This window comes from Cupressus sempervirens, chromosome 10, assembly GCF_028749045.1.
Source record: "Cupressus sempervirens isolate cs-2001-9-10 chromosome 10, ASM2874904v1, whole genome shotgun sequence".
Taxonomy (NCBI): Eukaryota; Viridiplantae; Streptophyta; class Pinopsida; order Cupressales; family Cupressaceae; genus Cupressus; species Cupressus sempervirens.
This window is the reverse complement of record NC_143127.1, coordinates 303,004,053-303,148,231: the sequence shown is the minus strand read 5'-3', so window position 1 is coordinate 303,148,231 and position 144,179 is coordinate 303,004,053.

Sequence of the window (144,179 nt, the reverse complement as noted above, 5' to 3'; positions counted from 1 at the left end):
GTTGATCAATTTCACCAACCAAATTAGCATCTTCAATCCATTCACTTATTAAAACAAATTCTACATCTTTACTTTCATAATTCCTATAAAAACTATAATCAATCCCTAGAACTTACTCATTATGAAAGTATGGATCAACATCCTCTTGGATTTCAATATTAGACTAAAATTCATTTGCACTAAATGACTTATGCATTCTTTCCAATAGAAACACAAAGAACTCATACTCTTCTTGATTCAAGAAATCAAATATGTCATGAATATAATTTGCAACTCACTTTGTGTAACTAGATATGAAGTCCACATAAAATTTGATTCCTCCTCATTTGCAATCTTATTTGACATTTGATTAGATTTAACATGTTCTAAAACTCCTTCACATTATTCAAAGAATGGATTAGTTACCAAGTTACAAAATTTATCATTAAAGTGTTCACACATAGCATGTTGATTACTGTTATTGTCTCTTTCCAAAAAATAATTAGAATCAAGTTTGAAACTATCAAACTCATTATCACTAGACTCATCAGCACAAAAGGAAAAATCAAAATCAAAATCCGAACTTCCAACCTTTTCATTTTCATCATATGAACAATCAAAACTCATTACATCATAATCAACATGAGAAGGATTTAGATCATCACTAAATCTCCCCTTAGTAGTATTCTTCACATCAAATAAGTCATCATGTGTGTTGACATTTGAACTACTATCATATACACCTCCAAAAATTGAGACATGGTATTCTGATTTTGTAAGACTTTCAACATCAAACTTTGGGGAAAGGACTTCACCTTGAGAAGAAAAATAATAAAGGAAAACCATATCATCCTTAAAAAAAAATCTTACCATTGACAATCATGAGCCAATAGTTCTCAAATTTCATCAGCATTCAACAAGACTTCAGCACAAGTTTTTTCTGCTTCACTTTGATCATGATCTGGCTGATCTAAAATACTTATAATAGAAGTAACATTGGTATAACAATCTAAAAAATTAGAATAATTATCATACCACATTTACTCTTCTTTAAAAACTACCTCATCATTGGGTACATCACCCTAATCTTTTTCAGCACAAGAAGAATTATCATTACTGCTGCCAAGGTTTTCTTCACTCTCACACATACTTTTGCACAATTCATTTTTTGTTATGTATTCATCTTTCTTAAGCTGAATAAAATAATCTAATTAACTAAAACATGAAGCCTTTTCTTCATAATGAGAAGACAAATAGTTATTATTTATGAATTACTCAACTTGACTTTTATCACATTCATCATTAGAATATTCAACATGGAATTCACTATTATACAAATCACTATCCATCTTCTTAATGTATTCTTCAATTTTCAAAAGCTTTTGTAATCTTAAATGTGTTGGCCAATCAACTGAATTAGGCAAAAATAATTCTAGGAAAAAATGGGTAATGGAGATTCCTTAGGTCTTAAAGAAAAACATAGCTCAATGAGTGTTGATTTAAACTTTATATAAACATGATCATCTCTTAGGCCTTAAATACTTCCTACCATATTTCTTATGAAGTTGATAATATGATTATGGAGTTCCTTTCTTATCCTTACAATATCTTCAACCGCACTTTCATGACATAGTAAACTAACTTTAGATGTGACATTTGACTCAATTTTAAAACTATGCAAGATGAAAATGAGCTCTACTAGGGTTTGTATGGTTTGCATCTGAGCCCTTTCTACCTCTCTATATGTCATTCCACATTTAGTGTAGGAATTTACTTTAGGTTATAAAAGCCTCGAGCCTCTCTAACCCAACAATTGCTACTGGTGCTAGAGTTGTTGTTGCATGTGAAAATGGCCACATCGAGCAAATGCCCATCGAAATTTGTGCCCAAGGTATTTCACAAGGTAATTTCTCTCTCAACCTAGTTTTGAATATTTCTACTTTTGAATCTACTTGTCAATGGCTAGAAACCCAAACCCTTATTAGGTATTTTTTGGCTCACACTCCATTTGAAAGCAGGCTATGTGAATGGGTAACCAAGGCTTAGATCCCATAGGGGATTTTCCTTAAAGGGATTTAGAGCCTCACTAAGGGCTTTGTTCTATTTCATTTTGGTAACCCCTCCTAGGCTAAGAGTATTTTCAGCCATGGGTGGCGAACAATTTTTCGTCTCTACTTATTTTTCAAAGATGGTCTCAAAACTTTTGTGTCTCAGATGACAAAAAACATAGGGTTCTAGTTTGGGTAGAGTTCCCTAGGCTACCCATCCCTTGCTAGTATCTCCTCCCAAAAATTTCCTAGACTATGGACAAAGTGATTTGTGTGGAACCAAAATTTTTTTTTAATGCTGACTCTCAGTAGAGGGTTTGTGTTGAGCTTGACCTCTCTAGGAGCCTTAAGGAATCCATGGAAATTTAGATTGGTACTACCACCTTTACCCAAAAGGTGCTTTATCTAAATCTTCCAAATACTTTCTTTTGCTATCAATAAGCTAGCCATAGGATAAAGGATTGTCCTCTTCTTGAGTGCAATCACTCTTTAGTGTAGGAACCCAAGCCATCTTTGGCTATTAAAAAAGATGAATGGACAATGGTTGTCAAGAAAGGCAAGGACACTGTTAAGCAAAGCCCTGTTTCTCAAGAATCCATCCATCTTAGCTCTATTTTGGCTCCTCTTGTGCCCATGGCTCCTGAGTTTCCCATGGTTGTACCACCACCTATTTCAAACCATCCATTGTAGGGGATAAAATAGCTAGAGGTCCAAATCCACTTCGGTTCGAGCACCTCATGCAGTTTCTACGATTTCCTCTCTATCTCTTCATCACTCTTGTAGCCTTGAAGGATAGAGTGTAATTTCTATCATTGGGGATAAACAAAGTGCCCTAACTTTGGGTGACCTCTCATTTGAATCCTTCACTTTCTTGCATAACAACTTTTCCTCGCTTGGGGACGAGGAGAATATGCAAGCTAGTTTATAATGATTTTTCTCTCATAGAATGCACAGGGGCTAACAGACCTTCCTAGAAAATATTATGTTTGTGATATCAAGTGCAGGCTTGGCAATATTGATGTTCTATATCTATAAGAAGTCAAAGTCTCTGGCTTTCTTCTCAACTTAGCTTGCCACGTGATATGGACAAATGGTGTTAGCATTGCTTCTCAACATGAAGCTAGTCAAGGTGGTGTAGTCACTCTCCTGCCCCCTTGACTTTTCCCTTTTGTTATTTCCCATGGTTCTGACCCCATGTAGAGAGTTGTTTGGATTTTTTTGTCTTTTCAAAATCATTCTTTTGGCATTGTCAATATCTATGCCCCTAATGATGTAGTTGAGCACTCACACTTGTGGAGGTGGCTAGTTGATTTTTTTTCACTTGCCACCTGGATATTTTGCAGAGATTTTAACATGGTTGAGCTAGCTATAGATAAAGTGGGCCTTTTTCCTTTTTATATGGTCAACTGGAGAGTGAGAAGCCTAGTTTTACATGTAGAACAAGTTGGGTCTTTTTTATCCCAATGTTCATTACCACTAGACTAATGAAATTTGGTACACATGATCCAACTTATGATAGGGAGCTGAGAAGGTCCTTAAAAGGTTGCACTATGCTATGATTTCTACTCAGTTCTTTTCTTTTTTCTCTCACATGAGCCTACTACATGTCACTCCACTTCTTGACATGACCTTTTCTGACCATTTTCCCATCCATTTCTTCATTACCTAGCATTCCACCCCTCCTCATAATTGTGAAACACTTTTTTACCTTAATATTTCAACACTATAACATCCACCCACCACCACTCATATTTTACAAACTTGGAATCTTAAACCTAAGCCCTACTATTCCTCTAGGTGGATTTAGAGGTGGAATGATTCCATCACTTGTATTGAAGCTAGCCACTTACTACAAGAGATCATATGAGACCACTAACAAAGATATTTGTATGGCCACTAAAGCTCTAGCCATGAATCTATTTGATATGGATCTCCAGGTTTGGCTTGCCAACCTTCATCACTAGAAGTAGGTTGTAGGCAATTATGCTACTCGAGGAGCTTAACTCAAAGCATGCCTTCACTAACTAGAGGTTGGTGATCAAGCTTCCAAGGAATTTTTTAATGTGTTGAGGGCTCACCATTCTATGGTGGGGATCAAACACATTTGGGAGGGTCAACACACCTTCTGTGATCATCCTAACATTCTCCAAGCTTTTGTTTGCCACTATGAAAAAGTTTTCATAGTGTAGGGTCCCTCAAAAGCCTAGAATCAAGTATTGTAGGCTTGTTTGGATGTCATTTCTAAAAGACTCCCTCTAGAATAATATGTGTTATGTGAGTAGAAGCTAACTTTAACAAACCTCAAGGAAGCTATCTTCTACATGGTAGATGATAAGGCCCCTAGCTATGATGGTTTCCCTTGTGAATTTTACAAAACCTTTTGGGATGAGATTGGACTAGACCTACATAAGGTTTACATTGAGGTGTATAATTCCCATTCTCTAGGAAATATGATGCATAAGGGGAATATCAAGTTCATACCTAAGGTGGGTGATCCTAAAGATATATGCAATTAGATGCCCATCACTTTGTTGAATGTCTCATACAAAATCATTGCCAAGGCTCTCTCTTAAAATCGATCATCTTCTTCCTCTGATCATTCACCCAAATCAAATGGGTTTTATCAAATCTCATTATATCCTAGAAAATATAATTTTTATGTGGGAAGGGCTGAAATGGGCTCGACATTCTAAGCAACATGCCATCTTTCTCAAGATTGATTTTTCCAAAGCTTATGACTAGATTAAGTAGCCTTTCATCCTTGCAATGCTTTAGGCACTTGGGTTTGGCCCTAATTTTTTGTATTTAGTCCAAATTATTTTTGGGTATGCCTCTACTTGCATCTCTATCAGTGGCTACTAGTCTCAATCCTTTTGGCTTTATCATTGAATTTGACAAGGCTGCCCACTAACACCCTCTTTATATGTGTTGGCAATCAATGGTTTTGGGTATTTTCTCACAAATTCTATCTCACTAGGTAAGGTCCATGGTATTTCCCTCTCAGATTCCCCTGATTGGCTTTTGAATGGTCTTTTCATAGATGTCTCCTTCTTTACTCTCATTGAAGATAAGGAGAATTTTGCCTCCACTTTGCAATGTCTTGAGACATTTTGTCTTGGTTTAGTGTCTATTATTCAGTGGCAGAAAAACCTTTGTTACAGGCAGTCTTTCCTTCCCTATCCTACTTGGCTTGGGAAATATCAATAGACATGGGATTAGCATGGGGAAGTATTTTATTTTTTGGGCATCCCTTTGGCATTCCAAGCATCAACTATCGAGCTTAGGAATGTGGTTATTGCCAAAATAGAGAAGAAGCCGGAGTATTGGATCACCAACCCTCTCTCTCTTATTGGAAAATTCCAAATTTACTCCAACGTGTTGGGTGCCACCCATGTGTATTGTTCCCCCTATTGGGCTCCTTCAAAGGCCTCTTATCTCAAGCTTGAGCACCTATTATGTGATTTCCTATAGGCATTTGATCCTTCTCACTAGGGCTTTCATAGAGTCACCTAGGATTTCTACCATCTTCCCAAAGATTCTAGTGGCTGAGGCTTGCTATCCACCAAAAAGAAAGGTATTTCTTTATGTTCCAAATAGGTGATTTAAGCTCTTTCTAGAAATGAAGCCTGGAATATTTTGTTTAGAAATTACATTTCTTTAGGCTTTTTGGTTCACCAACTAGCCTAGAAGGGGATAGGGTTTTACCCCTTCTTGTCACAACTAAACCTATCCAAATTTAGGGTACTTTTGTTGCCAATAGTATTTGGAAATCCTAGGAAGTAGTTAAGCCTTGGCTTTATTAGGTTGTCAATGGGTTTAGAGATGGGCTCTCCATGAACCAACACAATTTTTGGTGGTCACCATTATTTTCTATCCAAGGTGTTCCCCTAGCTAAGGTACATGGGGCTAGTTCTCTGCTTTTTTTTAAACATGGCATATATAACCCTAAAGATCTTTTCTCTGAAGTTACTATGATCCTATGGTTGTGGGAGGATATGAAAGTACAATTCTAGATCACTCGTCCAGATTGACAAACTTTTGTTCTTCTAGTTTCTATGGTGCCTCAACATTTGTTACTTAAAGTGGGCATTTAGTCCTCTTGCCCTTGGTGGAAAGAATGGAAGTGTTATCTAGACATCCCAATAATCAACTATAAGCCTAAGCTAGGGTACCGATGGTTGGTTCCTCACCTACCCATGGTTGAAGTTCTCAACCAAAAATGACATTTGCAATCTTCTCACTATACATGGATTCATAGGTTCTCCACTATGTGGCAAGCCATTATTGAACCTAAAATTGCACATTTTTGCCTAGTGTATTATTTTCCAAGGCTTGCCTTTGAGCCCCTAGTTGTGGCACCTAGGTGTTCCTAACCCTTACTACCCTTTATGTGGTCAACTAGAGACTTTTTTGCACTTTTTTTGGTTGTGTAGATGGGCTCAATATTACTGGTGATGGATCCATGATATCTTTCACCCCTTCCACCCATAACCTTTTTCTTGGCATATGGTTGTTTTGGGTAGTAATACTCAGATACCCTTCAAGTACACCCAGATATTGCATGCTTTTTATTAGATATTTTATTTACCATTTAGAAAGATCACAATGTAGTTATTTATGTTAATAAAACACTTGACATTAATTTTTCTATGTATGCTAAAGCATGTATTTATAACAATGTCATGTTACAAATTCAAGTACAAACAAATAAAGTGGGTTTGGAAGTAGCTCACTTATAGAAGCATTTGGCTCATTGGGGAAATACCACCTATATGGTAGCTTGTGTTCTATTTGATTTTACTTTTGATGGCCATAATCCTCCTCATACTCACTGTTAAGAATGTAGTATTTCTACTTAATGCTTGCACATGCCTCGCTCTCAACTGCACCACTCTCATAGTAGTGGTGCTTTTGGTTGATACTGCTCTTCTGGATTAGCTGGTGGTCAACACCACTCTGCCTCACCTCCTTGAAGGTCTAGCTTAGGGTGGTCCCTAATGGCTCCTCCTACTACTCTCACTACTAGTTGGCCCTCTATGCACTTCGACCCCAACTGGGTTTTTCCTTGACTAGACTTAGCTATTTCTCCTCCTAGGCCTAAGGGAGAGAAAGATAAAGATAATGTTGTTGCTACTGATGATGAATGGGATCCCCTTTAGCCATCTACTCACCCCACCCTTGGGTGGGGCTCTGATAATAAGGATCCTCCTCCTTTGACTAGTGTTGCACTGGCAACTTGAGGATTTTTATGTTTTCTAAAAAGCTTTTTTATTTATGAATAGTTGATTTCCAACCTTTGGCCATATGGTCTTGCATGGTGATCCTATTTTGTCCGACCCCCTTTTTTGTGAATATCTTTTTTTTTAATATAAGGAAGGGACTATTCATCAAAAAAAACTTCTACCTCTTTCCTTACTGCTGAAAATCACTAATTAGACAAAACCATTCTTTTCACTTATGTTTTATGAAAGGACAACTCATGGAAATTAAAATTGCTTCAAGTGTTGATGCTAAAACTTGATCTATTGATTTGGCATGGGTTTAAACATGAACTTCTTTGTACCATTCATAAAAACCATGTTGAGCTGTCACCTCCTTAAAGATGACAAAGAAATCACTGATGCGATGGTTTTCTAACATTTCAATTCCATAAAACAATAGATGCATACACCACTTAAATTTGTAAATCAAGAACTACTAGAAAAAGCTTCAGATCTATCCACACAATGCTAAAAGTCTTTAAACATTCACTATGGAATCATTTAGGAACTAGTACAAAGATTTTAGACTTGTCACCTATAGTTCTAAGAAAGATATTAAAACATAATTTGTAACTTGACATATTTGAACCAAACTTTTAGTTTGTAGAAAATTGCAAACTATCAAACCACCTTTAAAGAAATCCACACTAAACAAAGAGAAAAAATACATGATCATTCTTGACTCTAAATTTTACAACAATAATTTAAAATATTACCTAGTTGAACTAATTGATTATAAACTTATAGTAATTGGAGCACACAATTTTGATTCAAATTTTGAAGTACTGCTATCCTAAATAAGGAAATCACTGGGAGACATGAATATTCAACAAAGAAATAGAAAAAATTTCACAAAATTTCTATTGTACAAAAATTTATCATGTCTTTCTTCTTACTATAGTGAATCTCTTTCCAGATTCTCCAGGTTTCTCTACTAGAGAAATTCAACATGTCCCCAGTAGAGTTGTCATTTTGTTAGCTCTTGATTTAAAATTAATTTTAACTACCAAGTAGATAAGAAATAATTTCATATAAGAGAAGCTATCTCCTATGAAAGACACAATTTTTCAAGAACCTAGGCCAACTATAAGGCTGAACTCCTTCTTCTACTTCGTGCTCTACAAAACCTAGGCAAGCATACCATTAGATTCACTCATACCTTACCTATTCAAAGCATATATCTAAATCTATAAAATATAGATTAAACTCTTATTTCTCCTATACTCATGTAATAATAGATGTATGAGTAAAAAATTTCAAAACTTATGAAATCTACAAGCTAAGTGAGGGTATCCTTTTAGCTCCAAAATAGAAAGGGAAATGGATGATTGATTACTTGATTTTAAATTAGAAAAACCTCACATATTCGACAATAAGAAGAATTGATCATGTATCTAATCAATGCCCAATACATTTGGTATTTTTTAAACTATAACAATCATCATGTATTGGTAATCTATCCTATTACTTTTTGAATCAAACAACAATGTTCATATTGAACCTCATACTTATCAGACATCCTTCTCATGAAAACTCACAACCCTATCGAAATGTGTCAAGTATTTTCATGATTCTTTGAATCAAAGGAATACCACATCAAAACATACAACCCAAAATGAGATGCAACTAGATCTATGTTATTTGTCCATAAACCACAAAAGATTGTAAACTTTAGAGAAAGGAGAAGAGACTCAAAATGATACTAAGTAATTTTCCACTCTTTGTATTCATTCCTTTCAAACAATTGCATTCAAGATGCATGAAAGATTTATAAAACACATAAAAAGATCAAAACTATACTCTATATTTATTTATTTTGCTCATACAAGACAAAAGATGTTGATGAATGGTGGAATCATAGCTAGAGCTCTTCTCAATAGACTAGATTTAACCATGTACAATGAGAGAGGAAAGAAAGATATAGATGAGGAAGAAATCCTAGATCTTATTTGAAATTGATACTTATCTACTTGAATCTCGATCCAATGTTGTTACAAAATATCTTTCATCTCTCTAGAACTCAAAACTAGATCAGATCTCATCATTCTGCATAATAAACTCTAAAAATATCTTCATGAATGATGAGAAAAGACCCTTTTTGATAAACTATTAAGCTTGATGCCAACATTTTCCAAAATCCACATTGCAAAACTTTGGAGGGGAAAATAATCTATACTAAGGCCCTCTCTAAATTTGATACATACTCATTTAATTGTTTTATCAAAAACTAAAAAAGAATTGTTTATACCATAATGGAGTTGCATAAGGAGTACTTTAGACAAAATAGAACATAAATTTTACCCACTAACACCTGTGTAGAAAAAAAATTCCATAAATTAGACTCTGAGATATTTTATTCAATATATAATAGTTGTGTGTTTTCTTAAGAAAAATGCCCTAAACAATCATTTAAACTCCAGGTTGTAGACTAATTCTCTAGATTGATTTCTAGCAAAAATTTAACTTTTACCTAAAGTTAAACCTCTTTATTAAAATCCAACTTTATTTAAATGACTTGCATATGTTTGGAGAGGAAAGACAAAAAATTATTAAAATTTATGACTTTCAAAATTTTCCCTCCATTCTCAATCCATGTAAAACCTATTTTGACCATCTTGTTGACACATGGAAGTGCCTAATTTCTCATTTCTACATTTTCATCCTAACACATCAGTGTATCTTATAGTATCTTTATACATGATTGCCACTTGTCCCTTTCTCATTGGTTTGTATTGCCATGTTATCATGTTTGTCACCATGTCATCACAGCCTAGACCCCTATGCCATGTAGGCACCACATGGCACCTCCTAATTGGCCTGCGAATTGCTTTCATGCCTCTGACATGCTACCATGTTTCATCATCTAATTGATCATAACATCTATATATTCCTTGATGAGTAAGCATTTTCATTTTGCAAATTTGCAAGAACCATTGATCTTTGCCATGTAACATGATATAGTGCATCTATCTGTGAACTGCCACATCACCACCTCTACCATGTGTCACATTGTCACATGGTTGAATACATAGTAAACATTTCATCACATTATCATGAAAATGCAATAATGTGACATGTCTCCTCTTCTACTAGCTCACCTACCTCAAACTGCATGCCACATCACTAGTGCCACCTTAGCCCCTTAGCACATGTCCCTTTGTCACATTTTTGTATATTTATTCAACATCTGCCACATATTTTGTGATAATGTGACATTGTGCTAGATTTTTTTTTATGTCATTTCAACACCTCATAATTCACACCAAGTCTAGAAATATGCACCATGTGTGACTTTGCCATTTTTTCACTTAGTGCCATGTGTCAATCTTTGGTTGGTCACTCTACCACTTCATCTTCTAGTTTTATATATTAGTTCAAAATTTCTTTAGCTATGACACAACTTCACCTCTCATCAAAAGACCTCAAGTCTTTGACACTTACAATTTTTCCCACTTAGTATTAAAACATATAAAGATGTCCTCATATGGTGAATGTGGGACAAATACCTTTTGATTATCCACCATATGACTACATTAAGCTTCTCCATCTTAACATATTTTCATAATCACAACACATCTCCTCTCTTAAATGATCCATTCTTATTTTCTCTCAACTTGCATCATTATGGGCTTGGCTTTCATAGTGGGCTAGAGGATTTGCTAATGGAAATGGAACTAGTCAATATGTCCCTTCACATATTTCTCACAGTCCATTTGTAGAAGACATTTTTTTAGATCTACACATTATGATACTAGAGAAGTGTATTTTAGATCAAAGAACAAGAATTATATAAATTGATTTCAAAACTGAGGGAAATCTTTATTAGATGGCAATGCTATTTATCTTGCTTCAACTTTATCTCCTACTTAAACTATCACCTTTCCTTCAAATTGGTAGTGCCCCCATTACCACTCTTGGTAGAATTATATGTTGAAATCTAATTGAAAAGATCATTATTGAAAAAGGGAGATTGCTGATAAAGAATGTTTTCAATCATTGTTTTGTCACTGTTGTCAAACCTTTTATTTGCTAGAATGACAATTGCTTATAAGATCCAAGTATTATCACTTAGTTCATTGACAAAGAGGATTTAATCAATAAGATGTAACAAAAGAACCTAAGGGAAAGGTTGAATTATGGTTTTTTCATGAAGTACAAGAATTAGTTAAGACTGGAAAAGTGATGTATTGATAACACACTTGAAGATATAGAGGTTGGCTACACTTAGAAACTCTAGAAGAATAAGTTGTATTAAAGTTGTCTACCAAGTTTGACTAAGTTTGTTAGTGGCTGCTGAGCAAGCTAGTTCATGCCAAGAAGATTATCAGTAAGTGTTGAGAAAATGTAAAATCTAGTGTGCTAAGTGAAATAGAAGGTGTTGAGCAAGTTCAAGTGTTGGCCAAGTAATAAGTGTCGAGTATCAGTAAAACATAGTTGATGCTAAGTGAATCCATAGTAGGCGTTGAGAATTAGTAAAACATAGTGTGTGTTGAGTAACATAGTATGTGCTGAGCATTAGAAATCCAATAGTGTTGAGCTACTACATTATTTGAAAAGTCAAAGATTTGCTAGATCTAAGCCAACAAGTTTGTTACCTTGAATTTTTTGAACTAGAGGGAAGATAAGAATGATGAGTTGGTGGCACAGAATTTTAGGTTAACCATTTTTGGGTGAATATAGGTGGATTCTTCATGATGCTTCTAGAAGAAACATGATCAAGCATAGATTCATTGAATCTTACCTAATCCATTTGAACAAAAATTAAGAATGGAAATATTAGAGTGGGAAAAATATTCCAGACTTCTATGTAAGGAGTTACAAGTCAAGAAGCAAGAATGGTTGGTTAGAGATAGTATGTGGTGTTAAGGAGAAGGCATCAAAAGGGAGGAATAGAGTACAGAGACTCTTCTTTGATAAGTGACCACAAAGGTGATTGCATTAGCACAATGAGCATGGAGACTTAAGGAGATAAAGATTGAAAGGAGGACAAGCTATAAGAGCTGTAGAGATCGAAGGCCAAGGAAATTTGAGAGCTGAATTAAGATTTGAATTTTGTAAGTTATGTTGTGAGTTGTAGCAAATCAAAATCCCTTATTGTTACTCTCTAGAAATTGGATCAATTAGGGTAAAATCCTATGGACTTAGGTTTTTTTAACAACCATTTGTAAATCCCTTAATAGGGTGACATTCCAAGTGAATGTTCTAAAGTCCTTTGACTAGGCCCACTTCTAATAGGGTGGTTGAAATCCTTTAACCATGTCACATTTAACAGTGTGTTGTAGCCTTTAACAGGGTAGGCCTTTCACATGGCATCACTTCAAAAGAGTGAGAATTAAGTAGCATGTTACTAGTAGTTTTTCTCAAATTGGGTTTCCACATAAATCATTTTGTTATGTGTTGATCTTTCATTTTTTATTCCTGCATGTTAATTTATGAGAAACTTGCAAAGAAGATTGTTTAGCTTAGATGCATGATTAATTTAATGGACTCACTATACTTAGTGGAAAAAGTTTTATTAGGACATTTGGAGCTTGAATAACTAATTCACCCCCCTCTAATTTATTATAAAGAATTTCTAACAATTGGTATTAGAGCCATCTACTGACTTAGTTTAAAGGTACTAGAAGAAGAAAAGATCAAGATGTCCAAGAGAGAAGTTCTTAAGCTTAGTAGAGATAACTTTGCTGCATGGGAAAGTTTAATGAAGTTGCACCTTGGATCAATAAGTGATCATGCACAAACCTCAATTGAAGTGGAACATGTTGTTCTAGCTAGTGTTCCTACTATAGAAGATATGAAGAAAAAGAAGGAGCATAATCAGGCAATGGTGGAGATTTCCTTTGCCCTCAACTATGCTAAATTTGATAACATCAAGGGATGTGACTCTACATTTAAGATGTGGAAAGCCTTGACACATATTTATGGAGGAGATCAAAATATCCATAGAGAAAAAGGAGAAAGCCTCAAACAAAAATTTGATGACATGAGAATAGAGGAAGGTGAGAACATTGCTCAATATGCCTCTAGAATAAAGAAAGTAGTAAGTGCAATAAGAAGTTTGGGTGGTCATTTAGATGATGAAACTATTAATATAAAATTCTTAAGAACTTTTCTCCCTATATATGCTATTAGAGTGCCAACCATCCAAGAGTTATGATGTGCACCAAGAAACAAGCTAACTCTTGAAGGTATAGTGGGAAGACTCACTACATTTGAGTTACCCAACTTTGATAACTATAGACCTGAGAATCTTGAATTTGTTTATAAAGCCAAGCTATTGTTGAAAGAAACTAAAGATGTGAAACCAAAGAAGATGAAGAGAAAAGTAATATATGCATCTAGTGACAGTAGCACAGATGAAGAAGATGAGGAACAATTGGAAGCATTGTTGGCCAGAAGATTTCAAAGAGGGCAAAATAAATTCAAAGGTGAGTTTTCTATCATTTTTTTTAATTGCAATGAAGTAGGAAATATTGCTACAAGGTGCACACAGAAAATGAACTACACAGAAAGAAACAAGCACAAGAACATAAGAGAAGATGATAGCAGAGATTACAAAGACAAAGGAAAAAAGTGCTACATTGTTGAAGAAGAGGGTTCTGATGAAAATGATGGTGAGGTAGTCTATGTAGCCATGAAGGATAAGTCAGATGAAGATGAGGCAACAACATCAGTAAAATGTGTAAATAAGAATGATAGATGGATCATAGACAATGGGTGTTCACTTCATATGATAGGAGACAAAAGTAAGTTTATTACCTTTACTCAATATGATGGAAATAGTGTTAGATTTGGAAATGATGCTCAATGTCTAATCAAAGAAAAAGATTCCATTAAGCTTACAGAGAAAATTTCATGTGATAATGCATATTATGTTGAAGGATTGAACTACAATCTATTGAGTGTGTCACAGTTAGGAAATGTAGAATGCAAAGTAGAATTTGGAACCAAAATTGCCAAAATCTATGACATTGATGGAAATCTGATAGGAAAAGGAGACCAAACTAGGAGTGATTTGTTTTACCTAGATATGGAGGATGTTGGCTATCTTATTGTAAGAGTTGATAATGTGTGGCTATGGCATAAAAGGCTATTTCATGTCAACTTTAATAATCTAATAAGCATCAACAAAATGAAAAAAGTTAGAGGATTGCTTAAACTAAAGAAGCCTGACAATACAATGTGCAAACAATGTCAGGTAGGAAAGATGTCCAAGTCAAATTTGAAAAGAAAAACCTATATTTCTAAAGAAACATTAGAGTTAGTCCATATAGATTTATGTGGCCCAATAGAAGTGCAAAGCAACAAAGGAAACAAATATATAATGCTATTTGTTGATGACTACTCTAGGATGATAATTGTCATGTTCTTAAAGCAAAAACCTAATGTGTTTCAAATGTTTAGGTTGTATTTAGCCAAGTTTAAGAAGGAAATAGAGAAGAGTCTAAAGTGTCTAAGATCAAACAAAGGAGGAGAGTCCATATCAAAATAATTTGAGACATTTTGCAATGATAAAGGAATTAAAAGACAAACATCAACACCTAGAACTCCCCCACAAAATGGAATTGCAAAAAGAAGGATATAGGTTAGTAATAGACTATGCCAGAACATTAATGATGGAGAAGAATTTTACTCTAAAGTACTAGAGAGAAGCTATAAGTACAAATGTCTACACCCTAAAATGAGTACAAGTCAAGAAAGGTACAAATGCAACACCTTTTGAATTATGGTATGGTCACTCACCTAATGTAAAAAATTTCAACGTGTTTGGTTTTAAGTGTTATATTATTAAAGATTCTAGAAATGAAAAGTTTGTTGCAAAGAGTGATGAAGGCATATTCCTTGGATACTCCACTAGAAATAAATCATTTAAGTGTTTGAATACTAACACTAGAAAAATTGTGGAGAGTGAAAATAAAAATTTTGATGAGTATGTAGAAGTTCAAGATGATGAATCCATCAAGAAACTAGAAGAGTATAGATCCTTTGTATACTTCTATAAAGGAATGACTGCTAAAGAAGAAGCTACCAATCAAGTTTGGAATTAGCAAAAAGTTTTAGTATCAGCCAAGTCATAGCTAGTGAATGCTAAGCTGCATTAAAAAGCTGAGTTGCAGAATAAAGAAAATGAAAATTTTGATTCTCAGATCAGTACACCTAAAAGAGATGTGCATAGTGACTCTAAAGTTGAAAGACTTGACATGGAAACAAGGATAGAACCAAGGCTATCCAATTATGTGAGCAGACATCACCCTATAGAAAAAATTATTGGATACAAGGAAGCCAGACCAATGACAAGGAACAAACTAAGAAATGAATAATGTCTTCTAAGCAAGATTGAACCCAAAAGAGTGAAAGATGCACTACAGGATGATAATTGGTGCAAATCTATGGAAGAAGAGATTGATCAAATAGAAAAGAACAAAACTTGGACCTTAGTTCCAAGACTAGCTAATAAGAATGTGATTGGTACCAAGTGGGTATTTAGGAACAAGCTAGATGAGAATGGTGAGATCATAGGAAATAAGGCTAGACTAGACTAGAAAGGTTATGAACAAGAGGAAGGACTAGACTATGGGAAAACATTTTCCCCTATTGCAAGGATGGAAGAAGTAAGAACACTACTTGCATATGCTGCCTAAAAAAGTTTTAAAGTCTACCAAATGGATATAAAGTCTTCTTTTCTGAATGGTATACTAGAAGAGGAAGTTTATATAGAACAACTAGAAGGATTTGTTGATGAAAAAAATAAGGATATGGTTTGCAAACTACATAAAGCACTCTATGGTTTGAAACAAGCACCTAGAGCATGGTATGAGAGACTTTAAAAATATCTTGTAAAGATAGGATTTGAGATAAAAAGTGACAACATCAACTTGTATGTCAAGGTAGAAAAAGGTAAAGACATTTTAATATCTGAAATCTTTTTTGATGATATGATATTTGGAGGAAAACATGCCCTATGTAAATATTTTTCTATTCAAATGAAACATGAGTTTGAGATGTCAATGTTTGGAGAAATCAAATTCTTCATTGGATTGCAAGTATATCAACTAAAACATGGCATATTTGTGACCCAATCAAAATACATCAAGGAGATACTCAAGATATTTGGGTTAGAGGATTCAAAACTAGTCAGTACACCAATGGTAATAGGACATAAGTTATCCAAGAATGATGAATCGACAGAAGTAAATCAGACAATGTACAAATCAATAATTAGAAAGTTGTAGTATGTTGTTCATAGTAGACCAGACATTGCATTATCTATTGGAATAGTAATGAGATTTTTTTCAAACCCAAGAGAAAATAATCTTATGGCAGTAAAAAGAATAATGAGGTACCTAAAAGGAACAAATGAATTTATCTTAAACTATAAGAGGAGTTAAAAGTTTGAGTTGAATGCCTAAATTGATGCAGATTGGGGAGATAATATAGATGACAAAAAAAGCACTAGTGGAGGAGCACTTTTATTAGGTAAAAGACTAGTCACATGGACTAGAAAAAATCAAAGTTATACCTCACAGTCCACAACTGAAGTTGAGTATGTTTCTATAGCCATCAACTGCACTAATATTGTATGGATCAAGCACTTGTTGGAAGGTATGAAGGAAGAGGTAACTAAACCTGTGATGATCTATTGTGATAACATATGTGCCATCAACATATTAAAGAATCCTATGATGCATGCTAAAATGAAGCACATTGCAATTAAGTATCATTATGTAAGAGAACTAGTGGAAGACAAACAAGTAGAGATGGAATATGTCGACTCAAAGGAACAAATTGCTGACATCTTCACAAAACCATTACCTAAAGATGCATTTGAATATCTTAGAGGTAAGTTAGAGGTGATACTCCTATCCATGGTTTCTTATGTAATAGAGAGATTTTCTTGCATCAAATGAGTTGATTGCTCAAATGTTATAAATTGATTTAGAGGCTAGTTACTTTAGGTTTTGCTTGAAGTAATTAATATACTAAAATTCCAAATTAGTCACAAGCAAGGTGATAGAGGGGGAAATTGGAGTGCCTACAAATGCTCCACTTGCATGATAAGATGTTGACATAATATATCTTTGGTATTGTTGTCAAAGAGGGAGAAATAGCAAATCTCTAGGATCAAATGTGTAAAGGGAGAAATATTAGAGAAATACTAGAAAGAAAGAGAAAAGAAAATAGTGGCTAAGAGGGAGAAAACAACACAAATAGAAATTAATTAGGATGAAAAGATCAAAGGGAGTTATACAAAGTTTTCTTTTCAACATTTGACTTATTGTTATTAACCTAGTTAGCATTTTGATAACTTGGTTGATCAGTTTGGTTTTCCATCAATGACAAAGAGGGAGATTGTTGAAATCTAACTGAAAAGATCATTATTGAAGAAGGGAGATTTTTGCAAAGAAGGGAAATTGTTGATAAAGAATGTTTTCAGTCATTATTTTTCACTGATTTCAAACCTAATATTTTCTAAAATGACAATTTCTTATAAGATCCAACTATTATCACTTAGTTGATTGATGAAGAGGATTTAATAAACAAGATGTCACAAAACCACCCAAGGGAAAGGTTGAGTTATGGCTTTGTAATTAAGTATAAGGATAAGTTAAGACAATGATAAAATGACATGATAATACACTTGAAGAAATAGAGGTTGGCTACACTTAGAAACTCTAAAAGAATAAGTCATATTAAATCTATCTGCAAAGCTTGACTAAGTTCATCAGTGGGTGCCAAGCAAGATAGTTCATGCTGAGTAAATTATTAGTAAGTGTTGAGAAAATGTAAAATCTACTGTGTGTTGAGTGAAATAGAAGGTGTCAATAAAGTTTAGGAGTCAAGCAAGTAATAGGTATCAAGGATCATTAAAACATAGTTGATGCTAAGTTAATCCACAGTAGGTGCCAAGTATCAGTAAAACATAGTGTGTATTGAGTAACATAGTATGTGATGAGCATCATAAATCCAATAGTGTTGAGCTATTTCATTATTTGAAAATTCAAAGATTTGCCAGATCTGAGCTGACAAGTTTGTTACCTTGAATTTTTGAACCAAAGGGAAGATAAGGATGATGAGCTGGTGGCAAAAAATTTTAGGTTAACCATTTCTACAAAAATAAAGGTGGATTATTCATGATGTTTCTAGAAGAAAAAAGATTAAGGGTAGATTCATTGAATCTTACCTAATCTATTTGAACAAAAATCAAGAGTGCAAAGATTAGAGTAGGAAAAGCATTCCAGATTTCTATTTAAGGAGTTATAGGTCAAGAAGCAAGAGTGGTTGGTTAGAGAGAGTATGTGGTTTTAAGGAGAAGGCATCAAAAGGGAGGAATGAAGTATAGAGACTTTTCTTTGATAAGTGACCATAGAGGTGACCGCATTGGCATAATGAGCATGGAGACTCAAGGAGACAAAGCTTGAAAGGAGGACAAGTTGACAAAGCTACAAAGACTAAAGGCTAGAAAAATTTGAGAGCGGAATTGAGATCTAAAATCTGCAAGTTATGTTGTGAGTTGTATGAGATCAAAATCCCTTATTATTACTCTCTAGCAATTGTATTAGTTAGGGTAAAATCCTATGGACCTTGGTTGGTTTAACAGTCATTTGTAAATCCTCTAATAGGCTGACATTCCAAGTGAATGTTCTAAATTCCTTTAACCATACCCACTTCTAATAGGGTGGTTGATATCCTTTAGTTAGGTCACATTTAACAGGGTGTTTTAGCCTTTAATAGGGTAGGTCTGTCACAGGGCATCACTTCAGAAGAGTGGGAATTGAGTAGCATGTTACTGGTGGTTTTTCCTAAATTGGGTTTCCATGTAAATCACTATGTTATGTGTTGATCTTTCATGTTTTATTCCTGCATGTTGATTTATCAGTAACTTGCAAAGAAGAATGTTTAGCTTGGATGCATGATTAGTTTAATGGACTCACTATACTTAGTGGGAAAAGTTTTATTAGGACATTTGGACCTTGAATAATTGATTCACTCCCCCTCTCTGTTATTCTAAAGCATTTCTAACATTATATCTAAGAAAGTCATCAAGCTTTGTTTTACCTTATTAAGCAAGTTGCAGACAATCATCTCAATATTGCATCTTTCCATGCTACATTTGTCACCTTTTTACATGTAGACACACTAGTTAAGAGGATATATCATGGTTTTTCCCTTGTTGGTGTGAATGTGAATCTTGCAAATAGAGGAGAAGAACAAAAAATAGGTAAGACTCTTGATCTAGAATGGTTTGACACAAGATATGTGCAATTATCCAATCAAATCTAGATAAAGATAACACCTCCTGAAAGCCTCTTTCCTGCTTTCCAACATCTCAAACATGGGAGTGTTTTCAACAAGAGACAAGAAATCCATAATGAAAATCAAAGTTTTAATTTGTGCCAATGTCTTTTGCGACAGTATCTGAGAGAGATTTCCAAGATAGCAACCTTTTTTTTGTTATGATCTGATTGTTCCATGTCTAATTCCATCTATTAAGTAGATTTTATTTCACCATAGGTAATGAAAATTCCAAATAAATTATGTCATTTCGTTCCTTTGCTACATTCTTTTGAATGATAAAATTTGAATGGATTCCATTATGTGTCACAATAGTCTTGCCAAAGGCTCTCCAAATAATTAAATGGTTTCTTGTACTATTGAGTAGGTGAAAAAAAATCCACATACCAAGGGCTCTCCAATTTTTGCATGAATAGGAAGGGCTATCAGGATTTTTAGGTTGTAATCAACAATGGGGGTAAGCTACTCTCTCTAGTGCCACAGAACTGCACTGATGCCTCATTGTTGGCTACCAATCAATCTAGCTCAAATGTGATAAGACATTCCTACATTACCCTATAATGGATTCAAATCATAGGAAGTAGATGGGTAGCTAGAGCGAGCAGTCAAACTTGGTGAAGTGATTGTGCATGCATCCTGCTCTTGCTTCAAGCATTTAGGAGAATGGAGAATAAAATCCATGCCCTTCTCATTATGAAATACCTAGTGACACCATGTTTTAAGAGTGACACTAAAAGTTTAGAAATACAATGCTCATCATGCTTTGATTGGCTTATATCTTTTATGAGTTCAATTCACAATAACTCCTCTCATGAAGTACAAACCACCAATCTTACCAAATAATCATCCTCTAAATAAATTTGATCAAAAATGATTAACCACATTATTCCCCATAGCACACAATCAATACCAGTATTGAAGTACCCAAAATTGGCCATCTTGGTCAAAAACCATGTAATATGGCTTTTTAATAAGCACAAATAGACCATAACACTTTTTCCCAAAGATGAAAACTCATATCCCAATATCAGTTACATCATGGACTAATAATATAACCCATGAGATTAGAAACCTTTATGATTCTATTAACAATGTATACACATCATTGTATCCTTGCATCAACATTTCACTATCTTCATTTATATTTTATCACATCAGTATGGTAGAATTAGTCAGGCCCCAAAGTGAGTTTAGCTAAAAAGAATAAAAGCATGACCTTTCATTTAGATCCATTAATCACTTAGTCATGATTAGATTCCAATTAAATCATTTTTGCACAATTAAAAAAAATTACTTTACCCCTTTGGGAAACCTATGATTTTCTGCAAGGAAGCCTCTGAAAGTGGCTTTAAAAACTAATTGAATCAAACAACTAGGTACTAAGATCTAACATATTTATTCTTCAGTTCACATTATTTCACCCTATCAAATTTCATGTCATGACAACATCTACCTCAAAATATATTAACTATCAAAATTGCTCAGTTGAAACTCCCTGTAAACAAACATTCTATAAAATAATAAACTACATTTGATTTTGACTTTGAAAATAGGTCAAACAATCACTTGAGGGGGCAAAAACTAGTGCATTAGTTTATTGTCATGTGGAGATTAGAAATCTATGATTTGGGCTCATGAAAAATAACTGGGTTAATTTGATAAGCTGTCAAAGTTGTGTACTTGGATTTGTAAAATTGGGAACATTAGCATAACAATGATTTTCAGAAATGGAATGGACCTAGGAAAGTGTGCAGACCTATTCGTTAAGACTGAAAAACTTGCACACTTAAAATCATTTTCAGATTAGAACACACTAATGAATCTATTCGGTCTCATCTATTATGGACTTAGAGTTATGACTTTCCAAATAGGGCTACCGATCAATCTGCATTTTTAGACATCAGTGAAACTTCATTAATTGCATTTGGAATTATATTTGAAAACATCTGACCCATAAAATACAATTCAAAGGGATTTTTATCAATAGAGTCACTTGGGTCAAAGTTATAATTGGCCAAACAGGGCTTCTTGAAATTCTAAACAATATGTATTAGCATGACAACAATAAACAACCAACTTTGAGGAATTCAAAACCTATTCAAAACATATTGAAATGACTTGAGATCTGAAACATAAGTTCTTTGATATGCATCATAAGAACTCCCAAAGTGATGGGTCATGAATCTTTACTAGGTGCAAGATATTCAATTGTGAACTAGGCTTCCTATTGTTGTTTGACACTTTAGTAAAATGCAAAATTAAGCAATGCTCAAATTGAAACTTCACACAATGAATTGAAATGAAAAATTATCATTATGGGATGCATGCACATACTAAATGAAAGTTTTTAAATACATGAAACACTTAATAGGTTCCAAAATGATAGTTAGGTACACATGCATGAAAAATGCTTATAGGGGCTCAATTTGACTTTGTTTTTAGAATAGTACTCAAAATTAGGGCATCAATTTTGAGTGCCAACATAATTCTTGATGTGTGTTGGTTATTATTTACTTTTGAAACTCAAAAATTCTTGTGGGAGCTTGGTGATTATTGTGGTTTTTGATGATGCTCAATAGTGTGGCTTGCAGGATGGAGTTCTTTTGGATCGGATTGGCCAACTTGGTGTATTGATTGCATGTGGCATAATATTGTGATGTGGAGTGATTTTGGACTCTATGTGGACCTATTTGGTTCTTTTATATGTGTATTTAATGAGTGTTGTAATGCTTCTAACAAATTTGGTACTTAATATGTATTACAGGGTCAAGTTGTTCCTTAAATATGTATTTAATGGAGTGGCTTATTTGATTTATAACTTTATAGGCTGACTTGTTTCTTACTATGGTATATGTAGAAGGTCTTCTAGAGTCTTTAGTCATTTTCATTCACCATGAGAAAAAGAAATTTTCTAGTAGAGCTAGTAGTTGTGGCTTGGGATACAAGACGGTTGCTTTGTGGCTTGTGAGCACAAGTTTAGATTCTTCTTAGAGTTTCGTCTAGAGTGTGGCTATCATTGTGGACTCAAATTTCATAGGTATCCTTGTCAATTCCTTGAAACTTGACAAATTTTTCGTAATTAGACCTAGAGGAATTAGGCCTCCAAAGTTAGTTTTTGGGCTATAACTCCAAATTTCTCTTAACAAGGTGGAAACCCAATCCTAGATATGGATACCCTTTTGGAAATACTATAATATTTGGTGGGTCTTTTTTCCTCAGCCTATCTATAATCTCCTTTTCTATTTTTATGCCTAAAAATAAGGGTATCAAACATTTCCAAACAACCTTCTACAGGGCATGATGAAATACATAAGAAAACTAATCTTGGAAACTTCTCCTTTGGCAAATGGTTTCCTCACACATCTCTCCTTTTTCAACTCTTAGATTAAAGTATCTAACACATTCAATCCACCAAGGTCCACTTGCTAGCACTGTGATCGCATAGCCATGCATAGTAAGCTTGCCTAGGGCATTACTTGAAATATAGAAAACTAGTTTGTCCAAGCCACTCCTTTTTTATGTACACTATAACAAGACTCTACTACCCTTTCCCTCAAAGCCATGATGATTCCATGGTGAGGATTCACGGGGGTGTCATTTTTCAGAAAGTTGTCAAGATGAAACCAATAGATTGACTAGAAATAAAAGATTTTTAAACTATAACCTAATGCTCTCCTATCAACTTGAGTTATAAAGAAAAAAGTATTGTACAAGCATGAAATATAAGGATAAATTAAAAATAGTATTAGTTCAATCCATTAAAGGATTCTTGCAAAAATAAACCATAACACTATCTAATCTAGATCAACAACATGTGCCTTTCAATTTTTCAAAACTCACTTCTTATATTCTCCAAACCTTGAAATGGGTCTCCTTCATGGTATGATATATTACTCAAGAGGTTTTAGATAGTTATTATAACTTTCAAGATCTCTCTCTCGAAAATTCAAACTTTTGTCAAAAACTTGTCAAGCAACTTTCAAAAGTTGTTGACAATTTTTGCATTTCTTAGCAATTTTGACATTTGTCAATTGGTAACTACCAAATTTGTCCACTATGATCCATTTATGATGCATAGGCATGATTTAGGCCTTAGTTCTATTGGAAACAATTATTCAATTATATGTTGTTTTTTATGTTACACAAAATGTCAAGCCTTATCAAGTTTATAGTTAGTTCTTGCTAAGCTCACTCGGGCATCAAAGATAGATCCTATGTTAACTGAGTTTACTTAGTTATCAAAGGGGAGTTAGCATGGATCCTATGTTAAAGAGTTCACTTGGTTACCAAAGGAAATTCAGTTCACAATCAATATTTACTGAGTTGGGTCGATTAATGAAGTGTTTCTCTAAGTTGACCGAGTACTCAATTCTATATTAGTCAACTACCAAAATATTGAGTCTTATAGGTTTATGGGTTAATTCAAGCTGACTTAAGGGATGTAAATTTTTTGATTAAAATTATATTCAATTCAAATTGTTAGTATTATTCATATAAGTATAAGGTCAAGTTGACAATCCAAATGAGTAAGCAATGAGATTGAACAAGATGAATTAAGAGAATTGGAAGGATATCTACAAGAGGAAAAAGTATCTAAGTTGAGTGAGCTACAAAGAAAATTCTAGTCAACTAGGATCACATTATTTGAATTTAGTGAAGATAGTTGCATCAATAGTTAGGTCAAGTCATTGTTTCTATCTATTAATGATGCAGGAGCATCTTGCATGGGAAAATTATTGGAAAAAAAAATTTTTTTTAAAAACAATTTAAAAAAAAAAAAAAAAAAATTTGGAGGAGAGAGAAAGTGACGAAAATTAGAGGATAAATAATAAAAAAATAAAAAAAGGGAAAAAGGAGAAAAATAAAAAAAGAGGAATTTCTATTTTCGAGGTGCATAGGTGGCATAAATAGAAAAATCAGAAAAATAGTTGTCATTCCATTAATCGAGGTGTGTAGGTGGAAATTCTAGAAGGTTTTGGATAAATCATGTATTTAATATTTGTTGGGTGCTTAATTGTATTTGGGTGGGAATTTAATATTGATTTAAAGATAGTTGTATTTACCTTTTATCCCACATTGGTTGTGTTTGTAATGTCTTGGGTTAGAAGTGCCTATTTAAGCAAGGCTTATTATCATTTGTAATCAAGTTCAAGAAATAGAAGCTCGAGGAGTAGAAACTTGAGAAGTAGAAGTTGTGGAAGGAGAAGCTCAAGGAGAAGCTTGATATCATCTTGTGGGTGTTGTAAGGATATTCAAGTATAATAAAATTTCTTGTGAAGCATTTTTTTTGGTCTCCATATTGTTTCTTTCTTGATTGTGAGTGGGTAAGGTGGTGTGGCCCTCTATCAAGTGGTATCAGAGCAGGACCTCTATCAGTGGTATCAGAGCAGGACCTCTATCAGTGGTATCAGAGCAGGAGATCCTGAGTGTACAAGCAGATTGCCGAAGTGTGAGGCAGTTTGTACCAGGACCTTGGTTGGGCAAAGTTAATCAGAGCTGGTGGATTGCAAATCTATTGTCCTAGACTTGTGATGTGGTTCCTGATTGTTCGTGTGAGGTGGCAAGTTGCAATCTGACTTGCAAACAATTTGGTTGTCACAAGGAGTGTGGGAAGGATTTGTTGCAGAGGGTTTACGAAGGTCTTGGAAGATGGCTTCAAGAGGATTGGACCCTAAGATGATTGCCAAAATCCATGATATAGTGGAGAGGAATTTTTCTAAGATGATTTCTCAGTTGGATGATAGATTGGCTAATCAAGTTAAGGAGGTTTATGAGAGAAGATGGCATCACAAGGTTGAGGTGGAAGAGGTTGGTTTTTCTGATCAGTTTGTGGAGTCTGATGCAGAACCTGTAGAGAAAATAGAGGTTGTTGCTGAGGATATTCCTAACCTTGCTAATGTTGGGATCAAGGTTGGTTTTCATGATCAATTGGTTGAATTTGACATGGAGATTATGGAGCACTTGGAGGTGGATGATCCAGTTGTTGGAGGTGAGTTATGTATTGCAGAGCATCTTGTTGTGAGCAATGAGGTTGTTGGTTTTGAGAGTTTGGCATGTATTGATGGAGATCTACATGTTGGTGCTGATATGAAGCTTGTTGTTGCTGATGCGGGGTTTGTTGCTGCTGGTGTGGATTCACTAGTTGTTGATGTGAATGGGAGTTTGCTAATGAAGCATTATGTTCAGTTTGTTCTTGTGCATGAGCTTGTTGATTGGATGGTTGAGATGTTGGTGTCGAAGGTTTGCATGGTGGTTTTGTTGTCCCTATTGAGGTGGAAGCCTTTGGTGAAGATGAAGATGGTGGTAGATCTTTCTTTTGGCGTCAAAGTGTGGGACACACTTTTCTATCTACCGGGGGAGTCTGATGCAGGAGCATCTTGCATGGGAAAATTATTGGAAAAAAAAAATTTGAAAAAAAAAAATTTAAAAAAAAAAAAAAAAAATTTGGAGGAGAGAGAAAGTGACGAAAATTAGAGGAGAAATAATAAAAAAATAAAAAAAGGGAAAAAGGAGAAAAAGAAAAAAAGAGGAATTTCTATTTTCGAGGTGCATAGGTGGCGTAAATAGAAAAATAAGAAAAATAGTTGTCATTCCATTAATCGAAGTGTGTAGGTGGAAATTCTAGAAGGTTTTGGATAAATCATGTATTTAATATTTGTTGGGTGCTTAATTGTATTTGGGTGGGAATTTAATATTGATTTAAAGATAGTTGTATTTACCTTTTATCCCACATTGGTTGTGTTTGTAATGTCTTGGGTTAGAAGTGCCTATTTAAGCAAGGCTTATTATCATTTGTAATCAAGTTCAAGAAATAGAAGCTCGAGGAGTAGAAACTTGAGAAGTAGAAGTTGTGGAAGGAGAAGCTCAAGGAGAAGCTTGATATCATCTTGTGGGTGTTGTAAGGATCTTCAAGTATAATAAAATTTCTTGTGAAGCATTTTTTTTGGTCTCCATATTGTTGCTTTCTTGATTGTGAGTGGGTAAGGTGGTGTGGCCCTCTATCAAGTGGTATCAGAGCAGGACCTCTATCAGTGGTATTAGAGAAGGACCTCTATCAATTAATTGTAGCAATGAAATAAATATCCTAATAGTGTCACCATAAGAGATATTTTTTAAATCCTCTAGTAGGGTCACACCTAACAATGTGTTTTGTAACCATTAATAGGGTTGGTTCCTAATAGGGTTCAAAAATAAATCGTAAAACTATCTAACCTAGATCAACAACTTGTGCCTTTCAATTTTTTAGAACTCACTTCTTACATTTTCCAACCCTTGAAATGGGTCTCCATGGTATGATAGATTCCTCAAGAGGTTTTAGATAGTTATTTTAAATTTCAAGCTCTTTCTCTCAAAAATTCAAAATTTTGTCAACAACTTGTCAAGCAACTTTCAAAAAGTTGTTGACAACTTTTGCATTTCTTAGCAATTTTGACATTCTTCAATTGGTAACTACCAACTTTGTCCACTATGATCCATTTATGATGCATAGGCATAATTTAGGCCTCAGATCTATTGGAAACAATTATTAAATTATATGTTGTTTTTCATGTTACACAAAATGTCAAGCCTTATCAAGTTTAGAGTTAGTTCTTGCTGAACTCACTCAGGCATGAAAGGTAGATCCTGTGTTAACTGAGTTTACTTAGTTATCAAAGGAAAGTTAGCATGGATCATATGTTAAAGAGTTCACTTGGTTACGAAAGGAAAGTCAGTTCACAATCAGTATTGACCGAGTTGGGTCGATTAATGAAGTGTTTCTCTAAGTTGACTAAGTACTCAATTCTATATTAGTCGACTGCCAACATATTGAGTCTTATAGATTTATGGGTTAATTCAAGCTCACTTAAGGAATGTAAACTATTTGATTAAAATTATATTGAATCCAAATTGTCAATATTATTCATATAAGTATAAGGTCAAGTTGAGGATCCGAATGAGTAAGCAATGAGATTGAAGAAGATGAATTAAGAGAATTGGAAGGATATCTACAAGAGGAAAAAGTATCTAAGTAGAGTGAGTTGCAAAGAACATTCTGATCAAGTAGGATCACATAATCAAGCCAAAACAAAGATTTTTAATTAACGAAGATAGTTGCATCAATAGTTAGGTCAAGTCATTGTTTCTCTCTAATAATTGTAGCAGTGAAATAAATCTCCTAATAGTGTCATCATAACATATATTTTGTAAATCCTCTAGTAGGGTCACACCTAACAATGTGTTTTGTAACCATTAATAGGGTCGGTTCCTAATAGGGTTCAAAAATAAACCGTAAAACTATCTAATCTAGATCAACAACTTGTGCCTTTCAATTTTTCAAAACTCACTTCTTACATTTTACAACTCTTGAAATGGGTCTCCTTCATGGTATGATAGATTACTTAAGATTTTTTAGATAGTTATTTTAACTTTCAAGATCTTTCTCCCAAAAATTTAAAATTTTGTCAAAAACTTGTCAAGCAACTTTCAAAAGTTGTTGAAAACTTTTTCATTTCTTAGCAATTTTGACATTCTTCAATTGATATCTACCAAATTTTCCCACTATGATCCATTTATGATGCATAGGCATGATTTAGGCCTCAAATCTATTGGAAACAATTATTCAATTATATGTTGTTTTTTATGTTACACAAAATGTCAACCCTTATAAAGTTTAGAGTTAGTTCTTGTTGAGCTCACTCGGGCATCAAAGGTAGATCCTATGTTAACTGAGTTTACTTAGTTATTAAAGGAAAGTTAGAATGGATCCTATGTTAAAGAGTTCACTTGGTTACCAAAGGAAAGTCAGTTCACAATCAGTATTGATTGAGTTGGGTCAATTAATAAAGTGTTTCTCTAAGTTGACCAAGTACTCAATTCTATATTAGTTGACTGCCAACATATTGAGTCATATATATTTATGGGTTAATTCAAGCTCACTTAAGGAATGTAAATTGTTTGATTAAAATTTTATTCAATCTAAATTGTCAATATTATTCATATAAGTATAAGGTCAAGTTGAGGATCCAAATGAGTAAGCAATGAGATTGAAGAAGATGAATTAAGAGAATTGGAAGGATATCTACAAGAGGACAAAGTATCTAAGTTGAGTGAGCTGCAAAGAACATTCTAATCAAGTAGGATCACATAATCAAGACAAAGCAAAGATTAGAAATTAGTGAAGATAGTTGCATCAATAGTTAGGTCAAGTCATTATTTCTCTCTAATAATTGTAGCAGTGAAATAAATCTCCTAATAGTGTCATCATAACAGATATTTTGTAAATCCTCTAGTAGAGTCACACCTAACAATGTGTTTTGTAACCATTACTAGGGTTGGATCCTAATAGAGTTCACTTCAAAAGAGTGAAAAATAGTAACTAGTTGCAATTGGTGGTTTTCCCAAATTGTGTTTCCATATTAAATCTTGGTGTCTCTTGTGTTCATGGTATTTTCTTTATATTTCTACAACTAAGTTAATTAAGTTAAATCACAATTAAATAACCTAAGATATACATGTTAAATGCTAACCAAGTGATAGTAATATATTCAGTGTTAACTAATTTATAGTAGAATATACAATGTTAACTGAGTTAAAACAAGTTATTGGTTCTATATTGTGTTGACATATTAAAGGAACTTTTGGAATTTTTTTGGTGGTAACTAATTCAACCCTCCCCTCTCAGTTACAAATTTCTATTTCAAAAAATTTGTATTAGAGCTATTGGTGCTTGCAAATAAGGTTTCAAGGACCTAGGATAAAGATAAAGATGTCTCACTGAAGGGGGATTCCTAAATTGAATAGAGACAACTTCCAAGCATGGAAGGAACTCATGAAGATATATTTGGAAATAATTGGAGACATAGGCATGAAATATATGGATAAAAAAAAAGTGGCACCTGTTGGACCTCCTTTGTTTGTGCATCAAATTGTTGAAAAGAAGAATCAAAATATAATGATGATTGGCATTTCTTCCACTCTCAATTATTTATGAATTTGATGAAGTCAAAGATTTTGCCACTGATCATGAAATGTGGAACAATTTGAAAGATATATATGGAGGAGATGAAAATGTGAGGAGAGCTAAGGTAGAAATTCTAAGAGGTCTATTTGATTAGATGAAGATGAGGGAAGATAAAAATGTTGTATAATACAGTGAAAGAAGAAAAACAAGTGTAAGTACAATAAGAGCCTTAGGAGGGAAAATAGATGATGTTAGAGTAGTTAGCAAGGTACTCAAAACTCTTCTTCACATTTATATAATTACAATGTTAGGTATTCAAGAGATGATATGTGATCCTAAAAATGATATAACTTTAGACATGCTAGTAGGAAGGTTGGCAACCTTTGAGTTAGACAACTTTGATAACTATGTTCCTAACTCTAGTAGCATTGAGTCTATATTTCAAGCTAAAGTTGTTGGCATTATATTGTATTTGTCATTAGTGACAAAAATTACTCAATTCTTAATTATTATCGAGTTCATCACTCAGTCTACAGTGTATACCAAGCATTTAGTGGTTACCTTGTAGATTCATCACTTAAGTAGTTTATACCAAGCATTCTTGAAGCTACCGAGTGAGTGTGCAGTCAAGCAGTTCATACCGAGCATTCATGAAGCTACCAAGTGGATGTGTAGCCCTATAGTATCTACCAAGCATACAGTGTTCACTGAGCTTCATAGTGTTTATCGAGTGATGGAAGTCTAGTGTTTATCGAGTAATGAAAGTGTAGTACTTATCAAGTGAAAGCAATGTAAACGAAGGATTTAGTTTTCACTGAGTGCTGCTATATTTGCCAAGTCTACAATGGTTACTGACTCTCAAGCTATGTTGTGTGATTAGTATGGACCAAGCTTCTACTTCTACTGAGTGCATGAAGATGCCAAGTAATGCAGTGGATGCCAAGTATCAGAAGGTTACCAAGTCAACTTGAAGAACCTGAGTTTTCTACTGTTTGGCTAACTTAGTAATATTTTGTTCACTTGTGTTTTGGCTGACCTTGCAATTGTAATTATTGTAATGGCATATATGTAATGTATTATATCATTTCAATGTATGCATGAGAGTGTCAAGATAGACATGTAATGTTTTGAGAAGAATGAAAGTGAATAATAAATAGAGAAGAGTATTCAACAAGGTCTACAAGGAGCAATAAAGATTCATCAATCATAAGAGGTGATCTATACTTCAAGGATCTAATTAGAAATCAAGTTTTAAGTAGATCAACTATTTCATCCTAACAAGTGAATATTTTTTGTAAATCCTTTAACAGGGTAGACTTAATAGTCTTTGTATAAATCTCCTAATAGAGTGCATACTTCATTATATGTTTGTAAATCCTCTAAGAAGGTGGACCTAGCAGTCCTTTATGCTCCTAATAGGGTAGATCACTAGAAGTGGTCAATGTAAGCCTTAATAGGCTAACTTCATACTGTAGTAATGAAGTTTTGTGGGTATCATCCACACCCCAATTTTACTTTCTATTTGGAAGGTTTCTAGGTTACCAAATCACTGTGTACATGTGTTATAAATGTCTAATCTCTCATATATGTAGTAGATTAGATGAATGAATGGTGAATAGTATATATGGTTAAAGTGATGAATTATTTAAAATTTTTGATGTTATTGATTCACCCCTCCCCTCTCAGTAACCTGCCATATCTTGAATATTTCCAACAAAAGGATCACTCAAGAAGAAAGGTGTAAAATCTAAAACTAAAAGTCTGATAGTGAAGATGAAGAAAATTCTAATGATGACCTTGAAGTCATTAAAGCCTTTCTTGCAAGAATATTTCCTAAAGACAAAGGAAAGTACAGAGGTAAAATACTTCTAATCTATTTTTCTTGTGAAGAAGTTGGTCACATTGCTTCAAGGTGTCCAAACAGAGAAGGCAAAGAAGAAAATAATCATCACAAATACAAAGGAAATAAATATTTCAAAATGTACAAAGATTACAAGAATAAAGGTAAGAAATCTTCTTATATGGTTAAAGACCTTGATAGTACTGATGAAGATGAAATGGTTTACATTTTTCTAAAAGATGAATTAGATGCTGAACATGAAAACATGACCCTCATTTCTCATATTATAAAAACTAGCACATGGATTATTGATAGTGGTTCTTCTAACAACATGACTAGTGATAAATCTAAATTTGAGCACTTGGAACAATATGATGGTGGGAATGTCAGATTTGGAAATGATGAACCTTGTTATGTAAAAGGAAAAGGTTGTATCACATTGACTAATGAACTCAAGTGTGAAAATACTTACTAGGTCAAAGGAATGAAACACAATCTACTTAGTGTGGCATAGTTGAACAAAATTGGATTCAAGGTAGAATTCATGAATGCCAAGGCCAAGCTACTAGATGGGAATGGAAATCTAGTTGGGGACTACAAATAAAACCAGAGGTAATCTATTCTATCTAGATCTAATTAAAATTTCATGTTTCCTAGATCAAGCAGAGGAAAGTTGGTTATGGAATAAAAGGTTGTGTCTGTGAATTTTGATAACCTAGTCAACATAAGCAAGAAAAAAAATAGTGAGATGCATTCCTAGTCTAAAGAAATGTAATGATCCCATATTTTAGCCTTCACGTTCTCCAAAATCTAAGTGGAGGATAAGAAAAATTAAATTCATTCAATTAAAAATTAAAAGGTGACTTTGTATTAAAAGCTTCTAGGGTATGTATTAATTATTGGAAGGATGAAAGCCTCTCGTAATTTAATTAATTATTGCTAGGGAGGGATTTCTAGAGAATGCATTAATTATTGGAAGGAGGAAGCTTCTAGCTCTTGCAATTAATTAATGTTTTAGTTCCTTCCAGAAGGATGAAGAAAAGGATAAATAGGGCTGAAAGTCTAATTGTTGAGCATGGGATTATTGTATCGAATGATGATGACTTGCATTTGATAAGAGCTTGGATGTGTGAATCACACTCGCTTCTTTTGGCAATAGAGGACGTGCATTCTCTGTTGTAACATTCTAGATGTCATTCCCTTAGGGTTTGGCCTTTGGAATACATCTCTTTGTAATTGATTGCAACATTCTCAACATTAATATAATTTCAACAGTTGATTTAGCTTTTGGGCATTCCTGGGTGTCCATTACAGTGGTATCAGAGCTATAAGTCCTGCCATCCTGTGGAGATCATATTGATAGCTAGATAAAGATGTATATTAGTCCAGATCAAGATGTGATGTTCAAACAGTTATTGGGTACATTAGAGAAGGGGCAACATATGCAACAGGAGCAGAATAGGTGAATGAATATGATGTTGCAGCTTATGGTGAGATAGATGGGCATCAACATTGATGATTTGTATGTTTCTCTAGAGCATAAGGTAGCTGATTTTGCAGGTGGGATCGAGACACGGATAGAGCCAGCTAGCTATGATGTTGGTGATGTGGGCATTTCGGCAGAGTTAGTAGAGACATGCGTGCGAACTCAGGAGACCACATATGAAGCCTTGTCAGGGGATGATGATGTAACAATAGTGGAATTAGGAGAATGCGAGGATACTATCATATCAAAAACCACTTCTATGTCAGTTGAAGCATCTAATGAGGAGTTTAATGGTATAAATGTAGTGGTTGATGTATTTTCTAATGAAGCCACACATGTTAATGATTATGAGGTTTCATTAACTACAAATTCAGTTTAGTTTTCTATTGCAGTAGTTAATGTTGTTCCTATGTCCATATATTTTGATGCGGCAACACCTATTGTTGATACAGTTAGAATGAGTACATATGGTTCACCTATAGCTACATCTTTATCAATGCATGATGGTGATAATATGCATTCTAGTCTAATATATATTATGTGGATGGATATAGGGAAGAAGACATTTCATAAATCTTTTATGGAGTTGCCTTATGGTGACATTCTAACTTCATTAGCACAAGTTTTGAATGTTAGGCTACAGGGGCTGGTCTTGATGATGCAGGTTCGCAATTGGTTTTTTCATATGGATATCACATATTGGGATCCAGGTGGAGGTTGGAGTCCATTATGTTAGTTAATTGCTTGAGGAAAAGCAATTTCAAGGAGGGCGGATTTGTAATGATCCCATCTTTTAGCCTTCACGTTCTCCAAAATCTAAGTGGAGGATAAGAAAAATTAAAGTCATTCAATTAAAAATTAAAAGATGACTTTGTATTAAAAGCTTCTAGGGTATGTATTAATTATTGGAAGCATGAAAGCCTCTTATAATTTAATTAATTATTGCTAGGGAGGCATTTCTAGAGAATGCATTAATTATTGGAAGGAGGAAGCTTCTAGCTCTTGCAATTAATTAATGTTTTAGTTCCTTCTAGAAGGATGAAGAAAAGGATAAATAGGCTGAAAGTCTCATTTTTGAGCATGGTATTATTGTATCAGATGATGAGGACTTGCATTTGATAAGAGCTTGGATGTGTGAATCACACTCCCTTCTTTTGGAAATAGAGGACATGCATTCTCTGTTGTAACATTCTAGACGTCATTCCCTTAGGGTTTGGCCTTTGGAATACATCTCTTTGTAATTGATTGCAACATTCTTAGCATTAATATAATTTTAGCAGTTGATTTAGCTTTTGGGCATTCCTGGGTGTCCATTACAAGAAACCTAATATAGGCATGTGAAAAAATTATCTAATTGGGAAGATGAGAAAGATAAGTGATGAAAGAATACTCTTGGGATACTCCAACAAGAGAAAATCATATAAATATCTAAATCTTTCTACTCACAAAGTCATAGAAAGTGCACATGTGGAAATTGATGAATTTGCAGAAAAGAGTGAAGAATAAAGAAGAAAAAAACTTTAAAAGTACATAAATTGTGTCTACTTTGAGCTTGATACTACACTTAAGATTCAAGAAAATGCAATTGGAATCTAGTAGTCTTCACCACCTAAGTTCCCTAAATCTTTAGTTCAACCCAAATTGCAACCAATTCAAACTAAGTCTCAGTTTAAAGGACTTGAATTACAGTTTGAAGAACCCAATTTTGGCAACCACAAACTAAGTCATAGTTTGAAGGACCCAAGTCACAAATAGTGGGACCCAAGCATGATTCACGAGATCATTTTGAGCATGGTGAACAAAGTGAATTCATAAATAAGGAACCTATACTAGCTAAATATTTTAGAAGGCATCAAGCACCCAAGAAAATCATTGGAGATCAATCAAAAGCAACATTGACAAGAAACAAATTAAAAGGTACATGTTTTCCTATTCATTTTGAACCTATAAATATTAAAGATGCATTAGAAAATGAAAGTTGGATTTAGAAAATGAATGAAGAGATTGATTAGATTGAAAGGAACAAAACTTGGACTCTCATTCCTAGACCCAAGGACAAAAATGTAATTGGTAGAAAATTGGTTTTCAGAAACAAGTTGATTGAAAATGGATAATTTTCAAGAAATAAAGCAAGGTTATTTTGTAAAGGTTATGCTCAAGAAGAAAGTATTGATTATGGAGAGACTTTTTCTCCTATTGGAAGATGGGAAGGAGTTAGAACACTACTTGATTATGATGCTCATAAAGGATTCAAAGTATATTAGATAGATGTAAATTCAAATTTCTTGAATGGACTTGTAAAAGAAGAAGTCTACATTGAACAACCTAGACATTCTATAGATCCCAAAAAAAAATATGGTTTGTAGACTACACAAAGCTTTATATGGTCTCAAAGAAGCCCTTAGAGCTTGGTATTAAAGGAAAAATGACAACAACCTATATGTCAAGGAAGGACCAAATAAGAAGATAATGCTGGTAGAAATCTTTGTAGATAATACATTATTCACTATACATGGTGATTTATGCAAATCTTTTTTTGAGGAAATGAGTACAAAATTTAAAATTTCAATGTATGGAGAGATCAAATTCTTTGTTGGCTTGAAAATTCAATCGAATAAAAATGGTATCTACATTAATCAATCAAAGTATATGAAGGAGATATTGAAATTTTTTGAAATGGAATATTCCAAACTAGTTGGATCACCTATATCTAATAGATATAAGCTTTCAAAAAATGATGACTCCAAAGATGTAGATTAGACTACATATAGATCAATGATTGGAAAACATCACTATGTGGTATAAACAAGACTTGATATTGCATTAGCAATTGGTATGGTGCCAAGATTCTTTGCTAATACTAAGGAAAAACATATGATGGTAATAAAAAGAATTAGGTATCTAAAAGGTACTGAAGATTATGGTTTGTGGTATAATAAAGGAGGTAAATTTGAATTGAAAACCTTCACTGATGTTGATTGGGTAAGAAGTATTGAAAACAAGAAAAGAACTAGTGGTGGAGCATTCTTTCTTGGAAAAAGGCTAGTGTCTTGGACAAGAACAAACTAGAATTGCATCTCTTAGTCTATAATAGAAGCAATATATATTGTAGAAGTATTTAATTGTTTCAAAATAATTTGGCTCAAACAACTATTTCTAGGTATGAAGGAAGAAATCTAAGATCCAATAGTTATCTCCTGTGATAACACTAGTGCAACTAACATTCCCAAGAATCCAATGATGTATACCAAGACTAAACACATTGAAATAAAGTATCATTTTCTAAGAGAATTAGTGTAAGGAAAAGAGGTCAGATTGGAATATGTGAATACAAAGGAATAAATTGAGGACATATTCACCAATCCACTACCTATGGATACATTTTTGTATCTAAGAGGTAAGGTAGGGGTCATTCCCCTATCTAAAGATCACTAATAATATTTTAGTGATACATCAACCAATCATTTTGTAGATCAGACAAGTTGATGTAGCATTGTTAGAATAGATTGCATATGAGTTAGAACATTAGGTACATGAAAAATACATCGATTGTTGTCTTTGGCCTGAGATGTCAAAGAGGGAGAGTTTTATGTCATATCAAATAAATTTATTTTTTCATAAAGATCATAGGGATAGTTTGATGTTAGAGGGAGAAATTGTAGTCAGAGAAATCAGAGAATCATTCCAAAAGAAGAGATTGATGTCAAAGGGAGTTCTCACTAATAGAGGGAGTTCTCATGGATGAGAATTAGAATGAAACTAATGATATTACCCTTACTTCTATTTTTCTCTATAATTTTTGTTTCCATCAATGCCAAAGAGGGAGATTATTGAAAAAAATTATTCAATTGTATATTTTCTTTGATGTTACACAAGATGTCAACCTTTACCAAGTTCAAAGTTAGTTCTTACCAAGCTCACTTGGGCATCAAAGGTAGATTGATGTAGGAGCATCCTGGGTGTAAGGGCAATCTTGCATCACCCAAAAATATTTTATTTTAAGCCTTTTCTATTTTAATAATGACTAATAGATAGGGTGGTTACTATCTATGGGAACTTACTATTTTTAGTAAGTTTTTCATATGATCTCATAATGTTCTCATTTTATATAAGAAGGTTCATTTTAGAGTTGTAAACCTATCATAAAAATCTCATTGGTCAAGCATTAGTATCAGAAAAGTTATTGTAGTTTTTTGGTGGAAAAAATTGTAGAAAAATCTTTAGGCTCAGCATTAAAGGCCTTAGAGTCCTTGGATGAGGCCCAAAAGCTCAAGGAAAGGGTGCTAGAACTATTCCAAGCCTATAGATTAGGACTTGGAATTTTGGAAAAGTCATTATAATAGCCAATCGGAGCAATGGTTTGTGAGTTATGGCCTTCAAAATTTGGGCTACCAAAGTTTCTAAAATAACTTGTCAAAGATGTATTTGGCCAACTCTATGTGTATTGTTAGGGTCTATTATCCCTAGCTATTAAGTTTAAGCATCTAAAATCTTCCCAGGTGGCATAGTAATGCCTATTTAAGAAAGGCCTAAGTATTGTCTAGGACAGGTCTGGGTGATAATTCACAGCACTGTCTTGCAAATTACTGTAATGAAGGTGCCCATTTAGGTTAGCACATTGTAATTGAGAATTCTGTAATTTTGCATTTGTGGCAATAATAAGAAGTTCATAATGTGTTCTTTCATTGCTATCATTTCTTTGTTTTTGTTATGAGTTTTTCATATTAATGGGATTCCTCTGCATTAAGTGGTATCAGAGCTAGAGTTCTTGAGTGTGTGGATGGATTGCAGACTATGAGACAGTTTGCACTAGGACTATGGTTTGGGCTGAGCATGTAGACAGATTTCCAATTGTGAGGTAGTTTGCACTAGGGTATCAGCAAAAGTACAAAAATTCCTCCATAAAGAGACTATGGCAAAAGAGCTACAGGAGTTACACATGAGGGTTTTTTAGCCCTCCAAATACAAATACAAGCATTCGAAGAACAAATGCATAGAGCAATGAATCTTCTCATAAGAGATGAAAATGAGGATGAGGATGAAGTAGAAGAAAATGCCAAAGCAGAGGTAGCTCTAAACCTAGAGGAAAAGAGGCTTTTTAGGGCCACCTCCAAGATTGGAAAAAGACCCGAGTTTGAGGTTCCCACATTTTTAGAAAACCTTAACCTAGAAGAGCTAATTGATTGGATCAATGAACTAGAGGAGTACTTTGAGTATAAAGATATTGAAGATCTAGATAGGGTCAAGTTTATGAAGGTAAAACTGAAGGAACATGCAAAGATCTAGTGGCAAGAGGTTCAATTGGAACAAAATAGAAAGGGAAAGGAAAAAATCAATAGATGGGATTGGATGGTAGCTAAAATGAAGCAAAAATTCATTCCTATGGATTATGAGCTAGATCTATTAAAAAAGATCCAACAAATGATGCAAGTGGGAAAATTTGTTCAAGAGTATATGTGAGGCCCAAACTAATACCTTATTATAGATCTAATGAAATGAACATGATTAGGAGTAAATTATGTTATGCATGACTTTCTATTACTAATAATGATTATGAGATCCTATTAGAGACTAATGTAGATTTGGGTTATTATAAGTATAATACCCATTCAATAATATTAGATCCCATGAAAATGAGACTTAACATATTCAAGCTGAGAACCTAGTCATGAGATTCAAGGTATGATTTACTAGACAATTAGGGGAGATGAATTAACATTCACTCTCATAAGAAATAACAATTAATATAGATCATATGATAACAAACATAATAACTTCACTTCAAGATTGGTTTTAAAATATGATGAAATAATTTGGAAACATTCAATGACATGAGAAATTAACCCTAGGGGCACAAACACCTCATAAAAAGATAAAAAGGACATTATTAGAAGTATTAATTTGGTTCATAGATTTGAAAGGATACTAGTTAACAAGTCTGCACAATAGTGATTTTCACTTATGACATATATACTAAGATCCATTTTACATGTTTTAATAATTTAATAGATATGACTTTAATGTTTCATTGTTATGATAGGCAAGGATTGTGATGGTATTTAGAATGGTAATTTTGTTATAAAGATTAATGTTATACATATCCTGATATTTCAATGTTTTGAATATTTTATGGAAATGATTAGATGAAAGATAACTAAATATTTTAATGCAAATTAAGTGATATTGGAATATTCTGCACTTATCTACATGTATTTCTATATTATTTCATTGGGCTACTAACATTAAATTCAGTGTGTAGGAAAGTTGAACCATGGAGATTATTCAGGGAAACAAGATTCAAACCTATGTCAACATGGTAAAGCTAAGGTGAATCTTTGGAATATTCAAAACCTCATTGTATTGTGTTTATTTTGTAACGTGATTATGCATGGGTGTTATAAGTTTAAAGATCATGATTAATTAGTGGCATGCCATCATGATGTGTAAAGTATTTTGTGTGTGTGTGTGTTTCATTTGACACTGTCATATAGGATTTTTGGGCATGAAGTCACTTAACCTAAACTTAATCCCATTATGAAATTATGTTAACCCACCTTGGAGAGTGTTAGGAAAAGCTACCTTCATGATGGAATTCAAATTTAATTTGATAGAAACTTTAGAGAGCCTAAAAGTGGTTCCCAAGGGTTATTTTGGTGAAAATTAGTCACCCACATGGTAGTAGTATAGGTTGGGGATCTAAATATAACCATAAGTTGGCCTAGGGGACTTAGGAGACCCTCTAAACTAGTCATTTTCAAGCCAATTCGAAAATCATAGTGTCACATGACTTCTTCCCTCATTCCACCACTTGATTAAGTTCCTATTGGTAGAGAGGTACAAGGGTGTAAGAGGGGTAGGTGGGATGGAAGTGGAGGTCATTTTAGGGAGCTTGTGCCAAACTTAGTGGTTGTTCACCCACCTCTAATTGTAGAGACACTTAGGGTTTGAAGGAAGAAACTTGGAAGAATAGAAGGGAAGCTCTCCATCACCATTTTTCATAACCCTAGATTTGAAATAGGTTAGTGTTTCATGCCATGTTCCCTCTCATCTCATGAAAGTTGAAAGAAGGAAATTGGAAGAATGTTCTTGTAAGATGTATGCGTTTGCATTTGGTATGTAGTAGTTGTTGTATATGTAAATGAGCATGTTGGATTCACTTGCATTTGATTTTGTTTTTTGATTTTTTTGTGGTGTATTGTATGTTGTGTTGGGTGTGAAGTCTTCACTCACCCTTGGGAGGGAAGAGAAGCCTTGGGGTGAAGGGGTTAGTTGGGTTTTTCATTAGAGTTGAGAAATCCTTCTCTTGGACAGGGGATGGTTTTCATGGAGTATGGGCTTCATTGAAGCCATGTTCCTTTCTATTTTTCTATGGGAGGTGTAAGTGAGGATATGTGAAGAGGAGTAAGTGTTGATAGCCTTGTGGAGGCATGTGATTTTGATAGCCTTGTTGAGGCATGTGTTATTGATAACCTTGTTGTGGCATCTTTCTTGGAAGCATTATTGAAATATTGCAATTGTAAGATTTGTTGTTTCATAAGGATATGGAAATATCCTCCTTGAAGGGTGCACCTTCACCCAATATTTGTGATTCCATTTGTGAATCATTGTGCAAACCTTGGTTGGGGTTGTAAATGAGTTGTGAAAATATTGCATTCATGTTGGTTCTTGTTGTGATGCTTGAATGAATGTACCCAGTTTGAGCCTTGTTTCCCCTACTCGATGGGTGGCTTCATAGAAGCCTAGGTTGGGAGGTGAGCCTCCATGGTTCTTGGTTTTATGTTCTTGTTGAAGGTTTTGTACTCTTATTTCATATTTTGTGCTCTTGGGTTTCAAGGAAGAAGTGTGATATTTTTTCATGTTTAATGGGCAATAACGGACCATGTTAGTTGAAAGAATGAAATTCTTCTTTATTTTATTGAATATTTCCTTGTAAGGGTAGAACCCTTCCTCTATGCCTTAGTGCATTTCATTGTAAAAGTAGACTCTTGATTGTGTGAAATATTGGGGAGGATGAAACTAGGATACCTTCCTATGTAAGTGCCTTGTAAGATTTTATAGTATGCTTAGTTGCATGGGAATGTAACATTGATCTATCACAAATAAAGGGATGCAAAGAATATTAATTCATTTAAACACATATTTAATCTTAAGGTTCATAGAAGAATTAGATATTAATTTGCATCATGCTCATTTTAAAGTTATGAATTGGTACATCTAGATGCAGTATAATACAATAGATCATATGAAGAAAAGGGTCATTATGCATTAGATCAGAAAGAAAGTGCATGTAAAACTCCAGCATAGGTATGAGAGAGAGATCTAATGGTTTCATATTTGATTTGGATACAAGTGCATTCCATGTATTAAACTCGTATTCAAGTGCCTTGAATATATTGAAAATCCTATTCATGTGTAGAGAAGTCAAATAACATTAAGCTTATTACCAAATGAATCGATTCGATATCATAGTTGTAATAGAAGGAAATATACCAAATATATGATGTAGTATAAACTTCATAAGAAAATATATGTTGTAGATGCACAATCACTCTCTAGAATTTGTATGAAGGAAGTGGAAATAATGTACAGACAATATAGACAAATAAAATATTTAAGAGAATATACCATGGGATCTTAGAGGGGTAAATAATAGAATACCTAGCTAAGAAAGTATGATGTAAATATCCAATCCCAAGGTAATCCTCTAAGTACAAACCAACATCTTTTAAATAGGAAGTCAAAAAAAATAATTAAGGGTCGACCACGGTGTTGAAAGAGACATAAGTCGATAAAATAATACACTAGCATATATTCTACACTATCCTTTACCATATTAGGCATACCTTAATTTTCCTGGAAAGCAAAATAATCAATCAATGTTTATATTTACATGTTCCCATGTAGTTATAAGGAAAGAAAAAATATATATAAAAAGAATAGGAGTTTCCCACTAACAAGATGCCAACTCCTCAAAGGCTCCAAGGAAATCATGGGACTTAATGTCCCTCTGACATATATGTTAGTGATTTAATAAGGGTTCCCCATTTGGTTTGAAACCATAACACTCAACCTAGGGTGGACAGGTCAAATCGCATGAGTAGAAGGATGGATTATATGTTAGCCTTGGTCTTAGTAAATATTACATAAGTAATGATGTTATTTGCAACAAAAAAGAAATGTGCCTACCTTTTATGTTATGAAAGGGGCTTTTGGGCTTTCAAAATGAGTTCCTGTACCACCCATGTCTTCCCATCTTCATTAGTGCCTCCAAAATTTGTCCTCCTCTTACATGAACATGGAGAAGCTTCCTTTGAAACATGCAAGGAGTTGAGGAATTAAAGTTTTAAGGGCTGGTTTAGAATATAGTAAGTGGAATGAGTGGAATGTGTTATAGCTAGTTAGTAATTCAGATTAGTAGATTAATGCTTGGGATTAAAGCATAGCTCACATGGGCTACCTTGGAGTTAGGTGTGATTATTTAGGTTAGTATATGATAGGTGTTAAGTTACAAATTTATTTGGAGTAAAGTAAGCTAGAAGGGGGGAAAAGCCTTATTGCTAGTATAGGATGATATTAAAAATAGAAATAAATTATATTATTATCAATAACAATGTTAGAATATATATAAATACTTTAAATCAATTAATAGTGTAGATATTTTGCTAGTAAACTTTTGGAGATCAAATTAAATGCCTAACATACTAAGTTGGCCAAAATTATTTCATGATGGAACTATAAGAATATGAATTATTTTAAAAGGATAAACAAATTAGATGGTGTGTGAGTATTAGCAAGTAAAAGTAATAATAATAATAATAATGCATGCAATAGTTGTACTTAATGAATCAATTAATATAATTATCCATGATATAATATAACATTTTAGTTGATTATGACTTGATTACTATTATGATTTTATGATTAAAAATGAACAGTTTATGGTGAATATATAAATATAAAATGACCATTATATTATACCTTCACAATTATTTTATGCTAATTGCATTGGCATTCAGAAATGGAGTTGATCTAGACACATGCCTATACCTATATACCATCATTAGAAAAGAAAGATATTGGATTATTATTATATTTAAATCATGTGTTAAGGGCGATGGGGAGATAGCCTTAAAGTAAGTCTATTTCATTTTATTGGTTCTTTTATTTGTTTAGTAATTGATGTCAAGTGTTAGCAATTGGAAATTATGGTTAAGCTTAGCGAAAATGAAATGAAGATTAAGGCTATTGTTAATTCAAATGGTAGTTAGGAAGTGTAATAGTATAGATAAAAGTAACTAATAAATGTAGATGTTAGTAGAGCATTAAGATTAATATTATTGAGGTTATAGAACTAAATGAACAAATGATAGATCTTAATTTGGAAATTAATTATAAATAGTTAGTAAATAAAATAAGTATAGGAAAATAAAATTAGTAATAATGAATAAATAAATAATTAAAAGTATAGTATATATAATAATCAGTTGGGTAACAAATACTCAAATAATTAATCTAAATATTGTCCATTGTGCATACATGAATAGAATGAAAGGGTGCTAGCCATAAGGAATGCACTAAGTGGTATGTCAAACTTTAGTAATGGCTATTTGGATTAAGTATAGGATTGTTATTATGACTAATTGTAAACTTGTTATGATTAAATATTCTCGACTTGATTCAAAATTAAATAATTAACAAGGATAGTGTTGGGGTTTGTAAGTATTGTATAAAACTAAAAGTTGATCAATTGTTCTAATCTGGGAACAAGAATTAAGTCTTTTAAATGTACCTTAACCATATCCATTTACCTTAGTCTAATCAATTTTTCTGAGCATAAACTAAAAACCCTAGAACTATAATAAGCCATTCATGTATCTTCAAGACTCAAACTCAACACTTCCTAACCCTCCACAACATTTCCAATAATAGTATGTATTAAATATATATCTATTATTTCCCTTTAAAGAAAAAAAAAGTTAGTTGTGTTTCCTATTAAATCTAGGGCATGACAGTATATTGAGGAGTTCTACCAAGTTCTCATTAGAACTGGCCATGAAAAAGTAGATAAGGAGAAATTCACCCATTATCTTAATGGGTTGAGGCCCAACATTCAGGATGAGTTGAGTCTAGTTTCGATGAATAGTATTGAGGAGGCATACTAGTTTTCCCTAAGAGTTAAGCACAAACTGAGCAAGAAGTTTGATAATAAGAATAGTGGAAGAGGTCATGGTGGAAGATCTAGCAGATGATCTTATGGAGACCATAATGATGATTAGAAGAATAAGGATGAGGCTAGAAGTGGTAACCAAACCAAAGGGGAAACAATTCCAATCATTTCCATGATCAGAATAATAGAGATTAGAGAGAAAGAGGCAGAGGACAAGGATTTGGAAGCAAAGGCTTCTATGGAAAATATTTTCAATATGGGGAAGAAGGACATAGAGCATTTAAATGTACCCAGCACCAAGAAAGGATAGATCAAAGAATAGAAGGTTAGGTGAGAGTTGCACATACTAATGAGGATGCCAAATCCTCAGATTCTAAACATGCTAAAAGAGGATAAGTCCTGATTAATAGAAGAGTCCTGTTGACTGGTGAAAATGAACCTGATCAGAGAAGGAGTTTTCTTCAAACAAGGTATAGATGTGAAGATAAGTTTTGTGATGTGATCATTGATGGTGGAAGTACTGAAAATATAGTGTTAGAAATGATGGTCACCAAGTTGAAGCTAAAGAGATAGAAAAAACCACATCCATACAATATTGCTTGGGTGCAAGATGACCACAAGGTTATGGTCAATGAGTAGTGCTTAGTGAAGTTCAGGATTGGGAGCGACTAGGATGTGATACTATGAGATATCATACCTGCAGACATATGTCATATGTTGTTGGGCAGGTCATGGCAGTTTGATAGACATGTTGTACATGATGGGTGAGTAAATAAGTACACTCTAACTAATGATGGAGTGAAACATAAGTTGAAGCCATTGATGGATAAATAAAGGTATGTAGTGTTGCCAAAATATGTTTTGTTGATGGAAAGGAGTTTGTTAAAGTTATGAAACATGAGCATATGTGTTTTTCTATAATTTCTAAAGATAGTAAAGAATAAGTAGAGGAGGTACCTATAGAAGTTGCAGATATGTTAGAAGAGTTTTTTTCTATTGTATCAAATATTGTACCTAATGGATTGCCCCCAACAAGGAAGATCAATCACCAGATGGATTTGGTTCTAGGAGCTAGTTTTCCAAAAAAGGTAGTGCATAGAATGAAACCAGTAGAAAGTGAAGAGTTGAATAGGCAAGTTCATGAGTTTTTGTAGAAGGGGTTGATTCGAGAGAGTCTAAGTCCATGTGTTGTACTAGTAGTGTTAGCACCAAAGAAGAATGGAGAATAGAGGATGTACATAGATTCTCATGCTATCAACAAGATCACCATCAATTATATATTTCCTTTGCTAAGGATGGATGATATTATGGAATGTTTGAGTGGAGCTCATTATTTCACAAAAATAGATTTGAAGAGTGGGTACCATCAGATTTGTATCAGAGATGGTGATGAGTGGAAGACTACTTTCAAGATAAGGGAAGGACTATATGAGTGGTTAGTCATACCTTTTGGGCTAACCAATGCACTGAGCACTTTCATGAGGCTCATAAATGAGGTACTAAAGGAGTTCCTATGTAAGTTTGTCCTTCTTTACCTAGATGATATATTGATCTTTAATAAGACATTAGGGGAGCATTTGATTTATATTTGCAAGGTGTTTGAAAAGTTTAGGAAAGAAAAGTTGTTGATAAACTTGAACAAGTGTAGTTTTGTAAAGGAATTGGTGTACCTAGGATTTTCAATCTTAGGAGAAGGTCTAAAAATGGCCCCAAAGAAAGTGAAGGCTATCCTTGAATGGCCTACTCTAAGGAGTGCAACAGAGGTAAGATCTTTTCATGGACTAGCTACATTCTATAGAAATTTTATAAGAAGTTTTAGTAGTATTTGTGGACTCTTGACTAAAATAATGAGAGGAGTTAGGAAAGAGTTTAAGTAGACTATAGGAGAAAATAAGAGTTTCAATCTATTGAAACAAAAAGTTACTGATAAAACTATTTTAGCACTTTTTAATTTTAATAAGGTGTTTCAAGTAGACTATGATGCTAGTGGTAGTACAATAGGAGTTTTTTTGAGCTAAAAAGGTAGACCTATTGCTTATTTTAGTGAGAAGTTGAATGATGCAAAAATAGAATATTATGTTTATGATCAGGTATTTTATGCCATAGTTCAAGCATTGAAGAAGTGGAGACATTATCTTCTTCCCAAGGAGTTTGTTTTGTATACTGATCATCAAGCTTTACAATATTTGAATAGTTAAGGAAAATTGAACCAAAGACATTTAAAGTGGCTTAAGTTTTTGCAGAGTTATACATTTGTTTTGAAACACAGAAGTGCAAATTCTAACAAAGTTGCAGATGCTCTTAGTAGAAGACAAATTTTGTTGGAAGAAATACAGATAGAGGTGGTTGGGTTTAAGGAACTTAGTACATTGTATCCAGATGATCTTGATTTTGGTGAAGTGTGGAAGGCTTGTATAGAACCTATTACACTTGATAGGAAAAAATCGTTGGATTTTATCATTGAAAATAATATGTTGTTCAAAGGAAGCAAGTTGTGCATTTCAAGAAGTTCAATGAGAGAGAACCTCATCAAGGAGAAGCATAGTGGAGGACTTGTCTAGACATTTTGGTAGAGATAAAACTATAGTTTTGGTTTCTGAAAATGATTATTGGCCATAGTTACAACAAGATGTGATGAAGTTTGTACAAAGTTGTTGAGTGTGTCAAATGGAAAAAGGAGTGAAGTAGTATACAGGGTTGTATTAGCCATTATATGTACAAGAGAAGCCATGGGAGGATTTTAGCATGGATTTTGTTCTTTGATTATCAAGGACACAGTGTGGGCATGATTCTATTTTTGTGGTGGTTGATAAATTTTCAAAGATGGAACATTCTATGGCTTGCAAGAAGACTAGTGATGTTGTTCATGTAGTAGAGTTATTTTTCAGAGAAGTGGTGAGATTGAGTGGTTTTCCAAAGAGTATAGTTTCACATAGAGATACCAAATTTGTAGGCTATTTTTGGCATAAATTGTGGAAGAAGTTGAAGACAAATTTGAAGTCTAGTTCATCACATCATCCATAGACTAATGGACAAATAGAATCTATGAATTGTAGTTTAGGAAACTTATTGAGATGCTTAGTTGGAGATAAACCAAAAGGATGGGATATGATTATACCACAAGCAAAATTTGCATATAATAATTTTTTCAATAAGAGTTTGGTAAATCACCATTCTAGATTGTATATGGGAGTAGTCCTAGAAATATTTTTGAATTGAGGAAGTTGGATAAGGGAGAGATAAGTAGCGCTAAAGTAGAAGATTTTGTTGAACATTTGAAGAACATCCATGAGGAGGTGAGGAAGCACACCATAAAGATGAATACATAGTATAAGGCTAAGGTATATGTGAAAATGAGAGATAGGGAATTTTAGATTGGAGATGAAGTCATGGTTCATTTGAGAAAGGAGCATTTTCTAGTAGATACATATAATAAGCTAAAGATGAACAAGTTTGGACCATGCAAGATAATGAAGAGGCATGATTTTGGAAATGTGTATGAAGTGGACTTGTCTTCTTAATTGAATATTTCACTAGTATTTAATATTTTAGATTTGATAGAGTATTATGAAGGAGGTGATGGATATGAAGTTGCAGAAGCATAGTGGAGCATTCCAATAGCTATTTTGACTACTAAGGAGATTGAGGAGATACTAGACAGTCGTATTGGAAAAACTACTAGAAACAAAACTTATGTGAAATATCTAGTCAAATGGAAAGGGAGACTAGTTGAGGATTCATCATGGCTACCAAAGGAGGAGGTGAACTATCTTGGTTTTCCTTTGAACTCCTAAGATATGACAAGGTCACTACTCAAATTACCCTAGGTGTCTAGTGCAAGAGCATCCTGGGTGTAAGGGGAATCTTGCATCACCAAAAAATATTTGATTTTCAACCTTTTCTATTTTAATAAGGACTAGTGGGACTGTTACTATTTATGAGAACTTACAATTTGTAGTAAGTTTTTCATACCTGCCCAGAATGTTCTCATTTTCTACAGGAAGGTTCATTTTAGTGTTGTAAGTCTACCATAAATATCTCATTGCTCAAGCAATAGTATCAGAGAAGTTATTGCAGATTTTTGGTGGAAAAATTTGCAGAAAATTTTTTAGCCTCACCATTGGAAGCCTTAGAGTGCCTAGATGAGGTCCAAAAACTTGTCACAAGGGTAGTGTAGTTCCAAGCCTCTAGATCAAGAGCTAGCATTTCTAAAAAGTGGTTATAGTAACCAATCAGAGCAACGGTTTGTGACTTATGGCCTTTGGAAGTTAGGCTACTAAAATTTTTAAAATAACTTGTCAAGGATATATTTGGTCGACTCTATATGTACGTTAGGGTCTGTCCACCCTAGGTATTAAGTTTAAGCATCTAGAACCTCCCTAAGCAACATAAAACTACCTATTTAAGAAAGGCTCAAAGATTGTCTAGGATAGCTCTGGGTAATAGTTTGTAGCACTATCTTGCAGATTATTGTAATGAAGACACCTATTTGGGTTAGCATATTATAATTGAGAATTCTATAATTTTACATTTGTGACAATAATAATATATTCATAATTTGTTCTTACATTTTTTTTCATTTCTTTATTTTAGCTATGAGTTTATGGTATTAAGGGGAGTCCCTTGCATCACAAATGCTGTGTTAACCAAGTTTATTCAATTACCAAAGGAATGTTAGTTTAGAATCAATATTAACCAAGTTTGATTAGTTAATCAAGAGTTTCTCTGAGTTGACTGACCACTCAATTTTATATTAGCCCCCTGACAACATATTGAGTCTGATTGATTTATGGGTTAATTTAAGATGATGTAAGGGATGAAAATTGTTTTATTGAAAGTATATTCAAGTCGACTTGACAAGATTATTCATATAAGTATAAGGTCAAGTTGAGGATTGAAATAAGTAAGAAATGATATTGAAGAAGATGAATTAAGGAAGTGAATTGGAGGGATATCTTCAAGAGGATAGAGTATCTAAGTTGACCAATTTGCAAAGAACATTCTAATCAAGGAGGATCTAATAATTAAGCCAAACTAGAGATCTAAAATTAGCAAAGATAGTTGCATTAGCAATCAGGTCAAGTGTATGGGTTAATTTAAGATGACTTAAGGGATGAAAATTGTTTTATTAAAAGTATATTCAAGTTGACTTGACAAGATTATTCATATAATCATACCGTCAAGTTGAGGATTGAAATAAGTAAGAAATGATATTGAAGAAGATGAATTAAGGAAGTGAATTGGAGGGATATCTTCAAGAGGATAGAGTATCTGAGTTGACCAATTCGCAAAGAACATTATAATCAAGGAGGATCCAGTAATTAAGCCAAAATAGAGATCTAAAATTAGCATAGATAGTTGCATTAGCAATCAGGTCAAGTCATTATTACTTTGTAATAATTGTAGTAGTTAATCAAATCTCCTAACAAAGTTAGCCAAATAGATATTTGGCGAATCCTATAAGAAGGCCATAATTAACAATATGTTTATTAACCATTAATAGGGTTGGCTCCTAATAGGACTCAATTTAGAAGAGTAAAAAATAGATACTAGCTGTAATTGGTGGTTTTCCAAAATTTTATTTCCACGTTAAATTTTGGTGTCTCTTGTGTTCATGTTATTTCTTGTTGACATATCAATCAAGTTTGTTATTAGTGACATACACTTATTTAATTTGTATGTATCTACTAGGCTTATTGTATAGTTGTTTTCCAAGAATTTTAGTTGTTACCAAGTTCTATAGTTGCTACTGATTCCTTTGGACAAATTCTAGTGTATATTGAGTAGTTATAGTTAGTGTGAAGATCAATAGTATAAAATGACCATGTCAGTTTATGCTAAGTTTATGGGTGTAAACCAAGTTGTGTAGTACTTATCAAGTTTGCAATTAATGTGATATGAGTCCAGTGTTAACTCAGCTACTATGTGTCAACCAAGTGACTCAATTTATATCAAACTCAAGAAGATAGTGTTTACCAAGCTATGGAGAGGTTAAAAGTTGACTCAGTTTATATGATGAGTTTCATAGTATTTACTGAGTCACCAATGTAGACTGAATTCAAGACTAATTAGATGTGATGAGTATGGACTGAGCTTCTACATCTACCAAGTGCATGATGATGCCAACTAGTGATAGTGGATGTTGAGTATCAAAACCTCACCAAGTTAGTCTTTAGAACTCAAGTGTCTACATTTGAGTTGACTTTGTAATATTTGTGTAAACTTGTATTGTGGCCGACCTTGTAATTTGTATAATTGGATTGGTATATATGTAATGTATTATATCAGATCTAAGGTGTGTATGCAAGCATAAAATGTGAATGCATGAGCAGAATATGAATAGAATGTGAATGTGTGTGAATATATGAATGGAATCAATGTGATCATCAGAGAAGCATAGAAAGTTTGAATTAAAAAGGCTATGATAGTATAAGGAGTAGCAAAGATTCATCTATCATAGTAATGTGATTTATATACTTTAAATAATCTCATTCATTAAACCAAGTTGTAAATCAAAGATCAACTACTATTTCATCTTAATAGGTGGATCAATCAAATCCTTTAACAAGGTAGAACTAACAGTCTTATTTAAATCTCTTTATCAAGTGCATACTTCATTGTATGTTTGTAAATCCTCTAACAAGGTGGACCTAGCAGTCCTTATTGCTCCTAACTAGGTAGATCAATAAAAGTGATCAATGTAAGCCCTAATAGACCAACTTTATACTACACTACTAAAGCTTGTAGATATAATCCCCGCACTAGTTTTACTTTCTATTTGGAAGGTCTTTGGGTCACCAAATCTTTGTATCAAAGTGTGATGAATGCTTTCATGTTTTCAATTTCTCATGCATATAGTTCGAACAAAATATTCATATTGGATTAACTATTAATTGGATTAAAGTTTTAGAAGTTACTAATTCACCCCTCCCCTCTCAATAACTTAGCCTTGTCAAGAATATTTCCAACAATTGGTATTAGAGCATTGTGGTTCAAAAGAAAAAGTTTAATAGCTTGCATAAATATCAAATCCATGGAGATAGTCAGACTTGACAAAGCTATTGACAATGAGAAACTAGATTTGCAAATAGCTATTACCCAACTCAAGAAAGCAAAGTAGCAACTCTCTCAATCCCTAAAAATAAGAAAAGAACTTGTAATTCAAATGAATGATCATCTCTACATTGAAGAAAGAATTAAAGGCCTTCATTTAAGAAATCTAGATGAAGCCGATGAACCATTCAAAGAAATCCTAGAAAAGAATGGTTCCTTGCAAGAAGAAGTAAGAAAACTAAGGAGAGAGCAAGAAATTCAGTCAATAAGACTATGTGAAGTCATGGAAGAGAAAAACAAGATAAAAGAAGAGATAGAGGGAAAGAACAATGAAATACAACACCAACCCCTTCAACAAGTAAACTTTATTGATCATCTGTCCAATACAAATGAAGAAATCATGAGACTAAGATCTAAATATGAAAGATTGCAAAATGACCTAAACTATGAAAGAAAAATCAATGAAAGGATGATGAAAGTGTTGGAATTATGATATATTTGTCACTAGTGCAAACACTTATTCAATTCTGAATGCTTATCTATCTCATGACTTAGTCTACAGTGTATACTGAGCATTTAGTGGTTACCTTATAAGTTCAGCAGGTAAATAGTTCTCACCGAGAAAAAAAAGGTAAATGAAGAAAAGTAAATGAAGAACTCAGTGTTCACCGAGCAAAGCAAGGTAAATGAAGAACTCAGTGTTCATCGAGCAAAGCAAGGTAAATGAAGAACTCACTATTCACCGGGAAAAGCAAGGTAAATGAAAAACTCAATTTTCACCAAACAAAGCAAGGTAAACAAAGAAGTTAGTTTCTACTGAGTGGCACTATATCTATCGAGTCACCAATGGTTACCGAGTTCCAAGCAGTGTTGTGTGGCTAGTATGAACCGAGCCTCTACTTCTACCGAGTGTATTACAATGCCGAGTAATGTAGTGGATGCTGAGTATTAGAAGGTCACCGAGTTAGCTTGAGGAACTCGAGTTTTCTACTATGTGGCTGACTCAATAATGTTTTGTTCACTTATGTTTTGGCTGACCTTGCAGTTGTAAATAATGAAATGGTATATATGTAATATATGATATCATTTGTAGTATGATATATATGAGGGGTGTGAAAAAGATATAAAAAGAGAGAGATTGATGTTCACATGAAAAGAAGGAATTGCAAATCAGCAACAAAATAAAAGGGATTCAGCAAGGTCAACATAGGAGCAGAAAAGTTATATCTATCACATCAGGCGATCAATGGAAAAAGGATCTTATTAGAAAATAGTTGTAAGCAGATCCATTGCTTCATCTTAATAGGTGAATTGGTTTATAAATCCTTTAACAGGGTAGACTTAATAGTCTTTCTGTAAATCTCCTAATAGAGTGTATACTTTGTTGTATATTTGTAAATCTTCTAACAAGGTGGATCTAGCAGTCATACTTGCTCCTAATAGGGCAGATCACTAGAAGTGATCATTGTAAGCCTTAACAAGCCAACTTTATACTATAGTATTGAAGTTTTATGGGCATCATCCCCACCCTAGTTTTACTTTCTATTTGGAAGGTTTCTGGGTCACCAAATCTCTGTGTACATGTACAATGAATGTTTATTCTTTTAGTTATGCAGTAGATTAGATGAATGAATGGTGAATGGTTAAAATTCTGAATTGTTTGAAAGTTTTATAAGTTATTGATTCATCCCTCCCCTCTCAGTAACCTATCTTATCTTGAATATTTCCAAAAATTGGTATAAGAGCTTTGTGGTTCTCGGGATAAAGTTTGATAGCTTGAGCAAAGATCAAGGACAATGGAGATATTTAAACTTGAGAAATCTATTGAAAATGAAAAGCTAGATCTAGAAATGGCCATGGCTCAACTTAAAGAAGCAAAGGAGCATCTTTCTCAATCTCTAAAAAGAAGGAAGGAACTTGCAAGACAAATGAATGATCATCAGTATATTGAAGAAAAGATTGAAGACCTTTTATAATCAAGCAGTTCAAATGAGGCTAATGAAGCAATCAAGGAACTCCTAGCAAAGAATGGTTCTTTGTAGGAAGAAGTAAGGAATCTTAAAAGAGAACAAGAAATCCAATCAATCAGGCTATGTGAAGCTTTGGAACAGAGAAACAAAGAGAATGAAGACTTAGAGGTAAGAAATAATCAATTCCTTCAACATGAAAATCTTGTAGGTCAACTATCTAATGCAAATGAAGAAATTTTGAATCTAAGATCTGAGAATGAAAGTTTGAGAAATGATTTAATCACTAAAAGACAAATCAATGCAAGCTTACAAAGTGATCTAAGATCTGAGAGACAAATCAATGAAAGTTTGGAAAATGACTTGATCACTGAAAGGCAAGTCAATGAAAGAATGATGAAATCTCAAACAAACATAAACCAATTGAATCAACCAAATGAGAAGAATCTTCATAGACAAAAAGGTAAAATTGGTCTTGGATACAAGGAAGAAGGAGAATCCTCCAAACAAGGTGCCCAAGGGAATAAAAAACCCACTTGCAATCACTATGGTAAGATAGGTCATACATCAAACAAATGTTGGAGTAATGGAAAAGGAAAATTCAATGGAAAATGATTCAACTACAATCAACATGGTCACAAAGCTAATAACTGCAAAGAGAAATCAAAATTTGAAGGCAAATGTCACAAATGCAAGAAACAAGGTCACAAGGCATCTGAGTGTAAATAAAAAACATTCAATCCAGTAGAACAAATTATCAAAGCAATATTTGGTTGGGGCTACAATACTTGGTGTAGGTGTCACTATTGTGGAGAATATGGACACATTGGGATAAACTATGCAAGACATCACCGAAGAAAGAAGGATACAACTATAAGATGTTACACATGTACTGAACTTGATCATATAGCCAAGAATTGCATGAATACTAGAGGAACTAAAGATGAAAAGAAAGCTAAAGCTGATAACATTCGAAAGCAGATGAGACAACAATGGATTCCTAAATCTACTGAGCAAGATAGTTCAAATGATGGTCATATCACTCAAGAAATGGGTGACTCCACCATTTCCAATTAGATTTAAGAAGAATCAAGAACTGCATCCTCTAGCCATATCTTAAGCAGTTTTAGTGTAAAAGAGTACAAATGATTGAAATCAATATTTCAGATACAAGGAGCAAAGAAAAGTTATCATTCACCGTGTTGCATCTACCGAGAAAGCTTGGTTAAAGACCTTATCAAGCTAGGTTAGGAGTATCAAAGATTTTGTTTGAACAACGAGTTGCAAGGTTTTACCAAGTAAATCAATGACAGACTGGCAACCACTATGTCATCTCATCTACCTTTGTACTGAGCATTAGTGATAGTATTTCCATAAAAAGGGAAGAATTTGATTTCATTTTTCACTATGACTTAAGAATACTCAGAGCTAAAAGATCTCTAGTGAATCCAGAGCAAATTCCAAGTGATTTCAAGCAATTTTCAAGCAAAGAATTTGTTCAAGATTTTCTTATACTTACCGAGCAGCTATGGCATCCATAAGCACTAGTAGCACTAAGGCAAAAATAGGTTCAGAAATATTGATAAAGGGTACATAATGGAAATCACCCAACTTCAAGATTGTTCTACATTCAAAAATTCTTCCCATCTAAAGGAACTTTCATATGGAGAAAAGGCATTCCAATTTTGTATCAGATAAATGAGTTCGTAGTAGAGATGGGTGAAAATTTTGATAGCATTATGGACAATTATTTTGAAGACTTCAAGGAGAGGATGAATAACAGGTTCAAGATTCCTCCTAAGCTTGTCGAGGATTACAAAGATGATGTATGCTTCATGGTTGACTATGACAAGGTGTACATCCAGGCAGTCAAACCCTGAGTTTCATGCGTAAAATCTCTTCCCTATGAGGTAAATATTGATGAAGCTAGAGACATCATAGAAGAACTAGTAAATGAGCTAGTAGACCCAAGGATACTTATTTTTGGAACCTATGATGAAGCAAAGGCCAGAATTGAGCTTGAAATCAAGCTACCACAGGCCATAAGCAAAGGCAAGAGGAAGATACCAAAATTGAAAACTGCATCTAGCCCTCTTATGCTAACAGAAGGTAAAGGTGAGGACAAAGGAGATAATGAAGAAGAAGGAGAAGAAGAAGAAAAAGAAGAACAAGAAACTGAAGAAGAACCTCTGAAGAAGAATGGTAAGGTAATAATTACCAAACCTAAGAAGAAGCCTACTGCAGTATTCACAAGAAGAACTAGAAAAGGTAAGCAGGAACCTATACTAGTCAGGGTTGCACCCACATTCGAGCAAAGGCTTAAACAATTGGAAGAAGTGATGCATGATCATACCTAATGCATGATCATACCTACATCAGTGGTATTAGAGCAGGAGTTCCTAAGTGTGTGGATAGATTGCCTAACATGAGGTAGTTTGCACCAGGACCTTGAGTTGGGTGAAGTTTGTCAATAAGTTCTTGATTGTGTAGATAGATCACCAACTGTGAGGCAGTTTGCACGAGGTTCTTATGTTGCACTAGATTTGTCTTCTAAAGACTTGATTATGGAGAAGAGAAAGAAGAAGATGACTTTTGTGATTGGATGGATTCTAAGGATTCCTAGACTTGAGAGATTTAGAAAGAGAATGCAAGAAGAAATATTTTTGGATTTGCAGAAGCAAGTGAATGAATTAGAAGCTGAGTTGCAAAAGAGAAGAGCACATTACCAGAAAAGAGACATTGATAATTATTTGGATGCAGAAAAGGAAGATGATCTAGTGGAAGAGCAAGCAGACAAAGAGGAAATTATTTGTGAACCTAAAGTTGAAGAAGATGAAAGAGAAGAGGAAAAGCATGAAGATGACAATATTTACGAACCTAAAATAGATCAAGAAGATTCAAAGATTTCAAAAATGGAGGAAAAGTATAGTGCCTTCGTTGGAGATCAAGCAAGTGGAGTAGTTACATGCATTGTTGATGACACGAAAGAGGTAAGAAAAGATGAAGCTGTCAATGAGGTAAATTCTTATGAATCATGGGATGTTGACTTTGACATGAGTTTAAAAGATATTGATGATGGTTTGCATGAGGATCTTGTTAGTCATGTATGGTATGCAAAGGAAGATTAGTATGGTGTTGCTGGGTTTATTACAGGTGTGATTAATTCAACAAGATTGGATGAGGATGAGAGTTATACTTGGATAGAGTTCATTGCGAAGGAGCATTTTCAGCAACAAATAGTTGTTCCAGCTAGGTGTTGGAAAAGAAGAAAGAAGGAAATATATCGGCACCAGATACTTGTTCCAGCTATGTGTTGGAAGAAGAGGAAATTTTTTTTTTTAGCAATGGCTACTTCATTTTGCGAATCTATATTCACAAAATTTTTCCTACCATGGGAGTCGGATGCAGGAGCATCATGCATCAGCAAAAAGAATAAAAAGTGGAAGATTTGCATATTGGTTTTCTTGTCCCTATTGACGTGGAAGCTTGTGGTGAAGATGAAGATGGTTGTATATCTTTCTTTTGGTGTCAAAGTGTGGGACACACTTTTCTATCTACCAAGGGAGTCTGATGCAGAAGCATCTTGCATGGGAAAATTAAATTTCAAAAAAAAAAAAGAGAAACAAAAATTTGTGGAGGAGAGAGAAAGTGACAAAAATTAGAGGAGAAATTATTAAAAATAAAAAGGAGAAAAGAAAGGAAAAAGAGATTTCTATTTTCGAGGTGCATAGGTGGCATAAAAAGAAAAATAATAGAAATAGTTGTCATTCCATTAATTGAGGTGTATAGGTGGAAATTTAGAAGTTTGTGGAAAGTTCCTTGAATCATGTATTTAATATTTGTTGGGTGCTTAGTTGTATTTGGGGTGGGAATTTAATATTTATTTAAAGGTAGTTGTATTTACCTTTTATCCCATATTGGTTGTGTTTGTAATGTCTTGGGTTAGAAGTGCCTATTTAAGCAAGGCTTATTATCATTTGTAATCAAGTTCAAAAAATAGAAGTTCTTGAGTTGCAAGCTCTTCAAATGTAATCTCTTCTAATGAATTTCAAGTATTAATGGATGATGCTTTATGAAGCATTTTTTTCATCTCTTTGTCTCCATCTTGTTTCTTTTTTTTTTTGGTTGTGAGTTGGTATGGGTGGTGTGGCCTGTCATCAAGAAGGAGAAGGCATCACAAATTTCAAGGCATTGAAATTTGAAACTAGAACAGATGCTGAGAAAATGTAGATAGAGGAACTGGTACTCAGCAAGATGGGAAAATGGAAATACTCTCTGGACCAACTTGCCTCCCAAATCTCAAAAGAACTATTGGAGAGATTGCAACCAAGATGGGAATTAGCCACCCAAATGGTAAAAGACATCTATGAGAAATCTCTGAAGAATCTTCAACCAAGTCTCACTGGAGTAGAAGTAAAAACTACAATGAAAAATCATGAAGGTAAGATGATGATAAGATTTCACACATGTTTAATTTTGATCAAAGACATTGAGCATGTTGTAAATGATGCTACAAACATGTGGAAAAACATCTATCATCTGCATAAGCCCAGTGAAGACCCAGTGGAAATAAAGGATGATGACAGTAGTGATAGTGATAATATTGATGGCACTCCATCCATCACAGTCTCACCAGGAGAGCTGTATGCATTAATGGAAGAAGAAAAGGAGGAAGAAGAAATGAAGGAAGAAGCTAAAGAGGAAGATAAGGAGGAAGATGATCCAGTAAAAATTGTAGCAGCGGTGATTGCATCCTTTCCTTACTCTCCACCAAAAATTGTTTCATCCACTAAGGAGATAGCTTCTACAAGTGAGATTGTGAGCACAATTGCCACATCAATTGCTCAATCTTCACCAACCTCCTCCCAGCTCTAGGTATCTGAGATAGATGTTCCAAGCACTTCATCTACCGAGCTGACTATTACTTCTTCAGCCACCGAGCCAGTCTCCTTATTTCCATCATCACCAATCAGTGTTATAGTAAGTTCTACAATTTTGATTCTAGATTGTTCTACAATTTTGTCAGCATTATCTGCATCTACTTCAAATCCAGTTAGTTCAAATACTACATTACCGAGTGTATCATCATTTTTGGGAAGTATTCAAGTTTTTAATTCGATAAATACTCCTATTAGCACTCAATCCTCAAGTCCTATCCTAGTTTTCACTGTTAGTCCTTCCACCTCCACTATTGTGTCTATTCCTAAGGTCAAACCAGTCATCGCAGAAGTCAAACAAAAGAAACCATTAAGACTTCTAATCACTGGAAAGGAAATTCCTAAAGATATTGACTTACATACAAAGATAGTGATTCCAAACATTGACCTTTGAAAATGCTACCATTGAAGAGATGAAGGCTACATAGAAGTAGTTAAGGTCTTAAAGGGATAAGGAATACAAAATAATTGAGAATGCCAGGAATATAATTACAGAAGCTATAGGTGTTGAAGTAGATTCTACTCAACACATTTTGATTCAGTTAGAAGAGGCTATAAATGAATTCAATGAGGACACCTCTGGTCAACAAAAATTGATTGAAAAGGCTAAAAGAAAATTTGATAATAAGGTGCTTGAGCACATTGCAATAAAATAGGTAGAATTGTCCACAATTTTGGTCAATCTTGAAAATTCTTTTAATAATGTAACTTTACTTTTTGCCAAACTTTGTGATGTTACTGAGTATACCAAGGAGATCAAAGAAAGATTAAGTAAAATTGATGAGGATATGAAGGTCAGTGCCCAAATGCTGCAACTTGACCCCAATTCAAGTTCATCCCATCATCTCTGAATTAGATTTTTGTCAGAAAAGTAGGTAGAATTGTTGAGAGAGGAAGCAAGGATTAGATCTACCTTGATTGACATTCAGAATATGATCCTTGCTATCATTAACACAATGTAGAAACACATTGTATACTCTAAAACATTGATCCATGACAACAATTTTTTAGTTGCAGATCATGTGATTGAACTTTTAGCTAAATTTCAGATAGCACTCTCCACTTGCAAAATTTTGCAAGAAAATTGGGATAAGACTTTGGCTCTTATTCTCAAGGTACATTTTGATTTTATCTCTCATTTTGGTGTTTCTGTGTAAATACATATTGTTTATTTTGGCATTATTGTCAAAAAGGGGGAGATAGAGTACCAAAGAAGAGATAGAGAAAAGAAATAAGAGATAGAGAAAAGAGATGGAGATATATGTAAATAAGGAAGCCTTGTGTAAAGATGGAGATATTTGTAAATACTCTCTGCATATTGTATGGGGAAGATATATGTAAATCAATATGTCAAAGTTTGTACATAAGTTTTCGTTCATAAGTGTTTTTGTCACTAATGCCAAAGGGGGAGATTGTTGGAATTATGATATATTTATCATTAGTGCAAACACTTATTCAATTCTGAATGCTTATCTATCTCATCACTTAGTCTATAGTGTATACCGAGCATTCTGGTTACCTTATAAGTTCAGCAGGTAAACAATTCTCACCGAGCAAAGGTAAATGAAGAATGCAGTGTTCACTGAGCAAAGAAAGGTAAATGAAGAATTAGTGTTCATTGAGCAAAGTAAAGTAAATGAAGAACTCAGTGTTCACCGAGAAAAGCAAGGTAAATGAACAAGTCAATGTTCAATGAGCAAAGCAAGGTAAATGAAGAAGTTAGTTTCTAACAAGTGGCAATATATCTATCGAGTCGCCAATGGTTACAGAGTTCCAAGTAGTTTTGTGTGGCTAGTATGAAGCAAGCCTCTACTTCTATTGAGTGCATGACGATGCAGAGTAATGTAGTGGATGCCGATTATTAGAAGGTCACCAAGTTAGCTTGAGGAACCCGAGTTTTCTACTATCTGGCTAACTCAATAATATTTTGTTCACTTATGTTTTGGCCGACCTTGAAGTTTTAAATAATGAAATGGTATATATGTAATATATGATATAATTTGTAGTATGATGTATATGAGGGGTGTGAAAAAGATATAAAAAGAAAGAGATTGATTTTTGCATGAAAGAAGGAATTGCAAATCAGCAGCAAAATAAAAGGGATTCAGCAAGGTCAACATAGTTGTAGAAAAGTTATATCTATCACATCAGGTGATCAATGCAAAAAGGATCTTATCAGAAAATCATTGTAAGAAGATCCACTACTTCATCCTAACAGGTGAATCAGTTTATAAATCTTTTAACAGGGTAGACTTAATAATCTTTCTGTAAATCTCCTAACAGAGTGCATACTTTACTGTATGTTTGTAAATCCTCTAACAAGGTGGATCTAGTAGTCCTACTTGCTCCTAATAGAGCAGATCACTAGAAGTTATCATTGTAAGCCTTAACAAGCCAACTTTATACTATAGTATTAGATTTTTGTGGGAATCATCCCCACCCCAGCTTTACTTTCTATTTGGAAGGTTTCTGGGTCACCAAATCTCTGTGTACATATGCAATGAATTTTTATTATTTTAGTTATGCAGTAGATTAGATGAATGAATGGTGAATGGTTAAAATGCTAAAATTTTTGAAAGTTTTATAAGTTATTGATTCACCCCTCCCCTCTCAGTAACCTATCATATCTTGAATATTTCCAATAGAAATCCCAAGAAAACATAAATTAGTTGAATGAGAAAAATCTCTATAGACAAAATGGAAAAGTAAGAATTGGATATATAGAAGGAGAATCATCTAATCAAGGAGCTCAAAAGAATCAAATACCTACTTGCAAACACTATGGTAAGATAGGTCATACTTCAAACAAATGTTGGAGCAATGTAAAAGAAAAGTTCAATGGAAAATGTTACAAATGTAATTAGCATGGTCATAAGGCTAGTGGATGCAAAGAGAAACCAAAATTTGAAGGAAAATGCGACAAATGCAAGAAGCACAAAGACAAATCATCAGAATGCAAAACCAACATATTAAATCTAGAAAAATAAACTTTGTAAGCTATATTTGGTTAAGACTACATCACCTAGTGCAGATGTCATTATTGTGGAGAATTTGGACATTGGAATGAATTCTGTAAAGAATCATTTGAGGAAAACATATATTGGTTAAATATATTTTATTTGTATAGAACTTGGTCATCTTGTGAAGAACTGTATGAATATGGGTAGAATTGAAGATGAAAAGAAGGAAAAAGTTGATAATATCTAAAAATAGATGAGACAAAAATGGGTTTCAAAGTCTACCGAGAGTGAAAGTCCAAACAATGATGAACAAGTCACTCAATAATTGGGTGACTCCACAACTCTCTACTTGATTTCTCAAAGCAGAAACTAGGACTAGGTTACTAAAGAAGACATTCAAACTAGTCTCAGATTGAAAGGATAGAAGATCCATATCTATATTCAAGATACAAAGGGATAACCATGTGAAAAAGGGTACCCTTCACTACCGAGTCACTTTCCTTACCGAGAGAGGTTGGGTCACGGACCCTATTGAGTGACATTCAAAGTAACTAAAGTTTCAAATGACTACCAAATGATGGAAGAATTGGTTGAGTAATCAATGCAAGGAAGTGGATGATAGTCTATCACTTTAATCTACCATCCATACCAATAATTTATGGCTAAATTTGATAAAAGGAATGGAATCAAAGTCATTTTCAATGTGAATTTTTGATAGCTATTGTCCAGTGTGATCTTTAGAGCTTCCAAACAATTTGCATGAATTGTTACCAAAAGATTTTCAATTCTCTCAAACCCTATCGATCGAAGATGGCATCTAACAATAGCAAGGCAAAGTGAGGTTTTAACATGCTAGTTTGTGGTGAATGGAAAGCTCTAAACTTCAAGATCTCTCCTGTAATCATCGAAACCCTAGATCTAAGTGGAGTATAGTCTCAAATCCCTACAAAAGTACTATTGATAAATGACATTTATTCTCACTTTAATTTCATGATTCAAGGTATTGGCTCTTTGGAAATGAATGAATCCCTAGAATAGTTTTGTGTTAATGGTGTCTTGAAACCCAAGCATCAACACCCAGAGAAAAAGGGATTTACACATATTCCTCACATGCCCCATGAATTTCAAGTGAAATGGATTAGGTATATTCTCAATTGGGTACATAATGGTTAGTTATGGTTGGAACAACCAATTTAAATCACAAAGAAGATGATTCATAGAATCACAAGTCTCCCAATGTTGGGCAAGCTTGAAATGACCAAAACCCCAGGTCAAGCTGAACTTGAGAAGAAAACACTAGTAGAATGAGATGGTAGAGGCATGAAGATAAGTAGTGTGATTGATATGGAATTAAAATTTGGCATTCATATCATAGCACACAAGATCCATAATTGTATCTGGTTGAACAATATGCCTTGTGAAGTAGTTGACCTTGCTTACAAGGTAATTGAAGAAATTCAACAAGAACATGGAAATCATCTAGATGTCAAAGAACAACCCATGTAAGTTTGGTTCTCTGTTAACCTATTTATTCTTTTACGTTCAAAATTGTTTCCCTTCAAAAGGATCATTTGTATGGAGAAAAGATGTGCTAGTTCTCTACCAAACTAATGAGCACATTGTTGAGATGGGAGAGAACTATAATAGATAACTATTTTGATGCATTTAGAGAGAAAATGAATAATAGATTCAGAATTCCAAGAAAATTAGTTAAATATTACAAGGATAATGTATGTTTTGTAGTAGACAATGATAAGGTATACATTCAGGTAGTTAGGCCTAGAATTGCATGGGTAAAGCCTCTTGGATATGAGGCTAATATAGATGAAACAAAGGATATTATTGAGGCACTTTTAAATGAACTAGTTGATCACAAGGATGCATATTTTGGTACTTATGATGAAGCAAGAGCCAAGATAGAATTGAAGATCAAGGTCCCTTAGGCAGTAAACAAAGGCAAGAAAAAAATTACCAAGTTGAAAACCAGTTCCACCCTTTTGTTGACTGAGGGAAAAGGTGAGGATAAATAAGTAGATGATGAGGAATAATTAGAGGAGGAGGAACCATTGAAGAAGAAAGGAAAGGTAATTATTACCAAGCCTACCAAGCCATCCACTATTCTATTTACTAGAAGGGACTCAAAGAAGAAAGCTAACAAGGAAGGAAGATATAATATTCAAAAAACCTCCACCCACATTACAAGATAGACTAAAGGAACTAAAAGATGGGGCTGGCATAAATTTTTTTAAGGCATTAAAGTATGAAATCAAGACTATGGAAGAAGACAAGTAGATTGAAAACCTAGTGATGGACAAAATGGGTAAGTGGAAATAATCACCAAACTAGCTTACTTCTCAGCTCCCAAATATTTTGATGGATAATATTAAGCTAAGATGGGAATTTTCCATGCAAACTATAAAAGACATCTATGGGAAAAACTTGAGGTAGCTTATTATGAGTCTAACAGACAAGGAGATTAAGGAATCTCTAAAGAAAAATGAGGAGAAATTAACTCTAAAATTTAATGCTTGTCTAGTTTTCATAAAAGATATTGAGGATGTAGTAAGGAATGCAACTAATACCTAGAAGAATATATATCTTCTTCATAAACTAAGTTATTTTTCTATTGAGGTGAAAGATGATGATGCTAATGATAAAGAGGAAAAGGATGAAGAGGAAAATGTTGAAGAAGTAACACATTTTGACAATGAAGAGGAACATGAATAAGAGGCTATCGAGGAAGAAATGTGGGATGATGAGGAAATTGATCTAGTCAAGATTGATGTTGCAATTATAGCCTCACTTCCTCATTGTCCCAGAAAGGTATTGACCACATCAAGCATGGAGATAGCCTCTACAAGATTGATTGTGACTAGCACTCAAAGCACCACCTATCAATCAATCTTTGCATCAACTCAGATAAGCACCTAATTGATTGAAGTGACCTCCACTTTATCTACTGAGCTACAAAATCTTCCCTATTCTACCATGTTGGCTGCATCAATTTTGAATACATTAATTTTTCCTACTACGGGTATTACTGTAGGTTTTTCTACAAGAAGTGCAATATCAATTTTTGTAGCTAGCCCTAGTATGTTTACTATTGTTTCAATTCCTAGTAAGCAAGAAATAAGTGTAAGGAGAGTTGAGATCAAGTCTCAACTAGATTAGATGTAGACATTTGGTGAACTTCTCCAAAAGAAAGCTAAACAAAAAAGGCTAAGAGGGGAAAGGGACAAAGAGTTCAAAATTATTGAAGATACCAAGAATATTTTTACAGAGGGGCAGGTATAGAGGTTGATTCATCTCAACCAAAATTGTTTCAGCTAGCAGAGGTTGTTCAAAACTTCAACAAAGATATAGATGTACAACAAAAGTTACTATAGAAGGGAAAGAATAAGTTTGAGAATAAAGTGCTAGAGCACATTGCTTAGAAAATTGCAATCTATTAAGCAGAACTCTTCACCATTTTGGGTTCCTTGGAAACTTCATATACAAATGTATCAATACTTTTTGGTAAGCTTTGTGATGTTTCAAATTTTACTTAGGAAATAAAGGAAAAATTATCCAAGATAGATGAAGACCTCAAGGCAAGTTCTCAGTAGTTTTAGCCTAACCCGAGTTCAAGCCCTATATATTTCAATAAGATTAAATTTTTGACAAAGATATATTTAGAATTGCTTAAGGAAGAGGTCAAAGCCAAATCTACCTTAGTAGATATTTAGAATATGATTCTTCCCAAGATGGATACACTTCAAAAACATGTTTCACATTCTAAAACTCTCATCCATAACAAAAAATTCTCCTTAGATGACCACATGATTGAGTTGTTAGAAAAAGTGCATATTGCACTTTACACATGTAAGGTCTTGTAGGACAATTAGGAAAAAATGTTGGCTATAATTCTCAAGTTACATTTAGATTTTTTCTTCTCAATTTGGCATTAAAAAGTAAATATATAAAATAAATCTTTGGAATTATTCACAAAAAGGGGGAGAAGATATAATAGAAAGGAGAAGAAGGCATCAAAGATATAGAGAAGTTATGAAAGTGATGAGTTATGGGGGAGAAAATGTAAAGAATTGGTACACAAGTTGTAAAGGAAATGGGGGAGATAGATGTGAGATAAATGTATAGAAATTATGTACAACATAATATATAGAAGCTTTAAGATGTACATAAATATATCTTACAAAACTAATTTTGAAAAATGTGAGGCCTTGCCTCGACCCATCGTAGCATAGTGATACATTACTATTATTTTGATACTCACGAATCGAGATGTCGAGACATTATCTGATGCTTAGAACATATTATATTATTTCATGTTGTGTGATGTTACTTTCAGATATTTGATGTTTGTCATTTAATGTTTTATCTATATGTATGTTGATGAAATCAGTAAATGTAGGATTGATACTTCAATTTGAGAGATTCTAATGATTAATAATTGAGAGAAACACTGACTAATTTATTGATGTATGTTTTAATTTATGTAAATTCCTGATACATAAATACATATGTGCATGTGATTTTATGGGACTACTCATGTGTGCAATGAGTGTGCAGATATTTTAGCCGAGAAACCTGACGGAGGAATAGAATTGATCACTATGTGCTCATTGTGGAAACCTAGTTGTTCGTAATTCAACTATTTTATTGTGATATGTGTGAATGTGTCTTTCTGTGATCAATAATTGTTAATGTTCTTACTATGTTCTTTTAGTGTCACTTGACACTTGTGAATTTGCATATGTTCTTCAACATGCTAATTAGGGTTAGCTGTGTAACCTTTGGACCTAAGTCAGATTAAGTTAGTGTCTTTTTGCTAATTTGGTTCTTAATTGAGTTTAGTCACCCTAATTTAGATTAGTTCTTAATCTGCATTTTTAGAGTTGTTAGATGGTCCTAAATATATTTTAGCTTTTTTTTGGTTCCAAACCTATTCCTAAGGCTTTAAAACATGAAATATTTATACCCAAATGGTGTGGGTATGGGTTGGGGGTCTTTTCCAACCCCTAAGCCCCTTTTATTGACTTTTGAGGTCACTCAAAAAATCTAATTTTGCCTTTGTGCGAAAATTGCAAGTGGCTACCATGAGTTGCCTCACGCCACCTCCACTTAGTGGTTAACCATAGTATGGGTTGAGTTAGGAACTTCTAGATGTTTAGGTGGGTCGGAGAAGTTATTGCTCTTTTTGGTGGTTGAGTTTGAGGCTTATTTAGAGACCCATCTTGGAGTAGTTTAGGTTGTTACCCAATCTCTACTTTTAGAGAGGAATCTTGGAAGAGTGAAGGAAGGAAGGAAAAAAATGTACTCAAATTTGTCCATTCGCCATTACCTCTTTGTGAAGGTAGGAGTTTTCATCTCCCTTATTCAGATTTTCATGCTTGTTTCATGCTTATGCTATGGTGTTGTTATTTGGATACTTGTATGTATGTTGGGTATGTTGGGAAGGATTGCAATCATATTTTTTTTGAATGTTTTCCTTTCATATTCATGTTTGAATTTTGATGTTTTCTTGTATGGGTGTTTTGGTATTACTCACCCTTGGATAGGGCAGAAGTGACCAATTTTGGGAAAGGTCTTTTTAGTTGGACTCCAACAAGTGTAGAGTCTCTTATTAGGATGAGAAGAGGGAGAGCGGGTAGGGTGTTATGGGCCCCTACCTGTCAGCATAAACCTCATATGAGTTTGGTATGTTAAAATGGAAGAACGAAAGTTCTTGATTTATAGCCCCGATTGGGAATCTATTTTGGTGTTGTCTTTGACTTCTCTTGTTGGAAGAATCCACCTTTCCCTAGTTTTGATTCATTTTGAATCCTATTGTGAAAACCTTGTATGAATATGCATGTTTGATTTGTTTCTTGGTCATGCTTGTTGACACTTGATCAGATTCTATTCCTTCCATGGTTCTTAGAAAAGTGTTCCAGAAATTGTTATGGAACCCTTGATGAGGGTCATGAAGGAAATTCAATTAAATTGTTGTAATTTTTGGGATTGGAATCCTATGTAATTTTCATTTCAAAACCTTGTTGTAATGGATATGACGTCGAGTTTTCTTCCTGGTTCTTTCCTGACTGAACCTTTGAATCAGGTTTGCCAATAAAAAGTGGTGATTGAGTATAATTTCTTATCATGTGATTTAATCGTAATTTTCAATTACATGGATGCACATAAAAAATAGGATGAATTGATGATTTTTTAATTATGCAAAATTTTCAAGTTTCCTTATATGTAAAAATAAAATAAAAATTATGTTAAGGAAAGAAAAATGTTTATGGTTGATAGTTCAATTCAAGTTTGTTTAGGAGATCAATTAATCTAGTATTAATGTGACACAAACTATTGAATCTCTTTGTTAAATCCATTCAAATAACATACCCCTTCAAAAAAAAAATATACATTACTTTGTAAATCCACACTTAGAAAAATAAGACAAAAAAAAAAGTTGTATCCTAGAGCCAAATAATCTCTGGAATTTGTATGGGGAAAAAAACTAAATGCCCCTTTGATAACAGAGAATATTCTCTTCAAAATCCTCTTTTAAATCATTTTTATACTCTTGTAAATTAAAACTAAAATAATAATGATAATAGAAAAATGTGTATAACATTATTTAAAACTAAATATCCTAATATATATTCTTACCTATAAAAATTTATGTGTTTAATTCATACACATCTCCCCCTTGGGCATCACTTCTGAAGATGCACTTTTAAAAAGGTTTTTATTAAAAGTTTTTAGCAAGTCAAACTATCATCATGAAAGATGACGTCATTGTCCCCCATCCCATCCCTTCTCTCCAACCTGGGCAGTTACATGAAAGGGAAAACCAATAAAGTTGTTTTTAAAAGAAAAAAGTTTGCAAGCAATTTAACTTGCTTTTCTCCCTCCTTCTAATCCACTTGGGATGCTTATTTTGTGGAGGTCTGCCAATGTCTTACCTTAGGCAGAGCGCTGTCCCAAGTGCTGCGCTTGGGAAGTGCTATTGTCCTTGGGAAGCGCTGCCCATGGAGTTGGGTGTACGGGGTGTGGGAGGGGGGGGGGGGGGGAGGTGGGGGCAGTGGGGGAAAGGGGTTAGTTAGGTTAGGTGTTAGGTGTTGGATGTTAGGTGTTAGTAATAGGGTTAGTGTTAAGTTAGTTTGTTTTGATATTTAGTTTAATTTAGCATGTTAGTTTAATTTAAGTTAGTTTAATTTCTTAAATTTTTAAGTTAGTTATAACTATTGTTATTTGTTTTAGTTAGTTAGTTTTAATTTTATTTAAGTTTTAAAGTTAAGTTTTATTTAAAGATTAGTCACTTATTTTGTATATGGTTAGATCAAATTTAGATTTAGTTAGTTTAGTTTTAAGTTAAATTAGCTAGTTTTTAGTTAATTAAATTTATGACTAGTTTAAGATTCACATTAATAACATTTAATTTAAATTTTGGGATTAGTGTTTTGTTTTAATTATTATAATTGTTTTAGTTTGTCCTAATTAAATAAAGTATGGAAAGGTTAATTGGCTATTTAAAATAGGTTTAAATGGGGGTTTTATTTGATTAGATTTTACAATTAATCTAAACCCGAATTCATTTAAATTGTTATTTAAATAATTTTCACATATTGTTGTAAGTTAATGTAATAACATAACTTTTGTCAATATCAACTTAATAACGAAAGTTTCAAAATCTTAACAATGCATTCCTCCACAAGATTTTTTAAACTTAAGACATGATGTAGAGAACCTTTACTTAAAATGTGATCACAACCATATCATACTTAGAGCATTTTAATTATTAATTTATTTTTTAAGTGTGTTTTTGCCTCATAGTTTGGGCATGATATTTTGGTATTAGAGTGCATGTTTCAACACTAGGAACCTTAAACCATTGTGCCTCCTAAATTTAACTCAAACCTTTAATTGTGTAGATGCCTCCTGTTACTCGAAGTAATAACCGAGGCAGAGGACGTAGGGCTAGGGGTGGTAGAGCGGGATAGGAGGATGGACCACCTCTACCTCCACCACCACCAAACCTGAACTAGGACATTATAGATGCACTTCAGACTTTGATCGATGTAGTTCATTAAAGGGTAGTACCTATAGTTCAGCTAGTTCAGTAGATTTCAGTAGTGGAAGTAGAGGGACCCGGAGGAGGTGGACCTAGAGTCAGATAGAGGACTAGGAGTCCCCCATCGAGATAGATAGAGGGTTAGGGTGAGCACAAGGAAGAGTCAATACACCAGAGAGGACCCCCACTTGATAGACCTCCTAGACATATAGGAGATGACATCAAGGAATTGATTTGACTCAGGCCACAATTATATACCGATTCTACTGAGGGGACAGTAGTAGAGGCATGGTTACAGAGCCTACAGTGGTGCTTTGGGTTAGCCCTTATGGGAGTAATCTAAATGCATGCCTAGTAGTTCATCAATTGAGAGGGGATGCCTATAATTGGTGGGATCAGGAGGAGACCATAGGAGGAGTGAGGATGGATACCCTCACATGGGAGTCTATCCTAGAAATATTTTGAGAGAAGTACTTGTCAGAGCATTTTTGACAGAAATAGATAGAGGAGTTTCATTCTTTTTATCAAAGAGGTCTTACAGTGGCTCCTTACTAGAGCAAGTTTCTCGAGCTCCTTCCTTATGTGGAATACATGAAGGATGAGAAACTACGGGTGCATCACTTTATCATGGGTCAGAATTTCTCTCTTGAAGGCCTAGTTCGGATGGTGTTCCCTACCACCTTCAAAAAGGTAGTGAAGATAACACTAGTTGCTAAGGATACTTGAGGTAGGCAAGAGTTACAAAATCTATCTCAAAACCAAAACTCGTCCCAGCAAAAACCCTCTTGGAAAGGGAATCAGAACTATAAAGCAGTGTCCTCTAAAAGCCAATAGTCTCAATAGCTAAAACCACAATAGCAGTAGCAACAAAAACCTTCTTAGGGTTATGAGGGCTCCAAGCCCGACCAGTGGTAGTCACAAGGTCCCAAGTAGGATCAAAAAGTATAGGCCCCACAGTCATAGTCAGTGAAGAATCAACAGTCTTCTAGGGGTGGATATAATGGATCTAGCAAGTCAGGAGGCCCATAGGAGTCTAGATCATAGGGCGCACGATCTTATACCCGAGGACCATGCTACACTTGTGGTGGCATGGGTCATATAGCTAGGGAGTGTTTGTAGGGACAGGCATCCAGTGGTCAGAGTAGGGCTTTTTCAGAGTCGATAGTTGGTTACATGGGTAGATCCCACAGAGTTTTTGCAGTGGTTGATAACCACTAGGGTGAGCATTAGGCCACAGTTACCGAGGCTACAAGTATTATACGGGGTTGTATGGTTGTAATTTTATTTGATTCTGGAGCTACTGACTCTTTTATATCTCCATATGTGGTGTAGCGTTGCAGGCTAGTGGCAGTTAGACAGGATGCTAGTTGGGAAGTAGAGTTAGCCTCAGGAGCCAGAGTGTTAGTTAATTACATGGTGCAGAATTGTCAGATGTAGATTGGAGACATGTCCACAATGTTCGATCTATGCATTACCCCTTTAGGTTCTTATGATGTTGTTCTTGGCATGGATTGGCTTTATGCCCACAATGCCAAGATGGATTGTTGACAAAAAAGGGTGGAATCTGTAGATGATGATGGTATCTCTAGGGAGATCTTTGAAGTAAAGAGACCTGTGTCCCTTCGTATGATTTCCACTATGCAGCTTAGATGGTGCATGCAAAAGGGTTGTCAGTTGTTCGCTATCACCATTAGTGACAAAGAGGAAGATTCAGAGGGGGAGTCATCCCTTGATGATTTTGCAATCCTGCAGGAGTTTGTAGATGTGTTTCCTTCGAAGCTTCCTAGTATGCCTCCACATCGAGTAGTGCATTTTCACATAGACCTTGTGCCAAGAGCTAAGCCAATTTTGAGAGCACCATATAGGATGACTACTCATGAGATTAGTGAACTAAAGGCACAGTTGGAGGAACTCTTAGAGAAGGGGCATATTAGACCTAGTGTGTCACCTTGGGGTGCACTAGTGATCTTCAGCAAGAAGGAAAAATCACTTAGGTTGTGTATTGATTATCGGCAATTGAACACAGTGACCATGAAGAACCAATATACTCTTCCTAGAATCAATAATCTCTTTGATCAGTTGTAGGGTGCCTGAGTATTTCCAAAGATTGATCTGAAGTCAAGATATCATTAGTTGAGCATTATGGATAATGATATCCCCTAGACTGCTTTTCATACTAGGTATGGTCACTACAAGTTCACTGTAGTACCATTTGGCCTCATGAATGCTCTATTTGTATTCATGAGCCTCATGAATGGAGTATTCCATACGTTTTTGGATAAGTTTGTAGTTGTTTTTCTTGATGAAATTTTGATTTATTCTCATGACAAGAAAGAGTATCAAGAGAACCTGAGGTAGGTATTGCAAAAGTTGAGAGAGAATCAATTGTTTGGCAGTTGTTAAAGTGTGCATTCTTTAGACTTGAGATACATTATTTGGGTCATGTCATATCAGGTGATGGAGTCTCTGTAGACCCATCAAAGATTAGGGCCATCATGGATTGGCCAGCACCCACCAGTGTCACTAAAGTGAGGAGCTTTATGGGGCTAGCAGGTTATTATCGATGCTTTATTTTAGGATTCTCCAGATTTGCACACCCCATCACATCTCTTCAAAAAAAGGGAAAGAAGTACAAGTGGTCAAAGAAGTGTGACAAAGCTTTTCAAGAGCTCAAGAGAGCCCTCACAAGTGCACCGATTCTTGCAGTATCAGATCCTACTGCAGATTTTGTGGTGTGCATCGATGCATCTTTAGATAGTATTGGGGCAGTCCTTATGTGGGATGGATGGCCTATTTCCTTTGAGTCTAGGAAGTTGAAGACTCATGAACTCAATTATCATACTCATGACCTAGAACTTGCGGCAGTGGTTCATGCCTTGGTGAGATGGCAACACTTCCTTTTGGGTCATAGATTTGAGCTTCATTCTGATCACCAGAGCTTATAGTACATATTTTCTCAGTCGAATCTTAATGCTAGGCAAAGAAAGTGGACGGATTTTTTGTGTGAGTATAATTTTGATGTTCATTTTAGCAAGGGAAAAGAGAATGTGGTTGCAGATGCCTTAAGTAGAAGGCACCATGATCTTTCATCTGTGACTACTTGCACTAACTTGACAGAGCAGATCTTATAGCACTTACTAGTCGATGAGCTTTATGAGGAAGTGAGTCAGATAGTGCATTCTTAGAGACCCTTGGAAGGGAAGTATTTAGAGTATTCTTTGGAGTCTGATTGACTTGTGTTTCATAGGGGATGCATGTATGTACCTTCCATTGGGGGTTTGCATGAGCTCATTGTACTTGAGGCTCACAGAGCACCTTATGTAGTGCACCCCAGTGTTAAGAAGTTGCATGTAGATTTGAGGCAGTTGTATCACTGACCAGGAATGAGAGCGCAGATTGCTAGCATAGTTGTGAGATGCCTTGAGTGCCAGAGGGTGAAGGTGGAGCACCATCATCCTTGTGGGCTTCTTCAGCCGCATGAGATTGTAGAGTGAAAATGGGATACTATATCTATGGATTTCATTGTTGGTCTTCCTATGTCATCTCGCTGCCATGATGCCATTTTGGTGATAGTTGACACATTGACCAAGGTTGCCCATTTCTCACCCATATATACTACTTTTACAGCATGAGACATAGCTTAGGTGTTCTTTTGGGACATTGTCAGACTTCATGGTGTTCCTTGTAAGATCATCTCCAATAGAGACTCATTGTTCACTTCTTCATTTTGGAGAGAGTTGTAGGCAGCTTTGGGCACTAGGCTCAATTTTAGTACAACATACCATCCTCAGACTGATGGTCAGATTGAGCAAGTGAATCAGGTTTTGGAGGACATGCTACATATGTACATGATGGACCATCAGGTCAAATGGGAGGAGTACCTACATCTTGTCAAGTTTACCTATAACAATGGGCACCATTCCTCCATAGGCATGCCACCTTATGAGGCCTTGTATGGAAGACTGTGCAAGATGCCCTTGAGTTGGGATAGGATCGAAGATTGAGTATCCATTGGTCCCTAGTTAGTAAAGGAGATGGTGCAGTAGGCGACCCTGATTAGATAGTTCCTGAGAGAGGCACATGATAGGTAGAAGAAGTATGCTAATGCGAAGAGGAAGATTGAAAGTATTAGTGATAGAGTGTTCTTGAGGGTGTGATCACACAAGAGTCCAATTCGATTCGGAAAGGGCTCTAAGTTGGCACCCCAATTTTTTGGACTGTTTGAGATCCTAGAGAGGATAGGACCTATTGCATACCATTTAGTTTTGCCACCTAGCCTGTCACACATCCATGATGTGTTTCATATTTCTATACTTAGAGGATACATTTATGATGAGTCTCATATTATAGATTGGGATGCTTTACAGTGGAGTCAGACAGACAGCTAGCACTAGAGCCTATCCATATTATTGCCCAATGGACCCTAGCTTCGAGGCTAAGAGCTAGACCAGGTTAGGGTCCAGTGGGATTGTTACGATGAGGTCATGGCTTCATGAGAGGATGCAACACAGATGTGATCTCAATACCCTTATCTTTTTTATGAACTCTAGGAGGAATTTCATGCCTAGTGGGGGAGGATGTGAGGCGTCGCCCTGACCTATTGTAGCATAGTGATACATTACTATTATTTTGATACTCATGACTCGAGATGTTGAGACATTATCTGATGCTTAGAACATATTATATTATTTCATGTTGTGTGATGTTACTTTAAGATATTTGATGTTTGTCATTTAATGTTTTATCTATATGTATGTTCATGAAATTAGTAAATGTAGGATTGATACTTTGATTTAAGAGATTGTAATGGTTAAGAATTGAGAGAAACCCTGACTAATTTATTGATGTATGTTTTAATTTATGTGAATTCTTGATACGTAAATACATATGTGCATGTGATTTTATGGGACTACTGATCTGTGCAATAAGTGTGTAGATATTTTAGCTAAGAAACTCGATGGAGGAATAGAATTGATCCCTATGTGCTCATTTTGGAAACCTAGTTGTTCATAATTCAAGTATTTTATTGTGAGATGTGTGAATGTGTCTTTCTGTGATTAGTAATTGTTAATGTTCTTACTGTGTTCTTTTAGTGTCGCTTGACACTCGTGAATTTGCATATGTTCTTCAGCATGCTAATTAGGGTTAGCTATGTAACTTTTGGACCTAAGTCAGATTAAGTTAGTGTCTTTTTGTTAATTTGGTTCTTAATTGAGTTTAGTCGCCCTAATCTAGATTAGTGCTTAATCTACATTTTTAGAGTCGTTAGATGGTCGTAAATATTTCTTAGCTTTTGTTTGGTTCCAAACGTATTCCTAAAGTTATAAGACATGAAATATTTATACCCAAAGGGTATGGGTATGGGTTGGGGGTCTTTTCCAACCCTTAAGCACCTTTTATTGACTTTTGAGGTCACTCGAAAAGTCTATTTTTGCCTTTGCACGAAAATTGCAAGTGCCTACCATGAGTTGCCTCACCCCACCTCCACTTAGTGATTAACCATAGTATGGGTTGAGTTAGGAACTTCTAGATTTGTAGGTGGTTGGGAGAAGTTATTTCTCTTTTTGGTGGTTGAGTTTGAGCCTTATTTAGAGGCCCTTCTTGGAGTAGTTTAGGTTGTTATCCAATCTCTACTTTTAGAGAGGAGTCTTGGAAGAGTGAAGGAAGGAAGGGAAAATCTCTACTCAAAATTTTTTCATTTGCCATTACCTCTTTGTGAAGGTAGGAGTTTTCATCTCCCTTGTTTAGATTTTCATGCTTGTTTCATGCTTATGCTATGGTGTTGTTATTTGGATGCTTGTATGTATGTTGGGTATCTTGGGAAGGATTGCGACCATGTTTTTTTTGAATGTTTTCCTTTAATTTTCATGTTTGAATTTTGATGTTTTCTTGTATGGGTATTTTGGTATTACTCACCCTTGGATAGGGCAGAAGTGACCAATTTTGGGAAAGGTCTTTTTAGTTGGACTCCTACAAGTGTGGAGTCTCTTCTCAGGATGCGAAGAGGGAGAGAGGGTAGGGTGTTATGGGCCTCTACCTGTTAGCACAAACCTTGTATGAGTTTGGTATGTTAAAATGGAAGAACAAAATTTCTTGGTTTATAGCCCCAATTGGGCATCTATTTTGTTGTTGTGTCTGACTTCTCCTGTTGGAAGAATCCACCTTTCCCTAGTTTTGATTCATTGTGAATCCTATTGTGTAAACCTTGTATTCATACCCATCTCCCCCTTGGGCGTCACTTCTGAAGATGCACTTTTAAAAAGGTTTTTATTAAAATATTTTAGCAAGTCAAACTATCATCATGAAAGATGACATCAGTATCCCCCATCCCATCCCTTCTCTCCAATTTGGGCACTCACATGAAAAGGGAAAGCAATAAAGTTGTTGTTTTTAAAAAACCAAAGTTTGCAAACAATTTTACTTGCTTTTCTCCCACCTTCTAATCCACTTGGGTCGCTTATTTTGGGGGGGTTTGCCAAGGTCTTAGCTTGGGTAGAGCACTGTCCCAAGTGCATCACTTGGGAAGCGCTACCTATGGAGTTGGGTGTAGGGGGTGTAAGGGGGGGAAAAGGGGGTTAGTTAGGTTAGGTGTTAGGTGTTGGATGTTAGGTGTTAGTAATAGGGTTAGTGTTAAGTTAGTTATTTTGATACTTGGTTTAATTTAGCATGTTAGTTTAATTTAAGTTAGTTATAACTATTGTTATTTGTTTAAAGTTTTTTTTAAAATGTTAATATATATTTAGTAGTATTAGTTTAATTGCATGTTTTAGTTAGTTAGTTTTAATTTTATTTAAGTTTTATTTAAAGATTAGTCACTTATATTGTATATGGTTGGATCAAATTTAGATTTAGTTACTTTAGTTTTAAGTTAAATTAGTTAGTTGTTAGTTAAGTAAATTTATGACTAGTTTAAGATTCACATTAATAACATTTAATTTAAATTTTGGGATTAGTGTTTTGTTTTAATTGTTATAATTTTTTTAGTTTGTCCTAATTAAATAAAGTATGGAAAGGTTAATTGGCTATTTAAAATAGGTTTAAATGGGGGTTTTATTTGATTATATTTTACAATTAATCTAAACCTGAATTCATTTAAATTGTTATTTAAATAATTTTCACATATTGTTGTAGAGAACCTTTACTTAAAATGTGATCACAACCATATCAAACTTAGAGCATTTTAATTATTAATTTTTTTAAAAAATTGTGTTTTTGCCTCATAGTTTGGGCATGACAAAAATTCTCAAAAATAGTATACTCTATAGAGTTTGAATCTGTAAGAAATAATATTGAGAAAGGAACGAGAAACAATCCAAGTAAGTTTAGTGTGAAACAATGTTACCATAAGATAAGAAAACTCCAAGAGCATACACCAAGATGGTTCAACAATGGAGACAAGGATTTATAAGGGGAAAGCAAAGAAAACCCCTTGTGAGTATTATGAATGAAGGCAAATGCATAGAGAAGAGAGAGAGAGAGTCTTGGAGCAAAAGTAGCTCAATACATCAAGTGCTAAGAGTGAAGAAGAAAGAAGGAGGAGCATCTCTTATATAGAGATGAGAAAGGAGTTGCATTTGTAACTCCCATTTCTATGAATGCCACATTCATAATAGATGTGTGCAAAGTGTCACAATCCTCTTAAGGAGGATAAACTAAATAAAGAAATAAACAAGAGTTGTCCTTACATGTGGAATAAAGGACAAATAATGACATGTCCTCCACATGTGTACAAGAGGACAAACTATATTTAGGGACCCTAGGAATATCCCTATTAATATATCCAAGTAAAGATTAACCTTTCTAACACCCCCCCTTAATCTTTACTTGGGGAGTTTACATCAATGGGTTGTAAACCCAAATTTTTACAATGGAACTGAAATCTCTCTTTAGAAAGTGGTTTGGTTAAAATATCAACCACTTGATCTTCTCCTTTACAATAAAGAAGAATAATTTTCTTGTCTTCAACTTGTTCTCGAATGAAGTGATGTTGAAGTGAAATATGTTTGGTTCGTGCATGATAAACTAGATTCTTTGCCAAGGCAATAACACTTTGATTGTCACAATGTATAGGTGTAGGTGATTGTTGAGGTAGACCCAAATCATCAAGAAGTCTTCTAATCCATAAAGCTTCCTTAGCTGCATTGGTACAACCTTTGTATTCAGCTTCAGTTGAGCAAAGGGAAATAGAGTGTTCTTTTTTGCTTTTCCAAGAAATTGCACTTGAACCAACAAAGAAACAATAACCACAAGTGGACTTCCCATCATTGGGATCTCCACCTAGATCGGAGTCAGTATAGCCATGTAAAAGAAATTCAGAATTTGCATCATAAAATAATCCCACATTAATAGTTCCTTTAATGTACCTTAAGATGCGTTTAGCAACTTTAAAATGAGTTTGTTGAGGTTTAGACATAAATCGAGAAACTAAACCAACACTATAAGCAATATCAGGTCTAGTAAGAGTTAAATAATTTAAACTTCCTACCAACTGTCTATACAAAGTTTCATCAACAAAAGGAGTATTCATATCATTCATTAATTTAGTTCCTAATTCACATGGAATTGAAACATGGTTAGAGTCATTCATCTTAAATTTTTCTAAAAGAAACTTGCTTTGAGAAAGAAAGATACCTTTAGGAGTTTGGAAAATTTGTATACCTAAGAAGTAATGTAAGATACCTAAATCAGTCATCTAAAATTTTTGTTTAAGTTGGAATTTGATATCAAAAATCAAAGCGTCTGAACTAGAAGTGAGTATTAGATCATCGACATAAACAATAACAATAATAATGTCATCGTTAGTATGTTTAATATACAAATTTGGATCATTCTGACTTCTAGCAAAACCTTGAGAAATAAAGAAAGAATTAATTTTAGAATACCATTCTCTAGGTGATTGTTTAAGACCATAAATAGATTTGTTCAATTTGCAAACCAGATTTTCACTACTTTTTTTAACAAATCCATGAGGTTAAGCCATATATATTTCTTCATGTAAATCACCATTTAAGAAGGCACTTTTAACATCCATTTGATGAATGGGCCAATTCATTTTAGATGCTAAAGCAAGAACTAATTTGATAGTAGGCATTTTTGCAACAGGAGCAAAAGTTTCATTATAGTCTAATCCTTCAATTTGTGAAAAACCTCTAGCAACTAGTCTAGCCTTAAATTTACTAATTTGATTATTAGTATTCAATTTTGTTTTGTAAAACCATTTACATGAAACTATATTCTTGCCATGAGGTAATTTGACTAAGTCCCAAGTTTGATTAGCAATTAAAGAATCATATTCCTCTTGCATGGCTTTCTGCCAATGAGGGTGAGAGTTAGCTTGATCAAAAGACTTAGGATCGTTAGAATTCATAATAGTAGTCATCAAAGAATAATTACAATAATTAATTCTTCTATTTTTAATTCCACCAAATCTAGAAATGTAATCATCACCTTCATTGATTAAGTTTTGAGCCCATTTAGGTTTACGTTTAGTTGTAATGGAATTATAACTAGAGGAAGAATCATTAGCAATAAAAGCATCATTAGTATCTACTTGAATATCATGAGTTGTAGGTGCAAAAATAATAGGTGGTACTTGATTTGAAGGGTTAAGAGGAGGAGTAGGGTTAAGAGAAGGAGGTTGGTCCTCCACCAACACAATTTTAGTGCCACTAAATTATGCATCATGTGTAGTAGAGCAATCATGGACTCCATTTTCTGCAATACAAACATCTCTAGCAACTTGAACTTTGTTAGTAGTAGAATCATAAACACGATAACCTTTAGTGTTTTCATCATAACCAACAAACATATAAGGAGATGACTTAGCATCTAATTTATGCCTTTTCTGTTTAGGAGGATGAACATAAGCGATAGAACCAAAAATCCATAAATGATGTAAATTAGGTTTCCTACCAGACCAAGCCTCTTCTGGAGTGATAACCTTGAGAGCTTTGGTAGGAGTCCGATTAAGAATATAAGTTGCACAAAACATGGCTTCAGCCCAAAATTTATAATGCAGATTCTTAGCATGCAACATGCTTCTAGCCATTTCAACAATGGTCCGATGCTTTCTTTCTACCACACCATTTTGTTGTGGTATATAAGGAATAGTAAGCTCATGTTTAATGCCACATGATTTCAAATAAGAATGAAAAGCATTATTCACATATTCCTTTCCATTATCAGTTCTAAGAATTTTAAGTTTAAAACCAGATTATCATTCAACATATAACTGAAATTCAATAAATATATCAAGAACTTGATCCTTGCTATGCAAAAAATAGATCCAATTTCATCTAGAAAAATCATCAACAAAGGTAAGTGCATACCGAGAACCTTGGATGGAGTTATTCTCCATGGGGCCCAAAAGATCACTATGGACAAGATGCAACTTATGAGTTGCCCGCCATGATTTTTCACTTGGAAAGGGCTCCCTATGCATCTTACCACTCCTACAACCTATATAGGCAATCTTGGAAGGAATAATGTGAGGCAAGCCATCAACCATATTATGCTTTTGCATGAAAGTAATATAATCGGAATTTAAATGGCCAAGTCTTTCATGCCATATATTGAAATCAATAGAAGTATGTAGTGAATATCGTGAAGTAGCAAATTCATGGAATTTTAAAAAAATTTCATTATCCATTTTAGCATGAGCAATCACTTTTAGAGTTTGAGGATCTATGATATAACATGTATCTTTGTAGAATTCAACTTTATAGTCCTGACATAACTGTGAAATAGAAAGCAGATTAGTTTTCAAGTCAAGTACATATAAAACATCATGCAATTTACCATTAGGAATAGTAACATCACCTAATCCTTCAACTTTACAAGTCTGATTATTAGCTAACTGAATAGGAATGTTAGCAATATTAGGTTGTAAAGAATCAAAAATTTCTTTATGAGAAGTTACATGTTGTGATGCACCACTATCAACAATCCATTCTAAAGGTCTGCAAAGATTAAAGCTACAAGTAAAAGCATGACGAGGATTAAAACCAGTAGAGTTACCTTTTTTATGATTTGAGTTTTGATTATTGTTACTAGTATTCATAGGTTTTTTATCATTTTGCTTTTTAAAACAGTTATTTTGACAATATGACCATCTTTGCCACAATAAGAACAATGAGGTTTGGAATTGGAATGATTCCTTTGAGTATTAAAATTACGAGTGTTATTATGATGATTTTTATTATTGTTATATTTCGCATGAAATTTATTGTTGGAATTATTTGAATTAGTATTATATTGTTTTTTGTTATTATTATTATTATTAGAACAAAAATTATTATTTGAATTTCTAGACACGAATGCATGTTCAGTTGATTTAAGGGTACCAAACTAAATTAGCTTAGCTTCTTCCTATCTTAATAAAGTTTGAAAAATAACATAAGTTAACTGAGAAGTTAAAGTAGGAATAGCAAGCTGTGCATGAATATTAGTTATAAACTGTTGAAACTATCTAGGAAGACACTTTTTAAGAATAAGATGAATTAAAAAAATGTCCTCTAATTGAACACCTAAGGCAATAATTTGGCTTTTAAGAGAATCAAATTTTAAGAGAAATTCATCCATTCTTTTAAAATCTGCATACCTGAGATCTAAAAGTTGATCCTGCAACTGTATTTTGCGGTATTCATCTCCACTGTCATACTTGGTTTGCAAGATGGACTATGCATCATGAGCTTTAGAACTGTGAGCAATTAACACATATAAATCTGGAATAATGGAAATACCAATTAACCCTAAAGCTTCTTCATTTTTAGATTTCCAAGTATCTTTCTCGTCTTGGGTAGCCGCTGAACCAAGTTCAAGAGAAGGATCAGTGGCTATTTCGAAGAGGTGTTTAAAATGAAAAATAAATGAGATATAAGTTTTCCAAGAACGATAATTAGAATAATTAAGTTTTATTTATGGAATTAAGGTTGACATGATTACAAAAAAAATTCCTTTTGTTAAAAAAAATATCCTTAATTTGAAATCAAATTAAAAAAAATGATGTCTTTTTATATTTAAAATTAATAATATATATATATATTTTTAAAAAAAATTAGAGTAAAAAATTATAAAATGAAAAAATGTGTATTGATTTGGTTTTTTTTTTCTTTTAAATAAACAATTCTTTTTTTTGTTTTTGTAAATAAACTTTTTAAAAATAAATCTTTTTTTTTAAGGTCCCTTGGAAAAAAATTAAACAAGATTTTAAGAAAGGTCAGGGAAAGGGCTAACAAACTAAGCGGAGGTTTCAAAAAAAAAATGCGCGGTTTAAATGATAATGGATAAGAATGGAGCGGAGCGGATGGCGTGGCTGCGCAGGCGGCGGCTGACGTGTGGCCTAAACGCAGGCCGCGCCGAAGGGTTTACGTCGGGCCGTGTAGACTGCTAACGGCCTGTGGTTCGAAATGACAGGTGTGAAGGGGGCGGCGGGAGCAGTGGGCCTATGGTGGGATTGCAAGTTTTTCAAAAAAAACTGGAGTTTTCCATGCATGGAAGTGGACGCAGGGGCTGGGCGCAGGTGGCGCACAGCGGCGCGCAAGTGGCGCACAGCGGCGCGCAAGTGGCGCGCAGGTGGCGTGACCGCCCACAAAAAATTGAAATAAGAAGATTCGCGCTACGCGCAATGAGGACATGTAAATGTAAGAAAGATTAACCAAGGCAATTATAATAGTAAGAAATGATAATAGTATAGTATGAAAAAAAAAATTTTAACACACCAATATAGATTATAGTATGAAGAAAAACAATATAGGAATTTTTTTTTTTAAAGGAGTAAGAAAATTATAGACTTATTGAAAAATTAACTCATGTAATACTTCTTGTTTTGGCGGCATGCCTTCCAAAACAAGAAAAAAAATTGAAATTTTATAAGAAAACCCTTTGGCGGCAAGCCTTCCAAAGAGGGTTAGTAAAAAAAAATTAATATGAAACCTGTATACACAAGATATGTTAAAATGAGCTAAAATCACAACACAAACTTCTTCTCTCAATAACGTCTCCAAATAAGGTTTGCTCCAATGAATGGAAACCTTCAACACAAAACTTAAAACAAGGATTAGATAGCCAAGCTACGATACCATGTAAGAAATAATATTGAGCAAGGAACGAGAAACAATCCAAGTAAGTTAAGTGTGAAACAATGTTACCATAAGATAAGAAAACTCCAAGAGCATACACCAGGATGGTTCAACAATGGAGACAAGGATTTATAAGGGGAAAGCAAAGAAAACCCCTTGTGAGTATTATGAATGAAGGCAAATGCCTAGAGAAGAGAGAGAGAGAGTCTTGGAGCAAAAGTAGCTCAATACAATAACATCAAGTGCTAAGAGTGAAGAAGAAAGAAGGAGGAGCATCTCTTATATAGAGATGAGAAAGGAGTTGCATTTGTAACTCCCATTTCTATGAATGCCACATTCATAATAGGTGTGTGCAAAGTGTCACAATCCTCTTAAGGAGGATAAACTAAATAAAGAAATAAACAAGAGTTGTCCTTACATGTGGAATAAAGGAAAAACAATGACATGTCCTCCACATGTGTACAAGAGGACAAACTATATTTAGGGACCCTTGGAATATCCCAATTAATATATCCAAGGAAAGATTAACCTTTCTAACAGAATCACCTGGCGATGGATAAAGATATTTAGGAATTTTTTTAATTCAGTTGTGATAAGTATTTTTGTCACTAATGTCAAACTGGGAGATGGTTGTCATATCAATCAAGTTTGTTATTAGTGACATGCACTTATTTATTTTGTAAGTATCTATCAAGCTTACTATACAATTAATACTATTTGCCAAGAAATTTAGTTGTTACCAAGTTCTACAGTTACTATTGAGTCATTTAGACAAATTCCAATGTACATCAAGCAGTTACAATTAGTGTGAAGATTACTAGAGTAAACTGTGCATCTTAGTGTATTTCGAGTTTATGAGTGCAAATTGAGCTCTGTAGTGCTTACCAAGTTCAAATTTATGTGATGCAAGTCCAGTGTTAATTGCTCTATGCTAAACAAGTGACTCTATTTATACCAAACTCAAGGAGATAGTGTTTATCTAGCTATGCAGAGGTAAACAAGTTATTTAACTTATATGATGAGTTTCATAGTATTAATCGAGTTACCAATGTAGACCGAGTTCAAGTCTACTTGGAAGTGATGAGTATGGACTGAACTCCTATGTCATCTAATGAGTACATGATGATGCCAAGCAGTGATAGTGGATGTAGAGTATCAGAACCTCACTAGGCCAGTCTTCAAAACTTGAGTGTCTACATTTGAGCTAACTTTGTAATATTTGTGTAAACTTTTATTGTGGTTGATCTTGTAATTCATATAATTGGATTGGTATATATGTAATGTATTATGTCACATCCAAGGTATGTATGCAAGAGTATAATGTGAATGTATGAGAAAAATATGAATAGAATGTGAATGTGTATGAATATATGCATGTAATTATTGCCATCATCAGAGAAGAATTAAAAGTGAAAATTACAAAAGCTAAAATAGTATAAGGAGAGAAAAAGGTTCATCTATCATAGCAAGGTGATTTATACACTTAAAGGGATCTCATTTAGAAAACCAAGTTGTAGATCAACGATCAACTACTACTTCTTCCTAATAGGTGGATCAGTCAAATCCTTTAACATGGTAGACCTAACAGTCTTATGCAATATCTTTGCCAAGTGCATACTTCATTGCATGTTTTTAAATCCTCTAAGAAGCTAGACCTAGTAGTCCTTATTGCTCCTAACTAGGAAAATCATCATAAGTGATTAATGTAAGCCTTAATAGGCCAACTTTATGCTCTAGTACTAAAGCTTGTGGGTATCATCCCCACCCTAGTTTTACATTCTATTTGGAAGGTTTCTGGGTCACCAAATCTTTGTGTCAAAGTGTTATGAATACTTTCATGTTTTCAGTTTCTCATGCATACAGTTAGATTAGAATATTCATATTGGATTAAGTGTTAATTGGATTCAACTTTTAGAAGTTACTATTTCACCCCTCCCCTCTTAGTAACTTAGCAATGTTAAAAATATTTCGAAAAATTTCCATTATGTTTTTAAAGCTAAGTTAAGTAAGGTTAATCACATTTAAATATCTTAATATTTGCATGTTCAATGCTAATTGATTAATAGTAATATATTGAGTGTTAACTGAGATACAAAAAAATATTAAGTGTTATCTGAGTTACAACAAGTTATTGGTTTTATATTATGTTGATATCTTAATGTGACTTTTGGATTTGATTTTATGGTAGCAGATTCACCCATCCCCTCTTAATTACTCCTTTCCATTTCCAAAAAGAGCATAAATTCACATGATCTTTGACCATTTTGACTTATTTGACAACTTTTTGCAACAATCTACATCTTTTTGATATCTTTATCAACTTTTTTTCCAAATGACAATGTATAACCTCAAACTTATGGAAAATGATGTGAGAACATAATAAGGGACAAAATATGTTCAAAACCATATCTTCCTTAGCTTTGTAGGGTATAAGACTGATAACCCTAACCTTGCTTCCTAATAGCCTAAACACAAGGTAAATAAAAGTACTAAAATGTATTAGGCCTATTCAAATCCACCTAGGAGAAAATACACATGACCTTCTAAGGTCCAAACAAAATTAGTTGAATTGGCTATGGTTAGTACAAGCCAAAAACCCAAAGTGTAGAGCTAGGACTAAGAGTTGTCCTAGGTGCTCTTGCACTAGGAATCAAAGGAGCACTAATAAATTAAAGAATTAAAGTTGAGAGATCAACACTTATTCAAAGAGTATGACACAAAGACAAAGATATATATAAATTTGAATACTCAAGTAAACTTATTTTTGCACCTGTTGGAATTAAATGTGGTGGTGATGCAATTGGAGCTTCTAGGGCCTTATTGTACTACATGACAAATGAGTTGGAGCTTCTAGGGAATTATTGTCAAAATGAAAAGGTAAATATGACTAATTTCAAGAAACTATCAATAGTTTTAGTTGTAACTAAATTTAAGTTATGTATGTCATTGGTCAACAATTTGTATTTTGACATGTGTACTACCTCTATTTCTAAAGCTTGTTGTTACCTTTAGTCTATAAAAGTGTATACAAGGCCAAAGTGTAGGGTTTATAATTTGAATAAATGAGTCATATTTTCTCAACTTATCTCTATCCATTATTAATATATGATGTCATATTTATGAATAGTGAATACAAAGGACCATAATTTTTGATCTAGAATGTCAATCTTATTTTCTTGCAGATCTATGAGTCAATTGTTGAACATTTAATCTAATAGATGAATACAAAATAAAATCTAATAATTTTTCAAAATTTTATTCCACTCCATTTATACAAGTTTGTATTTTTTAAAGTAATTTAAACAAATTTTCTATTATCTTTAGTGCATTGTTATGATATATATTATCTAATTCATAGATTCAATTAAAAGAATTTATTAAATGGATAAAGGTAGAGATTATATAAATATGATAGAAGGATTTAATCCAATAAGCAAAGAAGAATTTAGAAATGAATGATATATATTATTACAAGGTGGTGGGATAGATCTTTTTAATTTGTCATTACATTGTATGAGTGGTAATTTGAATCCATTACTCATGGAGAAGGAATTGACCTAAGATGATGATTTCTCAATTAGGGTCATTGATATTTGGATAAGCATCATCTATAATAACCAAATCTATTACATTTTGTGTTATATTGTTAGGTAATTTGAATGTTATCTCATAGTTTACTATTGAATTATTCTAGAGTGGAAGTTAGTTGTTTCTCATTTCTATTCCAACAAGAATAGAATAATGGTGAGATGATTTTCTATAAATTGACCTAATAATTGAATTTTTTTTATTTGTAGGTCAAGTAGGTGTACTTACCTTGGTTTTTTAAAGACAAATGAGCATAAGGTATCATACCACAAAGCCTTGTCATTTGGCCGAAGCATACTTTAAATTGTTGATCATAGAAATTAGCTATACTTTAGGCATTTCATTTTGTGATCTTTGTAGCATTGGTCATGTGTAATGTTGCCCCACTTTTTGTTTTCTAACCAATTGAAAAAAGTGAGTTCTTGTATGTAAGTGAAAAGAGTGTAGTTTTAGTCTCATTTGAATCTAGGTCTAAGTCCCTTTAAGTTAGGTGAACCTCTATCAGATTTTCCCTTTTCTCCCTCTCCTCATTCATATGTGGGTGGATTTCCATTTTGTTGAGTAATCTTATAGGTAGGTTAGTCCCTGGTTCAATAGAGATTTATTTTACTCATTTAAAATTCAACTAAATTCTACATCTATTTACAACATATCAATGTTTGAAAAACTAATGCTAGTAGAAATTTGGAAATTGTCTTCTCCTCGATGGGTGTCTTACCCATGAAGACGATTTCACATGAAGGGCACTAAATGGTGCACGTACATCAAAAACATGAAAGTAAAAATGCATCATGTATAAAATTAATGTTTCATTTATGATTATGACTATTGAATATGGTTTAGATTCATTGTGGCCCAGATAATCATTCTTGGCAGAAAACTAAAAATTAACTTCTCCTTGGTGGGCTTTTGACCCATGAAGTTAGTTTTCCAAAAAGGTAGTTTGAACTAAAAAGAGATGTTAATTGGTCTTTGGAAAGGTCTTCACACCTCATTTAAACATTTTAAACTTCAATAAGAGGGATTGTGCAAAATCTAACTAAAAAGGGAAGCATCAACAGAGAAACAAAAACGATCTTCTCCTCAGTGGGTTTTTAACCCATGAGGATAGTTTTCCAAATTTCAAAGAAAAATAAAGTTAATGATAAAGTTTGATTCATAAGTAATATTTAGAAAATCTCAAAATGATACTAAATTGAATCAAACCATCATGAAAAAGAGATAGTACTTAGGATCTTAATTGGTGGGCATTCTCCCACAAGGTAGCTTGATGGTAACTTTCTAAAACTCAAGAAAAATGGAAACGTAAGAAATGTGTTTATGGAAAGTTACCATTGAGTTCAATGGAATAGTAAAAATATGCCTAAAATTTACCTTGAGCTTTTAAATCTACTACTCAACGAGTATTTCCTTAAATTTCATCTGTGTGGTGCAAATTTTGAAGAACAACGGGATGAATCAAGGCTCTCATATATAGAAGCATAAACAATTCACCGAGCAAATTTTTTTTATTTGAACTATTATTATTTTAATGCACATATATTTTTGAAAAACCAGTAATTCTTGCATTCATTATTCCTTTCATCATCTCCAGTTCAAATCTTGTTCACAAAATCATGGCAACCAAGTTTGTGGGTTTCAATGGATTGACTGGAATCAATTCCCAATTGGAGAATTTAATAAACACTTCTACAACATGCATGATTTAAAAAAATGCAAACTCTAAATGGATTCACCCCATCACTAAGAAAATTTGAGGATGTGGGTTAGTAGAATCTGTTGGTTTTCCTATTGTAGTTCAAGCCCCAGAGTTGATTTACAAATGCATACATCATTACAACCTAGAGACAAGGTAGATTATGTTGCCTAATGATACAATGTTAATTTCAATTGATAGGAAAATTATGGTAAATTACCTTTCCATACTAGAATGAGAAGAATTCTTAGACTTGACCTTTAGGGGAGCCATTTCTAAGTTCTTTTCAAAGAAGATGTTTTTGAGGAAATAAATCATGCAGACATGGTTCCAAAAACCATGAGGTGCTAATAGTAAAGTTCCTAGAACCTTGTTTAGGACCAACCTCAAACTAGAGATTATTGATATTTTGGTTCTCCTAAATAGGTTGAAAGGTGAGGTAGAAGCTTTGAATTTTGTTTAGATGTATTTCTTTTTAGTACAAGTCATTTTTTCTGAAACTCAATACTTTGATTGGGCTCAAGAGGTAAATGAAATAATGTCCAATGCTCTCTGAGCAGCCAAATTTTATAATGCATTCTATATGTCTTCTTTCCTAATTTATATATTGGTCTCATTGCAACTATGTCCAGGCCTCCCAAGGCTAGAGAGTTTTCCTGACGATGTGAAATTTTATGAGTTTTATCCATTCTTACAGTTGCAAAATAGCTATGCAGAGTATGTGAAATTAAATGTTGCATTTAATATGAGGATTTACAAGGAGCTAAAAGGATGCCTAGAGATAATATATAGCCCTAGAGCTATGGCCACTATCAACTATTTTGGGATTTATTTCATTCAATTCTCATCTTTGTCTTATTTGCATCTTGTAGCCTTCAATGGATTCATGTTGAAGCTACCAAGGTATTCCAATGAAAATATTATGTTAATCGAGGTTGTGCAACAAGAGCTTCAAGTGAACATATCAAGTGGGATCTTGATGAAGAAAGGGTAGAAATTTCCCATGAAGGTGGGTAATTTTTGCTATGGCACCCACTCTAACGCCAAGAACATGTTGAAGGAATTTAAGAATAAGTATAATTTGGCCATGTACAAAGTCCTTAGGCCCATGTTTGACCCAAATGGGTATGCTAGGGATGTTTTGTAGATAGGAAGTGTGATAAAACATGGCCACTACTAGCCATGGCCACTATAAGCCAATTTGGGAGTTATTTCATTTAATTCTCATCTTTCTCTTATTTCTATCTTGGAGCTTTTGATGGATTCCCCTTGAAGCTACCAAGATATTCCAATGGCATGCTCATGGTGATCAAGGTTGTGTGGCAAGCCCTTCAAGTGAACATATTAAGTAGGACCTTGAAGAAGAAAGCTACACATTTCCCATGAAGGTGGGTACTTTTAGCTACGACACCCAGTCCGATGCCAAGACCATGTTGAAGGCATTTGAGAATAAGTATAAGCTAGACATGTACAAAGTCCTAAGGCCCATGTTCAACCCAAATGGGTATGTTAGAGATATTTTTCTGAATATTATTGGGCCAACTACAAGGATGAGTGTGAGAGTCATGATCAAGCCTTTGCTAGAGTAATAGTTAATCAGGTGAAGATATACAAAGTTAACATTAATGTGGAATGGGTGGAAGATGACAACCAAAATATGAATAGCAACACTTACTTGACTAAGCTCAAAAGAATTCCCATAAGCTCGGAGCCTTATGAAGATGTTAGGGAGGAGTAGGATGTAATGATGGATTGAATCTACAAGAGGATCAGAAATTGGGTCAAATGGAGCATGACACAATGAAGTAGAAGCAAAGGTAAAACCTTCAAAGCATCTCCAAATGTAGCTATAGCCCCCTCTTTCCAAAATGGTGCCTTAGGCACAATCTTTCCTATCACTCAAGGGCTTTATCAACTAACTACTAGAGGTGACCAACCTCCTAACAAGAACATGCCCCTTAATAGGACTTGTCAAGATGGTTCAATGCTAGTAATTAGAACTAAAATAGTCGTTGAGAAGAAGAAGGTAGAGGAATGGAAATATAGTGTAGTCATAGTGGCTCTCTCACCTCATATTAGTCTAACTACATCTATGAATGTTGCACTATGTAATGCCCCTTCCCTAGTACCCTACTTAAAAATTAATAACATGAATATGATTAGAGATAGGAAGAGTAAGGAGATGAGATGTCATGTTTGTGCCTCTTGTGTATAGAATGTAAATTATATATTGTTAGCATACACCTTATGATAGAACGATGGTAAGAAGGTTTTGGGAGCTATGTGTGTCATGATTGGCATTTTCCTTATCAATAATGAACCCAAGATCTTATTGTGACTAATATATATTTTAGTTATTTTTGTTCTAAGTACCCTATTCAGAATTACATTAGAATTGATAAGCTAAGACCCTAGATAGAATAAAGGCTCAAGATGTTATAACTTAGAAACTATATTGATAGGTTCATGGTATTTTATGATCTATTAGGATTTTTTTTTAGGTGGTCATTGTGGAAAGATGAATTAACACCTCTCTTGTGAGTACCACTAATAATTATAGATGTATATTGATGTCAAAATTAGATAAGGGTCTAGTCAATGGAACTTGGTATGATGTCATGTAATGAGTCAATTTTTGTACAAATAGTATTAGGTGGATATGCTAATGTTCACAATGATAGATTTTATGGCCCAATAAAATGTAATGGATTTTTTTGATGGTTGATTTTAAAACTATGTGACAGGACTATGCAAACACCATGATTACCTCACATAATTGATAAATTTTATAATGTGTTGTCTCATAATGATAAGAAGAAATTACTAATTATCACACTATGTTTAATTGAATCAAATGATGTTATTTTTGATGTTTACATTTTGGTGATTTTCACCTAAGATATGCATTCAAAACTAATATTCACGATGTCTGATTTAACAATTATAGACTTAGTATTTCATCATTATGATAGGAATTGGATTTTGATGTGGTTCAGAAAGTTAATTGGATCATGTGATTAGGTATTGATGTTGATATGTAGATTCTAATATTGTAATGTTTTAAATGATTATATGAAAAATATTAGAAAATAAAAGTTGACTATAATGTGAAGGTGAATTATTTAAGCTAAAAATTTTATGCATCTATATACATGCATTTTATATGATTTTTCAGTTGGGTACTAATGTTTGAGTTTAGTGTATAGGAAATTGAACCATGGAATTTAATATGGGAAACAAGCTCCAAACTTATGTGGACACAATATATCCAAGGCTAATCTTTGAAAGGATTCAAAGCCTCATTGTGATGTGTTTATTTTGGAAATGTAAGATTGCATGTGTGTAATAAATATATATTCATGAATGAATTAGGGACATGTCATTTTGATGTGTAATGTGTTTTAATGTGCCACTTGAAACTTTTAATTTTTCATGTGTTGATGACATGTCACTTAGTGTTTTGGTCACGAGGTCACTCAATCTCAGTCTTATTTCCACTAAATGTTTGAGTACACCCACTTGGGTGAGAGTGTTAGGATGAGTCACCATCATATTGAATTTCAAATTCAAACTTGTCAAGTATTTTAGGGGTCTTAAATGTGGTCCTAAAGTTCCATTTTTTAAAAAATAAGCCACCCATATGGTAGTATAACATGTTAGAGGCCCAAATTTGACCATTTTAGTGTTTAGCTAGCCTAGGGGGGCCCTTATCCAATGCAATCTTCTACCAATTCGAAAATTGAAATTTTCCATTTAGAGTACCCTCACACTGTTACTTGGTCAAAATTTTCTTTTTGGAGGGGACAACAAAGTAAGAAATAGTGGGCTTGATGTTTCTACCAAAAATGGGATAGTAGAGAGTATTTTTAAAGGAGTGGTGACAAACAAGTGGGGTGTTCACCTACTCTCTAAGTTTAGAGATGATTAGGGTTTTGGAGGAAAGACTAAGGAGAAGGGAGATCTTCATCAAATGTCATTACCTTTAGCTTGGGCCAAGGTTCATGCCCATGCCATGACCTTCTTTTGCACTTGCATTATGGTGTTTTACTCTTATTAAATTGTTGATGGTGAAATCAAGTTTTTATTCTGTTGAAGTGATTATAGAGTGTGTTGCATTTACCTTCTTTGGATTTCATTCTTTGTTCTTTTTTTTGAGTGTTGATTGTTAATGGGTGTGAATGATTCGCTCACCTGTGGGAGGGAAGACATTCCTTGGGTGAAGGGGTTAGTTGGGCTCAACATTATAGTTGAGAATTATTCCTCTTGGAGAGGGTTTTGTTTTTCATGGAGCATGGACTCCATTGAAGCCATATGCCTTGTTTGTTATTATGAAAGGTATAAGTGTATCGATGTGATGATGAGGATGTATTTTGATAGCCTTGAAGAGGCATTTCTATTATGGGAGGTATAAGTGTATTGATTTGATGAGGTATAAGTGTATATATGTGTATATGGATATGGCATTCTCCTCTTTGGAGAGCCCTTCTTCACTCATTGTTGAATGATTCCAATGATAAATCATTTTGTTAAACCTTGGATGGATTGTATATGTATTGTGATGTTATGTTATGTGCATTGCTAGCTGGTTGAGTGTAACCTATTTGGGTCTTATTTCCCTAGCTCGATGGGTGGCTTCTTCGAAGCCTAGGATGGGAGGCGAGCCTCCATGGTTCTTGTGTAAATTTTTTTGTGAGTTTTTCTCATTGGATCTAGGGAATTGGTCTAGTATTAACAATTCATTTATGTAACAAGGAATGGATATGTCATTGTGTAATGTATTTTAATGGATGAAACCTTTCTGCATGTTTTGAGGATTACATTTGTAAAGTTAAATTTCCCCATTGTTGTTAAATGTGTAACTTATTGTGCAAGAAAGATCATCATTTTATGCACATTGTGGTGAAGAATGGATTCATGAAAGGAATGATGAAATATGGATATTATCATATGTGTTTGTAACATACATCTAGATGTGAATTGAAAGGATTAGTAGTATGATAGTCATTGTTGAATGTGAAAGAGATTTATTTTTAAAAGTAATCTAATGTAGTGCCACTCAAAATAAACTTGTAAATATGGAACTGCACTCATTTTGATTAATGAATAAATAAAAGAAAATTATCTCAAAAGATTATCCAAATAAAGAAGTTTCATTAAGCATTAGTTCATTAAATAATGTCATTCAAAGTTCCATTATTCATGGAAAAGAAAAATCTTTTAGTTTCATATTTGATGCATTCCATGCATTAAGTTCATTGTCAAATAATTTGAATAGATTCACTAATCTATATAGATATATTGGAAAGTTAAAATAAAATCATAGATGATTATAAAAGATAAGTCAAATAGATTGCATAGTATTAACTACCATGAGAAAATAAACCTGTACATACATATTTAACTCTCTTGATTTTGTATGGGAGAGACAAATATATTCTTCCCAATTACAATTGAATAAAGTAATCAAAGAATAAGATAAAAAATCTAGTCTAATGAAATATTTAATAAGAAATAAAATAAATAGGTTTGAGAGAATCTATGAATAAATTAGAATTAAGGAGACTCATAAGAATCATGTGACCATATGTCACAAATTTCTAATAATTTAGAATAAAAGTATAATATAGATTACAAGTACTAGACATCATGTCAATAGCCCACAAATACAAATTCATAATTAGACTTAAAAAAAACTACCTATATATAACTAAATATATATTAATGAACATTAAAATGCATATACTTAAGTTCATTTTACTCTCCTACGAAAGTGACCCCACGAAACAACAAATCAAGTCTTCTTTTTTATAAAAAAAAAATAGAGAGGATAAGGAAACCTATGCTCATTCCATCCTAAGGAGGTGATCAAGACTCCCCATCCTTCTTATAAGGTACATGACCAATAATATGGTCAACTGACAACAATACCTTGGCATGAGGGTCAATGGTGGTGGCTAAGGGCAAGTGATACCTTGAAGCATTAAGTCTTTGGAAGGTGAGCATAGGGCCCAACCTTCCCTAAATCTCATCCCTTGTTTATTTCAAGCACGTCCCCTTTGGTGAAGTGTATGCCCCAAGTAGCTATGACCCTCTACATACCTACCAGCCACATGGACATACCATGAGTTGGAGAATTTTTTGAGATCCAAGGGGAGGGTGTAGGTAGTATTGTCCTTGGGTTTTGGGGAAGTGTATTTATGAGGGATGTTAGTATTAGGAAAGGCATTTGGGGAACGTGAGAAAAGGAGAGAGAATTGAGTGCTTGGGAAAGTGGAGTATGGGTTGGTAATAAGTGTTAGGTTGTAATGTTAGGATAGTGGAGTGTTCTATTTATTAAGGTTTTGTGATAGGAATACATGTAAGAAAAGGGTCAGTATTGGGTAAAGGAAAATGGATTAATATGAAGTGTGGTTTGAAAGGTTTAGGGATATGGTTAGGACTAGGTAATGTGCTTAGTGTTATTCATTGTCAGTGAAAAGTATAGATGGTACAATTAAGATTTTGGTTATTAATGAGTGGTTAGTAAATATTTAGTTGGTTGAGAGTTTAGAATATGTTATGTATCTATATATTATATGTTATAATTGAATTACTTTATTATTTTTAATGTACTTAAACTATTGTAAGTATTGAAATTGATTAGATGTGTTTATTATATTACAATTAATACATATCATGATCTAAAATAAATTCATCCAAAAATATAAAACTAATGTAGCGATGGTATAATATGTATGATGTATCTGCTTAGATGCTAATAAGGGTTTATACATTTCTACATTATCATTCATTATAAGATTTGTAATATGTTTCCTTATATAGAACTTAATGTCTTTAAGTGTGAAAAATCCTATGGGGGTACCAAACCATATAGGATTTAATGTTGTTCCCCTCATTACTTGAATACCCATCGAGTATTGTCATTGTGTTTTAGGACCACTTTAATTCATCAGTTTGAAAGAAAGATTAACTTACCAATAGGTCATCTATTAATTCACCTATAAAATTTGAGACACATCAATTAGTATCTTACATGGAATATTACAATGATCTCAATATCTTTCGAAATTGCACATACAACCCAACATACCTTAAAAGAATGATCACCATTGCTAATCTAATATAATTATAGTTATGCCAATATAGCTTAGACCTAAGAATGTTGTCCATGATAGGGTAGGAGCACCCTTGTAGTAATGTCATTATCAGAATAGGATCTGATCAAGATGTTGTTGCTAAGCATGCTAGCACTAGTAGTGTTGTGTCAATTAAGGAAGTTATAAGGTTGAGCCCTTGAAGTAATGTTAATCTTTATAATTGAACCATTAATTTATCACCTTCAATTTGGATAATGATAGTAATCAAATGAGGGAGACCCAATATGATAACCTAGTATGAACATGAGTAATGTATCTTATTGGACTACTAATTTGTAAACCCTAACCACAACTTGTCTTGTGTGAAAGAAAACTAATTGCCTTTCAAAAGAAATAAAAAAAAAATTTGTTTTTTTTTTGCATTATAAATTTTGGGCATGACACACTACTCCTTCCAAGTTGTCCCCAAGTACAAGTGTTGGGCATTGGAGATGGTGGAAGCAGTGAAAGAAAATCTACTGAGTCTAATGAAGTTGTAAAGAAGATTACGTAAATAAAGAAAGGTCCTAAATCTTCAATGCTCAATTCATAGGTCCCAAAAAATCCTTTCTCTTCAACTACAAAGACATTGATTCTAGTCAAAAGAACGATGTTTAGTGTAGACACACTTGGGACTACATCCAAGGTGATTGGCATTGTCTCATTGTTGGAAGACACCTTGGACAGAAAGAGGAAGAGGAAAGAAGAGGGAGTTCCCAACAAAGAGACTCTATTTTTGGCTATTCATTCTAGATCAGCATTGAGTAATGTCAAGAAGAAGAAGACCCTATCAATTCTTGGACAAGATCCTAACATAGGGCATTTAACTATGGGGATTTCTAAGCCCAGTAAAGAAGGGAGAATTGAAGACATGTCTGTAGAGGATTTTGACTTACATTCCATGGATCTCAAAGAAGTTAGACATGACACTAAGGTGGGTCTATTGAAGTCAACAAATGATGTGATAGAAGGAAATCTCAAAATGTTTAAGCTAGCTAAAGTCAGAATGAAGGAAAAGATTCATTACATTAGGAAATTAGTCGCCCCAGTGGTAAGCATCTTAGGAATGTCAACCACCAGTGACCCTACACCTACTAAAATTCAAGCTATGGTATCCTAGTTATATGAAGACAAGTACTTTAGAAAAATTGGTAGAGAATGGAATGAAAAACTCAAGTCTAAGTGACTTGCAATCATAGAGAAAATAAAAAATACAGTTTTGAGGCTCAAAATAGAGAAGGATAGAATCTTAGCTAACTGAGCTATCCTGATAGTAGAAAAAACCAAGAGCAAAGATTGCATTTTCTTGTTGAAGATTATCATTCATATAAAGGTCAAGGAAATTATAGAGGAAAAGATTTTTCCTAGTGAAGATGAGCCCTTATTTGAATGGCTACAGAGCATGCAATTCAAATATGAGATGATCCTAGTGGCAAAAGAAGGATTCAAGGAAATAGAAGCTAATGTAAAAAGGATCAAGATAAAGCCTATGAATTATTAAGAGGTATATATATAGATTCTTGGGATAGTGGAAAAGGAAAAGGGATAATTGGAGTTGCTGTCATGCAAAAGAATTTCTCCAATTACCTATATAGATTAATGGAGAAAATTTTCAATCATTGGAACAGAGTGTCCAAGCTCCAAAAACATGGCAAGTGTATACACATGGCTATAGAAGAGATACATGAGTATTTGAATGCCATCAAAGATCTAGCTTGAGATAATTCCAAGTGGCTCTTGAGATACATTAATTTTCATGTTCATAGACATGAGGAGTTGATTCAAATCATTATTAACACAAAAGCCTATAGGGTGAAGTCAAAAAAAGGAAAGAAGGAAAAGTTATTCTTATCCCACCCTTTCATATTTTGATGTAATGATTGTAACTAATAATTGGCTCCTTGCCATTTGTCAATTTTGAGAAGATGAACCTATTAGACTAATTTCTAGGCTTCCCCTTTGGGATTCATGACATGGATTAATTATCTCCTATGTTCTATAAGTCTAGTGGTTGTATTGAGCATTAATAGGTCAATATTTTGGTGCAACAACTCTAGCTTGTAACAAGTGGTATCAGAGCTTGGTCACATGTTCAAATCTCCTTGGGTAATGCTAAGGGAGAAATTTTTGGATTTGTGACATGGCTTAATCACCTCCTATGTTCTATAAGTCTAGTAGTTGTTTTGGGCATTAACAAGTCAATCTTTTGGTGCAACATAAACTCTAGCTTGTGACATAACTGATCTGAGTCCCATTTTGTAATGGTCATCTTGGAATCCTATATGTACTAAAATGAAATAATAATAAAATGTCAACTATTTTTTTGTGTGAAATAATTGATGTTGTAAAGACAATTTGAGGGTATTTTATGTCAATCATTTTATATTCCATTCATTTCTGCATTAGTTTTATATTACTCTTTTGGTCTGAATTGAGTTAAGGAAAGAATAGAGTTTTATTCCCCTATTTTGAAACAACAAGCTGAAGATAATAATATTATTATTGTAAGTTCAAGAGGGATTGTTTCTTGTGCTTTTCTTTCAAATTATTATTTTCCATTCGTAGAACTACAATATTACTAATATCAGTTTAGTTGGAGATAGCACTCATTGTTGAATTGTTAAACTTCACGAGTTTATAAGATGCGTGAATCCAAAAATTTAACTAATTCTAAGACTAAAATACTTGCCAAAGTTAGTTCCTATTTAGGTCTAACTTGTTTCACCTTTCCTATTCTTAGGTTAAGAACATACCTCATTTAGAGTTAGTAACAAACATACTTCATTGCAAATCACAAATACAAAAAGGAGTTCTACGTAAGAATTTAGAGAGATTTTATCACTCAGTAACAACTTCCCAACTATTGTAATCGGTTTTGGTTCACAAATATTGGGCATCCAAAGTGTAAAAGAAAAAAAAAAAAAATTTTACCAACATGTAAAACATGTCAAATCAGGAACTAAAATAATATAGTCTCCATTGGGGACTAGATTGAAAGATCTTAATTTTATATGCATTGTGTGAAAAGAAGTGTTAGCTCAACTAGTCCTTCTTTTGAGTATTTTTAGAGAATTTAAACATATTTTATATTCTTTAGGGGACTAATAAATCTTCTAAGAATTCTAGATCTAACAATCTATGATTCTTTGATGGCATATTTGACACGCATATAGAATGAGAATTTCCTAAGTATGATATGAGTGTAACACAAGTACAATATAATGAAAAGAATAGAGCCATGAGAAATAGTAAATGAGATAAACATAGAGATGTTTATAAAACACTTCCTCATGCATCTTAGTATGTAAAATATCCTTATGTTATGATAAGAGTTCAAAAAAAAAGGATTTAATAAATCTTGAGGATTCTTAAAGCTCTTAGATAACATTGTTGGAAATATAAGTGGAGTAATTGAGAGGTGAAGGGTGAATCAATTACCACAAAAATAAATCCTAGACCCATTAAATATCAATACAAATCAAAACACAAACTCTGATTAAACTATATTTTGTTGTTACTCGGCAAAGACAAAGGCACTCGGTTAACACTATGTAACTCAACAAGCATTGAGAATCAATTGTAACTTGAAAATAATCGAATAAAATAATCGTAATGTGATTGACTATAATTAACTTTAAATTTAATTTAGTTTCATATACACAAAAGAAATATCATGAACACAAGTGACACCGATATTTAACTCGGAAACCCAATTTGAGAAAAACTAGCAATTGCAACTAGTTACTATTTTCACTCTTTTGAAGTGATCCCTCTTAGGAGAAAACCTTCTTAAAAGCTAAAAAACACACTGTTAGTTGTGACCCTATTAGAGGATTTAATCACCTTGTTAGGAGTGGCCTTGTTAGAGGTCTTTAAGACACTTCAAGTCAAATGCCACCTTGGTAGAGGATTTACAAATAGTTGTTAAGTCAAATCTATTAAGAGATTTAGATCACTGCTATAATGGTTAGAGAGTCACAATGACATGATCTAATTTTTTATTTAACCAAATTCTTAATTATAGATCACAATTCTGGCTTGTATACATGATCCTTCCCAATAAAATGTATCTTTCCAATTTAACAAGGATATTATGCTTATCCTTCTAATTCACTTCCTCTAAGCATCTTCAAATCTACTTTTGTCTTCCACAAATTCAATCCTCAACTTACCCTTATATTTATATCTTACACATTTTCAAGTCATCTTGAATACAATTTAGAATAATTAATATTTGTCTCCTTAGTTCACTAGAACCAACAAACAAATAAATTGAACTCAATATGCTAAAATAAGAAAATCCTTTGTTAGTCGATCCTTCTTGGTAGACACTAACTCATACACAATTTTCTTATGTTAACCATGTTAAATTGGTTAACACTGCATATTAAAAATGTTCCTTTTTTAATTAAATGAGCTTAGTTAACACGGGTTCCATCCAACATTTTCTTCATTAATTGAGTAGGCTTGGTTTACACTCAACTTCTATGATCTTCCCTTTGTCACCCAAGTGAACTCTATAGAACAAGAAATTTTCTTCATTTCCTAAGTGATCTCGACATATACTAACTGGTAATGATATGAAATTTTCTATAACATCAAAGAATATATACAATTAACCACTTATTTTCATCTATCTTCCTCTTTAACATTGATGGAAACACATGTCATAATACAATTAAATTTTAGAGCAAGGCTAAAGTAAGGAACATATTCTTAGTTTCATTCTAATTCTCATTAATGAGAACTCCCTCTATGATTTTAAATTTCCTTTACCTTTAGTTTCTCCCTCTCTTAGCAAAAATTGGTGTTCAACATCTTCATCTAATAGAAAAATCTCCCTCTTTGATATTAGACCAAGTTCATCTCATTTCTTAGACATTTTTAAACAACATTTTTATGAAGTGTGTATTCTTCCTCTTTATAATTTTTTTGTTATGTGACAAAAAACTCTCCCTCTTTGACATCTTGTGCCAAAGACAATAATTAGAGAATATTAGTGTACCTTATGTATTGACTCATATGCAATGTGCCATTTTCAATACTACATCAACTGATTGATCTTCAACATGCTTAGGTTAATGCATCCTTAGGTAATGTCTTAGTGAATATTTCTATATTTTTTTCTTTATTATTCACATATTCCAATCTTACCTCTTTATCTTGTATGAATTCTCTGAAAAAGTGATATTTTATAGCAATGTTCTTGGTTTTCGTATCGATCACTAGATTCTTTGATATGTTGATTACACTGGTATTATCACAGAATATAACCACTGGATGTTTGATTTCTATCTTACACTTGCCAATAGTTGCTTCAACCAAACAATATTGGAATAATTAAATATTCTTGCCACATATTCTACCTCTACTATGGATTGAGAAATACAATTCTTTCTTTTTCTTGTCCAAGATTCTAGTCTTTTACCAAGAAAGAATTCTCCACCACTAGTGCTCTTTCTATCATCAATACTTCTTTCCTAATCAGAATCTATGAAGGCTTTCAAGTCCAAATTTCCTCCTTTCTTATCCCATAATCCATAGTCTTTAGTATGCTTCAGATACCTCATGATTATTTTGATTGCCATCATGTTGTTTTCTTTGGGATTTGTTGAGAATCTTGCCACAATACCAACAACTAATGCAATATGAAGCCTTGTGTGCACTACATATTGCAATTTTCCAATCATTGATCTATGTGTGGTTTGATTTACCTCTTTATAATCATCATTTTATGAAAGCCTATGTCCAATAGACATAGATGTTTCAACTAGCTTTGAATCTTCCATTCCAAATTTCTTTAGTAGCTCCTTGATATATTTAGACTGAGTAATGTAGATAACATCTTTCTTCTATTGAACCTATAGTCCAAAAAATAATTTTATCTATCCAAACATAGACATCTCAAATTATGTACTCGTATCTTCTAAAAAAGATTTGCACAAGTCATCATTTCCAGTAAACAATGTGTCATCCACAAAGATTTCTGCCAATACAATCTTCTTGTTACAAGTTGTTGTTATCATTTGTTACTTAAAAACCAATATTTATCAAGTAGTTATGAAGTATTTCATACCAAACTCTAGTGGATTTCTTGAGACCATAAAATTCTTTGTGCAATTTATAAACCATATCCTTTTTGCTAGCATCTACAAAACCTTTTGGTTGTTCTATGTAAACTTCTTCTTTAAGAATGCAGATTTTACATCCATTTGATAAACTTTAAATCCTGTATGTGTTGCATGTGTTGGTAAATTCCTAACATCTTCTAATCTTGAAATAGGAGAAAAAATTTCACCATAGTCAATACCTTCTTCTTGATAATAACCTTTATAAACTCACCTTGTTTTGTTTCTTGAAACTTTTCCATTTTCATTTAGCTTATTTCTTAAAACCCACTATGTACCAATTACATTTTTATCCTTGGGTTTGGGAACAAGAATTGAAGTCTTATTTGTATCTATTTGTTCTATTTCTTCATTCATAGCTTCAATCCAACTTTCATTATCCAAAGCATCTTTTACTAATCTAGGTTCAAATTCAGCAAGCAAACATGTACCTTTTAAGTTGTTTCTTGTCATTATTCAATTTGACTTGCCTCCAATGATCTAATCAAGTGCATGGTGCCTTCTAACATATCTTGCTAAAAAATGTACTTTGGATTTAGAATTTGTTTCACATAGCTTGACATGATCTTTAGGTTAGGGTCCCACTGTCTCTGACTCAAGTCCTTTTGATGACTTGGGTTGTTTTGACTACAACTTGGTAGCTTTTGACTATAAGTTAGGTCCTTCAGACTGTGACTTAGGTTGCAATAGTTATAACTTAGTGGCTTTTGGAGATTTTGGGGACTTAGGAGGTGAGGTATGCTAACATTCAATTTGATTTAGAAATGTATCAAGTTCATAGTATGTTGGAATGTTCAAATGGGAAGAGTACTTCTAAGAAGGGGGGGTGAATTAGAAGTAACTAGTTTTTATTCTTTTAAACCTTCATTAATCTCATAGCTAAAAGTAAAGAATATGCATGTAAATATATAAAAAAACATGAAATGAAAGCATGCATCAACACATGACACAAGAGATTTGCTAACCTAGAGACCCTCCAAGAATAAGAAGGTAAAACTAGGGTGGGGATGACACCCACAAAAAATTACTTCAGCATTATGTTCAACCACTTCTGATGGTCTGCCATGTTAAAGACTTCACACTTTTTCAATAGTGACATGGTTAGAGGATTTAAAAACACTTTACATGAAGTGTCACCCTATTAAAATATTTACAATAGGTTGTTAAACCCACCTAGTACATAGGATTTTTAATCATCTTCTCCAAATATTCTTCTACCTAGCTATTAAGCTAGCCTATCAATATAGGATTTCAGCATCTAATATAATGGTGAGAAAGTATTAGAAGATTTTATTTTATAGAGTGCAATCTTCAATTGCTAGATTTAGGCACTTGATCTACTCTCTTCTGATCTTGATCATTTGTGATATGATATCTGATCTTCTCCCTTATCCCTTATGTTATTCTGATCAACTAGACATAAAAATGTTGCTCTATTTCTCTAGTCTTTCCTTCTTCTCACTGAAATTTTGCTATAATCTCCCCACACACTATTCTCTTCCCCCTTTGAAATGGTTTTTTGACTTCCTTTTAAATATTTTAAACACTTAGGTTTAGGTATGGATCTATGATCCACATTAAATCTCAAATTCCTACTCATATGTTGCATTGTTCTCATTGGTTGCATGCCTTCTCCATTTTTCTAATTGGTTGCATGTAGATTTCATATAGGATGTAAATGATTCATCCTTATCCTTTTTATCCTTTGAAATATCTCTATGTTGGCTTCAAAAATGGTTTACAATTGATTTTGTGAGGGCACAAACTCATATGTTGATTCTATGTTACTCAGCACATATTGTATTGTTAATGCTCAACACTTGAATGTTCCTATATTGCTCAACACATGTTACATTTCTAGTTTTCTTGGCATCTATTATACTCTGTGTTGCTTGACACATAAATCTTCCTGAATCACTCAACACATACTATGCTTTATCTTTCTCGGTATCGATTACTTACTTGGCACCTAAAGTCACTCAACACCTATTAAGATTTTGACTCGACAGCTATTGTCACTCGCTCGACATACATGGTGAAATTGGTTAAGTGTGTTGACACTCAAATTTTAATACTATTGTATGACCAAAAATCTTCCTCTTTGACATGAGTGTCAAAAACACTTAACTATGCATTAATGAACTGATCTAATTTCAATTTTTATTCTTGCTTGATATATGTACAAAATTTCAAAAATGTTCAAAATTTTGTGAGAAACATTATACCTTATGACTCCCCTTGAGTTGATTATACCTAATCCATTCTTGAGCCTAAAATTTTGTACTAATGTGCCTAATACTCTTTGTCTTCTATCCTATGCCTGTATTTTGTACCTATTCTTTTGTATCTACTTATGGAATTTCTATATTTGCATCAAAGCTATATTCCAAATGATTACCAAAATTTTCAATTTTGTGTGTCTCCCCCTCACTTTGTCTTATTTCTTGTCCCTTTTTGGCTACCTACAAACTTTTCACTTTATTTTCAAAATGAATGAAAGAATGTATGTAATCAAAATGATCAAAATTTGGTTATTTCTCCATATATCTTCATACATATACATATCTCATCCTAATGTATATATATCTCCCTCTTTTTGAAACTTATGTCAAAGGGTTCTAAGGAGTAATACAATACTTGGCCAAAAATGTATTATTTACCTCCATTATCATTTTGATAGCTGCATCCCAATTCTCCAATGCAATGTCAATTGACTTGTGCTAGATGGCAGTCTTTGTAGCAAGGTGTACAAGTTTTTCTAGGGTAGAAAGATTTGGATCTTTCTTTAGGACCGTTTCTATGAATGCTTGTTCCTTGTGGAGGACCTCTAAGTGTGGGGTTATGGAGGACTGGATTTGCATCAATTTTACCTTAATATTTTCCTCTACTATTAATACAACTAATTCCCTTTTTGTGTGAAGCGTCTTTGCAAAATGCTTCTCACTTTGAGTTGGATCTGTAGGTAATTTCATGCTAGAGATTTTCAAGTTCCTTTCCAAGCTCATTATTCTTTGATTGATTTCTTGTGTGAAATATGAAAAGTCACACAACTTCCTGTACAATGAAAAAAAAATTCCAGAACAATTTTGGTGTTATCTATTGTCTTGGACAATTCTACCTGTTCAAGTACAATTCCACTTGATATCTTCTCATTAAGCTTTCCTTGAAACTTTCTTTCTAACTATTCCATTAAGTTTACATTTATATCATGGTCTTCATTAGTCACCTGATCAACTATATCTGATAGTTGTTCTACTATAGGCCTTGTTTCATCTAGTGACTACAAGCTAAAGGCATCCATGAAGATGTCCTTTATCTCATTAGATTCTTTCCTATCCTTATATTTTCTTCTAATCACTTCTTGTCTTTTCCTCCTATCCAGTGCACCTTGTATTTCATTTATCTTTTCTATAGTGAGGGTGTTGGATTCATAGGATGGAATGATGAGCTCTTCATCAAGTTTAGGATCTCCATAGTGAAGTATCTTGGCTACCTTTCTGGAGCTTGAGCCTAGTGTTTGCACTTGCATTGATATCATCTTTGTGCTCGGCTTCTGAAGAGTCTGAGTGGGAGTACTAGTTTTTGGTAAATTCAACCAATGTCTAGATTGTAGGTTTCTCCTCATCTCTTATCTCTTCCTTCTTTTCTTTTGATTTTCTAGTATCAATGACAATTGTTGGGGGTGAACCTGTCGACTATTCTTATTTTCCTATATCTTCCACTATTGTTGCACTCGACATCTAAAATACATCACTTACTTCTTTTGGTGGAGATGGTGGTGGAAGTAGTAGGAGTTGAGTAGTAGTGTATGTAAAAGTTTGTTCCTTTGGCTTCACATTTTCTCTTTGAGGTGTTGCTACTACTCTTTGGAGTTCATCTACACTCACTAGTATAGGGCTTGTACACAACTGTGCCTATAGAGTCGATTGGTGAAGGATCTTTGAGAGATCCTCTATAGTTAAAGGATTGATGTTTTGATATGAAGTGTCAACAACATCCTTTATCTTTATGATCTCTGTAGGTGTGATTGTGGCATGAGGAGGGCTAAGAGGTGGCATTTGTGTGTCTTGCGCACTTTGTTTCTCCTATCCATGTAATGCCTTTTCCTCTCCTTTAGTTTTATTCTATTTTTCCTCCTCCTTATTAGGTTCCTCTCCTACTCATCCTTCCTCACCTTTCTTTTCTTCTTCACTCTTCTTCTCCTCCACTTTCTCTATTATTTCATTTACCTCTTTTCTCTTTGCACTGGCTTCAACCTTATATTCCACATCAAATACATCATCAACTGACTTGTTTAATGACTTCCACAATTTTGTGGATTTATTTACAACATCCTCTATCTTATTTTGAAGAATGCTAAATGCTCTATTCTTAGGAGAAAAATTTCTATTATGCTTTTTATTTGCCTTAGCTATTTGACCTATAGTCAGGTTTGGCAGTAGTCTAGCTAGGGTCGATTCTCTTATCTCCTTTTCGATTTGCAAACAAAAATGCCACTTATCTGCAACTATCTTGTATAGTTCCTTGGGAACTATGCTATCTAACTCTAGAGGTGTGTGTTTGTATTTAGCCATCATTGCATACACTAATTCCTTATTTTATTTTTCTCTTCTTTATTGAGGTTATTGAAGTATATACTCTTTAAATTATTCAAGTTTTATTTTCTAATATTTGTACAAAATTTTTCAATGACATATTTTGTGGGAAGACTTACCACTTTAAACTAGCTGATATCATCTAAATTTGTTTGTTCTTCATCTGATTTAGGCTGGGCAACATATCTCCTTTTTTTCGTTGGTTCTTCACTAGTCTACTTTGTGGCTTTCTTTTTCTCTTTGGCTTCATCTTTTACCTTTTGATTTGTAGCCCTAGTGATAGCCCTTGTAGTAGGTTTCTTTACTTTGACTTCAATGGAATTTTATCCTTTCTTTGCCTTGGGCTGAGGTGTAGGCTGATTTCTAGCTTTTATTTTGGTGGCTTTGGTTTTAGTGGGTGCTTCCTCAGCTTCTTCTTCCTCAACACCTTCTTCCTTGTCCTCCTCTAGGCCCTGTGTCAATTCTTGTAGCCCTTGCCCTTGATCACCTTCTTCCTCACTATCACCTTAAGCTTCTTCTACTTCTTCTTCACTTGCTTCACCTTCGATATCTACCCCAAATGTCTTTTTTATTTTTTTTATCATTTTATCTTTACAAAATCATAGGTTCCAAAATCATGTGCAAAATGAGGTGCATCCTTGTCAATTTCTTTTGTAGGTAAAGTAGTAATTGTAGCTAAAGCTTGGTCTACATCAAGCTTATAGCCAAGTGGCCTAAACCATCTTACTCTAGGTATCACTACTTGGATGTAGGTATCACTACTCTAGGTATCTTAAAATATTATTTACATGTTGCTCAACCAGTGATACTAGTATCCTCATCCTTTGTTTCATGGACTTCTTGAAGTCCTCAAAGTAACTTGTCATCTAAACATCAAAATCATCTCCCATTTGTTCAATAAACTCATTGACTTGTGTGACAATTGTCTTGTTTGGATCCCATCTTACCTTTCCAATTGAAGGAAATTCTTTCATGACATAGAAGAATATGCAGACCAATACTGACCCAAATTTGCACTGAGCTCCTTTAGATTTCCTTATGGCTCCCAAATTTTCATTGATTTGTTGTAGCATGAGCTCTACTAGATCACATGTGTGGTCCTTGTTTACAAGTTTACATGCATCATCTACTGCTATACATGGCATGTTGTTCAATCTGCTTGATTGATAGAATTTATGAGATATGACTCTAACAAAAAAATCATGTAAAGGATCAGTGGTGGTATCTATCGTCATTCCTCTATTATTCCATTTGGCACCAATTTTCTTCACTATGGCCTCCTTTTTATCACTTCTCAGGGTCTTAGGCCGATCTAGGGTTGGCAATCTAGTAACCCTATGAACAATTTTCTTTGTGATCTTTACTAGCCCTATTTCTAACAAAAATGATCCATCATGAATTTGGCTTAACACTATACAAATCCATTTAGTTTTAAATACAATGGGGAAAACTAGGGCTTTAGTTAAACCCTTCTTCTCAATAATTTGAAACTCATCTTTCAATATACCCTTGTCACACAGCTTATCAAAGGCACTGAAAATTTCTAAGTCACCTATGGCTCCAATCTTACAATTGTAACATTTCCCAACATCTTGGAAGCACTAGCTGGGTCATTTTTTTAGGCAACTTCAGGTATTGGCCTAAATTTGGGTTGTTTAACTTCATTACTAACAAGTTGAATCTCATGATCCTCCTTTCTTTTTGTGGTTTTAGACCCAGATACCATCTTGACCAAACTAGGGTTTAAAATTAAATGAATTTTCAAATACTCCATACCTCGACACTTGATGAAATACCTTTGAATCGAAGAGTTTGAGTTTAATTGCTATTGGAATCAATTAAAAATCACTAGTAAATCTATGTTTGATCGCCTATTCACTCTTCTCATTTTCATTTTGTGTTCGAATGGCTTGAAAATGAGTGATTTTCAAATTTTATTAGGTTCATAACTTAGCATTTATTGCATAGTGCTTACGGTTGTACACCCAGCACTCGAAGAATTCATTGTAACTTGGCTCCCATTGTAATTAATTTACTTGACTTCAACTAACATATCTCATTTGGCATCAACTAGAATTTCTAGCTCAGCATATATTGGTATTTCACTCGGCATCCAAGGGTAGCTTGGCATATTCTATAAATTTTTTGTTGGGTGATGCGATGTGCTCCCATGCCCATAGGTGGTTAATTATGTGGTGTTCCATGTTCACTAACAATCATGGCTTTTGATGCAACGGAAAATGGGCCCTACAATTGGTACCAGAGCCTGGTTTTGGCCTGGTCATGGGTTCAAATCTCCCCGGTGCCTTCCCAACCCGCTTGAGCACCTAGTATGTGCATCGAGGGGAAGATTTTTGGGTGATGTGATGTTCTCCCCTGCGAACAGGTGGTTAATTATGTGGTGTTCCATGTTCACTAACAGTCATGGCTTTTGGTTCAACGACAAATGGGCCCTACACTTTTAATTTTTAACTTGACATCTTTTCTCATGCAGATTTCTTCTTTGCATCATTTCTTTGTTCTTTTGGACTAATGTATATTATATCCTTGTATATATTAGTCCCATATACCTGTCTTGTGCTCAATTAGATAAAATGTGATCACTTGACCTCTTGGGTGAAGTGATCTCTCTCTCTCCATTGGATGTACTTGCTCTATCTCTTCTTTTCCATGTCTTTTTCATTTCTACCCTGATGTGTTCCACATTAACTTTTCCTTTACCCTTGTTGACTTTTGGCTTGGGTGCCTTGGTCTTTTTGGGAAATTTCTACTGACATGTCCTATTTTCAAGCAATTAAAACATGTGGTTTGGCTTAACCATCTACTACAATTTCCTTTGAATTGTGTTCTTATGTAGTTTTGAGGAACGCGACCTGATGCAAGAGCATCCGGAGGTATAAGAGAAATCCTGTGTCACCCAAAAAAATATACTTAGACTTAGTTTCTGTTTCATGTATTTTGATTTTTGGATACCCATTTGGGTCAAATAAAGGTTCCAACTCTCACAATTCCATTATCAGTGTGTTTGAAAATACTGAAAAAATAGGAGCATGTAATTGGGCCATCATTTTGGTAAACTAGAAGGTGTAAATTGGCCATATGAATGTAATCATGATTTAGAGCATTCCAGAAAAAGAATCAAGTCAATAGGCCCCACGGTTTGAAAGTTATTGCAGTTTTTCGAGTTTTGGAGACCTCCTAAGAATGCTTCAAAGTCAGGTTAGGGGCATTAAATGACCTTGAAAAGGGTCAAAAAATGGGGTATGAGTGAAGCTGGTCCATAGGGCTATAGAGCGCTTCAAGAGCTTTCCAAAAATGTAAACGGTTTGTCAATCGGAGCTACGGTTCAAAAGTTATGCCTCTCGGAAGTTCGGTTACCATTTTTGGATTCTTCTAGATTTGTGCCAACTTCTACCGCAGCTTCCAGAACCTTCTATTTGGTTGGTGGAAGCCTAATAGCACTTTCTAGAATGTACTCCTAGTCCTTAACCCTTCAAGGTCTATTTAAGGAGATTTTTGGCATTGTAAAAGGCAGTTCGGAGTGGAGTTTGAGAGGAGGTACTGAAAGGAGAAATTATCTCCAAATTTATGCTATTGTAAGCCCTTAGGGCATACTTTGAAGTTTATTTTCTTTGTACTATTTGTACTAGCTTATTTTCTCAGTTAATATAATTTTCCCCTTTTTTTTGTGTCTATTCTATTCTTGGGTTGTGTCCCCATCAAGTGGTATCAAAGCCGATTTTCCTGAGTGTGTAGATAGAGCGCTGATTGTAAGGCAGTTTGCACCAGGACTGTGTGGTTGTGGGTTTGAGTTAAGAAGATGCCTCCATGAAGAGAGTGTGGTAAAAGGGCCAGAGCTATTAATCCTAAGGAGGTTAGAGCCCTCCAAAGGTAGGTACATGCATTACAAGAGGAGCTCTGTAGAGGAGCAAATATTGTCGCAGGTGACGAAAGTGATGATGACAATGAAGGAGAAGTTATGGGACTAGAAGGGGAATTTGATGGGGAAGTTTTGAATCATGCAGAGGAAAGGCTTTTTAGGGCCATTACTAAGTTTGGGAAAATACCCACAATTGAAGTGGGTGTATTTTCAGGAAATCTAAAACCAGATGAGTTGATCGATTGGATCAATGAACAGGAAGAATACTTTGAGTATGAGGATATCAGGGACCCAAATAGGGTTAAGTTTGCAAAGGCTGAACTGAAAGGCCATGCCAAAATTTGGTGGCAAGAGGTTCAATTGGAAAGAAAAAAAAGAGGAAAGGATAAGATCACAAGATGGGATCGCATGGTGGACAAATTGAAGAAGGAGTTCATTCCTGTGGACTAGGAGCTTGATTTGTTTAAGAAGATGCATGGGTTAAAGCAAGCAGGAAGATTAGTCCAAGAATATATAGAGGAATTTTACCGACTCTTGATTAGAGTGGGGCATGCAGAAGCAAATAAGGAGAAGGTTGCTCGCTATATCAGTGGGTTGCGACCTAGCATCCAGGAGGAATTAAGTCTGGTAAGAATGACCAGTGTTGAAGAGGCATACCAGGTTGCCCTATGAGTTGAAGAGAAGCTAAATAAAAGGTTTGAAGGAAGAAAAAGAGGGTGCAGTCAAGGAGGAAGGGTAAGCAGTAGATCATCTGGAGGCCGCAATGAAACCCAAAAGAAAAATGAAGATGTGGGTACTAGCAAGAACCAGAGGAATGAGGGTTTCAACCGCTCCCATGATCAAGACTTTGGAAATTAGAGAGGAAGAGGTAGAGGACATGGACAAGGAAGAGGAGGCTTTCATGGTACCTGTTTCCATTGCAATGAAGAAGGTCATCATTCCTTTGAATGCCCACAATGACAAGGAAGGATAGATAGGTGAACTGAGGGCCAAGCTAGGGTTGCTCATGTGGATGAGGATGCACAATCATCACATTCAGAGGATGCAGAAAGAGTAGAGAGCTTGGTAAATGAAAGAGTCCTACTATGTGGTGAGATTGAACCAGGACAACAGAGGAGTTTGTTCTATACTAGATGCAAGTGTGAAAACAAATGTTGTGACGTGATCATTTATGGTGGTAGCACGGATAACTTGGTATCAAAAGAGATGGTCTCTAAGCTAAAGCTCAAGAGGGAGAAACATCCCTAGCCTTATTGAATGGCTTGGGTAGAAGATGATCATAAGGTCCTGGTAAGTGAACAATGTTTAGTTAAATTCAAAATTGGGAGTTACCATGATGAAGTTCTCTGTGATGTTATTTTGATGGATGTTTTCCATCTATTGCTGGGTAGACCATGGTAGTTTGATAGACATGCAGTGCATGATGGGCATGCAAACACATACTCTCTGACAAACGATGGAGTTTGCCACAAATTGAAGCCCATGAAAAAGGAAGGTGAAAAGGTATGTAGCAGTGCTAGGATTTGTCTTGTTGATGAAAGGAAGTTTTTAGATGGCATGAAACATCAGCATATGCGCTATTCTTTGATTCCTAGGAAAGATAAAGAAGGTAGTAGTGAAATATCACTTGAAGTTTCAAATTTACTAGGGGAGTTTGGAGATATTATCTCTGATAATGTTCCAGATGGATTACCACCAGTAAGGCAAATCAGTCATCAGATAGATCTGATTCCAGGAGCTAGTTTGCCTAACAAGGCTGCTCACAAGATGATTCCTACTTAAACAGAGGAGCTAAATAGACAGGTTCAGGAGCTGTTGAGGAAGGGCTTGATTCGAGAGAGCCCGAGTCCATGTGTAGTACCTGAAGTACTCACACCAAATAAGGATGGAGAATGGAGGATGTGTACAAATTCTTGAGCTATAAATAGGATAACCATCAAGTACTGGTTTCCTTTGCGAAGGATGGATGATCTTATGGACTGCTTGAGTGGAGCTCAGTACTTCACAAAGATAGATCTGAAGAGTGGTTATCACCAGATATGGATTCAAGAAGGAGACAAGTGGAAAATAGCCTTCAAGACCAAGGAGGGTCTTTATGAGTGGTTAGTCATGCCCTTTGGATTGACGAACGCCCCAAGCACCTTCATGCGACTCATGAATGAGGTACTTAAGAAGTTCTTGGGAAAATTTGTTATTGTCTATTTGGATGATATTTTAATTTTAAGCAAGACTTTGGAAGAAGATTTACTGCATATTCATAGTGTCCTTGAAAGGCTAAGGGAAGAGAAACTGCTAATTAATCTAAAGAAGTGTATCTTTGAAAAAAGGGAATTAGTCTATTTGGGGTTTGTTATATCACCCGAAGGTCTCAAAATGGATCCAGAGAAGGTAAAAGCCATCCTGGAATGGCCTACTCCAAGGTCTACTACTGAGGTAAGATCATTTCATGGTTTGGTTAGTTTCTACAGGAAGTTTATTAAGAATTTCAGTGGCATACATGCACCCCTAACTGATACAATAAGAGGGGATAGAAAAGAGTTCAAATAGACTGCAACAACTACGAGAAGTTTTGAATTGCTGAAGAAGAAAGTGATAGAACAGCCTATGTTGGCACTTCCAGATTTTAGAAAAGTGTTCCAGGTGGATTGTGATGCTAGTGGTAGCACTATTGGGGCTGTATTAAGCCAAGAAGGTAAGCCTATTGCATATTTTAGTGAAAAATTGAATGATGGAAAAAAGAAGTATTCTGTTTATGATCAAGAGTTCTATGCAATAGTTTAGGCCTTAAAGAAATGGAGGCATTATTTATTGCCAAAGGAATTTTTTTTGTATACTGATCATTCAGGAATTACAGTACCTAAATAGTCAAGGTAAATTGAATCAGAGGCATATGAAGTGGGTAGAGTTCTTGCAGAGCTATACATTTGTGTTGAAGCATAGAAGTGGAAAATCTAACAGGGTTGTGGATGCACTAAGTAGGAGACACTTGTTACTTACAGTAATGCAGGTTGAAGTAGTTGGGTTTCATGAACTCAAGAATTTGTACCCCGAGGATCTTGATTTTGCTGAAGCATAGAAAGCTTGTAAAGAGCCTGTTGCTGTAGATAGAACCAAGTGGTTAGACTATTTGATTCAGGATGGCATGTTGTTCAAGGGTAGTCAATTGTGCATTCCAAGGAGTTCCATGAGGGAAAATTTGATTAAGGAGAAACACAGTGAAGGGATGGTAGGACATTTTGGTCGAGATAAGACCATTGCCATTCTTAGAGAACATTATTTTTGGCATCAAATTTCACAAGATGTGAAGAAGTTTGTACAGAGTTGCCAGGTTTGTCAAGTTGCCAAGGGGTTTAGTCACAATACTAGCCTATATCAGCCATTGCCTATTCCATCAAGGCCATGGGAGGACATAAGTATGGATTTTGTTCTTGGATTGCCAAGGACACAAAGGGGTAATGACTCAATATTCATGGTGGTTGATAGGTTCTCCAAAATGGAACATTTCATTCCATGCCACAAAACTCATGATGCTATCAATATTGCAAACTTGTTCTTCAAAGAGGTGGTAAGACTACATGGACTTCCAAGGAGTATAGTTTCTGACAGAGATACTAAATTTGTGGGGTATTTCTGGAGGACATTATGGAAAAAGTTGAGAACAGACTTGAAATTCAGTTCCACGCATCACCCACAAATTGATGGCCAAACAGAAGTCTGGGCAATTTGCTAAGATGTTTAGTTGGGGATAAGCCCAAGGGATGGGATTTGATTCTACCACAAGCAAAGTTTCCTTACAATAACTCTATAAATAGGAGTACTAGAAAATCACCATTCCAAATTGTATATGGGAATAGCCCAAGGATTGCACTAGAATTGAGGAAGATAGAGCAAGGGGAGAGGACAAGTCCTGAAGCTGAAGAATTTGCTAAACATATCAAGCATCTACATGAGGAGGTTCAAGCACACATTACCAAGATGAATCAAGAGTACAAAGCTAGGGCTGATCAAAGGAGAAGACATAAAGAATTCCAAGTAGGGGATCTAGTCATGGTGCACTTATGAAAAGAAAGATTTCTAGTCGGTACTTAAAACAAGCTAAAAATGAAGAAATTTGGCCCCTGCAAAATTTTGAAGAAACATGACTCAGGAAATGCATATGAGGTGGAGCTGCCAGATGGTATTCACATTTCTCCCATTTTCAACATTGCAGATTTAACAGAGTATCATGATGATGGTGCAGATGAGGAGCTGGTGTTAGAGCCATGTCCAATTCCTACTTCTAAGAAGGAGGAGATAGAAGACATTCTAGACCATCGTGTGGGTAGGGGTACCAGAAAAAGGCAGTATGAAAAGTATTTGGTCAAATGGAAAGGATGATCAATCGAGGAATCAACTTGGATTTCAGCAGCCGAGGTTTCCCATTTGGGATTTCCTCTACCATTCATAAAGTGATAGGGTCACTTTTTAATCTACCCTAGGTGTCTGATGTAGGAGCATCCAGAGGTATAAGGGCAATCCTGTGTCACCCAAAAAAATATACTTAGACTTAGTTTCTGTTTCATGTATTTTCATTTTTGCATACCCATTTGGGTCAAATAAAGGTTCCAACTGTCATAGTTCCACTATCAGTGTGTTTGAAAATCCTGAAAAAATAGGAGCATGTAATTGGGCCATCATTTTGGTAAACTAGAAGGTGTGAATTGGCCAGATGAATTTAATTGTTATTTAGAGCATTCCAGAAAAAGAATCAAGTCAATAGGCCCCACGGTTTGAAAGTTATTGTAGTTTTTCAGGTTTTGGAGACCTCCTAAGAATGCTTCAAAGTTAGGTTAGGGGCATTAAATGACCTCAAAAAGGGTCAAAAAATGGGGGACGAGTGAAGCTGGTCCATAGGGCTATAGAGCGCTTTGAGAGCTTTTCAAAAATGTAAACGGTTTGTCAATTGGAGCTACAGTTCAAAAGTTATGCCTCCCAAAAGTTCGCTTACTATTGCTGCATCAAATTTTTTGGAATCTCCATTGGAAAATACTTGTGTGGTGTCAATATCCTTGTTGTGTATGTCATTTTCAGCTATGGCTATCTCCTTTCTTCTCTTTAAGGATTTTCTCAAATCCTCTCTGGCTTCTTCTACTTTATGTAGAGGTAATTACACATCAATCACTTGATTGTTAATAATCTTTTCAAGTTTGAAGACTTCCATCTTTTGATCATTTTCTCCAAGCTATTAGTGTTAGGATAAACCACGAACAGAAATAAAAACTGCATGCAAATATAACCAATAACAAAAGATAATAGATCACATAGAAATGAACACAAGGCACCAAGATTTAACGTGGTTCACCCAATCTTTGGGCTACGTCCACCAAAATAGCAAGTCTGATCTTATTACAATCTAATGATTACAACCTGATTACAATCTATAATCCCTTACAACTCAATACCACCACAAGAATCAATTTCACATCACAAAAACCCTAAACCCTTTTATACAAGTATTAAACTGCTTTAGGGTTATAACATGTCTGCCATATGTCGGCCATAATATGTTGGCTACCATGTCAGCCACGGCCCAAAATTTTTTTTTGGGGTGATGCCCCAAATCCCACTATTTATGAAGTATGTACAGTACTTTCCTAATCAGTCACCATAATCTAACAATCTCCCACTTGGGGACTGATCAAGCTCCACACTAAACAACAATCTCCCACTTGGAGACTGATCCTGTACCAATACCACTACCATAGTGGGCTCCCACTGGATCAAACCACCCTGTACTCTACTGTTCTTTTACTCATGTTCAGTCTAAAAGGCCAATCAAAGCTAAAGAGGAGTTCAGCTTCTCTCCTATTACAACCCTTTTCAACATATTTGTTGGATTGTCATTAGTATGTATCTTCTCTAGGTTTAACTGTCCATCCTCCAAAACTGACCGAATGAAATGGTACCGCAACTATATGTGTTTGGTCTTAGAATGCAGAGCTGAATTCTTTGCAAGATGAATGGCACTCTAACTATCAATGAACAAATAATTATCCTTCTAAGGATGTTCCAATTCTTCCAAGAAGAACTGAAGCCATATCATCTCCTTGGCTACCTTTGTAGCAAGAACATACTCTGCCTCTGTAGTAGATAGATCATTAATCTTCTGTAACCTAGAAACCCAACTCACGGCTATCCCACGAATAGTAAAGACATAACTAGTAGTACCCCACCAGGTATCAATATTCCCAGCCAAATCTGAGTCAACATAGCCCTATAAATCAGGTAGTAGAGCCCCCAAAGTGTAAACACTTATTGGATGTTCCTCTCAAATATTTGAGAATCCAGTTGATAGCATTCCAATGCTCAAATCTTGGATGACTCATATACCTGCTAACGACTCCCACTACATGTGCAATATCTGGCCTAGTGCATACCACAACATACATCAAGCTTCCTATAGCTGAAGCATAGGGTACCTTGGACATCTTATCCTCCTCTTCCTGTGTCTTGGGACACATCTCCTTAGTCAATTTCAAATGACCAGGTAAAGGTGTGCTGACAGCTTTAGCATTCTCCATAGAGAAACATTGCAACACCTTCTCTACATAATCAACTTGAGATAGCATCAATGTTCTACTCTTCCTATCTCTGCAAATATTCTTACCAAGGATTTATTTTGATGCCCCCAAATCCTTCATAGAAAATGCATGTGCTAACTAGCATTTTAGCCCCTTAATATGATCCATGTTAGACCCAGCTACAAGCATATCATCAACATATAGACATAAAATAATGTAGCTATCATCATTCAACCTCTTAAAATAAACACAATAATCTAAATGACACCTGTTATATCCATGCTGATGGATAAAACTATCAAATTTCAGATACCATTGCCGAGCTTCTTGCTTCAAGCCATATAAAATTTTCTTCAATTTGCACACTAATTTCTCCTTATCTTTGACCTCAAAACCCTGTGGCTAAGCCATATATATTTCTTCATCCAAATCACCATGAAGAAAGGTTGTTTTAACATCCAGTTACCCTAAATGCAAATCTTCAATAGTCACAAGACTTAAAACAGTACGAATAGAAGTCATTTTAACAACAGGAGAAAATATCTCATCAAAATCAATTCCCTTTTTCTGTGCAAATCCTTTTACAACTAACTTGGCCTTAAATCCTTTCTTACCTCCTTCCTCTTCTTTCAACCTATAAACCTACTTATTTTGTAAAGCCTTTTCACCTATAGGCAACTTGCACAAATCCCATGTCTTATTTTTCAGCAAAGAGTCCATTTCATCTTTCATTGCAAACTCCCACCGAATCTTAGTATCCACCTACACAGCTTCATCATAACTTTCAGGTTCACTAGCATCAGTAAGTAAAATAGAATACAAAGAGGGAGAAAACCTTTGTGGAGGTCTAATTTTCCTTTTTGATCGTCTAACATTCATTGGTGTGTGTGGTATTTGTTGTTGCAGTTGTTGCACATCATGAGGAATGACTGAAACATCATCTTTTGGAGTATCATCCAGCACTACATAATCATCTTCTTTCTTCTCATGTTGCTGCAACAGATCTTTGTACAACACTTTCTCATTGAATATGACATCTCGACTTCTAACAATTTTAAGATTTTCAAAACCCAAAGCCTATAACAAAATTCATTAATGTCATATCCAAAAAAGACACATTTTTTTAATTTAGCTTCTAGCTTGGTTCTATTTTCAGATTCTATATGAGCAAAAGCTTCACAATCGAAGGTCTTGAGAAAAGAATAACTCACCTTCTTACCAGTCCATGCTTCCTCTAGAATACCACAACCCAAAGGAGTAGAGGGACCTCTATTAATCAAATATACTGTAGTATTGATAGCCTCCACCCACATGTGTAAGGGCAACCCAACATGCAACCTCATACTCCTTGTGTGCTCCATTATAGTCCTGTTCATGCGTTCAACCACTCCATTTTCCTATGGAGTCCTTGAAATAGTTTTCTATCTATGAATACCATTAGTGGAGCAATAATCTTCAAATTCACAACTACAATACTCACCACCATTATCAGATTTAAGACATTTTAATTTCTTACCAATCTCATTTTCAACCAAGCATTTCCATTTCTTAAAAGTTTGAAATACATTAGATTTTTGTCTAAGGAAATAAACCCATACTTTTCTAGTTGCATCATTAATAAGTGTAACATAATAATGAGAGCCACCAAGGGAAGATACTTGAGTTGGTCCCCATACATCTATTTTCACAAGCTCTAATTTCTCCTTTTTGTTTTCCTTCCCAGTCTTTACAAAACTCACTCTCTTTTGTTTTCCATACACACAACTTTCACAGAAATCCATATTAACACATTTTAGACCTAGTAAAAATTTCTTTGAATGAAGTACTTTCATACCTTTCTCACTCATGTTCCCAAGTCTATTGTGCCATAGCGTTGTATCAGAATCTACAATAGCTATTTGTTCTCCCTGCTCAACTACAACAATTGTTCCTGAACATTCATTTTTCTCTGAAAAAATCAAAGTAGTAGGAACAATATGACCTGTACAAAGATATAAGGTGCCTACTTTCACACCTTTTGCTACTACAAGGGAACCTTTTGAAACCTTCCAATTTTTATCATTAAAAGTAACTACACAACCCTCGTCACCAAGTTGCCTGGCTGAAATTAAATTTCTACTCAGCCTTGGAACATGTCTTACCTCATGTAGTAGCTAATGATTTCCATTCTGCAACTTAATCTTAATTTTTCAATTTCCAACAATCCGATAGGGTTCATTATCCCCCAAATAAACAAGTCCAAAATCCCCTTAGACATAATCAATGAAATAACCTCTATGAGGTGTAGCATGAAATGAAGCACCAAAATCTAAAACCCGTGAATCATCAACACTCTCTAAAGATAGAAGCAAAGAATCCTCTTTGAAATTGTTACTTACCACATTTGCCTCCTTGTCTCCATCTGATTTATCTCCTTGATTTTTCTTTCGATTCCAAGAATCTTTCTTTTTGTGCCCTGGTTTCCCATAGTACCAGTAGTCATTTGGTCCTCTCGATTCAGACCTCCTCCCCTTTGACTTTCCTCTTAATTTCCCATGATTTCTAGAGTTACTTCCTCTTTTAGTCGTTATGCCCCTGCTTTGTGCATTCAAAGCACTTCCTGATTTAGATCAAAGTAAGGATTTCCTACAAGTTTCCTCACTCAAAACAACACCAATCACATCATCATATTTTAGGGTACTAGATCCAGGAATAGAATTACTCACCGCCATTACCAAGCCATTCCAGCTTTCAGGCAAAGAAAACAAAATCAAGAGAGCCCTAATTTCTTCATCAAAATTGAGACTCACAGAAGATAACTGACTAGTAATAGTATTAAACTCATTTAAATGATGTACAATAGATCCACCTTCTACCATTTTCATATTAAATAAATGCTTCTTGAGAAATACCTTCTTTAAAGCGGAGGACTTTTCATATAGTGCTGCTATGGTTTTCATCAAATCTTTTGTCATTTTTGTTTTTGTAATATTAAATGCCACTGATGGTGCCAAGCATAACCGAATGCTTTCGAGCGCCTTTCTGTCCAAAAGATTCCATTCAGCCTCTGACATAGTTCCCTGATTCTTGGCTTTGCCTTCCAACGGCTTCCATAAATCCTTCTGATATAGATAGTCTTCCATTTACATCTTCCATGACTAGAAGTTTTCCCCATTAAACCTGTCAACCCTCAGCTTACCCTCATCTGCCATCACTCCCACTCAACTGTGAGACTCCAACTTAACCATGAGACTTTCCTGCAGAGGATAACTGAAAGACAACCTCACTCTGATACCACTTGTTAGGATAAACCACGGACAGAAATAAAAACTACATGAAAATATAACCGATAATAGAAAATAATAGATCACATAGAAATGAACGCAAGGCACCAAGATTTAACATGGTTCACCCAATCCCTAGGCTATGTCTACCAAAATAGCAAGTCCAATCTTATTACAATCCAATGATTACAACCCAATTACAATCTGTAATCCCTTACAGCTCAATACCACCGCAAGAACCAATTTTTCAACACAACATAATGAAAAATACCCAACCCGAAACCCTTTTATACAAGTATGTACAGTAATTTCCTAATCAGCCACCATAATCTAACAATTAGGCTTCTCTTGGTGAGAACCAAAGCTATGATACCAATTGTTGGAATGTTCAAATGGGGAGAGTACTTCTGAGAGTGGGGGGGTGGGTGAATTAGAAGTAACTAGTTTTTATTCTTTTAAACTTTCATTAATCTCATAGCTAAAAGTAAAGCATATGAATTAAGCTAGAAACCCTTTAGGAATAAGAAGGTAAAATCGGGGTGGGGATGACACCCACAAAAATTACTGCAGCAATATGTTTAACCACTTATGATGGTCTGCCTTGTGAAAGGCATGCCTTGTTAAAGACTTTACACTATGTCAATAGTGACTTAGTTAGAGGATTTTCAAACACTTTACATGAACTATCACCCTATTAAAGGATTTACAATAGGTTGTTAAATCCACCTAATACATAAGATTTTCAATCACCTTCCCCATAGGTTCTCCTACCTAGCTATTAAGCTAGCCTATCAATATAGGATTTCAGCATTTAATACAATGGTGAGAAAGTATTAGAACATTTGACCTAATAGAGTGCAATCTTCAATTTATAGATTCAGGCACTTGATCTACTCTCTTTCAATCTTGATCCTCTATTATCTAATATCTAATCTTGTCCCTTATGCCTTGTGCTATTCTGATCAACTAGATATATAAATGCTGCTCTATTTCTCTAAGTATTTCCTTCTTCTCATTGAAATTTCACTATAATCTCTCGATACACTATTCTCTTTCCCCTTTGAAATGGGTTTTCGATCTCCTTTTAAACATTGTAAAGACCTAGGGTTAGATATGGATCAATGATCGACATTAAATCTCAAATTCTCGCTCATACCTTGCATTTTTCTCATTGGTTGCATGCCTTCTCAATTTTTCTGATTAGCTACATGAAGATAGCATAGGGGACATAAATGATTCTTCCTTATCATTTTTCTCCTTCAAAATCTCTCTATGTCAGCTTGAAAAATGGTTTACATTTGAATTTGTGAGGGCAGAAACTCATATACTGATTATGTGTTACTTGACACATATTGTATTGTTGATGCTCAACACTTAAGTGTTCCTATATTGCTTGGCACATGTTACATTTCTAGTTCTTTTGGCACCTATTATACTATGTGTTGCTCATCACATAAGCCTTCCTAAATCACTTGGAACATACTATGCTCTATCTTGCTCAGCATCTATTACTTGCTCGTCACCTAAAGTCACTCAACACGTGTTAAGATTATGACTCAACAGGTACTGTCACTCACTCATCATACATAGTGACTTGACATATATGGTGAAATTGGTTAAGTGTGTTGACACTTGAATGTTAAGACCATTCTAAGACCTACATAGTAGACATATTTTCTATAATCCTCAAGTTCTATGCTACTTTCTTCTTCACTATTTTCTACAAACTCATCAATTCTCACATGTGCACTTTCTATGCTTTTATGAGTAGTTAGATTCAAACACTTGTATTTTTAACTATTGTAGGAGTATTATAGGAATATTTTTTCATCACCTTTGGCATCAAATTTACCTTTCCTATATTCCTTTAGGATATAACATTTTCTACCAAATACTTTCAAGTAACTTACATTAGGTTTGAAGGCATACCATAGTTCATAAGGAGTTTGATTTGAGTCTTTCTTCAACTATACTCTATTCAAGGTATGTACTATAATATTGATTGCTTCCTTCCAGTATTTAATTGCAAAAATTTTTTCTATCATCAAGATTCTTGCACAATCCATAATGGATCTGTTGGACTTCTTTATGCTAGACCATTCTGCTAAGTTGTAGTAGAGGTTGATACTTGTCTCTTTATTCCTCTTTTAATATAAAATTCATTGAACTCATTGGATATGAATTCACCACCTTTGTTTGATCTCAAACACTTCAGCTTCTTTCCAATTTCTTTCTCTACTCTTGCTAGATACCATTTAAATTTTTGAAATGCTTTAGACTTTTCATTTAGATACATTACAGTCATTATTCTAGAATAATCATCAACAAAAACAATAAAATACTTATCTCTACTATAAATCTCTATTCCATTAGGTCCACATAAGTCTATATGAACTAGCTCTAACACTTCTTTAGAATGAAAGTCATTTCTTTTGAAAGTTGTCTATTCCATCTTACCAATTTGATAATTTTTTCATAGACCCATATCAAGTTTCCTCAAACTAAGAATACCTCTTACTCTTCTTTTTTTCTTATCTTGACTTGATTTTCAAAGTTCACATGACATAACCTTTTATGCCACAACCATCTTTCTTCTACTTGAGAAATAAAATATGAACTTTCACTAAGATCTAGGTAGAATAGATTACCTTTAGTTTGTTTGCCCGACTCAACTAGATTTCCTTTTCCATCTAGTAGTTTGGCCTTTCCATTTGTGAATTCTACCTTGAATCTAATGTTATTCAACTGTGCCACACTCAGTAGATTATACTTTAGTCCTTCTATCCAATAAGCATTATCACATCTAAGCTCATTGGTTAGTGAGCCAAAACCTCATCCCTTTATTCAACAAGGTTCATTATTTCCAAATCTAACATTTCCACCATCATAGTGTTCCATATGTTCAAAATTTTATTTTTCTCCAGTCATTTGATGAGAGCAACTACTATCAATAATCCATGTATCATTTTTGCTAACATAAGAGATAAGTGTTATTTTATCTCCTTCATCATCAGATTCATCTTTGATAGCAATACAAACCATTTCATCATCTTCACTACTATTTGAATCTTTAGCCATAAAACAAGATTTCCTACCTTTTTCCTTGTAGTCCTTATAGCTCTCAAATTCCTTCTTGCCTTTGAACCTACTCCTTTTCTTTTCATCTTTTCCTTCTTTGTTGGGATATCTTGCAGTGATGTGACCAACTTCTTCAAATGAAAAACATACTAGAGGAATCTTACCTTTTTAGATTCCTCTAGCTTTGGAATATTTCCTTGCAAGTAGGGCTTCAACAACTTGAAGATCACTTTCTAAACATTCTTCCTCTTCTTCACTTTCTAATTTTTTTCCTTTTAATTTTCCACATATTTTATTGAGTGAAAATTTGTCTTCAAATGCAAACTCAATACCTTTGGAACTAGGTGTTGACATTAAATTATTATTACCATTAGTGACAACACTTATCTATATTAGTATAGCTACCGAGCTCAACACTTATTTTCCTACACTCACCAAGCATTCTAGTATTAATCAAGCTTCAAAGTGTTTAGCAATTTACATCGAGCAGAATAGTGGCTACTGAGTGAATACAAGAAATGTGAAGAACATCAATGTCTACAAAGCCCTTTAGTTTTTTTCATGCTTCATAGTGTTTACTGAGTAGTAATTTTGTGTCATGGAAATTTAGTGTAAAATTAATGCTTATCAAGTGAACCAAGGTAAACTTAGTGTGTAGTATCTACCGAGTGACACTACATCTATTGAGTCACTAGTGGTTGCCGAGTTTAGAACTACATCAAATGATTAGTATGGATTGAGCCTTTACTTCTATCAAGTGCATGATGATTCCATGTAATGTAGTGGACACTGAGTATCAAAAGGTCACCGAGTCAGTTCACTAAACTCGAGTTATTTACTATTGGGCCAACTTTGTAATGTGTTGTTCACTTGTATTTTGGTCAACCTTGTAGTTTTGTTTATTAGAAAGGCATATATGTAAGATGTATTGTAAGATATCAATATATTGAGGTGATTTTTGAGTACATGAGAAGGATTATGAGCAATAGTTTAAGGAATGCAACAAGGTCAATATAGAAATAGAAAAGTCATATCTATCACATAAGGTGATCAATGAATAAAGGATCTTATCAGCAATCAGTTGTAAGTAGACCCACTACTTCATCCTAATAAGTGAATCCATTTCCAAATCCTTTAATAAGGTAGACTTAATAGTCTCTATAAAAATTTCTTAACCGAGTGCATACTTGATTATATGTTTGTAAATCCTCTAACAAGGTGGACCTAGTAGTCCTTTGTGCTCCTAATAGGGTAGATCACAACAAGTGGTCAATGTAAGCCTTAACAGGCCAACTTTGTGTTGCAGTAGTGAAGTTTTGTGGGTACCATCCCCACCACAGTTTTACTTTCTATTTGGAAGGTTTCTGGGTCAACAAAACATTGTGTTCTTTTGTGTGATGAATGTTTTATCTTTCAATACTAATGTATGCAGTAGTATAGATGGATTTATTGTGAATTTAAAGAAAATTTTAGAAGTTACTAACTCACCCCTCCCCTCTCAGTAACTTATCATGTCTTGAATATTTCTAAAAATTGGTATCAAAGCATTGTGGTTCTCAGGATAAAGTTTAATAGCTTGAGAAAAGATCTAAGGAAAAATGGAGATATTCAGACTTGACAAGGCAATTGAAAATGGAAAGCTAGATTTGGAGATGGCCATAGCTCAACTAAAGGAAGCAAAAGAGCATTTTCCCAATGCTTGAAAAGAAGGAAGGAACTTGCAAGACAAATGAATGATCATCAGTATGTTGAAGAAAAGATTGAAGATTTTTTGCCATCAAGCAATTTAGATGAAGCTAATGAGGCAATCAAAGAACTCCTAGCAAAGAATTGCTCTCTGCAAGAAGAGGTAAGAAAATTGAAAAGAGAACAAGAAGTTTAGTCAATAAGAATGTATGAAATCTTGGAATAGAGGAGTAAGGCAAATGAAGACTTAGAGGCAAGAAACAATGAAGAACAAAATCAATCCAATTAGCATGCAGACCTTATTGATCAAATCATTGAAGCAAATGAAGAAATCAAGATTCTCAAAGCACATTATGAAAGAATAAGAAATGATCTAAATTTTTAAAGACAAGTTAATGAAAGAACAATGAGAGAACTGAGATCTTAAGAAAAAAGTCATTGAAAAACTAAAGAATGACCTAAATGCTGAAAAATAAATGAATGAGAGAATGATGAAATCTCAAGAAGACATGAATCAATTGAATCAACAAAATGTTCAGAATCTTCATAGGCAAAAAGGTAAAGTGGGAGTTGGATACAATGAAGAAGAAGGTGATTCTTCCAAGAAAGGTGCAAAAAGGAATAAAACACCCTCATGCAATCATTGTGGGAAAACTAGTCATACATCAAACAAATGTTGGGGTAATGGAAAACCAAAATTCAATGGAAAGTGCTACAACTACAACCAGCATGGTCACAAAGCTAATGAATGCAAGGAGAAACCAAAATTTGAAGGTAAATGTCACAAATGCAAAATGCATGGTCACAAGCATCTCAATAAAGATCCAAATTATTCAATCCAGCTGTGAGGCCTTGCCTCGACCCATCCTAGCATCGATGATACATTATTATTTTCTATATTCATGACTCGATATGTTAGAATATTATTTGATGCACTAAACATTATTATGCTATTTATGATGTGTGATACTTTATTTTTTGATATTTGATTTCTTCATTTAATGCTTTATAAACATTTGTGATGATGTAGTGAATGAATGCAGAACTAACACTTTGATTTTTCTAATTTTAATGAATAGAATGAGATAAACAATTGAATGGTAAAAAAAATGGATGTTTTAATTTATATGATTTTTCTGATATGTAAACTACATAATGCATGTGATTTCTTGAACCTACTAATGTGTGCAATGAGTGTGCTAGAAATTTAGCTAGGAAACCCAATGGAAAAATGGAACTAAAACCCCTTGTTAATTTGTGCTATTTTTGCATTGTTTTTATGTGAAGTTTGTTATATAGTCTAAAACCCTCCTAGCTTTTGTTGGGTTCTATTAAGTCTTTAAGGCCTAAAAACATTAAATTTAGGTGCCCTAGGGGTAAGGGTAAGGGTGTGGAGTACTTTCCACCCCCTTAGCCTCTTTGTTTGGCTTTTAGGGTCACTTGAAAACCCTATTTTTGGTTGATTGCGAAAATTGATTGTCTCCTCCATGTTTTTGTGACTCAAACTCCATCTTGAGTTTGAAAGAAGTCTAGTTGAGTTAAGGATCATACTTAGAGGATTTTGGAGTAGTTTTGGGGTTGTTACCAAATCTCTAGTTTTGGAGAAAGTTGGAAGATTGAAGGAAGAAAAGGAAAAGCTCTTCTCAACCCACCATTTTTTCCATAACTTTTTGTGGAGGTAGGAGTTCTTCACTCCTTTTGAATTTTTTTCTTCATTTTGTTCATGCTTTAATCTTGCTTGAATCATACATAAGGCATTGTGTTGTTTTTGTATTGCTTGCTTGTGTGTTGGGGTTGATTTGGAGGGATCTTAACTTATTTTTATTTGATGTTATTCTCATGCTTGCTTTCATGTTTTGTGTTTTTGAAGGGATTTCATGGGAATTGTTTTGGCATTACTCACCCTTAGATAGGGAAGAAATGGCCATGTATGGGGGGAGGGCCTTAGTTGGACCTCAATGGTGTAAAGTCTACTCTCATGGTGAGAGGAGGGAAAGAGGGTATGGTGTATGGGCCCCTACTTGACATCACATAACTTGTTTGATATTGTGAATTCTTGCATATGGAAAGGAATGAAAATCCTTGTGGAAATAGCCTCGAAAGGGCCTTGTAGAAGAATGAAAGTTCTTGAAGTTTTAGCCTCGAAAGGGCTATGTTATGGTATGGTGATTGACGTCTCCCATTGAGAAAATCTACCTCCCCCCTAGTCAGGTTCTATGTTTGGACCTATTGTGTAAAACTGGGTTCGGGTGTATGCTTGAATTACTCTTGATGTTGCGATGTTTCACCCTAGGTCATCTCTTGTCTCCTCCTTGTTTCCTTGTAGAATTGAAGACATTGGAAAAGATCTCTTGTGAAAGCCCTTGAAGAGAATTCAATGGAATTGTAACATTTGTAAAATTGTATTTTAAACTTTGATGTATTGGTAAAGACATCAATTTTTCTTAGTGGTTCTTTCCTGATGGAGCCTTGAACCAAGTTAAATAATAGAGAAAGGAAAAGATTGTGAAAACTTCCTTGCATTGCTCTTATGTGTTTTCAAACTATGCATATGTATGTGAGAAAATAGATTAATGGAAAATGTTATTGAATTATGAATTTCAAGTTTTCAAATATGTTAAGGATGAGTAAATTTGATATGATGAAGTTTCCAATTCAAGGTTTATGTATAAAGAGGAAATAAAAATCCTACATTGTGGTCACAAAGTTAACTCTCTCCTTGTTAAGTTTCATAATTGACACAATCAAGTTTGATTAAGAATTATGCATCACTTGAACTCTGAATAAAAGGAACATACACCTTGATGTAGGCTGATTGATAAAACATGACTGGTAGGAGAAAGGAAAGAAATAACCCTATTCAAATCCTTGTATTAGTATTTTGTTCATAGGAAAATCTATGTTGTCATTGGGTTAGAGTTCACTCTTAAGAAAAAAAATATATATGGAAAGAAACAAGATATATCATCACTTAGACAAAATTGATTTCAAAAGAAAAGTGCACCTCCAGGAGTTAAAAACCCCTCTGGAAAATGTATGGGGAAAACTTTAATCCCCCCCCCCAAGTCACAGAGAATATTCTCTGAATTATTCTTTTGTATTTCAACCAAAATCATTATTATATCTTTTAAAAGGAATATAAATTAAATAAATTTAAAATTAAAACATTTAAATGTATATCTTATTGTATCTCTCAACAACAAAACTTTATGCATTTAACCATTTTTGCATTAAACCCTTCTAGGTCCTTGGCACAACCCTCCTTGACCTACTGCATGCAATAAATGCGTGCTATGTTTTAAAGAGGGGTTTGAGTTTAAAACAAGTTGTCAAATAGTATCCCACATAATCCCAAAACTCTGACTTGCCAATTGGTATCTTATTGAACCAATGGGAGGCAAGCATGTTGTATTAAAGGCAAAGCCTTAAACTTCCTCTTACCTTTTGCAAGTCCCATTTGAGGCCCTGTCATGCACAATAAGGAGAGGGGGATCGTACTGTAGGTCTGGGTCAGCACCTAGAATGTTTGGGGCAGAGTGCCATAGCCTTGGTTAGCGCTTAGAAAAGCACATGGGATTCAGGGTGATGTGACGTGTGGAGGGGGGGTAAGGTAGGATTAGGATGGAGATAGTGGGAGGTTAGTCTAGGTTAGAAATTAAGTTAGTTTAAGTTCTTAGTTAGTATGTTAGTGGGTTTCCTTTTAATAGCTAAATTATATTAAGGTTTGGTTTTAGTTAGATATTAATTAGCTTCTATGGTTAGTATTATATTCTGTGTAGTGTAGTTTGTTAGTAATGGTTAGTAGGTAGTCTAGGTTAGTTAGGGGATTGTTTAGTTAGGAGTTAGTTTAGGAATTAGTAAGTAAATGCTAGAGTTTACTATAGTTATGCTAGTGTTTACTGTTAGTAGTTTAATCTTGCTCAATTTTAGTTAATGTAATTAATATTTTAAAATTAGTAGATTTGTTGTTTAGAGTTTAGTTGTAGTTAAATTAGTCTTGTTAAGTTAGTTTAGTTAATTTAATGTTAGGAGTTGTCATTTCATATTTAGTTGGTTTAAAGTTAATTTATTAAGTAATATGCATTTTCAATAAATTGTTAGTAACTCAATGTATGTGTTAGTTTTTTATTTAGTTTTAGATTTGTTGATATTTTAAATTAAGAGTGGCATTGAATCTATAATTAGATTAGTAGTTGTTTGATAATATTAGGAAGAAATATAATGTTTTTGTGTTAGTAAAGATGTTAGAAATAGTTATAGAAAGTGGTTAGTGTTATTTTAAGATAGTTATAAGTTAGTTTTATTTTAGTTATTTTTTTTATATAGATGAATTTCATTTTAAGTTGTTAATTAGTTTCATATAATTTTGAGATTATTAGATTGATTGTTATATTGGTGATATTAATGTGGACCTAAATTTTATAATATTTTTAAATAAAGTTTAGATTTACCTATAGGTTTAATCGAGATTATTCTAGCCTTTGATTTTAATTGCAAATGATAAATTAATAAATAAGATTGTTAGAAGTATGTTGGAGGAAATTATCTATTAAAATATAGATTGTATAACCGATAAAAAAGTTGTCTCTATTGTATGTGTATATCTAAGGTTAGTCTAGATTGTAGATTAAAGTTTTTAAAATGTAGTTAGCATGGTTGAATAGTTAAATTTAATTGACCTTCTAGGGTTTTCAGAGTCTCTTAATGTTAAATGAAGTTTTTGTTTAAATTAAATAAATTGGTTTACTAATAAAATTTAAGTTCATCCAAAACATCTATTTTATGTTATGTTTCAAACTAATTTGTCTCCTCTCTATAACAATGTGAACTTGCTTCTATCTTCTAGTACCTTCGGTTATCTAAATTTCAAACTACTTGATCAATTAGTTCCATTATAGTTAATCATCTAAAACTTTGTCAACCTTATTATCTTAATTAATTCTTATTAAAAAAAAAAAAATTGTGTGTGTGTTTTGCCCCTATATTTTGGGCATGAAACCAGTTCAAGAACTTGTAAAGGCAATATTTGGATGGGACTACAATACCTGGTGTAGATGTCATTATTTTGGAGAATATGGACACACTGGCATAAATTGTGCAAGGCATCACCTAAGAAAGAAAGATACTACTATAAGGTGTTACACATGCATTGAACTCAGTCATAAAGGTAAAAATTACATGAATATAAGCAAATTTGAAGATGAAAAGAAAGCAAGGGATGACAACATAAGAAAAAAAATGAGGTAGCAATGGATTCCTAAATCTACTAAGGATACAAGCTCAAATCATGGAAGTGTAGTCACTCAAAAAGTGGGTGACTCCATCCTCTCAAACTAAACTCCTAAGAATGTATTGGAGTTGTACTTAGCAAGAAAATCATAAGAAGTTCCAACAAATATGAAGAAAGCAAATGATCCAATTAGTATTTCAGATACACAAGGATCATAGTAAGGTTATCTTTTGCCAAGTTGCATTAGACTTCACTAAGGAAAATTGGTTGAAGACCTTACCAAGAAAGGTCAAGAGTAAAGGAAATTTGATTTGTTTGTCAAGTTGATACTCTTACTAAGTTAGGTTAGTGGATGATAGTCTATCACACACTATATCATAATGGTGCTAAGCATTTGTTAAAATTTCTCAACAAAAAAGGGGTAATTTTGACTTCATTTTTCACCACACTCACAACATTCAAAGAGCAAAGCGATTTGTAAAAGAATTAAAGTATTTTTGAGCAATTTAGCAATGAGATCTTCACAAATGCTATCATCTACCAAGAAGTGATGGCGTCTACTAGTGGAAGTAGCACTAAACCAAAGAAGGGTTCTAAAATGCTAGTTAAGGGCATCAAATGGAAAGCACCAAACTTTAAAATCATTCCAGTTGTTGCTGAATCACTTGATCCTTATGGTGCTTAGTCATAAATACCATCAAGGTTACTCCTGATTAATGATATAAGAACTCATTTTAAATGTATTGTTCAAGAATTAGGGACATTAGAAATGGATAATTCCCTAGCTGAAATGTGTTTTGATGGAGTTTTGAAACTCGAGCATAAGCACTTGGAAATAAAAGGATTAACTCATATCCCTCACATGTCGTAGAATTTCCATGTAAAATGGATAGGGTATGTGTTGAGTCGGTTCCACAAGGGGCAATTATGGTTGGAGCAACCCATTCTAATTACAAAGAAGATGATACACAAGGTTACACGTCTGCCAATGCTAAGAAAAGCTAAGACAACCAAAACCCTAGGTCAGGAGGAACTGCAAAAGAAAACCCTAGCCGAGTGGGATAGAAGAGGTTTGAAAATAAATAATGTCACTAACATTGAGGTTAGGTTTGGCATCCACATCATTACAAACAAAATCTATAGATCAAGTTGGTCAAATAGTGTTCCTTGTGAGGTAGTTGACCTAGCATACAAGATTATAAAGAAGAACCTTGAATATGATTTGTCAGATGTGTTACTGAAGCAATTGAACAAAAAAATTGATAGTATGAAGACTTCCAAGAAAAATTGCTTCAAGCTTGGTTCATTGCTTATTTGTTTATTCTTTTATGTTCAAAAATTCTTTCCATCTAAGAGAATAGTCATGTGGAGGAAAGACACCCCTATTCTTTATTAGTTAAATGAATTTATTGAAGAAATGGGTGAAAACTTTGAAAGGGTGTTGGATAACTATTTTGAGGCATTCAAGGAGAAAATAAACAAGAGATTTCGTATCCCACCCAAACTTGTAGAAGACTACAAGGATGATATATGTTTCATGGTGGACTATGATAGAGTGTACACTCAAGCAGTCATACTGAGAGTGGCATGGGTAAAACCATTACCTTATGAAATTAACATTGATGAAGCTAGAGGCATCATTGAGGCATTAGTAAATGAGCTAGCCAATCCTAATCTTCCTACATTTGGCACATATGATGAAGCCAAGAAGAGGATAGAGCTTTGTATTAAGATTCCTGAAGCTCTCAGCTTAGGTAAGAAAATAATTGTTAAATTAAAGACAATTGAAGGTCCTCTAATGCTTACCAAGGGCAAGGGTGAGGATGAAGAGGAGGAATATGAAGAAGAAGAAGAAGAATCAGAGAAAGAGGAAATAGAAAGGAAGAAAGGTAGAGTGATTATCACCAAACCTCAAAAGCAACCAACTATAGTATTCACCAAGAGAACTAGGAAAGGTAAAACTAAACCAATATTTATCTGCTCTATACCTACATTTGAGGAAAGGATGAAATAGCTAAGAGTTGGAGCACAAATTTGCAACTTCAAAATTCTCAAATATGAGACTCAGACTCCTATTGAGTAAAAAGAGATTGAGGACTTAGTTATGGAAAATATGGGTATTTGGAAATACTCCCCTTCACAAATTCAACCTCAAATCCATCTAAATCTTTTTGCTAAAATCAATGTCAGATGGGAGAGGATGGTACAAACTATAAAGGATATATTTGAACAACAACTGAGATAATTGATACCAAATTTGACTAGTGTAGAAGTGAAGAAGGCATTAAAAGAACATGAAGATAGAATGATTCTAAAGCTTAACACATGCTTCATATTAACAAATAATATAGAATTGGTGGTTAAGCATTCCTTAGATGTTTGGAGAGATATATATCATCTCAAAAATCCATCAAAAGAAACTATTGAAATTAAAGATGATGACAACAGTGACAATAATGAGATGATGACGATACTCCTTCAATCATAGTTACAACAAGGGAATTACATGCTCTTACAGAGGAGAAGGAAGAAGACAAAAAGGAGAAAGAAGTAGTAGAGGAAGAAAAGGATGAAGATGATCTAGTCAGAATAGCAGCTAGAGCAATTGTATCTCTTCCTCACACTCCACCACATACTGTCACATCTATGGAGACAGCTTCTACTAGTGATATTGTGAGCACAACAATAACATCAATTGCTCAATCTTCACTAGCAACCTCCCAACTATAGGTATCTACAATGGAAGTGTCAAGCACTTCATCCATTGAGTTGACTATTACTTGTTCAACTACTAAGTTAGCTCCCTCTACTCCTACATCATCAGTAAGTGCAATAGTTAGTTCTACAATTTTGTCTTCATCAATTCTAGTTAGCTCTACAATTTTGTTTTCATTAGCATTATCTACATCCACTTTGATTCTAGGTAGTTTATATATTTCTACAGCTATTCTACCAAGTGTGGCACATTTTTGGGAAGTGTTTTAGTTGGTACCTCTATTGGCATTCAATCCCTAAGCCCTATTTCATTTTTCACTACTAGCCCTTCTATCTCCATAATTGTGTCTATTCCATAGGTCAAACCAATAATCATAGAAATAGAACAAAGGCAACTATTGAAGGTTCTAATTACTGGAAAGGAAATTGAAGATGATATTGACATAGACACAGAGATAGTAACACCCAGATTGACTTTGACAATGCTACTATTGAAGAGATGAGGTTAGAAAGTCAACTCATAGAGAGAAAAGCTACATAGAAATAGTTAAGGCCTAAAAGGGACAAGGAGTATATAATAAGTGAGAATACCAAGAATATAATTATAAATGCTATAGGTGTTGAAGTGAATTCTAGTCAACACATTTTGATTCAGTTAGAAGAGGCTGTATAGAAATATAATGAGGACTCTTATGGACAAGAGAAACTAATTGAAAAGGGTGAAAGGAATTTTGATACAAAGGTGCTAGAGCATATTGCTTAGCAGATTGCAATCAAACAAGTTGAGTTGTCTGCATTTTTGGGTAATTTTGAAAATTCTTTTAATATTGCACCATCACTTTTTGCCAAACTTTGTGATGTCTCTAGTTTTACTAAATAAATAAAGGAAAAGCTAAATATGATTTATGTTGATATACAATCCAGTGAATCAAAGTTTTAGACTAACCCCTCCTCCAGCTGCTATCATCACACCAAGGTGAAATATCTAGCAAACATGCAGGTAGAACTTCTAAGAGGAGAAGCTAGAATAAGAGAAAACCTGATTAATATTTAGAACATGGTCTTTCCAATAATGGATACAATGCAGAAACATATTGCTCATTGTAAGACATTGGTCTAGGATCAAAACTTCTCAGTGGTTGATCACATGATCCTATTATCAAAAAAAGTTCATATTTCTCTCTCCACCTATCAAATTTTGTAAGAGAACTAGGATAATTCATTCACCCTAATCCTCAAGGTACATCAAGAATTTATATCTCATTTTTGTGTAACTATATAGATAATATATGTAGCCCTTTGGCATTACTATCAAAAATGGGGAGTAATATCAATATAGGTGAAAGGGGGAGATAGGACTCAATAGAGTCAGCATGTATATGTCCATAGCTATGTACATAAGTATCTTTGTATATACATTATGTGTCATCAAGGAGATATATGTAGGAATGTATATGCAACAACTTTACAAAGATCAATTTTGAAAAATCAAAATTTAGTAAGATTGTGTATATATATTTTGGTTTATAAGTGTTTTGTCACTAATGCCAAAGGGGTAGATTGTTGAAATTAAGTTATTATTTCCATTAGTGACAACACTTATCTATATCAGTATAGCTACTGAGCTAAGCACTTAGTTTCCTACACTCACTAAGCATTCTAGTATTGACCAAGCTTTGAAGTGTTCAGTAGTTTACATCGAGAAGAATAGTAGCTACTGAGTGAATATAGGCAATGTGAAGAACAATAGTGTCTACCAATCCTCTCAACATCTAGTGTGCTTTACAGTGTCTATCAAGTAGTAAGTTTATGAATTGGAAGTTTAGTGTAAAAGTAATTCTTACCGAGTGAAGCAACATAAACATAGCATGCAATATCTACCAAGTGACACTATATCTACTAAGTCACTAGTGGTCACCGAGTTTAGAGCTACATTAAGTGATTAGTATGGACTGAGCCTTCACTTCTATCAAGTGCATGACAATGTCATGTAATGTAGTAGACACCGAATATCAGAAGGTCACCAAGTCAGTTCAATGAACCTGAGTTATTTACTATTAGGCTGACATTGTAATGCTTGTTCACTTGTATTTTTGCTGACCTTATAGTTTTGTTTTTTGGAAAGGTATATACGTAAGATGTATTGTAAGATATCAATATATTGAAGTGATTTTTGAGAAGTATTATTAGTAGTAGTTTAAGGAATGCAGCAAGGTCAATACAGAAGCATAAAAGTCATATCTATCACATAAGGTGATTAGTATAAAGGATCTTATCAACAAGCAGTTGTAAGTAGATTCACTACTTCATCCTAATAGGTGAATCAATTTCCAAATCCTTTAAAAAGGTAGACTTAACAGTCTTTGTAAAAATCTCTTAACTGAGTGCATACTTCATTGTATGTTTGTAAATCCTCTAACAAGATGGACCTAGCAGTCCTTTGTGCTCCTAATAGGGAAGATCACCATAAGTGATCAATGTAAGCCTTAGCAAGCCAAATTTGTGCTACAGTAGTGAAGTTTCATGGGTACCATCCCCACCCTAGTTTTACTTTCTATTGAGAAGGTTTCTAGGTCACCAAAACATTGTGTTCTTTTGAGTGATGAATGTTTTATCTTTCAATACTAATGTATGCAATAGTATAGATGGATTTATGGTGAATTTAAAGAAAAGTTTAAAAGTTACTAATTCACCCCTCCCCTCTTAGTAACTTATCATGTCTTGAATATTTCCAACACTAGGGACTTTGTTATCATAGTTATCGAATTCAAAAGCTTCCAATCTGACCCTTTGGAGAATCCAAATTTATCTTATTATTTGGATAACATCTCATCTCTTGAATAGAAGACACTCTAATTGCATAACTAGGAAGAAGGGTTCTAAGTACATTACTTACAACTATTTTGTCATCAAATGTCTCCTATAGATGCTTTCATTAAACTGACACTTGCTTTAATTTTCTCAACATATTTTGCAATGTCTTCATCCTCTATCATCTTTATTTGATCAAACTACTCTCTAAGACTTTACGTTTTGGCTCTCCTTACATTGTCATCAACTCCATAGATGTCTCTCAATTTGGTCCACATTTCATGACCAATACTGCAACTTTTGACCTCATCAAATTCAACATAATTGAGAGCAAAAGCAATGTCAATCATCATGATTTTATGATTTTTCTTTTTAGTAATCTATTCCATAGTCAATGTTCTAGTAGGAGCCTTGTAATAATTTTCCAAGTATTTCAAACCTAGATCACTGATGGTTTCCAAGTGCAACTTCATAAGTTCTTTCCATGCTACAAAGTTTTCTTTGTTCAACTTGAGAATCTCAATCTTCAAGAAATTTTGATCTTTAGCTTAGGTCATTGAAAACTTCTCTAGAAGCACCAACATCTATGATACCAATTGTTAGAAATATAAGAGGAGTAACTAAGAGGGGAGGGGTGAATTAGTTACCAAAAAAAATCCTATATCCCTTAGATGTCAATGCAAATGAAAACACAAAATCTTATTAAATTGTATTATGTTGTTGTTCGACAAACACACAAGAACTTTATTAACACTAGAAAATATTATAACCTAACACACACTAAGAATCAACTGTAACTTGGTAATAACTAAATATTCTAATCTTAATGTGATTGACTATAATTAACCATAGATTTAACTTAGTTGTATACACATAAAAGAAATATCATGAGCACAAGTGACACCAAGATTTAATGTGGAAACCTAATTTGGAAAAAATCACCAATTGCAACTAGTTATTCTTTTCACTCTTCTAAAGTGGGCCCTATTAGGAGCTAACCCTGTTAAAGGTTACAAAACACCCTATTTGGTGTGACCCTATTAGATGATTTAAGAACCCTATTAGGAGTGGCCTTGTTAGAGTTCTATAAGAAACATCAAATAGAAATGTCAACTTGTTAGAGGATTTACAAATAGCTATTAAGCCAACTCAGTCAAGAGATTTAGATCACTACTATAATGGTTAGAGAGTAATAATGAAATGACCTAATTTCTAATGCAACTAAATTTCTGATTATAAATCTCAATTCTAGCTTGTATACTTGATCTTTCCTAATAGAATGTATCATTGTAGCTCAACAATGATATTTTTCTTATCCTTCTAGTTCACTTCCTATAAGTATCTTAGAATCTTCTATTGTCTTCCACATATTCAATCGTTTACTTGACCTTATATTTATATCTTAAAAATTGTCAAGTTAGCTTGAATACAACTTAGAATACTTAATATTCATCTCCTCAGCTGGCTAGAACTAACAAACAAATCGATTGAATACAATATGCCAAAACAAGAAAATCCTTCGTTAGTTGACTCTACTCAGTAGACACTAACTTAGACATGATTTTCCTATGTTAACCAAGTGAACTAGATTAACACTACATATTCATAAATTTCCTTTGGTAACTAGGTGAGCTCAGTTAACACTGGCTCCATCCAAAATTTTCTTCATTAACTGAGTGGACTCAGTTAACACTTGAAAAACTCTAGAATGCTTGGAAGAAAAATGAAATTGTCTTCCTCCCTCAAGTGAGCTTGGCATACACTGATTGGAAATGATATGATATTTTTTGTAACATCAAAGACAATACACAATTAACCAATTATTTTCAACAAACATTGCCAACCTTGATGAATTATTTGGAAATTTGAATTCTCTCATAGGAGATCTACAAGATTTTATGACTACTAGACAAATTATGAATAAATAAAGAGAAGAAGAGTTCATCAATACTCTCATTGAAACAGATAATCTTCTAAATAGAATAATAGTGTGTAAAGAAATGAATTCAAAATATAGTGGAGGACCTATGATTTGAGTTATGAGGTGTTTGGAAATTTGAACCACTTAAGAAGTGAGTGCCAAGAGAGGGAACACCTCATGTAATAAAATGAGTTTGAAAAAGAAGGTCATGTTCTGAGAGAGCTACATCATCTTGAGAAGCCCATCGAATGTGGGGATGTAAGACAAGAAAATTTACTACTTAAGCCACCATTCTTGAAGGAAAATAGAGGGTTATAGATGACAAAATAAATGAACTTGTCAAGAAACATATAATGGAATTAATGGACCAATCCTAATTTCTAGTAATACTAGTATAGGTGGTCCTAGTATATCTCAAGGAGTGAATCAAGGGAATATCAAATAATATGATGGAATTGCCACAGATATTGGATCTAGTGGAAATATTGGAGATAATTTTAAGAGAAAACCTATCCACTTAGAAAGATATAGGAAATTATGCTTTGATGGAATCCTTGGATATCCCAATGTAGTTCCAAATAAGCTAAGGGATGAGACTAGAATTTTTTTTGGTAAAAATGCAATAAAATGTAAAGAACACCTTCTATATTTAACTGACATGTTGAATGACCATGAGGTGAAGCACAAATATGTTGTCATGATACTATTTGTACAATATTTGACTGAAGATTTGATGACTTGGTTTAGAGGACTACCAAATGATATCATTGGTTCTGGGAAATATTTTTAAAATTGTTTCAAAGAGTAGTATGAGGATAAGACCAATTTTATCTTTATTTTAAATGATTTTAACAATATCAAGAAAATGCCTAATATAACTGCATCAGATTTAAATATCATATTTCAAAAAGGTATTCATAGGTTTTTCCAAGTAATGAGATTGGATTAAAATGTGTGTTTAACCACCTACTTTAATATTTTAAATAGTAAGATGGCTTACTTACTAAGGGATAATAATTTGTGTACCTTAAGGTCCTATTTGGTTGCAGAAATTGGGTGGGAATAGGAGAATCTAAATGCCCACATTCACCAATTTGACTTTTTTGCAAAATACAAAATTGGAATTAGAATTCACCTATCCTAATTTGATCCCAAAATGAGCATAGAAGAATTTTTATTGAAAAAATGGAATAGGAATAGCTTATTCTTATTCTAGTTTTTAATAAACCCAATTTGATGGGTTTTTCGGTCCATGACTTTGTTTTTTTATTGTATTTTTCCCCTCAAATGCATTTTTGGTTTCTTCGTTCATCATGAGATATAAACTAGCTCAACAATATTTTATGTTTAATATATTTTTTTCAAATGACAAAAAAGACTAATATCAAATTTGATATCTTTTCTAAACTTTAATAAAATTATCTTTACAAATGAATATTTTTTTTAGTGTTATAATTCAAACTAAGTTGAAATATCATATTTTTATATTTTTAATCTTTTTATTTTCTTTAATATTTTTAAAAACTAAATGATTTTAATTTTGATCTTAAAAATAATTTGATTTAATTTAGAACTAAATTTATAATATAAAATATAATATGTCTGACGAATTTTGATGAATTTCAAAGGTTGTGGTATATCTTTCACTTATAAATTCAATTTAACAAATAAAATAAAGGTAATTAAAATAATTTGGCATTTTCAAAAATAATAAAAAACTAGTTTTTATAATTAAAATTTAAATCTTGTTTATTTAAAATATTACCAAATTAAAACAAAAAAATTAATTATTAAAATTTAACAAAAAAACTTATTCTAATTCCTATTTCAATTGTTGCAAGCAAACACAGAATATGCATATTTCAACTGCCCTTCTAGGTCAACCAAATAGGTTCAAATGATATTATAGAACTTATTTTAATTCTAGCAGTTAAACGGACCCTAAGGGATTCCCTCAGAATTGGAGTAAATACTGAGAGTAGCAGAAGGGAATTTAGTAAATATGGGAGAAGAGAGGACCGTAAACTATTTAGAAAAAGGAGAAACAAGAAATAATCTAAGAAAAGTTTAGGAGAGGAGAAATAGGAGGATGACAAGTTGGACAAGGTGTTAAATGTTTTAAAGGATTTGAAAGGTGGAAATACCATGAATGATAGAAACATTGCAACTGATAGCCCTCATTTCAATAGTAACAATTTTAATAGAAAAGTTAGGTTTCAAAACTATCCTTATAGAACTTAGTGGAAGGATGGAAAACTTGTCTAGCCTCTAGTAAACAATATAAATGTGAAATATATTCATGACCCCCTACAAATAAACTCAAGCAATATCAATGAAAACTCACCCTCGTCTATGGCTTGTCATTCACCATACACACTAGAGTATTGCATTGTTGCACAATCCATCTCTATTATACAAGATGAAGACCTTTAAGGTGCAAATCTTGAAGTCAAAAATGATGATATAAGTCATAATATGGTTGGATAATTCTTTCAAGTCAAAATTTTATAATTTACAATATGTCATTTTCATATGATTTATGATCATCTTGTTCATGATTAAATTCTTCCTTATCTAATAGTAGTTTTTTGTTTGTGTATCAACTTGTTTCTTATCAAGCTTAATTGAATACCTAATAAGTTTGAAACTTTGATACAATATTGATTAACAATAAAGTTTAAAATTTTCAATATGTCAATTTCATATGCTTTATGATCATCATGTTCATGATTTAAGTATGCCTTATTCATTTATCGCATATTATTATTACAAGCATGTAGAAAATCTAAAACTGAAAATAATACATTAAAGTTCCAAACTTTATTATTGTTCTTGATTTGGAAAACTATTTTCATGAATATATAATAGAATTCCCTAAAAGATGTAGAGGTATATAATGTTTCTATGGAACCCTAGCTATGTGAAAGACAAAATTGTAGAGGTGTATTGCCCAAAAATGAGTTGTCATATACCAAATAGAGAAAAATATAGAGGTATATAAGGATTAATGTTGCCCCAAAACATGTATGCAAGATGCCAATGTAGTGTAAGAACCTATAGCAAATGATTGAGAAAAAAAATAGATCGAATGAAAGAATGAAGAATAAATGATTGAAATAAAATGATAGAATGAAAGAAGAACAAAAACACACTTAGTTCCAAATTCTCCTACATGTACAAACCTCCAATCCTCCCATCCACAATAACCAAATATGATCAAACAATTATATCAACTATTTTTCTTTTCTTTTTTAACTTATGAGCCTACATTGGCCAAATTTTTTTTAAAAAAAATCACACTCACAAGTTCATTAAAATCCCAATTTGGTCAAAATTATGACAAAATAAGGCTCATAACCAAAAAAAAAAAAAAGAATGGAACAAGCCAAAAAAATGCTTTGGTCAAAAATAAAGGTCAAAAATTGACTTCAATTCTATTAAAGTGAGTTTTAGCATGTTTAAGGGAAGTTTTAAGTATTCTAATTTGAGCATTTAGTAGAGAAATATATAAGTATACTATATTTTTATAGATGTGATGTTTTTTGTTTTGGATGAGTTTCAATTTTGTGAAGTATGCCAAATTTCATTTCACCTAGTGTGCAGCCCATTAGTGGATTCTATGGATCTCTCCCTACTAAGACATACTAATCATTATGTTTTGGTGGTCTTCATGATTTTCCAAATGCTAGTCCATGTGACATTAGATAGAATTTTCCAAACCAAAATTGGAGACAACATGATTCAGTAAGTAATCATATCCACTTTTTTGTTGACTTGATGGATAGTTTTGAGATTTCTCATTAGGATGTTCACACGAAGATATTTCTTTTAACTTTGAAGGATGATTCCTGAGAGTGGCTTTCTTTTTTATGAGTGAGTTTAATTTCTTATTGGAGTGAATTGTATACATCCTTCGTCAATAAATTTGGTGAATGAGTAAGCGTACATGAAGCATTTACCAACCTATTCAAAATTTGGATTGGAAGTGAAGAGATCATTCTTAATTTTAACATAAAATTTGGAAAATATTTAAGTGAAATTCCCTAAGATTGTAGGCCCAAAGATCTAGTGTGTATAGTCATTTAATTTGATGCATCTGATAGGAAAATGAGCCTCTTATTAAGGGATAAAGAACCTAAGATGTTGTATCAATATTTCATGATTACCATAAAGATTGAAAACAATATGAAATATGGATTAACTAAGAATCATTTATCTAATAAGATTTATTAGCAAGATTCCTTTGAGGGTAAAGATAAATTTTATGGCAATGTCTAATCCTCAAATTAATATGTTTAAACATTTTGGGTAGATCCTAGACATATGGATAATTCATATTTAAAAGCATGTATTGGTGAGGATTCCTTGTTAAAAAATTGGATTATTTCTAATATTTATTAGAATGGATACCTTCACGATGCTACAGTACTAGGTAGTGTTTCAAATCTTGATATGAACGAATCACAAAATGAGTTTCATTATGTTGAAAATTTTACTAACCAAGAACTTGCAACATATGCATCATAGTCTCATGATGAAGTGGAGTTTTAGGATTGTCAATCAAGTGAGGTTGAAAATAATTAAAGTATATTCTCATCTTCATATAAGTTGGGTGCAATGTGGGAAGAAGAGATCATTGATTAGAATGATCATTCCTATACAAGTGAAAGTACAAGCTATGCTTCTAAGTCTGAAAATTTACTTCCATTTCTGCATTTTACAAATCAGCTTGTTGATTAAAATCTTGAGGAAGATTTGTCTACACAAAATGAAGATAAAGAAATGATAGGTGAGTACATTTCACACAACAATGATTCACTTGATCTTGTAGAGGAGCACCCCGAGGCTATAGATATGATTGCAACCATTACCATGCATGTGATTCCAATATATGTACAACCTAGTGATAGTTTGAAGAATAATTGGTGCCTTTTTCCCTATTATTCATTTTGAAGAAGGAAATACAAATAATTTGGATTTATATTCCATATGCTTAATTAATGAAGTGAATGTTGTGTCTTTATGTAGTGATGACTCTAATTTTTCTTTCTCATATGATTAAAGTGTTCATGTTAGTGGTTTTGAAAATGACTTCAAGGTATTTGATAATCCCTTGTATGATGCAGATTTTGATACCAATCAACCAATCTTTATCATATATGTTCATACAAGAACATTGAACAAAATTACTAACCCACTTTTTTAAAAGTACATTAATGGTTGAGATCTAACTGATTTAGATATTATGATGAAACATTATCATATTGTTGTGGGTATTATGATTTCCCTTCTTCTAAAGTTGATAGTGATAGTAATAAGGATATTACATATTCTAAGTTTCGCAATGCACCATTTGATGTAAATATTGTTGAAGATCAATCAACTCTTTGTCAAGATTTTAATGGTGAAGATTTTAATGTGATTTCTAATTAATAGTTTGAGGATTGTGTAGACAAATTCAAGAACCTTGGATTAGTTTCATATTTTGATGTTGATGAAATTTGTGAGTAAAAATTCGAATGCTCTTACACATGAGGAGATGAAAATTCATGATACTTATGACATACCTCATGAAGTTGAGTATGAATCCTTTATTTTCCAGCTTGATAGAATACATGAATTGTGTGTTAAAAAATATTTTCAGTTTGGCTATGATGTGTTTGAGAATGTTGATTGATACTTCCATAGTGAGCATGATTTTGAAGTTGTTTCTAGTTTCTCCATGCACTATGAAAGTGAAGATGTTGATTTATTTTTGTATAATAAGTTGATTGAGGACACTAGTATTTTTTATGATACCAATGGAAGTGACATTTTCAGCTTACCTCAATAAGATATACATTATAATCATGTGTTTGACAGAGGTAAGAAGCTCCAATAAAGTTTTGGTGTCTTGAGGCCATGATTTGCATAGTTAGAATAGGGTTTCTTGCTTTCAATAATAAATTGTTATTGAATCAAGTATTTTTTAGTGGCCTTAATTTAATGCATGCAATTGGCATGCATCCCTAGAAAACCCCAATATTGGGACTCAAAAATCCACAAGGATTTTGAGTACCACATTGAACAATTTGGAAATGTTAGCTCCAATAGATAATTTTTGTGCGTATGATCCCTTCTATCATTTTGAGGCCTATTATGTGTTTTAGGTATCCCACACATTTATTTTAGTGTTTTCATATATCTAAAGCCATTGGTTTAAAATTTTGAGACATTCAGTCAGATGTGTTTTGGCGCATTTGTCAAATCCATAATATTTTATGAGTGTCAAACGCTATTGAGAGAGGTAAATTGCATTTGATTATCTGGTACATAGTTCACTATCATAATTTTCCACTTCAAGAGTATTTAGTATACATAAAAAAGAAATCATGTTTCATAGTTTCAGTCATTTTGATAAATTATACAAAAAAATTAAGTTCTCCAAAGTTGGTTTTTAACTGAATATCATGTTGAAGCATTTTGTACCTTGATTTTCGAAGACATGTTTGATAGTGAATATTTTGTGACCCATGAAGTGTATTGAAGAAAAGGTCATGCCATTATATTATAATAATAAATGAAATCATTCATGTGCAATTGGAAGCTCTGATGAATCCATTTGACAAGTTTTCGAAGCCATTTCCATTTGCAAAAACCCAACACTTTCGAGTTGTTAATTGTAATAGTTAACCAATGCCTTGTTTGAATGAATATAAATTTGATGCAATTGACCCTAATGTGAAAATTACTTCACCACTATATTCTAGAAATCAAAGAGATGTCATGTTATAGATTTAACCTTATAAAAAATCCATTTGAGTAGTTTTAAAACATGATTCCATTTGCATTTTGTAACATTTTTATGCAAACTAGATTCATAAATTTATTGGTAGCCTTATGCTAGAGGTTGAAACTTTGAATCCATGATAGATGAAGCCAAAATGATTATAACTCTATGTTATACACTAAAAGTACTCCATGTGTACTAATTTTCAAGTTTTCACATATCCATTTGCACACTTTCCCAGATCTATTTTGTATGTGAAAAATACTATTTTAGCAATGTACCCAGGTCTATAAGTTTTCAAACCTGACTTTAGAGGCTTGCAAAATGTCTTTTGTTAATCACCATAAGCCTAAAGTGTAACCACATATTTTTCGTATTAAGGTGAACATGTTCCCTAGGTCTCAAGTTCCCAAGTTATCATTTAACTAGTTTTTAAGGCCAAACTGGAATATATTTTTTGTATTCTAACATGTTTGAATGCGAGATAGTTTTAAAGAGAAACTTTAATGGTCAATATATTTTGATGATAATTTTGTCATGAACTAAGAATCTATAGGATGAATGATTGTGGAACAAAGAATACAAGTTCCAAGTGTCAGGCCCCAATTATTTCATTCTATTATTTTTTAAGGCTAGTTTAAGGGTGTCTTAGCACAAAAATAATGCATTTCAAAAGAAGGTAAAAAATGGTTTAACTGATTAACCAGTGATGCAGTTTGAATTAAATTAGTGTAGATTGGTTATTCATGGTATTTCTCCAGTGGTCAGTTGTTTGAAATGCAATTTTTTTTTAGTCGGATCCACCTAGGACATGGCTTACACTTACTAAAGGATAACATTCAACGTTGAATTTTAATCATATTCTATCATTCATATTTTTAAAATTTATAAGAAAGATCTTCATGAAGGGTGATTTGCATGTGGCCTATTTCCTCTAAGCCTAACATTGCAAGACTAGATCTCTTATTTTAAATTCCTTGTCACAAATAATGTTGATTAAAGAGGAAAGTGTTGTCTATAGAATGCAAAAATCTCAAAGGGGGAAATTTATAGGGT